This window comes from Siphateles boraxobius, unplaced genomic scaffold, assembly GCF_051911475.1.
Source record: "Siphateles boraxobius isolate OS27281-9 unplaced genomic scaffold, OSU_SipBor_1 35, whole genome shotgun sequence".
In the NCBI taxonomy this organism is placed as follows: domain Eukaryota; kingdom Metazoa; phylum Chordata; class Actinopteri; order Cypriniformes; family Leuciscidae; genus Siphateles; species Siphateles boraxobius.
This window is the reverse complement of record NW_027508975.1, coordinates 12229017-12373195: the sequence shown is the minus strand read 5'-3', so window position 1 is coordinate 12373195 and position 144179 is coordinate 12229017. Positions and strand designations below refer to the sequence as shown.

The 144179-nt window shown below is 39.4% G+C and overlaps 5 protein-coding genes and 1 long non-coding RNA gene across 9 annotated transcripts; 2 read left to right on the top strand and 4 right to left on the bottom strand.

Annotated features, from left to right (window-relative positions):
* Positions 1 to 43343: 43343 nt before the first annotated feature.
* Positions 43344 to 65572, bottom strand: tent4a (terminal nucleotidyltransferase 4A). Of its 4 annotated transcripts, none has more exons than XM_077196401.1 (13): positions 64558 to 65572; positions 60498 to 60621; positions 60284 to 60330; positions 59314 to 59434; positions 59060 to 59167; positions 56005 to 56133; positions 55563 to 55776; positions 54279 to 54405; positions 54090 to 54196; positions 52633 to 52814; positions 51287 to 51433; positions 51035 to 51190; positions 43344 to 45816 (listed from the first exon to the last, which is right to left on the bottom strand). In XM_077196401.1, exons 1-13 carry the CDS (start codon positions 65241 to 65243, stop codon positions 45667 to 45669), a joined length of 2298 nt encoding a protein of 765 aa, XP_077052516.1. In that variant the 5' UTR covers positions 65244 to 65572; the 3' UTR covers positions 43344 to 45666. The 4 variants fall into 4 exon arrangements, with proteins under 4 accessions (XP_077052516.1, XP_077052517.1, XP_077052521.1 ...); XM_077196402.1 differs by having other exon boundaries at positions 43344 to 45813; XM_077196406.1 differs by having other exon boundaries at positions 43344 to 45813; positions 51137 to 51190.
* Positions 65573 to 68244: 2672 nt separating this feature from the next.
* On the bottom strand, positions 68245 to 73738 carry srd5a1 (steroid-5-alpha-reductase, alpha polypeptide 1 (3-oxo-5 alpha-steroid delta 4-dehydrogenase alpha 1)). The gene is made up of 5 exons (XM_077196400.1): positions 73285 to 73738; positions 72999 to 73165; positions 71776 to 71877; positions 70580 to 70730; positions 68245 to 69696 (listed from the first exon to the last, which is right to left on the bottom strand). Exons 1-5 carry the CDS (start codon positions 73593 to 73595, stop codon positions 69630 to 69632), a joined length of 798 nt encoding a protein of 265 aa, XP_077052515.1. The 5' UTR covers positions 73596 to 73738; the 3' UTR covers positions 68245 to 69629.
* A 488-nt stretch (positions 73739 to 74226) lies between these two features.
* Positions 74227 to 92503, top strand: nsun2 (NOP2/Sun RNA methyltransferase 2). The gene is made up of 19 exons (XM_077196399.1): positions 74227 to 74475; positions 74696 to 74853; positions 76145 to 76249; positions 76352 to 76457; positions 77645 to 77716; positions 77839 to 77923; positions 78029 to 78221; positions 79943 to 80017; positions 80612 to 80742; positions 81114 to 81187; positions 82557 to 82687; positions 82926 to 83022; positions 83283 to 83491; positions 83975 to 84067; positions 84592 to 84727; positions 85567 to 85647; positions 86311 to 86449; positions 88199 to 88238; positions 91776 to 92503. Exons 1-19 carry the CDS (start codon positions 74392 to 74394, stop codon positions 92089 to 92091), a joined length of 2325 nt encoding a protein of 774 aa, XP_077052514.1. The 5' UTR covers positions 74227 to 74391; the 3' UTR covers positions 92092 to 92503.
* Positions 92504 to 108857: 16354 nt separating this feature from the next.
* ube2ql1 (ubiquitin conjugating enzyme E2 QL1) lies at positions 108858 to 118369 on the bottom strand. The gene is made up of 2 exons (XM_077196397.1): positions 117286 to 118369; positions 108858 to 112838 (listed from the first exon to the last, which is right to left on the bottom strand). Exons 1-2 carry the CDS (start codon positions 117991 to 117993, stop codon positions 112707 to 112709), a joined length of 840 nt encoding a protein of 279 aa, XP_077052512.1. The 5' UTR covers positions 117994 to 118369; the 3' UTR covers positions 108858 to 112706.
* A 790-nt stretch (positions 118370 to 119159) lies between these two features.
* med10 (mediator complex subunit 10) lies at positions 119160 to 124193 on the top strand. The gene is made up of 4 exons (XM_077196398.1): positions 119160 to 119467; positions 119662 to 119745; positions 119962 to 120064; positions 120416 to 124193. The coding sequence occupies exons 1-4, from the start codon at positions 119346 to 119348 to the stop codon at positions 120509 to 120511; spliced, it is 405 nt and encodes a 134-aa protein (XP_077052513.1). The 5' UTR covers positions 119160 to 119345; the 3' UTR covers positions 120512 to 124193.
* Positions 121484 to 125532, bottom strand: LOC143702483 (uncharacterized). Its single transcript, XR_013190447.1, has 2 exons — positions 125499 to 125532; positions 121484 to 125404 (listed from the first exon to the last, which is right to left on the bottom strand). It is a non-coding gene; the product is annotated as an uncharacterized LOC143702483 (long non-coding RNA).
* Positions 125533 to 144179: the final 18647 nt, after the last annotated feature.

The window sequence follows — 144179 nt, the reverse complement described above, 5'->3', positions numbered from 1 at the left end:
AAAGTTGAATGCGTTTATATGAATGATTGTTCCAATGCACCTATGAAACCATTGTATAGGTGTGTGTGGGGGGGGGGCTAACACAAAAACCTAAAATTCTCGGGACAGCGGCATGTGTCTAAATTTTAATCTGAACCATTCGATTTCATCAGAAACAATCTTAAAACAGGGCTTTACTTGTAAAACGCCGAACTTACCCTTTAACTATAATATCCCTGTAACAAGGTAAAAAGTCATTTTTATTAGGAAGCAAAAGCAGCAATTTCCTGAAATCTCCTTCGAGAAACTTAGGATTAGTTCACCTCAAAATGAAAATGTCCTGATAATTGACTAACCCCAATGCCATCCAAGATGTTCATGCCTTTCTTTCTTCAGTGGAAAAGAAATTAATTTTTTTGAGGAAAATATTTCAGGATTTTTCTCCACACAATGGACTTCAACGGTAACCAAATTGTTGAAGTTCAAATCATTGCATTTTCAAAGGGCTTTAAAGTGCTTCAAAGGGCTCTGCACGATCCCAGCTGAAGATTAGTGTCTTATCTAGCAAAACAATCGGTCATTTTCTAAAAAAAATTAAAATGTATATACTTTTTAACCACAATTGTTCCTCTTGTGCTGGTCTGCGACACTCCAGGCATTACATAATCACGTTGGAAAGTACCGCCCCATTTGTTTACAAGCAAGGAGAAGGAGGATCGTTCAAATTTTATTGTATGTTGAATGACATATTTATGTCTTTGTGTCAGTTTATGGTTTAAAATGGTCCTTTTGTGTGCGTATCCTGGATGTTTAAATCTTTTAAAAACCCAAATGTTTTCTTCCACCTACGTCCAGTGTGACCTTTCCAACGTGATTACATAATGCATGGCGCGTTGCAGACCAGCACAAGACGAACAATTGTGGTTAAAACAGGTCCTTCTCAAAAATAGTATATTGTGATAAAGTTCATTATTTTCGATAATGTAATGATAAAAATTAAACTTTAATATATTTTAGATTCATTGCACACCAACTGAAATATTTCAGGTCTTTTATTGTTTTAGTACTGATGATTTTGGCATACAGCTCATGAAAACCCAAAATTCCTATCTCAAAAAATTTGCATATTTCATCCGACCAATAAAATAAGTGTTTTTAATATAAAAAAAAGTCAACCTTCAAATAATTATGTTTAGTTATGCACTCGATACTTGGTCGGGAATCCTTTTGCAGAAATGACTGCTTCAATGCGGCGTGGCGTGGAGGCAATCAGCCTGTGGCATTGCTGAGGTGTTATGGAGGCCCAGGATGCTTCGATAGCGGCCTTAAGCTCATCCAGAGTGTTGGGTCTTGCGTCTCTCAACTTTCTCTTCACAATATCCCACAGATTCTCTATGGGGTTCAGGTCAGGAGAGTTGGCAGGCCAATTGAGCACAGTAATACCATGGTCAGTAAACCATTTACCAGTGGTTTTGGCACTGTGAGCAGGTGCCAGGTCGTGCTGAAAAATGAAATCTTCATCTCCATAAAGCTTTTCAGCAGATGGAAGCATGAAGTGCTCCAAAATCTCCTGATAGCTAGCTGCATTGACCCTGCCCTTGATAAAACACAGTGGACCAACACCAGCAGCTGACATGGCACCCCAGACCATCACTGACTGTGGGTACTTGACACTGGACTTCAGGCATTTTGGCATTTCCTTCTCCCCAGTCTTCCTCCAGACTCTGGCACCTTGATTTCCCGAATGACATGCAAAATTTGCTTTCATCCGAAAAAAGTACTTTGGACCACTGAGCAACAGTCCAGTGCTGCTTCTCTATAGCCCAGGTCAGGCACTTCTGCCGCTGTTTCTGGTTCAAAAGTGGCTTGACCTGGGGAATGCGGCACCTGTAGCCCATTTCCTGCACATGCCTGTGGACGGTGGCTCCGGATGTTTCTACTCCAGACTCAGTCAACTGCTTCCGCAGGTCCCCCAAGGTCTGGAATCGGTCCTTCTCCACAATCTTCCTCAGGGTCCGGTCACCTCTTCTCGTTGTGCAGCGTTTTTTGCCACACTTTTTCCTTCCCACAGACTTCCCACTGAGGTGCCTTGATACAGCACTCTGGGAACAGCCTATTTGTTCAGAAATTTCTTTCTGTGTCTTACCCTCTTGCTTGAGGGTGTCAATGATGGCCTTCTGGACAACAGTCAGGTCGGCAGTCTTACCCATGATTGCGGTTTTGAGTAATGAAACAGGCTGGGAGTTTTTAAAAGCCTCAGGAATCTTTTGCAGGTGTTTAGAGGTAATTAGTTGATTCAGGTGATTAGGTTAATAGCTCGTTTAGAGACTCTTTTCATGATATGGTAATTTTTTGAGATAGGAATTTTGGGTTTTCATGAGCTGTATGCCAAAATCATCAGTATTAAAACAATAAAAGACCTGAAATATTTCAGTTGGTGTACAATGAATCTAAAATATATGAAAGTTTAATTTTTATCATTACATTATGGAAAATAATGAACTTTATCACAATATGCTAATTTATTGAGAAGGACCTGTATATACATTTTTTTTTAAATTTAATACCTTTCAAGACCCCTTCCATACATTTTAAGACCCCATCGCCACTTCAAGTTTTAACCGTTACATCGGCGACACCCTACATTTATATACTGATTGTAAGATAGCACAACTAAACAGTCTTAGTTTGTGATAACTCCTTATCAGTACAAAATAATTCAAAAGGGTGAGAATGAAGCACAAGATAATTAATTGAATGACTGACCCAATGCAAGGTTTATTAGAAAGAGAAACCAGAATTAGACCAATAAACAAAACAATTGACAAAACTTATTGAAGAGGGAAAATAAACCTCTCTGAGCTAAAGGGACAATGAGTTCACAAAGTATATTCAAAAGACGTATTTGTATCAACAACTCTTATACCTCTCTGCAAACCATAGCTCTTTTGTGGTACACTTCTCATGACAAACACCTGACTGGTCAGACAGTTTAGCTGTGATAACCACTGAGTGCCTGAATTGATGCACCAGAGCAGAGTGTCAGTAAACGAATATTCGATCTGTAATTATTATTCGAAAAAATAAAATACTATTCGAATTTTACTACGTTGCTTTGCTGGCAGTAAATGCTGTGAATCCATGATAACTCCCAATCACTTACTTTTAGTTATAATTAAATACACTGTTTGGCGCCGTGGAGCGTGTTGATCGTATTTTATCATCTGTCGTCGTCAGCATCATGCAGTTTGGAATTAACTGTTACTTGGATGAAAATGATCTTACTAAATGATATTACAAAATGGAATTACTTTTAATCAAATTAATTAATGATACTGAGTTATAATATCACCACCACAATGAAAAATCACATGAAATCCAAACAGCAGTCGAATGAGGAAAGACAGCTGTCCATCACTGCATTGACGACTGCAGGTAGCTCAGCTGAATTCGAGTGATCGAGTGATTCGAGTCAGCGAGATGATTACTTAACTGATAGCAAAATGATTTTGACACATATGCTTCCTTTAAGTTTGTTTAAAAGAACCAGTCCTTAAGAGAAAACGCGAAGTGCTGTTAGAAACTTTGTTATCTGTCACTGTGTCCCTGCAACGTCTGTCAGCGGCAGCGTGTTCTCTACTCGAGCATGTGAATATATTGTTTTTCTCAACATGAAAGTGAAACAATATAAACAAGATAAATATTATGGTGACTCGAGTGTATACCTTCGTTCTGTACGATAAGTGGAACGGTCTGTTTTATTAGCGTGTTTCCCCTTTCTTGCTGATCTTAAATGCTTCTTTACATTTTTTGTTTACACATATTGTTTAATGTTTTCAACTGAAAGAAAACCTTAAGATGCTACTTAAGCTTGTTGCGTATATTTAATTTCCCTATTAGTCAACGATGTTGTTTAACAACTGTGCATAAGGGACATATGCGCTATCACGCAGCAGTAAGTCATGAAGCGCGGTAACAGATGACGTCATATCTAGCAGGATTCCATAATTCCAAAGGATCGTGCAAAGCCCTTTGAAACTGCATTGATTTGAACTTCAACAATTTGGTTACCGTTGAAGTTCATTGTGTGGAGAAAAATCCTGAAATGTTTTCCTCAAAAAACTTAATTTCTTCTCCACTGAAGAAAGAAAGACATGAACATCTTGAATGGCATTGGGGTGAGTAAATTATCAGGAAATTTTCATTTTGAGGTGAACTAATCCTTTAAGAATTAATTGGATTCTCTCAAGGCAATTTTCCTGACTCTTTTCACCTTATGTCAGTGATACTGAGTAACAACAGTGATGGTATATCTGGTTGGACGGTTGTTTTGTTGAATTCAAATAAATGTAATGGAGGTGTCATCAGTTAATTAGGAGCTGCTTTGTGTTCTATCCCTGCAGCCAAAAATATAACACAATTAAACGTCACAGCAATCATGTCTAGACTTGAAAAGACTTATCTTCGTGCACCTGCACTGATAGATAAGAGCTATCCAATAAATCTTTGAAGATTTGGCCTAGTTGTCACACAAGTCTCCTTCTCATCATCGTCCGGTTCATTAAGCAAAGTCCACTGTCAGAGGAGAATGAATTACAAGTGACAGGAGCACACTGAGTCCAACCAGAACTCATTAATAAACTCAAGGGAACTGCTCTCTTTTCTAAAGAAGCAAGTGCAGCCATAAACAATAATCAATGCGGTTACACTTTGTGTGACACCATTTAAAAAAATAGACCTGATGGCAGAAGGATGAGAAAGGACATTTTAATGAAGTTGTAGAAATTGTTTCCCAGCCGCAGGCTTCAGCGTACTCTGAAAAATGGAGCAGTCGAACAACCTGCCTGGCATGAGTGAGCCTTCATCTTTAGCTTCTGAAGTTTTGCATTGATGACTGACGACACCTCAGCACCTCAAATCCTTTGTGCACACTTTACATTCTTATCGTAAGCATCATGTTTTGGATGACACATCCTTTTAAGAAGTTGTGGTTTTGAGTTCTGTAGTGATGAGGAGAAGAGACAATGCCAATACTGGACATTCTCATAATATCTGAAGAAAAAAGGCTGTTACAGCTTATATGGTGAAATATGGAGGCAAATCTATTTTTAAACAAAGTTCTGTGCAGAAAGGAGGCCAAATCTATCTGCATATACAGCATTATTTCCAAATACATCTCTCAAAATAGCAACGCATAGTTTATGGCTCAGCAACCTCCGATTTGCAGGGGTTCATTACTGCTGGAGGAGTTTTGGAGAAGACTTTGATTCGTCTCTTCCCTATCAGCCCGAGTCCAATTCCTCAGTCCTGTGTTTGACTCCATTATCTCTCTAGAGCTTCTCCAAACACCATCTCTGTGAGGAAGCAGCGATTTCTATCAACTTCAGTTTTTTCTCTCTTAACCTCTCCCTTCCCATTTCCTTCTGTCCTAATCCCTAATGTATTTTTTCTCTCTCTCTGTTACACACTAAAAATGTTGGGATTACCCAAAAGTTATACATGGTAGTCTTAGTTTCTGATAAAATATAGATTATAATATTTTTCTACAAAAAAAAGTGATGTGATGGTAACACACCATGGTACTGTATGATTAGTATATGCCATAGCAGTTTCATACTTGTGCTTAAAGGGGTCATATAATGGTACATGGACTTTTACAAGTTGTTTGTACTGAAATGTGTGTTGGCAGTGCCTGTACACAACCATCATATAATGATAAAAATCCATCCAGTGTTTTTTTTAATCTCCTTATATGTTTTCCCCTGCCTCAAATTGAGCCGTTCGTTTTTGTGACGTCAATAAAACGGACGCCCCTCCCACGGTTGTTGATTGACAGCAGCATTTCAACACAGACCCGCCCTGAGCGAGCTGTCATCATAGTCCGCCATTGTTGATACACTGGAGCAGAATGGCGTCTAAGTGATTGTGGTGTTCTGTTCTTGGCTGTAATAATAAACACAGCAGTCATTTTAATATTCCTAAATTCGAACTGAATTCGCTGAAGATGCAGTGGCTGAGTTTTATTTTTGAAGGGAATATTCCCAACGATCTACGTAAATGCTTTTATGTTTGCGCTAATCATTTCTCACCAGACTGCTTTCAAAATGAGCTCAGTGTAAATCTGGTTTTGCTAAGAAGCTGGTCCTGAAAACAGAATCAGTACCGTAAATTATCAAATATTAATCTTTGCAAATCGCTTGCACGCTTCACGATGAATGCGGGTAATGTTTACACTCAGGGGGGGAGACTGGGGACGGTTGTAACACGGGGCTAGTTGTAACACTACCAATTCCACCAATCAGGGATAAGATAGGAGTCATGTGACAGTTTCAGTTTCCTCAGGCTTCCTTTACGATCGCACACGGGGGTTTTCAAGTCTGTGTTGCAATCTCTCATGAAGCTACAGTAGAAAATCAAATTCTGAGATAAGAAAGTAAAAAAACATAAGATAATATTTTGTTTAGTACTTCTACCGTTGTAGATAATGTTGTATGAGTTATATTAGGTCAAACTGTACTTTCTATAGTAAAGAATGGTGTATCAACCTCCTGCTAATTTAAAATCACCATGTTAATACAGCTATTTAAACAATGGTGACAGTGGCGGGGTAGGTTGTAACACGTGTTTTGAAAGTGTTACAACCATCCCCATACATAGAACTATGAAATTTTTTGTGATTTTAATAATTATACAGAATGCGTAGAACTCGGGTGAGAAAGACAGATCGTGGAGTCGATGCCAGTCTTTTAAAAAGAGCAGCAGAGGAAGTTTGTTCTTGTCACCGTTTGTGACTTAAAATGCATTTCATTTGTTTGTTCTTGTCACCATTGTGACTGATAAAGAATGCAATTCATTTGTTCGTTCTGTGGAATGGGGGTAAGTGTTTATGTAATTTGCTTTCACACACACACACACACACACACACACACACACACACACACACACACACACACACACACACACACACACACACACACACACACACACACACACACACACACACACACACACACACGAATGTGCACATACAGACATGCACAAACACACAAAATATGCACATACACTCCATATTCACACATATTTTATTGTTGCAGCCATTCATTTAAAATAAAAATGTTGTTGTGGCATATGACTTGGAGTACCCTTATTTATTGTGCATTTTGTCTACCTGTTACAACTTACCCCAGTATGTGTTACAACCTACCCCAGTAGTGGGGTAGGTTGTAACAAAGGACCACCTTGTATTCATGATCATCTCACAAAGTCTATGATATATTTGAAGAAATTTAAATTTTTGCCATTTGTAGTAGAGAAATATGTGTACTTTGCCTAAAAGTTTCAGACGTGTAGCTAAAAAAAAGAGGTAGTTTTAGGTGCTGAAGAAAAAAGTGTTACAAGCGTCCCCGGTATTACCGCATGTTTTTTTATGTAACGTTACGACGTTCTCAATATAATTAATAATCCCACGTTTATAATGAACAGTGCGTTATGGTGCATGTTTCAGCACTGACAGTTGTACCTAACACCAAGGTCCGAAATTAACACCCGCCAAGCGCCAAATGCGGATTTTCCGTTTGGCGAGTAAATCTCAAAAGGCTATCCGCCACACTGGCGGGTGAATGTTCCAGACATTCTAGAAAGTTCCGGTAGTCTCCCGCATATTGATAGCGGCTCCCTGATGCCCGCAAATTAGTTTAACCTCCTGGAATCTAGAGCGAGCGAGAAAGAGCGCGCACATACTGTGCTTCAAACCGTGTAGCGAGCGCGCCACAGTAGGCGAGAGACCTTGCGTGTGTGCGTGTGTGTGTCAAGAAGCGTGTGTGAACCTTCACACCTAAAATAGACCTACACTAAATATATTTTTTTAACTTAAATAATTAACAAATTAAGATGACAAAGAAAACACTGAATCAGTTTGAAGAAGCTTTGAAAAAACTTTTTTTTTTCGTCAAATAAAAATACCAGCCTACCTCAATCCACAGCTTGTCTAGTTTTTACTTTAAAAAGTAACATGTCTACATGATGTGGCCATATAGCCTACTGTTTTTTTTAACCATGCAGCAAATAAACAAAAAAGACATATATATATAAACATTTTTTTTAACTTTTAAACCGTTTAACTGATAGTATTAATCGGTACATTTTTTTACTTTCGGTAAAGTATGTGATACTCTTACTAAACCTTCAAATGTACTGTTATGAGCACTAGTTCCATGCTCATGTCCATGTCTTACCTGTTTTGACTTCTATGTACTCTTAATCATTCAACATAATACCTTATCTCAATTAAATGTACTGAAATGAATGTATATGTGACACAAAAAGGCTCTTTATTATTTTGACCGGTAAAAAATATGCTTGGCTGGTGGATTTTTTCATCTACCAGTCCCTGTGGCAGGTGAGCCAAAAAGTAAATTTCGGACCCTGCCTAACACTGAGATAACGTTACGCATCACTGACAAGCCTACATTTACCAAAAAGAAGTTTTCAACATCAATCTGTCAACGAACTAACCTATACATCAGTAAACACATAGCGTCTGTATCTCACTACTCTAAGTTACCCTGCCAGTACATAAGTTACAAAAATAGATCAAAGTGACATGACGTTAACCAACCATTCAGAAACGTCCTGTTCGAGCCTTAATTGCCGAATTTCTTTGGGGCCGTCATCTTGTTCCGGGTCCGACTCCGGTTCAAATTGGTATAGTAGATGTAGGTTTCCACTGAATGAAGCCTTAGCTTGACGCTTTATCCACTCCCTTCGTCCACATCCACTTCAATAAATCCACAGGACAACTCGTAAAAAATATATCCGTTTACTTGGTCATCAACAAAAACATCAGCACAGTAATATTACAAAAATAAAATAAAAAGATTCTTAACGTAAAAAAGTGGAGAGAAAGAGAAATAAAGGTAAAGGTAAAGGTCAAAAAACTATATGGCTCCACTCTCTGCTTGCCTGACTATTCACACAGAAAACTTCACTCACTCTCCTCACTAACTCTCGTCACTAACTCTCGTGAGAGTATTCCCAAAATACAACCAAAGTAATATAAATACACTAAATTATCCACACACATTTTAGATAATAACACAATTAACTCCTTGCATTACTGTAAATATTAACTGCATCGAACTGTAAATATTTTCTCCACATAAAATGAATCATGCAAATTACTGTTTAACCCATAAATTTAATTATTTATCAATTAACTGCATTTAGGCTCCTACATTACCGGACCCTAATTGTTATCAATGTCCTTGAAACAATTACACAAAACTTAAATTAAAGGAGCCTATATGCTAACTAATAAACTATCTAAAGAAATATTCTTGGTCTTCGCCCTATGCAAAATAGAGTCTTTCCTTTGGAACAGCTTAAACATTGTCCTCAGATCCTTGAAGACAAAGCTTTGTTATCGGGCGACAAAGCTCGTTGCTCTTAGTCTTGACTTTCACCTGACGAACGAAACCTTTCTTCTCAGGAAAAATCTCCACAATTCTTCCAAGCGGTCATGAATTTCTGGGCGATGTATCATCCACAATCAGCACTACATCACCAACACTGAAGTTTCTTCCAGGTGTGAACCATCGTTGACGTTCTTGGAGCTGCATAAGATATTCTTTACACCACGTTTCCAGAAGACATCCGTGAGGTACTGAACTTGCCTCCATCTGCGGTTAGCATACTGGTCATACTTGCTAAACACTCCTGGGGGTAACTCAGGCTTGACCTTGAGTAACAACAGGTGGTTGGGCGTTAAGTGTCAAGTGAAGATGCGACTTCTAGATGCACAGCTCGTATGGCAAGACATGTAAAGATGACACCATATCTCTTTACTTGCACTCTTCCTCTTTTCACCAGAAATGGACCAAAGTAGTCAACGCCGACTCTTGTGAATGGAGGACTGTCAGGCAGGACCCTTCATCTTGGTAGATCAGCCATGAGTTGCTTACCAGCAGTTCCGTGTAGTTTCTTACAGCTGATGCACCTGGACAATAACTTTCTAATAGCACCGTTTGCCCCGAGGACCCAGAATCTTTGACGCAGTTGTGCCAACATATGATTTCTCCCGGCATGAGCTGTAACATCGAGAATGTGCTTCAGCACAAGCATTGTGATGTGTGAATCTTTTGACAAGATGGCTTGCTGCTTGGAATCCTCTGGCATTGCTGCGCGGCTCATCCTTCCACCAACTCTGATGACTCCGTTTTGAAGTACAGGGTTCAGCTTGTAAAGCGAACTACCTTTCTTTACCCTTTGATGCTCCTTTAGCATAGTCAAGTCTTCTTTGAAACATTGCTTTTGACAGTATTTCACAATTTCTCTTTCTGCTTCAGTCAAACCTTCACAGGTTAGGTGTGTTCCTTTGAAAACTTTCTTGAATTGATTAATTCGGTTTTCTCCGTGTGAGTTAAGTTCCTTTCTTTTTGCTGTCAGTTCCTTAAGCAAATCTTTAAACTTCAGAAACCCCACCACCGCGCGTTTTAGTTTTGTCCAGGATGAGTAGTAGTTCATCAACTGTTCCGTAGCATTTTTGGGCTCTTGCATCTGAATAACATGCGCTTGAACTACCTTTTTAACCTCCAAGTCATCAATGTTCAGCATTCCAGGACCTGGATTTTTGGGCCACTGGTCTTGTGCACAGAGCAGTAAACTTGGTCCTGAAAGCCAGCTTTCTATGTTCAAGAACGCTTCAACAGTCTGTCCTCTCGAGACATGATCAGCAGGATTCAGATTGGTATTAATGTATCTCCACTGTGAAGTCTGAGAGTGCTCCAGGATTGTTGTAATCCTATTGGCAACAAAAGTCTTGAAACTTGTGCCTTCGCTGTTCAAGTATTTCAGCACAGCCGTGCTGTCTGTCCAAAAGATTGATTTGTTAAGTTCCAGTTCAAGCTCCTTAACTGTAGCTGCAGTCAATTCCATTCTTGGTATGGTTGGAGACTTTAAAGGTGCAACCCTTGCCTTTGCCATAATCAGAGTGGATTGAGCTTCACCGCTTGCAGTGCATAGCAGTAGGTAGCTGGTTGTTCCGTATGCGTTTTCACTAGCATCAGCAAAATGATTTAACTGTGCAAAGACTGGCGCACCAAACTGCTTCGACTTAACACATCTGTCAACTCCAAAGGTCTCAAGCTGTTGCAATCCAGACATCCACTTTTTCCAGCTCTTAATGACAAACTGATAGCGGTCAGATAAATATGATTTAAACCATGCTAATGCAATTCCACTAATGCCAACATAGTTTTCTAGTCTATTTACGAGAATGTTGTGGTCAATGGTGTCAAATGCAGCACTAAGATCAAGTAACACTAATAGAGAGATACAACCACGATCGGATGATAAGAGCACATCATTTGTGACTCTAATGAGAGCTGTCTCAGTGATATGGTGCGGTCTAAATCCTGACTGGAAATCTTCGCAGATACCATTTCTTTCAAGAAAGGAACACAGCTGTGAGGATACTGCCTTTTCTAGTATCTTTGACAGAAAAGGTAGATTTGAGATCGGCCTGTAATTGACTAATTCTGTAGGATCAAGTTGCGTTTTTTTAACAAGCGGTTTAATCATAGTCAGCTTAAAGGTTTTTGGTACGTATCCTAGGGACAAAGACGAATTAATAATGTTAAGAAGAGGATCTATGACTTCTGGAAGCATCTCTTTCAGTAGTTTAGTCGGTATAGGGTCTAACATACATGTTGTCGATTTAGATGAATTAACGAGTTTGCAAAATTCTTCCTCTCCTATGGCAACAAATGAATCAAATTTTACCTCAGGGAGACTATAATGCACTCCCTGATGAGGACTACTTTCCCAAGGGAAAGTAGGCCTCTCCTAGTGTGTGGTCGAACTTTGAGGTTGATTTTGAACTTGAACTGATCCGTTTCGGCACACCACTGGATTCCCAATGCTCCTACATTGGCAAGTTATCCTCATCCAAGTCCAAATCCTGAAAACCCTGGGCCTTTTCCTCTTCAGGAATGGAGTTGAGCAACCTTCGATTGTTACTCGACCATTTCGTTAGTCGAAATCCACCTTCTGCCAACATATTCCTCAAGTCAGTGCAAAGAGTGATTGCTGTGTCTTCATCTGTAACTGACTTAAGACAATCGTCTACATAAAAATTTTTCTTCAGTTTTGGCAGCTTCTTAACCAAATTTATGCTAAAAATCTGCTGCACGTTTTTGAAGAGCAAAAGTTGCAACACTTGGCGAAGACGTTGTACCGAAGATGTGGACCAACATCTTGTGTTCGACAAGTGCCTGCTCGTAGTTCCCATCAGGCCGCCAAAGAAAACTGAAGAGATCAGTGTCTTCATTGCTGACTCTGATCTGGTGGAACATTGCCTCCACGTCAGCCATGACCGCCACGGTCTCTTGTCTAAACCTTAAGAGGACCCCTACCAGCGAGCTTGTTAGGTCCGGTCCCTGCAGGAGCTGTCGGTTAAGCGATGTTCCTTGAAAACTCGCTCCACAATCAAAAACGACACGCAATTTTTGCTTAACTGAATGTCTAACTCCATGATGAGGCAGATACCATGTTCGTCCCTCATTTGGCTGACGTTCAACGCTATCCAGCTTCACTGCGTAGCCTTTCTTGAGAATGTCATCCATAAATGCAACGTATTCTGCGTGAAACTTGACATCTCTGGAGAATCTTTTCCGTGGGTTCAGCGCACGTTGCTCTGCGACTGATCTGTTGTTTGGCATATACAATGACTTGTTCTTCACCGGCAGGCAAACACTATAATGACCATCCACAAGTTTTGAGGACCGAGACACCATGTCAATAAACTGGTGATCATCTTTGGACATTTCAATGTCTTCATTTTGTCCAGCATCAGGAAAGTCCTGCTTGAACTGTAGTTGCCAGAGCTCTTCTAGCTTGGCTACTGAAATAAGATTGGTGGTGACACCTGTCAATGTGTTTGTCTCCCTCATATCGCTTTCACCTCTGAGTGGCCCATTTACTGTTCATCCTAATATTGTTCTCATGGCGTATGGGCCGTCATCCACGCTGTTAACCACCTGCAGTCGCTCCATCGCCTTGGGAACATTTGCTCCAATTAGTAATCCAACCTCTGCTTGGATAGTGGGGAGTTTCACCTCCTTTAAATGAGGCCAACTTCCTCTTGACGGGGAATATTGTCTTTGGTTACAGGTATGTTTTTCTTTGAAAATATCTCTGAAAGTTCAATAACGTGGTTGCCATCCAAGCTACTGATTTCCAGTCCATTCACAATGCAAGTGTTAACAATAGATTCATTCCCCATTGTTTGCAACAAGATGCTTGTATTGCGTCCATTCATACTCAGTTGGTTTATTAATGACTCCGTAGCAAAAGTAGCTGAGCTGCCTGGATCCAAAAATGCATACGTTGTCACTGCCTTGGTTCCCTTTTGTGCCTTGACACACACTGGAATGATCGAAAGAGCACAGTTTTCCTTACCAGCCCCGGTGACAGCAAAAGTTTCCTTCATGTACAAGAGCACTTGAAACGGATTGCTGTCCACAACACTCGCTTGTTTCTTCTCGCAAGCCTTTAGTGTTCATGTGCAGCAGTGTGGGATGCATTCGAGAGCATTCTTGACATTGAGCTTTCTCTTTACAGCTGCTGCTCATGTGACCATGTTTTAAGCATGCAAAACACAGACCTTTGCTTCGCAGGAAGTCAATCTTTTCTTTGTGCGGCTTGCACTTGAGTTTTCTGCAGACTGTGAGACTGTGTTGCTCTCCCTTGCAATAAACACAGGGCTTGCTGTTTGCGTCCACTGAGACATTTTGTGTTTTGCCGTTGGTTGTTTGTCATTTTTAGTCTTGAATTTGTTTTCAGTCTGGGAGGAGACAATGGCTGCTGTGAATACATTCTTTGGTCTGAATGTCTCTGCGTATTGTAGGTTTGGTTTCTGTTGTACTATTTGTTTTGGCCTGGTGGTGGTTTCTTGTATGTTTCCATAGAGTGGGTTTAGTATATCTGACTTGCTTGTTGACAAATTCGACAAAATCCTTGAACTTCACCCTTTTCCTTGTTTTTTCTTGTAGGTCGCATGCAGATTTTCTCCAAGCATCTTTGAGTTTGTATGGCAGCTTGTTAGCCAGTGCCTTTATGTTAGCTGTGTTGTACAAGTCTTCCATGTAGTTTATATCAGTCATTGTATTGCAGCAGCCTGTAAGAAACAGTGCGAAAGACTGCAGTGCAACGCCATCTTCTGGCCTAATTGTCTGCCAATCCAAAGCCTCCTTTCTGTAAGCTTCTGCTATCTTGTAATCATTACCAAAAAACTCCTTCAGCATTTCTTTCACTTTAGCATAACCTGCTGAGGGTTCCATGTGAATGCAGCTTTTAACAAACTCATGTGGTTGTCCACTTGTGTACTGCAACAACAACTGTAGGCGATCACGACTGTCACCAGTGCGGCCTTTAACTCCATGTTCAATAGATCTGATAAAGGATTTATACTCAAGCGGGTCACCCTTGAATGTTACAATGGTGAGCTCAGGGAGTAAGGTGGCTTTGTGATTCTTCACAAGGTACTCAGTGACGTCAACTTGCTTAGAGATAGCCTTGCATAAACTATCAAGCACTGGTCCATCGTTAAGATCCATGTTCGATGCAGGCGGGGCTATTTGTGGCGTTGCTAGCTGAACCTTGTTTTCAAGCTTGGGCATAGGCGAGGTGTGCGGTGTTGGTGGTTGGTAGGTGATGTTCACCTTTGTTTCAGCGATCTGTTCATTAGTTTCTATATTGCTCTTGGCTGCTTGTGTGCATTCAAATTTTTACAAAACTTCCATTTTTGCATCTGACTCCGCAAGAGCAGTCTGCATTGCATGTATCTCCTTTCTAGCCTTTATTGCAGCTTCTATTCTCTTTTGCTCAGCATCAAACTCCGCCTCTCGCCGCTTTTCTTCTGCTTGCAGCTGAGCTTCTCTGCATCTTCTTTCTGCATGCCAATCTGCTTCTTCCTTTTCTATGGCTAACTTCTCTCTTAAAGCTGCCGCCTTTGCCTTTAATGAAGCACGCTCCATTTCTGCCTTTATTCTGACTGAAGATGATGATGACACACTTCCACATTGTGAACTGGTTCAACTTGAGCGTTTCATGGTGGTTTTTGATGATGTAGATCTACTATCAGTGGGCATTACGCGTTTTTCACACTCTTCAGCCTGCTCAGAGCGTTTCATGACCTCTTTCATCCATTCCTCACATATCCAGAAGAAATCATGTATTGACTTATTTTTAAGATCAAACCGATTCATTTGATCATCCAAGAATTCTTCATCAGACATAAATCTTCTTAAAACTGAATTTAAGTCGGCAAATTCTTGTTGCAAACCACTGAAGTCCACACGCAATTTATTTTTAATGATGTCAGCATTTGCATCATCTTCCATTAATTGCTCAATTTGCTTTATCATGCTCGTTAGCTGGGATAGCTTATACCTGCGTGCATGAAGTTGTCTGGACTTGTGTTCTTCCACAGTTTTCTCAGTCATTTTTACCGTCCGTTTTTCACTGTCTTGTTCATCCATAACGAGCGAATGTTTACACACTTTATTAGTGCAAATATCAAAACCGTAGGGTGAGCTTAACACACACACACACTGCGTTCCACTTCGTCGTTCAGTCGAACGGCGACCTTTTATTAATTTATTTCACTCTCTCACGGCGGCGCGCGCTCCCGCGACCACCGTCCTCTTGGTTTCGATTGACGATCCACAGCAGAGCAAGGAAAGATACGACTTACAGTTTCACCTTGACAGTTTCATCCTTCCGTCTTTTATCTCGAGTCAGGCAGTTCCAAAGTCCAATAATCCGTGCAGAGCAAGTTTTTTGACTAAAATGTAGGTTTCCACTGAATGAAGCCTTAGCTTGACGCTTTATCCACTCCCTTCGTCCACATCCACTTCAATAAATCCACAGGACAACTCGTAAAAAATATATCCGTTTACTTGGTCATCAACAAAAACATCAGCACAGTAATATAACTAAAATAAAATAAAAAGATTCTTAACGTCAAAAAGTGGAGAGAAAGAGAAATAAAGGTAAAGGTCAAAAAACTATATGGCTCCACTCTCTGCTTGCCTGACTGTCCACAACATAGACTGTAAAAAAAGATGGACGACGCCCCTTCGTTCTCTTCCATTGACGAGAAGATGGCGGTGACATCTTGGGATGTGAGTCTGCGCAGTTGCGATTTCGGGACCAGACATGCACAGTTGTGAGCAGGAAGTAGGGCTGGGCGATATGACGAAATATATCGTCTGGACGATAGAAAATGTCTATCGTTTTATATAAGGCTCTATCGTTTACGCCACGATAAGGCGTTTTATGGCAGAATTTTACGTCAAGATGCACCTCACGGCATGCCCATGCACGCTGCAATACATAAGCAAACATGGAGGAAGACGGTAGTAGACGCGGTTCAGACCAGGGTAATTCTCAACAAGATGACCAGCCAACCCAAACCGAGGAGCTTGTTCCTAAAAGAGGGGCGACTTCTGTTGCATGGACGTGGTTTGGATATAAGAAGACTGACGTGGACCAGACAACAGTTGTTTGTAAAGTTTGCCGGCTCCCAGTGCCAACAACGGACTCCAACACTACTAATTTATTTTATCACCTGCGCAAGAACCACGAAAAAGAATACAGAGAGAGTCAACGAGCAAAAACTGCAAAAGCAGCGTCGAGTGGTGACGTAAGCGCTCAAAACAAACTCCAGACACAGACGCTGCAACAGGCTTTTACCCGTGGCACACCATATAGCCATAGCTCCCGCAGATGGAAGGAGATCACTTCTGCTGTTGCCAAGCATATCTGCAAAGATATGGTTCCAATCTACACGCTCGAGAAACGCGGGTTTTGTGAGTTGGTGCCAACACTCGATCCGAGATACGAAATGCCCAGCCGAAAACACATTACTAAAGTTGTGTTACCTGATTTATATGATGCATGTCGGGCCAAAGTGGAGGCAGAGATTCACAAGGGGATGTTCTACGCTACAACTACAGATATGTGGTCGAGCCGAACAACACATCCATATATGAGCCTGACGACAAACTTTATCAACCGAGATTGGAACCTCTGCAGCCGCTGTTTACAGACAAGTTATTTCCCGGAAGACCACACTGGAGAAATGCTAGCCAAAGGACTCAGAGAATCTCTTCAATTGTGGGGACTGCAAGAGGATTGCCTTGTCTGTGTCACCACAGACAATGCCATCAACAACATCCTTGCCCTTCAGCTGAATGAAATGACACGCCTACAGTGTTTTGGCCACCGTTTTCATCTAGCTATTGGTGAGTGCTTAATCTCTAAATCGATATAAAAATGATACAAATATATTCCAGTACACAGTCAGTAATACCTTAGAGTAATTTTTCTTAAAAGGTTCTTCCCTTAACTCTGACAATGTAGAGCAGTGATGATCAACTTCAATGATGTCAGGGCAAAATTATAGTTGCTCTTACTGCTAGAGGATTATTTTAAGCTAGAGGTTACTATCAGCAACATAACTTGTCTAGAAATGTAATAAATCATTCACAAATTAAGTATTCAATTAGGTTTATTACCCCAACATGTGTTTTGTTTTTTAAAATCAACAGAAATATAGTAAAAAAAAAAAGTTAAATTAGATTGACATATAAGGTAAAAAGTCATAATTATAAAAACTATAGGAAGATGAAATCAAAGTTATGGAATAAAAATGTCATAATCATAAGATACAATGTCTTTTTATGTGATAGAATTGCACGGTTTTAAAAAATTGTAACAGATGAAAATCCACATGCGATATATATAAATTAATTTATCAAATGTAATTAACTAATACATTTTACTAGTCCTGTACACTGTCATGTTAAAAAGTACACAATCATACATTTACCTCTCCTTTATATACACAGAGAGGAGTGTGAAACTAAGGGAGGTGGAACGAGCAGTTGGCGTCTGCAAGAAGATTGTGGCTGCCTTCTCCAATTCATGGAAAAGAAGACGGAGCTGGCCAAGGCTCAAGCAGATCAAAATCCACCCTTGCCGCCTCATCAGCTAATCACAGAAACCCCTACGAGGTGGGGCTCTATGCAAGCAATGATTGAAAGGGTGATTGAGCAGGAGAAAGCTCTCGCACAAGTTCTCCGTGCCGACAAAAAGACACGTCACCTGGTCCCAACTTGGCAGGATATGGACGTTCTGGAATCCATGAACAAGGCACTGAGTCCTCTCAAGGAGTTTACAGATGCCTTGTCTGGGGAGCTTTACCCAAGTGTTTCCTACTTGAAACCCGTCCTCCATCTGTTCAACAACCAGATACTCAAGCATCATGATGGCGACACTGAGCTCACCAAGACTATAAAGAGGGCATACTAAAAAACTTAAATGAAAAGTATGATGACCAGACAACCCAGGACCTGCTTGACATGGCTTCTCTTGTCGACCCTCGATTCAAAACCACATACATCAAACAAGAGAGGGTGGATTACATCAAAACAAGAGCTGCTGCAGAGCTACAGAAGCTGGTGGCTGAACAAACAGAGGCAGTCCCTCTATCAGCTCCATCAGTCACTGCCGTAGGTCAGGATGAGCAAGAGGAGGTTCCTGCTAAGAAGAAAAAGAAGAGTTTGAGCAGCTACTTTAAAACATCAGCAAAGCAAAGCCAAGTGGCTCCACATTCAACTTCAAGCAGAGAGTCAATTGAGAAGGAGCTAAGCCTCTATCTCCTAATGGAAGCAGGTCCAGACACAGAACCACTGGAATGGTGGAAGAGAAATGAGGTACATTTTCCCCTAGTGGCCAAGCTTGCGAGGAAATATTTATGTATCCCTGCCACAAGTTCCCCATCAGAGCGGGCTTTCAGTGCAAGTGGGAACATTGTGTCATGCCAGAGGTCAGCACTGAAACCAGCAAGAGTTGACCAGCTTGTATTCCTCGCACTCAATCTGTAGAAGGGCCAGTGACAAATAAGGTTTTCAACTGATTAAAAATTCAAATAGGTTAAAACTGCACATCAAAGTAGTTATTATCTTTATGGGGATGTTTTTTACTTATTACTAAAATCTCAATTTTAAACAATGTATTTTAAGTGGTTTAAGTGAGAAATATGTGACGACACCAGTCAAAATGTCATCCGGGATAACGTTAATGCATTTTCTAAATATTATAATATTAAAACTTTTCAAATAAAAATACTTAATGAATATGTAAAGTGATGCAGTAAAACAATATTTAAAGCTCAGAAAAAAAATCTGCACAACTATTTTTTTCTCATTATATTGTGATTTCTTTAAACGTGACCCTACTTGTTCAAGTTCTTTACACACATTTTAACACTGCAATGTGATTTAAAATGCAAAATGTCTGAAAAAGTTTTACAGGACTTGATATCATGTTATTATTGTTTCCTCAACTCCATGAAGTGAAATTATGCATTTCAATGGGAAAAAACAGCGTTATCCCGCCTGACTTAAATTGTTACCCGGTATGACACCATATGAGTTAACACATGAATTGTCATTTTTACAACACTTACACATAATAATGTTCATAAATAATTAATGTTATGCAATGTTTTTCCAAGGAAATTAATTAGGCTCCACTTTAAAGAAATAGAGATGTGGTTTTCAGTGTGTAAACTGTTACACACAAACTCAGTGTGGTTTCTTCCCAGATTTGGCAAGTAAATACATTTAAACCATTTTTTTTCATGTTTATGAATATCAAAACAGCACAACTTTTCAAACATTAGGTTTAATTTATTACTGAAAAGTACCTTGAACCATTTTACTGATCATAGTCAATCTACATCAATATTCATAAATAATGTAAAGGGTTAAAGTAGGCGACCTTCACTCATTTCACTGAACAAATTTACAAAAGCATCTAATTGAACAACATATTTATAAAGAAAAAGCTTATTAATGGGTTAAACACTGAATCACTAAATTACATTAAATGAACACAATGTTATTTTAGACAATGTCTATAGTAAATGTAATGTAACTGTAATTGAATATTATTATGAATTATATAATTTGCTAATATTCAACTAAACAATGTTAATGATATGTTAATATCACCATTTGAATGGAAATTATGCAAATTAAAGCTGAAAACTGTATAAGTATATATTGTCAAACACGTCATCCAAGATAACGGATGACATTATGGGCTAACAACTGTTATCCTATATGACAAAATTGTTATCCGGTATGACAAAATTGTTATCCGGTATGACAAAACTCAGATTAAATCTTAATCAGGCAGTATTTTTGGCTACCTATAGAAATCTGCAAACTTTACCTTCAACTTCCAAATATATAAATTCATGCTAAATAAACATATTGACATAAAATCCACATTATATATGTTATTTTAGCGTTATCCCATATGACACAGGATTTTACTACATAGTGTGCTAGTGAGGAAAAAGGGTAAGTTAAACACATTTTATGAAAGACATAAAAGACTTTCACCATTGTTTGGGGGTCCTTCAGGGTCTTCCTGATTGTGTAACATGCTGTCTCACATCGTGTCAAAATAAAATTTACAATAAAATTGCTCCAATTTGCTTGTTATCCCGTATGACATTGGCTGGCAGCCAGTTTTGGGACAGAATGCACCAAAGCATAACAATCTACTGGATGTCATATTCGTTGTAATATTTAAATATATTGTTGTCAAGACTCATACAATAATGCCTGTGGCAGAGATGTTAGGGTTTATTAATTTTTTTACAGTTTGTTTGGCTTTTTTGTATGTCACTCTAAGGTCCGGACAGTTATCCGGTATGACATTATAAGACTATAATGTCTAATAATTCTTACACTTTGTAATACCCTCACTATATGTTCATATCATTTGATAAACAGAGATTAATAGATTCAATAAATGTGCTTTTTATTAAACATTTCCTTATTTTAACTTCATAAAGGGGTTTGGACATCAAAATTGCACGTCACGTCATTGGGCCAGAAGCCTTAGATTTGGCAAATCTTTATGTTCTCATAATTCATATCCATCCTACTTGAAGTTCTTTGGTTTACCTCTTAAATATTCTAATCATTGTGCAGCTACACTTTAAACTTAAGGCGAGACACGGTAGGCAAAAACATCGTGTTTTTTTTTCACTGGTCAATTTTGAGATTTTAGGATATTTGTCTTCAATAACATGTCTTCTTTCAGACTTGTGGTGAAAAAAAGTCAGAAATACACATTTAGGTCTTTATTTTACTACACTTTGCCTGTTTGCGTCTGTAGATTTCTCATAAACTCATCAAAAGTTGTCGTTATAAATCATCCTTCTGCTCCGCGATCGCGATCTGCACTCTGTCATCACACACACCGTTAGAAAGCTTGCTCTCTGCTGTACAATACTGCCGGATCCAAATATGGTCATTTCCTTTTTATCAGCAACCAATCGCGAAAGTAAAAGGGGGGATTTTACTCTAAATGCGCGATCTCATTGGCTGATGCTAATTCTTTAAAGCCCGTTTTCTCAAAATGACTTTTCTCTCTCACTCCAAGTCCGAAATCTCCACGTCAGTAGCACCTATATACACCAAACTTTCCAGTCTTGTACCTAGTTATATTATGAAGACATTTACAGAGGGATTTGTAAATATATTATTCTTAGCCTGATTTACATAACATTTTATTCCAAAAAACATGTCGAAAATCATTTTTTTAAGGCTATTGGCAGTATATTCTGATTTACAGGATAACAAAAGTAGATATCCATAAATCCCTCTGTAATTTTTTCCCCATCTAATATGTGAACACAATGAAAAAATAATTTTGAACCTGGCTTTATCCAATACTCAGATTTCGTTTTTTAAAATATATGCAGATTTGCGCATATTTAATTAGATAATGTCTAATTTGCATATTTAAACATTAAATTACAGAAAACTTGTAATACATTTTTTTCTCATCTTAATGTAGGTAATCAACTGGCAAAGTTTCATGGTGATATCTGCTAGTTAAAAAAAATACCCTATTCACCTGTAGTGTCTCGCCTTAAAGGCTCCGTGTGTAGTATTTTGTAACCAACATTTTTAGGGGCTATGACAGTATTACTTTTGTTTGCTGCTACCATTCAAACTTGAAAGGTTTTTTTCACTTGTTGGATTTTGTAAAAAATATATTGAGGCTGACTTTGTGGCTGCACTTTAAACTTTGAAGCTTACGTTTGGTATTTTGCCCTGCACCATGCTCTTTAAACCTCAGAGGTTTTCAGTTTGTTACTTTTTTATATCCAATAGGAATAGACAGGCCATTATCAATATTTGTGGCTGCTTTCTATTGCCCCCTCTAGAGAACAAAGAATACTACTTGGAAACATCTTTACACCTACATGATGCTACAAGAGAAGTCTGGGTGGTGTTACTGTTAAAAGTTGGCTGCTGCTATATGTTGAAATATTTTAATGGCAGGTGTTAACATTACCAACATGTCATGCTTGAAAAAAAGGTTCTAAATAAAATAAATATTTAGTCCCTACCTTTATTTGTTTTGTATATCATTTCAAACTGCATTTCCACATTGCAATTTTATATAGACTATTCATGAACTGAATTAACAGAAAAATTGCTATATCGTTATGTATATCGTTATGGGGATATCAAATGAGCTATATCGGGATATGAAATTTTGGCCATATCGCCCAGCCCTAGCAGGAAGTAAAGCCGCGAAATCAACATCCCGCCCTCACTCTGGCTGAATCAATCGCAAGCACACGCCTCTGCTGCAGAACAACCCATTATGTCGGTGTAAAATAATTAATTATAGAAATTTAAATATTACATTTATAGCTCCAATCTCCTCAGTCCTCCAAAGATCCCGAAAAAAAGTCCGTTGGTGCTTCAGTGACTACTTCGCTCAGAGAACCTGTCAATCACAGCTGTCAATCATGTACGTCACAGCGCCATTTTTATAGCATCAAATAACTAACTAAAAACAAACTTATTTTAAAAACAAACACTTGAAATTATATCAGCGTGATGAAAACTACAGTAAATGACAGAAACTATCTTTGGAAAAAAGAAATGTGAAGTGTATTTTAATTGTTCAGTTGGTCTCACGTCCCATTGAATAACATGGGGAGGCGGGGTTTATGAGCTATACTAGGACCGGTCACCGGGGGGCAATCGAGACGCTTTGGCTTCACTTTTCAGGGCTTGTGCTGCACGCTTGGTTCACACAGAAAACTTCACTCACTCTCCTTACTAACTCTCCTCACTAACTCTCGTCACTAACTCTTGCGAGAGTAACCAAAATACAACCAAAGTAATATAAATACACTAAATTATCCACAAACATTTTAGATAATAACACAATTAACTCCTTGCATTACTGTAAATATTAACTGCATCGAACTGTAAATATTTTCTCCACATAAAATGAATCATGCAAATTACTGTTTAACGCATAAATTAAATTATTTATCAATTAACTGCATTTAGGCTCCTACAGTAGAACAGATGTTTCCTCTGAGAATCCCGCTGTCATTCTTGTTTGAAAATATACCCTCAACTGTTGTCAAGGCAACACTCCATTAGCCTGGTAATACCAGACTCTGCTACTTCACTTTGCTTCGTACACAGAGTCTGGGATAGCATAATAGAGAAGTGTTTTCTCTCCCGCTAGGGGGCGCGTACTGAAGTTTAAAATCATTGGTTACCCGTAAGCCAATCAGATAAGTTTATTGATGACGTATGTTATGCGACGACACAGCCGCATCGAACCACAGACATCATGCATCGAACTCAAATCTATGATCGAACTTCCACTGTAAACCAACTGTAAACACTTAAGGATGCGAGCGAAATACTGGAGGGAACATGGCTGTAAACGACTTTTGCAGATTATGCGAAGTTAATCTACGCATCCACGGTACAATCGCGGCCTCTAAACTTATTTTTGACAGAGTGAAACAAGAAAATATTTCTAGCCAACTCTCAAATTTAGGATTAGATCTTTTAAACACAGCTCTTTGTTCCTCACGAGTCTGTCGGAAATGCTGCAACTTAATTTCAAGATTACAGCATGACATGGACATATTTAAGGACTGGAAAAAAAAGGAGACACTGACCTGTCAAAAGGTAGCCAGTTCGAGCTCGACCACGACGGATAAAAGAGACCGAGATACACCATCTAAAACTCCAAGGACCATAAAAAAGCCGAGGAAGTACACGGAGTTGCGATCACGGAACAGTGTCACCGAGGTGGGTTAAACACTACAACTACCTGTTTACAAATCTACTAAATGTAAAATTAGCATTTGTCTTCTGTCACTTTTTTTTTTTCAAATAAGGCTGTAATATCCCGTCATTATAGCTTGATCATTGTGCACACCAAGCTGTGCAGCACACAGACCAAGTTTTTCTGCCTCCTTGACCTGATCCTCCATAAGTGCAACCAAGGGGGACACAATTACAACTATAGCTTTGCCGGCCTTTTGTCTCCCCAGTTTCTCGCTAACTAACGGTAACAATTGATAAATTAAACTTTTCCCAAAACCAGTCGGGAGTAGGGCCACAACATCACCTCCATTTAAAAGGTTTATCAAACACTCTTCTTGTTCTGGCTTCAGTTTGAAAACCCCTGGAATGTTCTCCATAACAGAGCGAATTGCATCTCGTGTCTCGTTTCCCATTTCCGCGGTCGTTTCGGTTTTCGATTTCTCTAACCTAACATGTAAACCTAGGCGCTTAGCGTATACGTCACGGCTCTCACGGCTCTCAGCCCACCCTCTGTTCGTTGATTGGCCAGGCTGTTTTCAGGCCGGTGGAAAACAGAAAGATAGGCTGCTATCTCAGACTGACTACAGGAGCGAAATGAAATTAGCGGAAGTAGGAAGTATGACGTAGTCAGGCTAACACTCCATGTGAGTTGTGTCAAAACGCCCCAAAGAACAGAGGGGCGAAGTGAGCAAAGCTCATTATCATTTAAAGGCATATGCACTGAAACGGCGTGCTGAAAACAGAGCTGTTTTTGACTATGTAAAATTAGTGTTTTCTTACAATACTAATGATAATTTTTAATAAAAGTATATTACAAAGTTTTCATTTAGACCCTAAAGATTCATATTAACTTGTACAAAAATGGCATTATATGACCCCTTTAAGAATGAACTGTAAGGAATATAAAAAAGGTATGTTCTTCTGAAGCTGTAGTTACCATGGTACATTTTTGTAAGGGTTGCACACTGAAAAAAGTTAGCGATAATCATTCCCTCATTAACCCCACAAAGCCTACTACTATATCATGTTTGATACATGAAGGCCTGTAACATATCAACATGATTATCAACGATGATTTGATCAAAACTTTTCTAAAATAAACCCTGTTTTACACAATGTACTAAATGCCTTATTATACTGTTATAAAGATAATTGATTTACATTGCAAGATAAATTTTGGGCCTCTGAATAAAAGTAGGCCTAGGTGTTTTTTCCTCCTCAAGTATGAGCTCAATACTCTCGCTATGATACTCTCACTACATCATACTATATGAGCCATAAAAGCCTCATGTATCATAGCCCATATGATACAAAACAAAAAAAGGTGTAAAAACAGCTCGTCACTGGGGCAGTACCCTTAAAAGGACATCTTTGTACCTTTTTTACCTCAAAAAAGGTCATTCATTTCTATGGTATCTGCAAACAGTGATTGACTGTCACACAACTCTGAACGAGATTTAACGTCGTCAAGGCTGTAATGGGACTGATTATCAAGCCACAGGTGATACATTTAGCCGTTACGCTGTCTTTAATTGTAGAGGCATGGACCCTCATATCTCCCAATAGAGTGCATTAGTGCCCACCCACTTTTTCAGCGCCGTTGGTTCCTAAAGTGTTTTTTTCCGTTCACTTCTCCCATAAGGATTCCAAAAAAGTCTAGGTTAAAGTGTTTTAAACCATGAAACCTACCAGCCTGCTAAGAAGATAATCACAACATTACAAAGTAGTATTTGAAAAACGGATACAAATATTAAGGTACTATTTGCTTGAACCGTGAGGCGTGAGAGTCTTCTCTCACTTAAGCCTACTCTACTCCTTCATCCTATGTCAAACGTCGGGTCAGAGGTCACTCTTCCGTCGGAACTAGACTTACCAGAAGCCAGTAGCCTAATTATACAGGTCCTTCTCAAAAAATTAGCATATTGTGATAAAGTTCATTATTTTCCATAATGTAATGATAAAAATTAAGCTTTCATATATTTTAGATTCATTGCACACCAACTGAAATATTTCAGGTCTTTTATTGTTTTAATACTGATGATTTTGGCATACAGCTCATGTAAACCCAAAACCTATCTAAAAAAATTAGCATATTTCATCCGACCAATAAAAGAAGTGTTTTTTTAATACAAAAAAAGTCAACCTTCAAATAATTATGTTCAGTTATGCACTCAATACTTGGTCGGGAATCCTTTTGCAGAAATGAATGCTTCAGTGCGGCGTGGCATGGAGGCAATCAGCCTGTGGCACTGCTGAGGTGTTATGGAGGCCCAGGATGCTTCGATAGCGGCCTTAAGCTCATCCAGAGTGTTGGGTCTTGCGTCTCTCAACTTTCTCTTCATAATATCCCACAGATTCTCTATGGGGTTCAGGTCAGGAGAGTTGGCAGGCCAATTGAGCACAGTAATACCATGGTCAGTAAATCATTTACCAGTGGTTTTGGCACTGTGAGCAGGTGCCAGGTCGTGCTGAAAAATGAAATCTTCATCTCCATAAAGCTTTTCAGCAGATGGAAGCATGAAGTGCTCCAAAATCTCCTGATAGCTAGCTGCATTGACCCTGCCCTTGATAAAACACAGTGGACCAACACCAGCAGCTGACATGGCACCCCAGACCATCACTGACTGTGGGTACTTGACACTGGACTTCAGGCATTTTGGCATTTCCTTCTCCCAAGTCTTCCTCCAGACTCTGGCACCTTGATTTACGAATGACATGCAAAATTTGCTTTCATCCGAAAAAAGTACTTTGGACCACTGAGCAACAGTCCAGTGCTGCTTCTCTGTAGCCCAGGTCAGGCGCTTCTGCTGCTGTTTCTGGTTCAAAAGTGGCTTGACCTGGGGAATGCGGCACCTGTAGCCCATTTCCTGCACACCCCTGTGCACGGTGGCTCTGGATGTTTCTACTCCAGACTCAGTCCACTGCTTCCACAGGTCCCCCAAGGTCTGGAATCGGTCCTTCTCCACAATCTTCCTCAGGGTCCGGTCACCTCTTCTCGTTGTGCAGCGTTTTTTGCCACACTTTTTCCTTCCCACAGACTTCCCACTGAGGTGCCTTGATACAGCACTCTGGGAACAGCCTATTTGTTCAGAAATATCTTTCTGTGTCTTACCCTCTTGCTTGAGGGTGTCAATGATGGCCTTCTGGACAGCAGTCAGGTCGGCAGTCTTACCCATGATTGCGGTTTTGAGTAATGAAACAGGCTGGGAGTTTTTAAAAGCCTCAGGAATCTTTTGCAGGTGTTTAGAGTTAATTAGTTGATTCAGGTGATTAGGTTAATAGCTCGTTTAGAGACCCTTTTCATGATATGCTAATTTTTTGAGATAGGAATTTTGGGTTTTCATGAGCTGTATGCCAAAATCATCAGTATTAAAACAATAAAAGACCTGAAATATTTCAGTTGGTGTGCAATGAATCTAAAATATATGAAAGTGTAATTTTTATCATTACATTATGGAAAATAATGAACTTTATCACAATATGCTAATTTTTTGAGAAGGACCTGTAGTTTATAAAAAGTTATAAATATGTATATTTTTCTTACAAAAACAGATCGCTTTGCTTCAGAAGGCCTTTATTAACCCTCTGGAGCCACGTATGGATTTACTTTTTTACTTTTATAACACATTTAAACACACAAATGACAACGCATTTAGACGTCCAGGGACGCACAGAAGAGACGTGGAATTCACGGCCAGCTGACGTCGAAGACGTCGGTTCAACTTTCATTTTGGAACTATTTTTCAACCATGACGGGACGTGTCGGACGGACGTCTTTTCAGCGGTCATAAACATAGTTGCCAAGTCCGCTTATAGTTCGCGACTTTTGGTTTTTTTTTTTGTAAGTCGCGTTTAAAAAAGCACAGGTTGCGGGTTGCGTTTTTTTGGGCTTATTAAAAAAATATGGTTGCTTGTTAGGAAAATCTGACAAGCAACTTTGTTTTCTTTACATCTTACATCTACCGTTTTCTCAATCTCCAATACATTGATTGACACTGTCTGCTCACAGCCATAGCCAATCAGTGCAATTGTATAAGTGCTGTGGCGTAATTCGTCAAAACAATGGGCCGAATCCGCCCCCTTATTGGAGAAAAATCCCGTTCAACGTGCAGGCAGCCGCGCGCGCGACGCTGTAATCCAATGATAGACGTTGGGGAGATGATGGACAGTGCAGGGGAGAAGAGGGATGACCTTCTTTTGTAAGGTAAATTTGTAATTTTTACAATGCTTTTGTAATATATTAATTATCACAGGCTTTAATAAAAAAAAACTAGTCTATACTAACATAAAATACATATGGGTCAAATTTATTTTATTAAGATAAATATATACATACATATATATACATATATACAGGTCCTTCTCAAAAAATTTGCATATTGTGATAAAGTTCATTATTTTCCATAATGTAATGATAAAAATTTAACTTTCATATATTTTAGATTCATTGCACACCAACTGAAATATTTCAGGTCTTTTATTGTTTTAATACTGATGATTTTGGCATACAGCTCATGAAAACCCAAAATTCCTGTCTCAAAAAATTAGCATATTTCATCCGACCAATAAAAGAAGTGTTTTTAATACAAAAAAAAAAAAGTCAACCTTCAAATAATTATGTTCAGTTATGCACACAATAGTCAATACTTGGTCGGGAATCCTTTCGCAGAAATGACTGCTTCAATGCGGCGTGGCATGGAGGCAATCAGCCTGTGGCACTGCTGAGGTGTTATGGAGGCCCAGGATGCTTCGATAGCGGCCTTAAGCTCATCCAGAGTGTTGGGTCTTGCGTCTCTCAACTTTCTCTTCACAATATCCCACAGATTCTCTATGGGGTTCAGGTCAGGAGAGTTGGCAGGCCAATTGAGCACAGTAATACCATGGTCAGTAAACCATTTACCAGTGGTTTTGGCACTGTGAGCAGGTGCCAGGTCGTGCTGAAAAATGAAATCTTCATCTCCATAAAGCTTTTCAGCAGATGGAAGCATGAAGTGCTCCAGAATCTCCTGATAGCTAGCTGCATTGGCCCTGCCCTTGATAAAACACAGTGCACTAACACCAGCGGCTGACATGGCACCCCAGACCATCACTGACTGTGGGTACTTGACACTGGACTTCAGGCATTTTGGCATTTCCTTCTCCCCAGTCTTCCTCCAGACTCTGGCACCTTGATTTTCGAATGACATGCAAAACTGAGCAACAGTCAAGTGCTGCTTCTCTGTAGCCCAGGTCAGGCGCTTCTGCCGCTGTTTCTGGTTCAAAAGTGGCTTGACCTGGGGAATGCGGCACCTGTAGCCCATTTCCTGCACACGCCTGTGCACGGTGGCTCTGGATGTTTCTACTCCAGACTCAGTCCACTGCTTCCGCAGGTCCCCCAAGGTCTGGAATCAGTCCTTCTCCACAATCTTCCTCAGGGTCCGGTCACCTCTTCTCGTTGTGCAGCGTTTTTTGCCACACTTTTTCCTTCCCACAGACTTCCCACTGAGGTGCCTTGATACAGCACTCTGGGAACAGCCTATTTGTTCATAAAATTCTTTCTGTCTTACCCTCTTGCTTGAGGGTGTCAATGATGGCCTTCTGGACAGCAGTCAGGTCGGCAGTCTTACCCATGATTGCGGTTTTGAGTAATGAAACAGGCTGGGAGTTTTTAAAAGCCTCAGGAATCTTTTGCAGGTGTTTAGAGGTAATTAGTTGATTCAGACGATTAGGTTAATAGCTTGTTTAGAGACCCTTTTCATGATATGCTAATTTTTTGAGACAGGAATTTTGGGTTTTCATGAGCTGTATGCCAAAATCATCAGTATTAAAACAATAAAAGACCTGAAATATTTCAGTTGGTGTGCAATGAATCTAAAATATATGAAAGTTTAATTTTTATCATTACATTATGGAAAATAATTAACTTTATCACAATATGCTAATTTTTTGAGAAGGACCTGTATATATACACACACACACACGCACACACACACACACACACAATCAAGAAAAGAAGGGGATATGTAACACACACACACACACACACACACACACACACACACGTGTGTGTGTGTGTGTGTTACATATCCCCGTCTTTTCCTGATCGTCTTTTTGTCCTTTTCCATCTCTCCAAACCTTTTTTAAATCCTTATTTTCCTAATCCGTTTATCCTTTTCTAATAAAGGAGTAGTTTCAGTTTAATGTGTTGCAGGCTCATTTATTGGTAATAAAAAATAAATGATAATGTTGAAACTGAATAATCTAATAATATTGGGCTTTTTTTGAAGCTACAGTTGCTTATTTGTCTCGCGAGAGTTGGCAACTGTGGTCATAAAACGTCCAAATGTTTGCTGGGGTCCTCAGTCTATTGATGATTTTAACGGTCAAGGACTTTTTTCCCAGCGGAATTAAGGCTTCTGGTGAATTTAAAAAATGCATGAAAAGAGATGACATGAAAGTTGCATTGATACATATTTTTGGCTACGTAACCTATAGGCAGCGGGCCAAGTCCGTCTATCTCGTTTAGTTTTCAATTTGATAGATCTCCTCCAGGGAACTGGTTAATTTTTTATAACTGGCTAAATAAATTGTTGTTGAGCACATTACTGCTTGTTTCCAACGTCAATTGTTGCACATTAAAAATATAACGTAATATAATTTCGCTAGCTAACCACAAAATGTTAGCCGGAGTAAGAACCAATCAAAGCTTGTGTTGTTACCTTGTCAACTTGAGTTGACCAATCACGTCATTACTTGAACCGGTGCCCGAAGCCCCGGATGTGAACTGACCGCCGCTCTGAACTCGCTCTCGCTTCCGCTCTGCTGCCAGACAGGAAATAATAAACTTTTTTTTCCCCGTCTCCGAAAGGACGTAACTTCTCCGTTGTTTTGCCTACAGTGTATGGCTGCACCACACATCGTGGAAACGGTAGGTAACTGATTAGCACTAGCATTATCCGAAACATTGTAAAAAGTCTGAATGCATGGGTCTTGGCACATGTTCGCCGTCAAAATAGCTAACTTAATTTACCGCTATCAGTATTTGTACAACTAATGTAAGCAAAGTCAATCAAACAAATCAAATCCTTTTATTGTCACACAACCATATACACAAGTGCAACAGTGGGTGAAATTCTTAGGTGCAGTTCCGAGCAACATAGCAGTATGACACGATGTGACGAAAACAATTACAGCAAACATCAGATTTACATAGATTACACATCTAATGTGCGCACAATTACTCACAGTACCATATACACTAACAGAACAATAAATAATATACAATGTACAATATACAACAGTTTACAATATACAACAATATACAATATACAACAATTTACAATATACAACAGTATACAAAAATACAAAAAGAGGTAATTATACATAGAATAGATACTCGTAAGGTGCAAATATATATATATATATATATATATATTATGTAAATGCAGTAGGTTATGTTGTGCTGTGTTGACAGTTAGAATGTTTATGGTTATTGATCATGAGGGATCAAGAGTTTAGAAATCTAATTGCTTGTGGGAAGAAGCTGTCATGGAGTCGGCTGGTGTGTGTCCTGATGCTGCGGTACCGCCGGCCTGAGGGTAGCAGTGAGAGCAGCCCATGGCTCGGGTGGCTAGAGTCTCTGATGATCCTCCGAGCTTTCTTCACACACCGCCTGGCATATATATCCTGGAGGGAGGGAAGCTCACCTCCGATGATACGGCTGGCAGTGCGCACCACCCTTCGCAAGGCTTTGCGGTTACGGCTGGTAGTATTGCCAAACCAGGCAGTGATGCAGCCAGTCAGGATGCTCTCGACGGTGCTGGTGTAGAACTGTGTGAGGATGTGGCGGTTCATTCCAAACTTCCTCAGCCGTCTCAGGAAGAAGAGGCGCTGATGAGCCTTCTTCACGACGGCCTCAGTGTGGACGGACCATGTGAGTTCCTCTGTGATGTGGACACCGAGGAACTTGAAGCTGCTGACTCTCTCCACCGGTGCTCCATTGATGGTGATGGGGCTGTGTTCTCTGTCGTTCTTCCTGAAGTCGACCACTAGCTCCTTGGTTTTGCTGATGTTGAGGGAGAGGTTGTTCCTCTGACACCAGTGCGTCAGAGTGAGCACCTCCTCTCTGTAGGCCGTTTCATCGTTGTCGGTGATCAGACCTACGACCGTAGTATCATCAGCAAACTTGATGATGGAATTAGAGCTGTGAGTTGCCACGCAGTCATATGTGTACAAGGAGTACAAGAGTGGGCTGAGAACACAGCCCTGTGGGGCTCCAGTGTTGAGGGTCAGTGATGAGGAGATGTTGCTGCCTATTCTAACCACCTGGCGTCTGTTTGACAGGAAGTCCAGGATCCAGCTGCACAGCAAGCTGTTTAAGCCCAGAGCCCGGAGTTTCACATCAAGCAAGGAGGGCACTATGGTATTGAATGCTGAGCTGTAGTCTACAAACAGCATTCTCACATATGTGTTCCTCTTTTCCAGGTGGGAGAGAGCAGTGTGTATTGTAGATGCAATAGCATCATCAGTGGAGCGGTTATTGCGGTATGCAAACTGCAGTGGGTCCAGTGAGGAAGGTAGAACAGAGCAGATGTAATCTCTGACTAGTCTCTCAAAGCATTTACTGATGATGGGGGTCAGAGCAACAGGGCGCCAGTCATTTAAGCAGGTGATGTTGGTTTGCTTCGGTACAGGTACGATGATGGACGTTTTGAAGCATGTGGGGACTACAGACAAGGAGAGGGACCAATTGAAAATGTCCGTAAAAACACCAGCTAGTTGGTTCGCGCACTTTCTGATGACGCGGCCCGGAATACCGTCTGGACCCGCGGCTTTACGGATGTTCACCCGACGGAAAGATCGGGTTACATCCGCTACAGAGACGGAGAGTGTACTAACCTCTGTAGCTTCAGCCGCGAGAACTCTCTCCGCGAGGGGGATGTTAGTTCCCTCAAATCGAGCATAAAAAGTGTTCAGCTCATCTGGGAGAGAGGCAGTGTTGTTCACTGTGGAGTTTATGTTTCCTTTATAGTCCGTAATGCTATTAATTCCCTTCCACATGCTTCTAGAGTCGGTGGTGTTGAACTGTCCTTCAATCTTGTCCCTGAATTGGCGTTTTGCTGCTCTGATAGTTTTTCGGAGGGCATAACTTGCTTGTTTTTGCTCCTCCGCACTCCCGGAGTTAAAAGCGGAGGTCCGCGCGTTGAGTGCTGCACGAACATCGCCATTAATCCATGGTTTCTGGTTCGGGTAAATCCGTATTGTTTTGATCGGAACAACGTCTTCTACGCACTTCCTGATGAAACATGTTACGCTGTCAGCATAAGCCTCGATGTCGTCATCAGAGGCCGACCGGAACATCTCCCAGTCCGCGTGATCAAAACAGTCCTGAAGCATAGAGTCTGATTGGTCCGACCAGCACTGGATCGTTTTGAGGGCGGGTGTTTCCTGTTTCAGTTTCTGCCTGTAAGCGGGCAGAAGGAGAACGGAAGAGTGATCCTGGATGCTACAAAGTACTGGATGCTACACGTGGGTAATGTTAAGCTATTTGTTGTTTTAAATGTAGCATTCGGCAAGTTGGCTAGCTTTAGCACCTGAAGTATGTTAACTTAGTATGGTAGGATTAGCTTTTTTTTCTGTGGATACCGCAAGCTAATTATTTATTTAACTTTGTGTTTGGCTTTATTGTTGTAAAGAGTTTAGCAAGGGCATATTAGCATTTGTCTTAAAATGTTGATTATGACGCTGAAGTTTTTTTTTTTTTGTCGTCCAGAAGAAGATATAATTAAGATTTAAAGTTTTTTTCCATTATTCATCCCCTTCCGTGTAGACTTGCTGTATGAAGTGAAGCTTATGTACTGTGACAGTGTTTCCCAAACATCTCCAGGAGTAAGTTACACCTTGTCCTGCCTTTTTTAGACATCTACCTGCTCCAACACACCTGGAACTGTTTGGAGCCCCTCCTCCTTCTCCTCACACTTTGAAAACCCCTGAGTTAATTATCAATGGCTAACTAGGGCTATTTAGTGAATTAACAAGACCAGACAAAAATGAACTTGAACCAGATTAACTTTATTAGTGTCATGTTATTTAAAGATGCACTTAGGCCATGGCTGCACGCTCACAACAATGTTGTGTGTTGCGTCTTTAGACAGCATTGGAGCAGTTCCTACATAGACACATGTCTGTGCATGGTAGCTGGTGCTTTCTACATGTGCAGTTTCCCCCCACACATTGTAATGCTTTGCACTGGCAATGCACAAACTCCAAGACACTTTTTGGTGCTGGTGGAAGTGTCATCCAATGAACTGCATAGAATTCCCCCTCGATCCTCCATCCATGCTGCATTGGGGGAGGTATGTCTGGCAGGCTTTGCAAACTTCTCCTGTAGAACAGAGGAATAGAAAGTATTTTGGTATTCCAGTATAAGGTCAGGCAGACATGTACTGTATTTTTGATACATGTATGTAAAATATGTATTTGAAATACAAAATAGTATTTTTGAAATTTGAATTTGACGGGCCTCATAAAAATGGCTATGTAATGTTTGTAATTTTTGGTGTATTTTTTGACATGGCTACAGTCATCTAGTTTGCTAAAATAATCCCCATTATGATACAGTGCTTCTCAAAGCAGATTTGTAACGTCTTTTTAAGCAGTAAAGAGCTGTCAATTATGATCAAATGTTGCTTTGGAAACACATTTTAGTATTTTTAAAATATAAAATACTGGTTATTTTGATACATGTCATGGTTGCTGTAATTTGTATTTTTATTTATATACCTTTACAGCTTGAGTATTTTGTATCTTATTTCAAAATACATTTTGATGTATTTTTGCCCATCCCTGAGTAACATTGGAATTCTTGGTATCGCTTGTTCTTACAGTACTAATTAGTTATTTTTTCTGTTCCTAGGTTCTGTACCTGTGTATAGCAGCCTGGTAGTTTGCTCGCTGAATGTGAAGGTGAAGGGAGTCCTTATTTGGAGGAAGACTTCTCTCCAAACATTTCCCTGATTTGAACATTTGCCACCTTGCCTTGTTGACATCCGTTATACCCTTCTGATCATAGAGCTTGCATGTGAATGCTTCTACTGCCTCGTAGAGCTCTGGTGGTACAGTGAAAGCTGTGCCCATTTTTCTGAATGTATCACAGTGTTCACGATTAGACAGGAGTGTCTTGACTGTCTTCACCTTTCCTATTCCATACAGGGAACTCACTGTATCACAGCCAGAGAAGCAATGCAGACCAATCAGCGCATCACACTAGGGCTGCACGATGTGTCGTTTTAGCATCGATATCGCGATGTGCGCATCCACGATAGTCACATCGCAGGATGTTGCGATGTAGGCCTAAGTCGTACAGTAGTTGATCCGTGATTCATGATCTGTACGGGCCAGCAGCTCCGGATTAATTGCAAAGTTTAACCATCATATAGTGAAAGTTTATCATTTGCATGTGTTTTTAAGTCCTGTCAGTTTAAACATCAAGCGTAAGAAGACTGGAACTTGCGCGTTGTTTTCTGTGAGCCGGGCAGATCAGTGGTCTTTCTCTTATTTCTGAGCTTGAACGAACACGAGAATTCAAAATAAAGTCAGAATGCCCTTCCTCCATTGAACAATTTTGGGCGACCGCCAAAGCGTATTTTTGTCCCGCCAAAGCCTTATTTGACCGGTGAGTGATAGATGACTGACTGCTGCGCAAAACTGAGAGAACGAGCAGAGAGAGAGAGCCCCGGTCGCGCGCGCACTCTCACCGTTTTCAAACTGTCTTGCTCTCTCACCCTCCCTCGCGCATATTAATGAATTGAGTTGACTGAATATCTTTGAGAATACACAATGGTAAAAGGTCGGAAGACCGAAGTTTCAGGTGAAGCATTCGGATATATTTTTTTCCTGAACTACCGCTGGTTGTGAATTGTGCTAAAAAAAATATTCTCTGAAAAGCGTTCCACACATTCAGTTAAACCACACTTTCAATAAACAAAACAAAAAAAATCTATCCAGTGATGAAATGTTTTCTGTGTTGAGACCAATCTTGTGCGATGTCCTAACTGCCGGGATAATCACACAACGTGTGCCGTGGTCCGTTAATGACACCTCCAATTCGCGAACTAATGATTCATTTGAACCGATTCACTTTAATGAATGGTTAAAACAACTTATCTGTCCAACACTGAACTCACGAGATATAACAAATCGGAAACACTTTACAATAAGGTTCCATTTATTAAACTCTAGTTAACTACATTAGTTAATAGAATCTATGCAGATTTACTCCTTTACAAAATCACCCCAGTCATTCAGATGATTCATTCTTTCCAAAGAAAGCTATTTAAGTCATTGGGTGAAATTGTTTTCATATCGCAATATATATCGCAGAAAAATAAAATATCGCAATGTAATTTTTTCCCAATATCGTGCAGCCCTACATCACACACTTCTTCTCCTAGTTGGTCATGGATCCTTTTAACTTCAACTGTGCGAGTGTTGACTCCTTTTCCAGTGTGAAAGTACAGATGAGCCCCAACCTCTTTGTAAAAAGCAAGGGCCAGAACAAACACATCAGTGTCAGGACTTCTGATGACTATATGTCTGCTGTAATTAGCAGCATGTGCACAGTGTAGCAGAAGTCGGGTGTCTGCCTCTTCCTGTACTGTGAACAGATCTGGCATTGGTAAGACTTGCAGATCAGCTGTATTTTGTCTTTTTCTTAGAGCATGGCACTCTCCTCCATGTCCAACGATTAAAGTGAGGTCATCCATAAGATAATTTCCGGATTTGCACCATCTCTCAAAGAAAAACTGTAGGAGATTTTCTTTGTTTTCACCACATGCCAAGAACTTTACCCATTGCTTTGGTGTCCTTTGTTCTTCAGAATATATTTTGGTGAGTTGAGAGCCCTTCACAGCACGTCGATCTCGTTCTGCATTCTTGATGCTCATGGTTTTGTAGGTGTCCGGTACAAAATGCACTACCTTGGACTTGCTTGCTTTAGCCACACTGACAATCAACCTCAGAGCACTGTCTGCAAACATCCCAAATGTTGCTTGAGGTTTCATGACTTGCACAAGTGCCATAGCATCCCACACCCAAGTTGAACCCTCTGGAATGTTGTCCACTGTCGCCGGTGGGTTGACCTCTGCTTCCAGAGAGTGCATCAGCTTTGCTTTGTCGGTTTTCATGAGGGAACCGTCATAATAAGCCAGTGATGCGGGTAAGGGCCCTAAACTATATACAAGCATCTCACTCATGTCAATCGTTCTAGAGGTTCCAATTACAATTAGTCTGGCGAACAGATCACAGTCTGCTTTTAGGGCTATCTCTCTGCCTCTTGCTTTTGTTACATTTGTAGTTGCAGTGTCTTTGAAGGTCTTGAGCTTCATTTTTTTCATTGGTTCATAGATTCCTGCCTCATCAGTTTGTAGCCTCTTTTCACAAAAATCTAAGAAGGCTTTCTCACCTCTCTCTTTTGCTTCATGCAGATCTGTGAAAACGCGCTCTGATGCTACATGACCTGATGTGATGTGGTAAAGGACCTCTCTGTCTATGGAAGGATCAAATGGATTAATCATGTTCTGAATGGTGGACATGATATTCTTTACATCCTTCTTGTCACATTCTCTTCGCGCATCATCTAGTTCCGCTCGTTGCCTTGTTGTGGTGTTGTGTCCAGCCATGTCTCTGCACCCCATAGTGATGGCTGCGCGCTCATGTTGTGTGAGTGTCCATCTATGAACTGCGCTTTTGTTGAGTGTAAACCCAGTTAGTCCACCTTTTGTTTTGGAGTCACGGTTTGCTGTCTGCTCAATCACTTGGTCACATGCAGTATAAGCGAAGCCATAGGTCTGCTGTCTCTGGGCAACAAAATCTCCTGATTGGAGCTGGTGGTTTATGCTAGGATGAGTGTCCCCTAAACTGATCATCTCCATCCAGTATGTTGATAGGTATCGGGCATAGTTGATCCTGTCATAAGAGAAGAACCATGGCAAAATGGAACGGACACTTGACAGATGGAGACTCCAATTTGCCTCTCGCGTTCCTCTGATGAAGAGGAGAAGGTCCTCAACCATCGATATGTATGTGCTCCAAAAGTGGAATGTCTTGTTGGTGGTGTTGTCTTTGATAAAATTTTCATACCCTCTCATAACTGTCAAGAAGTTCCCAGACATTACCAAAACATCAAAGTCTTCACCAGGGAAGGCTGTCTGCAGATCAGCAGCTATCTTCATAGCAGCTTCACGGTCATCTTCTGAAAGGATGTCAAGGTATGCCTGCCAGCGGAGTCTTTGAAGTGCCTCACACATTAACTTGTGGGTACGCATGCTTCTGTTGTACTGATGTCCAGTTATGACTCCTTCTATAGATCCTGCTGCAACAACTTCAGCTTCAATGATGACATCTTGAAATCCTGCGTCCCCAAAGCGCTTCCCAATACAGGACAGGTATGCCATGGCTGTATGAAATTCCCCCATTCTCAGGACTAGTCGTTCCATAAATGTGGTGTTCATCCAACGAATTTCTAGTGCTTTTGCATATATGGCCTGATCCATTACCAACACAATTTCATTCAGCTCCAGTTTGTCTGCTATTTCTATTGAACGAGTGAGGATGGTGTGTACTGTGTCTAGGTCTGTTGGACTGGCGTCAATGACGGGCAGGTAACCAATGTTAGACTGCTGTGGAACCGTACCTCTCTGTAGCTGTGTATTGTGACCAGTCCATCCAGGTAAAATAATGCCATGGACTTCTTGAGTCTTCATGAAAAAGTAGGCACCATCCAGTCTTCGTGCAGTGTCCTGTGTATACATGTATTTCTCCTGTCCCAGTTCAACTTCTGATCCAAAAGGTTTTGGACCGGTCTTTCCTCTAATGTAGGTGTCAATATGGGCGTGAGGTGGTTGAAGAGACCTTTTCCTTGTTCTCTGCAGAGATACTGTCTCATAAGTAGACACACCACAGGTAATTGGCCTCTGAATTACAATACCATTTGTGTTATGTGTTGTTCCATTTCCAGATAGTGTTTCTTCACCAAAGTCGTTGTTGTCCCATACAAGAGTTGCTTGAACTTGAACTGTAATGTTTGGTGGGATGTATGTATCACCTCTTTGCAATTGCAGCTCTGCTAGAGCGGTGTCATGTTCCAGTACTTGTGAGTTGGAGGAACAGTGCCCTAGACCATTCAGTATTCCTATCAGCTGAGCTGATCCTGTCGTATGTCGTACAGCCATGGCTAAGGAGGAATGCTTTGGCATGAGCCAGCGTCCTCTCATTGTAAGATTCATGATATCCTGACACAATGACACAATCTTCAGATTGTTCTCCACACTAACATTGGCACACAAACCATCAGTTCTAAATTCTGTAGTCATACCTGTTGTCCAAGACAGGACATTGTATAATTCATTTGGTACCAGATTTGAGGCAGTGTCCATCTGAAGGTCTTGCGCTGTGGGTGGCCATGGCAGTTTAGGAGTAGTTTTGCACTTGGTCTCTATAATCTCCCTGAGTGACATGGCTGCATGATACAGAAGTCTTGAGTCTTTTGTTCCTTGCCCTGCTCCAATATGACTTGGTTCTGTGTCCTCTTCTGTGTCATCTTCACTATGGTCTGATGATGATGGCTGTGTAGCTTCATCATGGATTACTTCATCAGCAGTTAAATCATCAACATACACTAAATAATTTCTTGAGGATTTCAGAAATCTCAAAAATGGATGAGACTTTTGAAGTCTGGCTTTTAAGGAAAAAGCTTTGTAAGATGAAATGTCAACACCTTCTTTTTCCTTAACTATTTTCTTAAAAAGGCCATTTAGCCAGGACAGCCTTAACACCTCACGGTTTCTCAGCAACCTCTCATCCACCACTGACTTGCAGAAATGGGTGTAACCTGCCTGATATGGATTGCTTTCTGGATTTCCCTCTCGAGGAATTTTGGGCAGATGTCTTGTATAACGTCTGTAGCAGCTCAAATGATACATAGCCTCTGAAGCTACAAGATCCCTCCCACGTATGTGCATTAGTAGACTTTCATCCCTCCGTTCCTCTGCAGCAAGAAGTAGCTTACCTGCAGTTAGTGTTTCACACTGAGCAAGTTTTTCTTTTGACCTTTTTCTGCTGTGACTGTCAGTTATGTATTGGTTCTTTCTGCATATGAGGCATCCAACAGGCAGGAGATGGGAAGCTCTTTTTGGGAGGCTTGGGCCATCTGATGCAGAACGCAAAACCCGAACCTTGGATGGAGTGTCATCATCGACTTCCTCTGGCAGCAGTTGGGCTTCATCTACATGGTTATGGGACACCAGGTAGAGGACATAACAAAGGGGAAAAATAATGTGTTTATCAAAGGTGGTTACTTTTAATCTAGTAATCTCACTGTTTAGAATACCATGTAATGACTTTGTTTCAAATAAAACATTCATTAAAAAAAATGACTTTTGTGTTCAGTTCTTTGTCAACCTTACACTATTCACTGTAATCTTATATTGAATCTATGCTTTTTGTCCTTGTTAAATGACCATCTTTTAAATAAAAATTTTAAGATACAAAGTGTTCAAAAATGTACATTAATTAAAAATCACATTTTTACACTAAGTACAATACACACATGCATAGCCTGCATGACGCACCAATACACAATTATTTTAATAGAGAATTGATGGATTTGATACATACCTTCAGTATCTTTGGCTGCCTTTTCTCTCCTCCTACATGCTCTTGCAATGTGATCTTTATTGGTGAAGAGCATGTAGCATTCCCTATGGAAGCCCACATTAACTGGCACATCTTGATCTCTCCATGTTTCTGTTAGGTTAAATGTTGCTATGGCTTTTTCAGCTACGAAACTCTCAGCAGTGTTGAGGTTAACCCATTTCTGGGCACACTGAACAAATGATGCCCAACTTGTTTCAGAAAACGAAGTTATTGGGCTTTTTGCCTTAGAAGCAACATGTATACAACACTTCATATTGTCCTATTTGTGGTGTTGTTTTGCGGTCTATGTAAATTAATTAAGTGACAGTCTTCTCTTCTCACGGTAAGTGCACAATGTATAATATCGCTCGTTGTAGACAAAAAGAATAAAAAAGCCTATTTAAATACCAGGATTTAGTTATAAAGAGCAATGTTACGGTATCAACAATGCTGGTTGTCAGGGAGACGTGACAGGTTGTCAAGGAGACGGGTGATTTGTTTACGTTTTCTGACGCTACTATTTAGTAGTTCTACAAATTTGCCCGTTTAAAAATTTAAGGGTTTAAATCGATATCTTCATCAAATGTGCACAAATCAACTTTGGAAACAATGCTTACACTACTTATAAGAATTTTTACATGCCATTTGTAAACAAATTACTTAGTTCCCTGGCAGGGATCAGTGAAATTCAGAATTTCGGGGTCCGGCCCACGGCCTACTATATGGAATGGCCGTTTTATAAAAGCAATTAGCTCCATGAAGCCGTGGTTTACAGTGAATTTATAACAGCTAAGGGTGTTTTAAGCACAACGATGCCCCCTCTTTGGGCGCGGTTATTCCAAAAAAAACTAAAAACCAAACGCACGATTTCGAGGCATTTAAAACAACAACAATGTTTACTCACATTTTCTGATTCAATCCAATTGTAAATGACCTCTTTAGATCCAATATTTCTGTCACCTTGTCCGTTTTTTGCCCAGTCGACGAAAATACTTCCAAACGACACCACGTACAGCAGGACCGTTGCACGTCTCAGCAACAGTTTGGCGTTTTAAACCAATTGAATCGATTTAGTGAACGATTCAGTGGTTGACTTTTTTCACTTATAACCATTTACTGTGCTATTCTAACGCCCGTTTCACACATACTCCGTTTGCCACTGCAAACCGTATGTGGTGCGTATTTTTTACGTACCCATGTTAACAGGTTGCTTTCACACGTCACGCGGGTGAGTTCCGGCGATCCGTTCCAGGTGCGGTGCGTATACAGCAGTGCAGAGATCGTTTCCCAGCGAGTCTATTTTTTCTGTGCTGCACCGCACTAAAGTGGCAGCGCATTGTTCACATTAAAATAGACATAGATTGACAAGAAACTGTATTAATTTCATCATATAGGCATAATTACAGTTAATGTGTTCTACGGTTACTATACAGGGTCAAGAAAAACAAAAAAGTATGATTATAGTACCAAAAGTTGCAAAATGCCGTGATTTTTCCCCCCTCAAAAAATACATTATATATTTGGGGTGGGGGGAACAATGTAAATTTTACATGTAAAACAAAAGAATCATAATGATCAAAATAAATGTTCATACTGTTTCAATGTCTTAAACAATGTCAAAGTTAATTTTTGGATTTAAAATCAAAATGACTTAGCCATTTTTGATTTTGTGGCACACAGAAACTGCGGATCAGTAGCGCACTGCAAACGCAGCATATGTGAAAGTAGCGCGTGCTGCTCCTGTACCGTATAGGCTACGCACCTCAACACGCACCGCATACGGAGCATGTGTGAAACGGGCGCAGAAAATAGTAACTGAACCATTTTCACCGTTCATCCAAAGACGTGGTTTATTTACTTTACGTTTTTTTATTTATTATTATTCAATAATTATTAATAAAAAAAACAAAAATGTTCATTTTAGGCTTACAATGCTAAATCATCAGACGGATTTTGAATTTATGGGTGAAATAAAAGTTAATATTTGACTCACATTTTATTTTATTTCAGTTAGTCGCTAAAGCAAAATTATTAATTTAATTGAACAAAATATAAATATATAATATAAACTTAAAAACAATTATTAAAACTTTACAATTAAAATGGAAAATATAAAAATGCAAAATACTACTAAAATAATTGTTCTACAACATACAGTCATACATAACACATTCATTTTTAACTATAACTTAAAGTCTTGACCTTTTTTACAATTCATGGACGTAAACTTACATCCTTTTGTTAGTCAGTCCTTATCAGCAATTTGTTAACATTCTCTTTGGGGTTTCATGAGCAGATCTCTGAAGCACAAGCTCACCATCTAGTGGTAAAGCACGGGTAACAGTTTATCAAATCTAACATTTCTAAGTACTGAGCTGTAAAGAATGATTTAACATTTTAGAATGTATTCAATCAATTAGAGCAAAAATAAACCGCAAGCAACTGCATGCATGGTTTTAAGATGTTTATTTAAAAAATAAAATAGAAAAAAAATTACATAAAAATATTGAAGGAAAACAAAAACAATTCCTCCTTCTGACCTCTTAGATGCTTTGCGGCCACATTGAGGGCTTTCAGTATAAGGATTGACAAGTTCAGGAGTGCTTTTGGCCACTGTGACATAACAGACGTCAGCAAAAAAAAAAGAAAAAAAGTTACATTTAAAATCCATCATTGATATTCAATGAGGAGTGTCACACTGTATCAAGCAGTACATCACCTCAAAAGGTCAAACCATTACAGAGTGAAATACTTCCACCTTTCAAACACATCTACAGATTCACTCAGGAAAAACAGAGCCATTTTCATTTTGACAAATCACCGATAAAGTAGGTCCTTATTTGAAAGGATGGGGAGAGTTGCCTCAATGTCTGACTCAATTTGCAAAAGATGCTGGTTCTATCTAAAAGCAGAAACTGCTATTAGAGTTACATTTGCCCTATTGCATTGATAGGCGGGTGAGTCAAGAGTTACAAGGACAATCCACAGTTTCTGTGTCGGATATGACTTTGTAAAACACATCACACAAGTCAAAGTCAATCAATACAGACTGCAGGACATGGTTGTAGCGTTGTAACAGCAGTAAATGTAGTCCGGTTGATCTCCATGAGGAAATATTTGCATTGCAAAAACTCCAGACAAGACGTCCAGGTGTTTTTCCACCATTAAAACAGTCTGAACTTGCATACAGGAACTGTTCACATGTGCGTCGATCTCGGGCCTTAGTCCGTTGACGGTCACTCAGATTTAGTTTCTTGACAAGATTTACAAGCAAATGGCCATCATGAGGGACTCAGGAAGAGAGATTTTCAAAACTCCACTTGCATAGTAACAATAACCTGTATGCCTGTGACGTTCTGAGCAACAGCAATACAGTTTTAGTGTGCCATATACAAACAGAACACAAAAAAAAAAAAAAATTCAATTCAATACAGTACAGGAATAGGTTATTACCAAAAAGGCATATTAGCGAAAGTACCTGGCAATAAATGCAAGTCAAGATTCCAGAAAGGAATCAAAATAATATTCCCTTTCTCCGCTAGTCTGATTCGGGTGCCCATTCAGAAGTCGAACTAGGTCCGATTAGGGCACCTTGCATAAAGCTGCACTGATCTGGAGTCTGCTCGCACGTTCATTAGAGCTTCCCTAAAATAATTCACGTCTCACACTTACCTATAGCGACTTAAAAAGGACAGACACACATATAAATGAAAGCGCATTAGGACCAAGAGCTCAAGCTTTTTTTTCGATTTCTCAATCTGATAAACCCAAGTCCTACAGCCTCAACACCACACAACTACAACCTTTAAGACAAAACGAACGAGACGAATAAAAGCAACAGCTGAGATTCTGAAGCTCATTGTGGGAACACAGAAAGTGAGATATGGCGACTCCTGTTAGTAAAGAGTGGAAAGTCGTTCTGTGAGATCTAGACTGGTTGCTTTAACTTGCTCTTGTCCAGGTGCAATTTATGCTGAGAAAAAGGGGAAGAGGGAATATAAACTCTCAAAAAACTCTTTTAAAACAGACTTATTTTCCCTTAAGGAGCCTGTCTGACAGGATCTGTAAACGATGAACAAAATTAAAAACATTACAAAAATAAAAACATTTTTACAAAACAAACAAACAAAAGGCTGGACACAAAAATAACCAAAAAAGAAATTAAATATGTTTCCAGAGTGAAGGAAAATACAGAAATTAAGAAGTTATTGCACAAAAAAGTAAAGGTTGCGTTATGAATACAGTCAATACGGTGGGGGTCTCTGGAAGCATCTTGAGTGCAGAATTTGAAGCCAGCGTTAAACTTAAACACACACACACAACCTTTGAAACACACATCCTCACCCAATACAACAAACACTTGAAATCCACTGAATCTAGTTCGTCCCACAAGTGAAGGGTGTCACGTTTAGACCAAAAATGTGAAGCATGAAACACATACAAAAAAAGGAACGTTTCACCTGTCAACCTGGAAGTTGTGGAGTAGACGACCGAAAAAACAGTTCCTGTTCTCGAAGCTTCCTCAGGAAGATTGCACAGGTCAAAAAACAAAAGTCTCAACATATACATGCACAGATTCAGTGGCAGACTGAACAACTTAGCACCACCATCACCACAACTACTGAACGAGGAGCTGGGTTTCAAACGCTGGTCTTTCTGTGCTCACACCATCAGTAGGAGGGCTAAATGAGTTCTCATCGTTTTAAGATGGGACCAGAGGGGTGAAAGAGGAAGCAAGTGGAGAGGGAGCGCCCATAGGGGAGCATAGTCGTCTTTATCTGCTGACGCTAGCCGGCAGACTGTCCCTCTTCCTGCGGCGCCAGGTGTTGCGGTTGTACTGAATGTGGCTTCGGTTGGAAAGGACGGGACTGTGCATCACGGCGGGATTGTGGAAGCCCTTCAGAGGGAACTTGGGACCTGTCTGCTGGAGATAAGACAACATAAATATACATAATTTAAAATACAAATGCACTACCATAATTAAACGCTGAACTTTAGAATGGTAAAGACAGCAAAATATTGATAACATTACAAAATATGTCCATTTCAAAATGCTTTTCTTTTGAACTTTATATTTATCAAAGACAAACAAAATGTATCTAAATATTAAGAAGCACAACGGTTTTCAACATTTATAGAAATGTTTATTGAGCACTGAAGACTGGAGTAATGGCTGCTGTAAATTCAGCATTGCTATCACAAGACTAAATGACATTTATAAAAAAATTTTTTTTTAAAAAAAATAAAAATGTGTATATATATATACACATATACACACACACACACGCACACACACACGTCATATAATTAGAATGTCATCAAAAAGTTAATTTTAGTAATTCCATTCAAAAGGTGAAATTTGGATATTATATCCATTCAATACACACAGACTGATATATTTCAAGTGTTCATTCCTTTTAATTTTGATGATTATAACTGACAACTAATGAAAACCCCAAAACCAGTATCTCAGAAAATTTGAATATTGTGAAAAGGTTCAATATTGTAGACACCTGGTGCCACACTCTAATCAGCTAATTAACTCAAAACACCTGCAAAGGCCTTTAAATGGTCTCTCAGTCTAGTTCTGTAGGCTACACAATCATGGGGAAGACTGCTGACTTGACAGCTGTCCAAAAGACTACTATTGGCATCTTGCACAAGGAGGGCAAGACACAAAATGTCATTGCTAAAGAGGCTGGCTGTTCACAGAGCTCTGTGTCCAAGCACATTAATAGAGAGGCGAAGGGAAGGAAAAGATGTGTTAGAAAAAAAGTCTACAAGCAATAGGGATGACCGCACCCTGGAGAGGATTGTGAAACAAAACCCATTCAAAAATGTGGGGGAGATTCACAAAGAGTGGACTGCAGCTGGAGTCAGTGCTTCATAGTGTTAATTCTGTCACCTATTTTTAATTTAGTCTTAGTCTTGTGCCAAATGTCCTTGTTAGTTTTAGTCATATTTAGTCATTCACAAATCTTTTGTTGTTAGTCAAGTTTTAGTCGACTAAAAGTCTCGTCATTTTAGTCGACTAAAAGTCTCGTCATTTTAGTCGACTAAAAGTCTCGTCATTTTAGTCGACTAAAAGTCTCGTCATTTTAGTCGACTAAAAGTCTCGTCATTTTAGTCGACTAAAAGTCTCGTCATTTTAGTCGACTAAAAGTCTCGTCATTTTAGTCGACTAAAAGTCTCGTCATTTTAGTCGACTAAAAGTCTCGTCATTTTAGTCTAGTTTTAGTCAAAGAAAACTCAATATATCTTAGTCAAGTTTTAGTCAAAACATTTTAATCTTTTTTTTAAATAAATTATCTCTGATAACCATTTCAATCAAATAGTCTCACACTTCTCAAATATTGGTTAAATGTCACAATTACCTGACAAAATATACTTGTTGAATGATTTTTGTTGAATGCAACTGTTAAACATGTCTGGTTTTCTGAAGTTGTCCAAGAAATTGTTTTTCATTTTGAACACAATTCAAAAGCTGGGGCCCTACAGACTCCGACTGACAAGTTACAAAGGTTTTTAAAACTGTTTTTGGTTGCCTTGTGTCTCATTTTTCTGTTCAGGGCAGAAATAAAATAAGTATACCCAGAAAAACTGAAGAGAATAGGCCTACTGTACTGTAGGCCTCAAATAAAACCTATTTACATTCTAGGTTGGTCTTGAGAAATAACAAACAAATGAGATTTAACAAGGCTAAACAATTAATATTTCTGCTAGGTAACTGGTTGATTTACAGCGTACCTGTAGATGTTTTCCCCCGATATTTTTTTGTCTGCAGTGCTTCCCATCAGTTATAATGTCATGATTTTGACCACTTAAGTTTTGTTTTGTAGAAAGCCTTTCTTTAAAGTGAATTTCGTTTTGTATAAATTTTATCTTCATTTTAATCAATGTTTCATCAACAAATTGTCTGGATTAATAAAAGAAGCAAATATAGTACACAATATAATCAGGATACAAAGGCGCCGGCGCGTGAACTGGAGCGCGTCTCATAAATGAACTGAAACTCAGCGTATAAGATACTTGCCTCAAAGACCTGAGAAGAATATCTATTAAAAAAGCTTGAAATGTCTACTTTATACAAAATAATTAAACACAAACAAAAATGGGCTTCTCTCTGCTTAGTAGGTTAATTCGTATGAAGTGTGCATTTCTCTCTATAGGCGCGTTCACTGCGAAGATGGCAAGTCAGCATCGTTAACTTTATCTTTGCAGCCAACACTGACATAAAACACTAGTTTATTAATAAACAAATCAAAAGTCTCATCCATAATAATTACTTTTGCCGTTTTTTTGTGGCAAGCTTTATGCGTGCGTTGAGATGCGGAATAGAAAATATATTACGAAAACGCTAATTATGGTTTATCATTCTCTCCCATATATATATTAAAGTAATTAAATCAATACAAGTATGTGATTAGACTATTAATGACTTAAATGAACTACTACTAGTTGACTAGAAAAAAACCTTTCGTGAACGGGCAGCCCTACTTATTTCACATATTATCTAACCAGCCGCGCGTCACTGCGGGCGTTCTGAGCGAGTGGCGCGTAATATTCAGAAATGCGCTCTCCGCTCTGGAGGAAATATTACCACTCCGCTCACATGCTCTGGTGTGAGACAATGTGTGTCTTCATCTGTTGTCTGAGAGTTGATTGACAGCTTTTAGATGCATTATTGGCATCGCCACCCTCTGGTCGTGAACGTGTCAACGCATCAGAACCGAAAACATGGGGATTTTTTATAGACAATTGCACAACCTATTCGATATTCTATAATAAAATCAACTAAGAATATTGAGAATCATGACTCATCTCTAGTAACCGCTGAATATTCCATCTCATGATGAAAAAGTAAAGACGATTGTAGACGAAAATGAAGAGAGATTTTATCTTAGTTTTTATTATATGCTAAATATTTTAGTCTCGTCTTTTTTCGTCAACAACAATGCATGTTAATTTAGTCTTAGTCAGCGTTTTTGGACATTGGTGCAGTCCCGTCATCGTCTCAGTCATGAAAAAAAAAGGTAGTTGACGAACATATTTAGTCTCGTCTCGTCTGACGAAATTAACACTAGTGCTTCAAGAACCACCACGCACAGACGTATGGAAGACATGGGTTTCAGCTGTCGCATTCCTTGTGTCAAGCCACTCTTGAACAAGACACAGCGTCAGAAGCGTCTCGCCTGGGCTAGAGACAAAAAGCACTGGACTGCTGCTGAGTAGTCCAAAGTTATGTTCTATGATGAAAGTAAATTTTGCATTTCCTTTGGAAATCAAGGTCCCAGAGTCTGGAGGAGGAGAGGACATGCACAGAATCCGTTGCTTGAAGTCCAGTAAAGTTTCCACAGTCACTGATGGTTTGGGGTGCCATGTCATCTGCTGGTGTTGGTCCACTGTGTTTTCTGAGGTCCATGGTCAACACAGCCGTCTACCAGGAAGTTTTAGAGCACTTCTTGCTTCCTGCTGCTGACCAACATTATGGAGATGCAGATTTCATTTTCCAACAGGACTTGGCACCTGCTCACAGTGCCAAAGCTACCAGTACCTGGATTAAGGGCCATGGTATCCCTGTTCTTAATTGGCCTGCAAACTAGCCTGACCTTAACCCTATAGAAAATCTATGGGGTATTGTGAAGAGGAAGGTGCGATACCCCAGATCCAAAAATGCAGAAGAGCTGAAGGCCACTACCAGAGCAACCTGGGCTCTCATAACACCTGAGCAGTGCCACAGACTGATCGACTCCATGTCACGCCGCATTGCTGCAGTAATTCAGGCAAAAGGAGCCCCAACTAAGTATTGAGTGCTGTACATGCTCATACTTTTCATATTCATACTTATCAGTTGGCCAACATTTCTAAAAATCCTTTTTTTGTATTGGTCTTAAGTAATATTCTAATTTTCGGAGATACTGAATTTGGGATTTTCATTAGTTGTCCGTTTTAATCATCACAATTAAATTAAATAAACATTTGAAATATATCAGTCTGTGTGTAATGAATGAATTTCACTTTTTGAATGGAATTACTGAAATAAATCAACTTTTAGATGATATTCTAATTATATGACCAGCACCTGTATGTATATGTATATATATATATCAAATAGAAAAGTTATTTTAAATTATTTCACAATATTAATGTTTTGACAGTATTTCTGATAAATCAAATGCAGCCTTGGTGAACATGAAATGTTTTTCATTAAAAACCACCCTACTAAACATATGAAAGGGATTGGCGTATCTAAAATAATTAAATATAAAATTTTAAAAATGTACAAAATGTGAATGATTTATGGAATTCTCAGGTATATGATCAGCTAAAGACAAAAACAAATACCTGCCCCCACCCCCCCACACACAAACATAATTATAAAAATTACTATTTTACTAAAAGAAAAAAAAAGATTTTATATTAATAATAATGATATTAATCATTTATTTATGGTTGCCTTAATTTCTTTGCTTTTAAACTATATACCAATGAGCTTTTATTTTTCGACCGGAAAACCACAGGCTTTACTCTTAAGCACGCAGCGCGTCAGACTATATATTTATATAATTACATCACAACCCTTGCGATTTGATGATTGCACTAAGCCATATCACATTCTTACAACAACACATTGTCAATTCTTTAAAAAAAAAATTATAAATTGGGACAGGGCAAGGCTAACGTGATAAGGGTGTCCTGCAGACAGCGTTGTCACAAGCAATCTGTGAATGAAATTAAAGTATTATAAATAAACTGCAAAATGTTATGTTTTCTAAGTAATTGTTGGCCATTTCAATCATCATACTTATTGTATGGCATTGTTTTAGGTAGAGCAGTTTATTTAAATGATATTTATTATTAAAGGTGTATTTGATTTCAATTTAATGTTTCTCTATTACTAATTACAAAAATGATATACATACAGAGCAAGTTATTAAATTGATGAAAGATAAGATCTCAAAACACAGTCTTATTGAATGCTCCTGATCGGACATTACATTAACACCAAGGTGGTCATTACATTTCATAATTTTACCCTATCCTGTCATCTAACTAGTCTGTGAAGTCTAGATGAAGGAGGGAAAGTTGGGCTCACTGTCAAGATACAGCATGTACAGGAGAGCGCATGTGGGACAGCCTACCTTTGGATGATGGTGGGGACTGGGTAGAGGGCTGGGGGGAGCTGGGGGGACTGCAGGGGGGGGCATGTGGAGGTATGGGGGTGGTCCATCTGCCATACACACCTGTCTGCCAGGTAGAGCGTGGAGAGAAAGATTGCCTGGGATTGAAACTCTCGCCTAGAGAAACGGAGTGAGAGGGGAAGTTGGTTTCAAGAACATGCCAGTGTTGTCATCATCATCACAATTAGCTACCAAACCAAAATCACCCCTCACCTGGGTGGCCTGAGGCATGGTGAGTGCTGCCGTGATGCTGGCTTTGCCCGTGCCCATCTGAAGCGCTGATGACAGGGGTCCCTGCGGCAGAATCTGGAGAGGGAAGGGGGCTACAGGTGGAGTGACATACGGTGTGGAGTCAGAGTCCTGGAGGAGCAGAAGTCAGTTATGTGAGAGGGAATGACAATCTAAGGCATATTAGCCCTGTAAAGTCTGACATATAAAATAATAATCTTTTTTTTTGTTTGGTTGAATCTTTAGACAAAAACAATCTTTTTGTTGAGTATCATATGATAGATTAGGCTTTTATGGTTCATATAATATAGTAAGAATATGAAGCTCAGTTTATTCAGAGGCCCAAATGAAGCAAAAGTATACAATTTTGTGCAGTCACTGATATTTATATCGCCAAAGCATAAGAAAAAATCCATTAGCTTGTAATGTAAATCAATAAGAGCTTACATAAGTCCTTATAACAGTATAGCAGACTACTTGCATAAAATGCATATAAATATAATTTACTATATCTTCCAATAATAGGTCGTAATAAATCTAAGCATTTAAATATCATCTTACTATCAAAACTCTGTTGTTTCTATTGTGGGTGGGGGGTGGACGGGTTTAGGGGGCAAAACATCCAATCCATTTCAATACAATTGAGAGATTGTTCCTCAACAGCCTTATGTAACATTTGAATAGAGCTGCATGGTTAATCGTTAAAAGATCACTTTTTCTATTCCAACACCCACGCAATCTAATTCCTAAATGACAATGAATCAGCTAGGTTTATTAAACCTGACAAGTACGTTTAGAGCGGAACACTCAAATCTGCGTTTGCACTGCCGCTGAGCCAGAGAGAGCAGTTTTCATGTAGGCTAGGTATGAAACATCTTCACAAACAGTCTGTTCAACCACACATCAATTTAACAAGAATTGTGCAGCCCTATATTTAACACTCACATTTCAGTATTATTATATAAAAAATAAAAACAAAAGTGAATTAAGTAAAACTAAGTTGTTCCAGTCCGGTAAGTGTTCATCTTGTAAGATTACTATAGTTTAAATGTTATTCTTATATTTATTGTAAAAATATCCACCTTAGTTCGTTGTACACGTCTTTTTTTCTGTGAAAGAATTATTGATTTTTTTAATGATACTAAAGCCCTTTTAGTTGCCAAAAGGTTTAAACTATCAATCAGATGACAGAAGGGATGTAGTCGATTTTTGAGATTATGTATAACAGGTTTAAGTTATAATCATTTAAAGGACCATTTGGCATAAATACGACACACATGAATAGTGTTTATAGGGTTAAAGTACGGACACAGAAGAAGGATGATGCTTACGATATCGCTGCCTGACAGCGAGGATGCAGAAGAGGCAGAGGAGTGCTGTTGAGGGCTGGACAGGGACATGGGTGAGTCTACGCTGTGAGGGGACACAGAGTCCCTCTGCTGCTGGTCCTCCACACCTACGCCCAGCAGTGTGACCGTCTCCACCTGATCCACTGAGTCTTTATGAGATGGACCTGTATGCAAAAGCCATCAAAACATCAGCCAAATCAAAGCAGGTTTCATTTGAAACATGGCTGAATTGAAATAAGCAGATTCGCTGCAGGGCAACTATCCGCCTGTCAAACCACTGAGGACTTCGACGGACAAATTTTAAAAGTTCACATACTCCATTACCAAATTGATATATCAAGCTTTAGTTTAATATAACATGAATGAGATGTGTGAAAGGGATAAAATGCTGTTGAGGAGGACACTTTCTCACTTCTAGGGCACCTACAAAGCTACACTTCGTCAGAAAATGTATATTAATGCATTGCAAGCACAGAGGACAAAATGAAAGCAATAAGAAGTGATGCAATGCAGTCTAACAAAGGCTTTTATTGGGCCTTTATATACTTTTGATAGATTCATAATTCATTTCTTACTTCGACCAACATCTAGGACAGCGGCTTCCACAAGGGGGCCTTAAAACAACTTGATTTAAAATACAGCAAAACAAGCATAAAAAAAAATCCAAAATAGATATTTCATATTCATATTTTATTTCACACCCCCTATTTTTGGCTCTGAAGAACCAGGCTTCCCACAATCTATAAAAACCTGGTTAACTTAAAAAAAATTGATTTCTAGACCTGGAAATGTCATGTAAATGATTAAAACGCCTTAGCCACTTTCATTAGGGATTAAATGTTTTTCTAATCATGCGAAGCTACATAATATTTTAAGTAATTGAAAGTAAAAACGATTTTCGAAAAACCTTATCCAGTACATCAAAACCGTCTGAAGAAATCATCTAAATTTATTGATTAAAAAGAGTGGGATCCCTGAAGAACATTCAGCTCTTAAAACGTGTGGATTCTAAAAGTTTAAACTGTAATTATAATAACTTTAGTTACTTATTTTATTCTATTGTCATTGCTAGTTTCTACAAATAAAATAATAAATAAAAAATGTTTTAAATGCAGCAGGACAAGTGTAAGACCTTTTTATATTCACATTCTGGGACTGCCTTTACTTAACTCTTTTCTTTTCTTCATATCAATGCTATGCTGCCCTGCATCGAATTTGGGGCCTTGCAATATCCTAAAATGCATCATTACAATGCTGTAAAAATTTTTGAAACACACTCCACCCCAGGACATTAGTGACTATCTATAATGCCTTATCAATGAGAACTTATTGCACCGGGAAACATTATAACGTACAATCAAAAACAAACATAGATGAAATTGACCTAGTATCTGCAGTCATTAGATATATTCTGAGAAATTCTTCACATTGAGACGTACCTGGATTCCTCTCCAAGCGGGAGTTGTGTCTGCCACCCCACTTCTTTATGATCCACTCCCTGTAGTCAATGACTTCCTGCGTGACTTTAATAATACGGCCCAAAGTGCTGAGGGGACAAGATAAATGACATGTTAAATAAAACTGAAAATTTTAAAGAATTAGGGTGAACATGTCCATGAGAGCTGTACCTGTCACTGTCTTTGTTGGGGTAAGAACGTGCAAGAGGTGAGACGGCGTGACTCAGTATTATATACGCATAGTCAAAAGCCTCCTTCACCTGCATGGCACCATAAGAGCTTCTGCCCACATCATTACCTGAGCAGTCACACAAAGAAAAGGAAAAGAAGTACATATATTAGTTCTTTATACTTGCAGTAAATTACTTTTTCACGTATTTAAAAGAAATTCAGTAATGCCTAAATGCAAATAATGAGACAGAACATCTCATTTTCAAACAATTCCTTAAGTGTCACATCAATGACAACATTGCATCTGAAGCATGCTAATGATTCCTTAAAGTCTGTCCTAAAATGTAGGCAGCTGCCTTTAAAGAGATGCTGTGTTCTGGCCAAATTTAGATTCCAGGAAAAGGCAATACAACAAATGTATTGTGGAAAGCATGATGACTACTTTAAATCCAAAACAAAAAAAGTTGAGAGAACAAAATATACACAAATATAAGGTGATAGAATTTGATTAGTTTGAAATATCTTTGTGTGCTAATATTTGTATAATGGGAGTGTAAATATTTGGGTAGATAGTGAATTGATTCGATTAACAATTTATAGATTTTTGATTCAATTAAATTTCGATTAACGATTGATTCTGTATTGAAGTGCATTCATAGGAATAAGTTAATGCTTCTAATTTCTTGATTTTTAAGAACCGATACTGACTCTTAAATATTTTAGGCTATGCACTTTTCATATGAATTATTATAGGAATATGAATTGATACGAATATACATTACTATAATAATGTAGAACCAACTATTTCCCTGTAGAGCTAAGAGCGTTAGTTGCGAAATTTTTCCGTGAGAAAATTTGCCATGTATTATACTTGATATATATACAAATTAATCAATATCGAATTGCAAGCTTGTGAATAACCCATCCCCTACCAAATAGTACAATATTATCAGACACAGTTTGTTTCTTCATAGTCTCATACGCAAATAAATAAATGAAAAAAAAAAAATTCTGCTATATCCATAGACCTCTTAAGCATAAATATTATGGGCAAGCAGAAATCATTTAAGGTGCTACATTAGCAACATGCTAAGACCAAACTCTATTGAAATAAATTGCGGGATCAGTCTCGGTGCGGTTCATTTGAGGAATTAGCTAAACTGGTCACTTATAAGGTTTCAATTCAGAAAGGAAGCTGCCTCAGAAGTTAGTAGACAGTAAGAAGCTCACTAGGTTTTGCATTAATGGAGGAATTTTTGAATAAATAGCTTGTTGTAATTGTACCTGGAAGAAGAGGGTCCTCAATACACAGCATGGAGGGCCTGTAGCCATTACTCATGGCCTTCATGATGTCCTCTTTAGCCATGTAAGCACCACCGTTCTTTATCCTGATCCCTGTCTTCAGGTAGTTAAAGTGTCTTCCATACAGCTCAAAAAACTCAATGAGCAGAATGCCAAGGTTCATGTTGGGATTCCTGGCATCAATTCTTGGGTGTAACTGCAAGTTAAACCAAAAATCAGCAGGCGGGTCAAGACATTCTCTTTATTTGTTTGGCACAGTCATTTATGAAATGAGTGTGGCTGATGCATTTAAAAATATATGCTAGACAATAACAGACCTCCAAATAAAAGTTATTTTTGATATGAAACACTATGGTTCTTCTCTTCGCCTAAATGTCGAAACGGTTTACATGCTTAAGAACTAGACTGGCTGCTAATGTTGCACCTGTAAGAAGCTGATGACCATCAGTATGAGACTGTAGGAGCTGATTCCTCCTGTGAAGACTTCATTGAGGTCTCGCTGTAGCAGGAACTGTTTCAGCACGAAGATTAAATAAGGCAGCACGGTATACTTCTGTGTGGGAGGGGAAAAAATATATACATTTAAGACTTTAAAACATAAAAAAATATCGTTTACACCAGGCACTAAGAAGCAACTCAAAGGCAACTCCGTGACCACTTGAGATGAGATTTCATTATTCTGGTCTTTTTACGAAAATAGTGTCATTACAAGTTGACATCAGGAATACCGGAGCATTTATGTGCTTTCAAAAGCCTAAAACATGGCAATTGCATATGCAGCTGTCTTTCACCGTAGATAACATCCAGCTGTTCTGAAGCAGCAGAAATATTTACATGAGATAATGTGTTATGATAGCTGGAGACAAGCAATAAATCTCACATTCCTCCATGTAAGATCAACATCGTCTTAAAGACTTTGGGTCTCATTCCCTAATGGTGTGTATAATTGAGAGTATTCTTATTATTCCTCACTACTGGGAGTGTATGGCACCCTTATGGATAGGAAAATTATAAAATTTGGCATATTTATTGGGGTGGTTTTGAATAAAACCCTCACCAAATTTGGGGTCTCTAGGACCAAATTTATATATACCACCCCCAGTTCAAATATTCACTTTTCTTTTGTCCTATAAACTAAATTCTTATTACACCCAATTACTCTCCTCATCCTGATCACATTCAACATCTTACATTAAGACCCATTACAGTAGTCGGCATTTTAAAAAGTATTGTATTCTGTTTTTTCACTGCTCCTTTGGCTCAGATGATCACTGGACAGAGCCGCACAGAAATGACTGTATAAAATTGATATTCCTTTTTGTTAAAAAGTTATGATGAAAAGTTAACCCAAAATTAGACTAAATGCTATATCCTGTCAATACTTGGATAAATCAAAGAGAAATTTGGTACACTTCGTCAGCACCACAATCTGTAGGTGGAGGTGTTCCAAAATTTGTCATGTACATTCAGGTCATAAGATCCCCCCCAAAAATCGCTATTTTTGTTAACATTTGAAGTTTTTTTAGAAAATCATGATGTCTATGGATTGCTTGGGTCATGCTGAATCCACCGATATTATTTAGCCAAGATCGAATGAACCACCTGTCTGCCATTTTGAAATTAGTTTTATGATTTGTGCCTAGTTTGGCTTTTTACAAAAAAAAAAACTCTCAATGTCTTCCTTGATTTACGACAATTTCAAAAACATCTTATTTCTCATTTTCCAACACTTTGCTCATCCGCAATGTGGAAGTATATGAAAAACAGTTTTTTACCACTCCTACAAATTATAACAGGCCTACGCTGAATACGGATACAAAACACATGCTTCTGAAAGCTCCTTGTGTTGCACATAGCAGTCCTTCTGAAAGCTCCTTGTGTTGTGTGATGTGTTTGCTGTATTTGTTGTACCTGCAGTGCTTTTGGTGTTTGGCCCAGAATTGCTGCTTGTAGCTATATTCGCCTTATGTTTTTGGTTAATTTATGAAGGTGCTGTAAATTTAATCGTCATATTTTTTATTGCAACTGTACAATACTATCATATATTCTGTGGTAAGAAAAAAAAATCTCCTTTTGTGGTTCCACAGATGAGAGCTATGAAGGTCATCTCCTTATTCAAAATTCTGCGTTGAAAGCTTCCTGACAGATGTTAAATTATGCTTCACCCTCCTCCTTCCTTTAGCCAAACAATGACACTATAAGACTGACACGAGATCAGCAAACGAGGAGTAAATCTAGAACACCCAGAACATGTAAATACAAGCAGGATCCAAAAAAAAAGGTTACTTCTTATTAATTTAACTAAAAACCTTTATCAGGCCATAAAGTATTTTACACATCACATAGATCTGCCCCCCACCCCCCACCATAACACCATAACCAGCATCAGTCACACACACTCAGTAGTCAGTTGCAAAACACCACTTTCCACAAAATCAATACCATCGTGATTTTTTTTCATGCTTTTCTATTAGCAGCTAAACACAATTCACAAAAATAAAAACAAATTAATTTTTACTAACCAAACTTTTACAACTTTTGTGGTAGTACAAAAATTGCCAGAGACATAACGCATTATAGTCCTTCACGTCTCTATTGCAATCTCAAAATTCTGGCCAGTTGATAATGCCTGGAATATCAAAATCAACTGCAGGCAGTAGATCCTTTTCCTATTTAACACCCAAACTCTGGAATAGTATTCCTAGCCTTGCTTGGGAAGCAGACACACGCTGTCAGCTTAAATCTAGACTAAAAACACATCTCTTTAACCTGGCATTCACATAACACATTATCAATTTCTATTATTCAAATTAGTTAAATGATTTGTTAGGCTGCATAAATGAGGTCAACCGGAACCAGGAACACTTCCTATACCACCCAATGTACTTGTTACATTGGAAGAATAGCATCTACGCTAATGTTAGTCTGTCTGTCTCATCCTTATCCCGAGGTTACCGTAGTCAGCCGGATCCGGTCCAGATCAGATGGTGGATCTGCACCTAGACACGACCAAAACGCAGCCCTGATTGTCAGCAGAGACGTGTCTACTAGACAATCCCCTGTGAAGGCCTCGTTGAAACGACAGCCATCGGCACAGATCCTCATCAAAGAACCAGACAGGTCCTCCACACAGACCCTATGGCCAGCTTCGGCTCCATACCGGCATGATGAATCTGATCTTCAAGCAAAAGGAACTGGATGAATATTTGAATGCTACCGATCTAAATTCTGACATGTGATGCAGCCTGAATCATAATGACACTGTGTTCGTTCGTTGGCCAGAGGAAAACGCGCCCCCCGACTGAGCCTGGTTTCTCCAAAGTTTTTTTTTCTCCATTCTGTCACCTGATGGAGTTTTGGTTCCTTGCCACTGTTGCCTCTGGCTTGCTTAGTTGGGGAATACTTAATATTGTACAATATTACTGATCTGACTCACTCCTGGGATTATACATAGATTTACAAAATGAGCTAAACATTACCTTCACATATTCTTTGATGAAGCTAGCAGCTTTGATGCCCGTCTCCACATTAAAACTGATGTCCACTTTCACCTCAGTCTCCTGATCTGTCAGTTTGATGATTGGTACCTTCAAAATTCAAAGATATAAACATAAAATAATGAATTGCTAAGAAACACACAAATGTGTTACAAAAAAGCAACAACCTCAGCATAAGAAACCGTCAAACTGAGTTTAGCAAATGTTAAATCGACAGTAGAGGGAAAAATACATACAGTAGCTTTGTCGAGAACTTTGATAGAATAGGGTTCTGCCACACTGTGTTTTCTGAGGGCCTGCTCCAACTGCTGCAGGGGAGGTTTCTCCCATTTCCCAAACACCACCAGGTCAATGTCACTACAGTGACAAGAACCAGACAGAATCTTTCAAATAGTTCTACATACAAATACCTTGCAATTTTCTGTTTAGGCAACTTGTTAAAATCAAAATTTTTAATAAGTCTAAGGAAGGCCTAGATCTCCACATGAAAACAAAACCACCTTACAGCAAAGTGTTTTTGCGGTCAAATAAACTCACATTCATTGTTTTCTCAATAGTGTTCAATCAAAAAAAAAGTCCTAATGACTTAACACAAGGAAAATGTTTCAGGTTTCAGAGACATACAAACCAAAACCAATTTTGGGACTGAAGAAGTTTAGAAAGCTACACACACACACACACTTAGACATTTACCCCTGGCTTCACAGACAAGGCTTGAGCCTAATCCCAGACTAGACTACAATGCATGTTTGAGCTGTTTTAACTGAAAGCAACTTGCACTGACAAATCTTAAAGACACAAGTAATGTGTATATATACGGAACGTAATAATAAAAATAAAAATAAATAAATAAAAGCTACTTAAATGTCCTAATTGAACTAAGGCATAATCCTGGCTTAAACTAAACCCTGTCTGTGAAACTGGGCCATAGAGTTAGCAAATTGCAATTGATCATAAAATGTTTGCTCAGTTCCTGAAAGTAAGCTCAGAGCCAAAAAAGGCTAGCACGCTATGATTGTGATGTATTTGGTCACATCCCATCCTTCAGTGAGAGTCATCTTACTGAGAATAGTGTTATGACCGTACAGCAACAACAGATCACAAGAGCAACATTATACGTGTTGAAAACTGCTTACAGTTCTGTTCAAAATATCACTGTTGTGTTAATGTGCAAGATCAAACACACTGTTGAACATGTTCATTTACCTGGTTGGGAGAAAAAGTCCAGTGCTAAAGCTGCCAAAAACCTGGACCTAAGTACATAAAAGTAAAAACAATTACATTTGTATATTTGGAGTAATAATTTATAATGCCAATAGCCCAATTTATATATATATATATATATATATATATATATATATATATATATATATATATATATATATACACACACACACACATCAGCTCTAAACTTGCTTACATCAGCGGTAGGCCACAACTCCTTGATGACCGACTCTATCCTGTCCACCACCTCCTGTCTCATGGTGGCCTCCTCAGGACGAGGAGACATAAAATTGTAAAAGTCCATGATTTCTTCATGCAACCTTGAAAAATTGAAGGAAGGAAATTATGGAAATGAAGTTGGTACAATTTAAGAAGCCATTATACAGATCCATCACATAGCCTAACCAACTCATGAAGCAAGAGTATTGAGATTTGTTTTTATAGATTCTTTTTTTTTAAATCAATAAACAACCTGTACAATAAGTTTACTTGGGCCACAGGACTAAGAACTTGACTGGTTACATGTGTACCAATAGGGGTTTAGGCATTTTTAGCAAACTCATATTCAGATCTGGCTCCATTTTGGTATGGAAACAGCCATTTTTCATAATCCAATCAATTCCCGATGGATAAAATTAAATGCCAATTAAAAACTTAACCAAACAGAAATAATTAGCAATAAGAACGTTGAAGTGCAAAATTTAGTGGAATGGTTAATTAAAATGGGTTATATAATTACTTAATTCATGAACCTTTACATTTACATTATCATAAATCAACAAACACTAAAATCCTGAATCCAGCCAACAGCAATAGACGGATGACAACAAACGTAACAAAAATCAAGTTAATAGTAGAGCTGCATGATTCTGAATAAATTGAGAATCACGATTCTGAAAAGACAACTACCGTAAACAAAATAGCATAACTTAGAGGTTCTGACAAAATATTACTGGTGCAGTCTATTTAAAATGCTTAATTTGAGCTAATTACTTAATTTGTTTGAATGACTCATAAAGAATTCACTTGTTTCATTACTGGATGAATCAGCGTTTTTGAACAAATCTCCTGAATTAATGACATTTTCACTTGTCGCCTAGTGGCGTAACCATGCAATCAATACAATTGTTATTTAAAGTGCCAAGTTACTTTCAAAATGTGATTTGCCCCTATTTTGATCACTACTGTTGACATCAGTATATATCTAACTATAAACTTTGGTAGCACTATTTTACAGTCCTCTCCGCATATACTATGTACTTAAGGCAATTATAATAACTGGGTTATAACTTGGTACTAACCTTAAACCTATCTGTAAAACTAACGGTAACTCAGTTACAATATATTACCAGTACTTTCTTCGGTAACTGCACTGCAAGTACACGTACTGTAAAATAAAGTGTAACCTAAACTTTTATCCAGGTAGCCTACTTCTGTGATAATGTGAATTAGGGCAGGACAATATGGAAAAATAAATAAATACATATCTTCATAATAGTAAATATCGATAATTATCACGATAAATGACAATTCTTTATGTCTTTCAAATTTAAAGGCAGATTTTTGCTCCTGAGTGAAAGTTGTAAAAACCAGACAGTTAATTCATAGTGTTCACGTGATGCGTCAACCTTATAGGAACGCCCACCTGGAGGGCAAAACTCCGCTTCCTCAGCTTCCTGCCAGTCATTTTTACCAAGTTTGTTGTAAGTACCAATGTAATAAGACAGGGACATTAAAAGACCAACACTGTATTGATGATGTAGCCTATATTTGTACAAAATATGCAAATGAACACAGAATTAAATGCAACACGAAGTTTCTTGTTTAGCGTTTTTTTTCCCCATCGAAAACCATTAAAAAGGAAATGCGTTGCGCTCATATTCTGGGCTCATTTGCTCACCTGTATATAGAATGCATCATCAAAAAGGTGTAAACTGAATTTGATCTTTTAAGATCACTGTATTAGTACAGTACAGCACTTTCAAGGATTAGTTCACTTCAGAATTAAAATTCTGATAATCTTTCTTTCTTCAGTTGAAAAGAAATTACGTAATGCGTGGCGCATAGTAGAGATAGTGCAAGACGAACATTTGTGGTTAAAAAATAATAAAGATCTTTGTTTAATTTATTTTTTTTAAATGGCCGATCGTTTCGCTAGATACGACCCTTATTCCTCGGCTGGGATCGTGTCGAGCCCTTTGAAGCTGCAATTTGGACCTTCAAACCGTTGGTTCCCGTTGAAGTCCACATATGGAGAAAAATCCTGGAATGTTTTCCTCAAAAACCTTAATTTCTTTTTGACTGAAGAAAGAATGACATGAACATCTTGGATGACGTGGGGGTGAGTAAATTATCAGGAAGTTTTTAATTCTGAAGTGAACTAATCCTTGGTGCAACCCAGCCTAAGAATTTTTCACGTTTAGCATTTTAGAACGTTCAGCTGGTTTTAGTGATTGAAGTACTGCAGCAGTTGCTGTAAATGGATCACAAGTGCCCAAAACTTGCATCTTGTCCACATATTTGTGTTTTTAAGATAGAAAATTGACAGGCTTGTGCACTTTTGCGCTCTAGGGCTCCACGACAGTCACGTGACTGAAAACTATGGATTGTGGTTTTATCATCAGAACATGACAAAAAGTAAACACTTGCCAAACATGTGAGCATTTCACAATTTAATATTACATGTTTTGTCTCTTAGAACAGCACGTTTGACAGCAGCTGGAGATGGGGATGCAGCTGTAAATGTGTTCATTGAAAAAAACAATCTCATCTGCAAAAATTGTAACACACACACACACATATATATATATACATATATAGGTGTGTAACAATATATCATGCCACAATACATCACAACACAAAAATGCATCAATTTGTATCGTGGATATTCACCCAAAAAGAAAATTTCTGTGTGAGAAAAATTGAAGTTAACAGAGTTTTAGTGTCAGTTCTACATTAAAGTTAACTACTAATATATATATATATATATATATATATATATATATATATATATATATATATATATATATATATATATATATAATAAAATGTTAAATATATTGTATAATAATGGGGGAATATTTTTGTGTCCTGCTGAGAATGCAAAATATCTGTAACCAGTAAAAAGTGGTCTACATTATATTAAATGCATCTAGCCAGTGACAGTGCGCAAGCATATTCTTCTAAAATATTTCAGCTTAAGAATCATCAATATTTTTATTCTGGTGTCACCATTGTCCTGTGCATTGGGTTACCTGCCAGGACTTAGTCCAAGTCTATTAATTTCCACCCCAAATGTAAAATCAAATTTAGCATTTGAATCAACGGTAAATAGTTAACCTTTTACCATAAGTCTTGGAGTAGATCAATAATATCGTGGGTGAGTTCAGTATCATGATATGTATCGAATCGTGCCATAAGGGTATCGTGTCTCTCTCTCTCTCTCTATATATATATATATACACACACATTATATATATATATATATATATATATATATATATATATATATATATATATATATATATACATATACACACACACACACAAACACCTTTTTCTCTGTAATTTCTCACATGAAAATAATCGCGATTTAATTTGAACAAAATAATCGTGATTATCAGTATAACTAGTAGTTAAAGTGGGATTACATTCGTAGCTCACAGTAGATCGATCTTTAGGTTTATATAAGATACTGTAAAAAATTAAATCCTCTCACGGAGAAAATTAACAGGATTTTTTTTTTTTTTTTGCCTGTTGCACTTTGATAGCGTTTCAAAACGTCTACTATTAGTTTTAAGCCTTATTAATAAGGATGTTTATTGTAATTTGATGTGTCCCAGGTTAGGTTTTTTCTGCTATGATTCAGTGCATTAAAAGATATTCGCTTAAATAAAATCTACATCTATGGTTCTTAATTCAGCGAATCAATGGCTGTTCACTCAACGTAACACAGAATGATTCAATTCAATTCGTGAATGAATCGTACAGACCGGAAGAGATCCGACTCAAAATAACGATTCGTTGACGAATAGGACATCGCTAGCGTTACTGCTAACACACGCACAGTCACACACATTCCACAAGTGACCCAACCCACTAAACATAGGACAACCGGCTATCGTGCTAAAGCTAAAGTCCCGGTCCAACACGTCAAAATAAGGCCCAGTGACACTATCACACACAAAAGGCCACAGAAAAAAATAGCGTAACATTATAACGAGCGCTGCTGCTGTTATAAATCAAGCTCATCTCACCCGTCAACCCCTGGGTTATATTTCCTCGTCTTCCACGGCGTGCCGGAGTTCTCATAATTGCCGTTAGTCCAGTTGGAGAGCAAGTAGTTTATCCCATAGGTGCTGGCCTTATTATCGCTTTTCCTCCGGCCCGGATGATGGTGGTGGTGATGGTGGTTGTGAATCGCTGCCGGATGGGACGGGTGGCGCTTCATGCAACTCTGCTGCTGCTGCTCTAACGTTAGATTGAAATGCCGTAGATGAGGATGATGATGATGATGGTTGACATTATTCAACACGTTCTCGCTGCAAGTAAAAAATGGATGGCCCTTGTTCATATTCCCAGCGATCACATTAGGGCTTGTAGTCCTTATTTTAGAGCAACTGGACGCCAAATCCACCACCGAGCCGGTCTTTTGGGTCATATTGCCGTCTCCCGTGTTTCCATTTAACGGGTGAGCCACAGAGCCGCTACCTGGGATCGCAGTGCTGTTGTTTTTAATGATAGTGCTGTTATTCGCATTGGACGCTACAGCCTTATAAACGTCAAACGCAGGATAATTGACACTGAGGCTGTTGTGGTGATGGTGGTTCTGGTGCTGACCTGTGTTAGTCCGGTTTACCTGAGACGTTTCCCACACACGCATCCATAAAGCGTTCGCAGGACCTTTCTGTTCCGGCTGAATCCAAGCGACCCTCGGATCCATTCAACTTGTCTTTCTAACAGCCCTGTCAAACAAACAAACACCTTTTCCCCCCGTTCAGCGGATAAGTTTGAGTCCGGACTGCGAGAATGTGCCTGTAAACTGGGTAACGCGAGACGACAGGGAAAATAATGACGTGCCAAACGCCACAACCGACCAACGGGAGTTAATTAGTGGCTCTTTTCCCCCCGCTAGCTAAACTGTTAGCTAAACTATCCAGTGTTTCCAATATGGCGTATATTCCCTTGAACCCCGAAATCCAGTACGCATGTGTAGGATTTAAACCATCGGGGCTGCACACACCCCCACACAACTCCACACCGAGCAGGCGCAATCGGAAGCTATTCAGCAACCCCACCCTTCTAACCGGCATCCAAGCGAGGACACATTTGAATTTACAACCCTGGCTAAAATCAATCTACACCACGACTCCGCGACGCGATAAAACGCAGCGCGCGCTCAGTGAGCAGTGACGACGGCAGCTTCATGATTATAAATGGCCGCGTTCTTGTTGATGTGCGCAATACAAATGAAGAGATGCTTCTAGAATCTTTGTTTAATATCATAAAGTTGCATTATGTGCATTGATGTTTTATATTATACAAGGCTGCATTGTCAGATATCGTGGAAAAGGCAAAATAAGTGGACATCTACTATCTAAAAGTATTTACATTGACTATTTTGAGATTAAAGAATAAAATCTGTTTTGGTGGCTAATCTTACTTCAAGGTCATTAATCAAATTTAAAGTCAGTAATCGAAGGCCTCTCTAGCAAGGCGGATTTTTTTTTCAACTGTAGGCCTTTTTTTTGCTTAAATTCTTTAAAAAAAAACAGAAGATAATTTTTATCAACAGAAACTATGGTTAATCATGATTAATTGTTTTAATGTATTAACAATAAATACATAAACAAAAAAAGTAATGTATAATTATGATTAATCATTTTTTTAATACATTCTTCTTTTTAAAACAATACATACAAAAATAGCTGTTTTCTTAATGCTGCAGAAGTTCTCCAGATGCAGAATGTGTTACTGACAAAAATATCCGGTTCCTGATGTGAAGTTCAAGCTGAAAACAATATTTTAATGGTAAATAATAATATGGTGATTAAATCCTTAAAGGGATAGTTCACCAAAAATTGAAAATTCTTTCATCTTTTACACACGCTTATGTTGTTCTAAACCCGTATGAGTTTCTTTCTTCTGTTGAACTAAAAAGAAGATATTTTGAATAATGTTGGTAATCAAACAGTTGATGGTAGCCACTGACTTCCATAGTAAGAAAAAAAATACTATGAAAGTCAATGAAGAATCTCATACAGGTTCGGAACAACATAAGGGTGAGTAAATGATGACAGAATTTTCATTTTTGGGTGAACTGTCCCTTAAATGAAATGTTTTAAAGATGTACACAGAAATATGCAAAGGGAAGCAATGCCAGTCTGATAAAATTATGAAAAAATGCATTAATTTCCAGGAAGTAAAACAATTTCACGCTCCAATTTGAAATCAATTTCCCTTTTATTGCAAATTACATTAAAAAAAAAACCTAAGAAGCAAGACAAAATAAAAGGCAAGCCTAAATGTTAAATTGCCATCATGCTTTCGAGGAAAGAACAGGGTTTCTCTGTTGGTAATAATAAATCATAATCTGACATGCTGAAGAGAGCGGATAAGCTCCTCCCACGGTGATTACGCAAGGAGTGCTTTGCCTTCAGCTCACGTGCAGCATGTGTGTACGGTGTGGGAAGCCCCTCACGGTCAAGAACAGACATCTTGTGTGCTCCTTGTCACATGCAGAAACGCAGAGATGGTTAATCCATACAGCGGATTGTGCATCCTGCTGCTCTTAAGTGGTATAACAAGCTCTAGCATTCTCCAACATTACTCAAAGCCTTAAGCCCAAGTGAGGGGGATGCTCGGTGCTGCAAAAGGTCATGTAGCCTACGTGTGCAATGTGGTTTGCAGGAGGATTTCATCATTGCTTTGCCTGGGGCTATTTATCTAAACAACGGTCTGACAGATTGCTCACTGCCCCACCTGACTCTTCCAACAGATTGACCATGAACATCTAAGGAGAATAAACTAGGATATTTTGAACTTCAATGTCACTAAATTAAACCTGAAGTATGTTTGAGGCATATGCTGAAGTAAAAGAAAACAGATGAGCTGAACTATTAAAAAGATGGATAACGTAGCCTATATTATACAATTATACGAAATACTTATTTCACACAGTATTACAGAATAGACAATGGGATATTTAGAAGCAATTTATATGACCTTTCACATTCCATAGTAAATGAACACTTTCTCTGCTGACAGTGCTGACTTACAACACACAACTCTTGCCATATTTCAAACATTGTGCCTGAAGGTATTATGGGAGCCCCCATGCAGCATGTCAAAGCATGTCAGCGATGGTAAATGATGACGTTACAAGCATAACTTCTCTACAAAAACAGTTGTAGCTATAATGGGAATGAAGAAACCATGAGTTTTGTGACAATATTGTTGTTCATCCGATGTAGTAAAGATAGTATTATGGTAAATTTACCATGACCTGCATGATCGCTGTAAACATACAATAATTATCTTACAATGACATAAAAAAATGACATCATCCCATATATTCAGGGCAGGCATTTCGAAAAATAAATAATCATAGCCTTCCTTTTATGGCAAGGTATGCAGTTCTTTTTCTTTGAGAGCAGCATTCGGACTTGGGATACTTCTGGTTATTGATCTTAATACTTCATTTTGACAGCTTCATGTACTGAGCCTACAGTATATAAACCCTGCCATCTGTTGCCTGAATGTTCTTGATAAACGTCAGGGAAAAACTTGTTTGACAGAAGATGCATTTAATTGTGTTAAGATCTAAGACAGTCAAATCCATTCATTGCGATGACAATAATGTACAAAATGTGCCTCTGTTGGAATTCATTAAATGTAATTTCTTAAACCTTCTAAGTAATCAGTAAACATAACACCATTACACATTTGAAATCTCTTAAACAGATTTTATTTTAACACTCTTTTTACAGTAACCTGGAACATTTTGACACGAATGCAAATTCGCCATGAAGGTCTAAACATTTTGGATATGGGCTGAACCTGAAATCAGATACTTCCCTACTATATAGTAAGCAAAAATCAGTATATTAAAAAGAGTAGTGCGTCTAAATCCACAGTATTCATAAAACAGTAGGCAAAAAGTACACATATGACTTACTACTACTGGCAAGATTCTGAAGTGTGCATCCAATGGACACTTTACTATCCAATGAGGCCACAGAAGAGGAGTTGTCAATAGCAGTGAAACGATGCAAATGGTAGGTCACATGACAAAGACAACATGATAATGTACGGATTACATTAATCCTATATAGAATTTACTTTTTTACTGCCATAAAATAATTACTCATTCAAAAAAGAAGTACCTACTCAGAGAATAAGCGATTTCGGATGCAGCCGTCATCTGTGTAAAATGACATGGTCACACCTGCAGTACTCACTCTTCTAACAGATAAATCATGTGCACCTTCACCTTTTCTGGGGTCTTACTCAGATAACCTTGAATCCAGCATGACCATTAGCACAGTTCAAAAAGTCCATGTTTTGCTGACACAGGGTTACCGTTTTAAAAAAACGACTGAGTGACTTTATCGATCCAGGACGTCATTCACTAGCCTCCCCCTCATTCATCTTTTAAAGTTAGACATCAACCTTCTTAGTATTCCTCAATCTAATCATTATAAACAATATAACAAGAAAAAAAATCTGTTTTCTAATTATTTTTTGTAAAAAGTGTATAGGTATGTAATAGTGTTTTTTCTGCAATAGTTAAATCTCGTATGACTCATTAAGTGCAATTCACCTTTTTTCCTTAACGTGGCACTGTCTGATACACAATGATGATAATAATGTTGTCAAATTGAACCCTTCCAAGTTACAAAAGGTAACAAAATATGCTTTATTCTTTTGTAATTGTCATTAAAATATCAAGAGAGTTTTAAACTAATGAGGCAGTTAGAGATCCATTCGAGTTAGATGTAGATCCGGGTCGCTAAAGACCCGAATTTGTAATAATTGGCGATAGTAGAAACGTTCATGCATTTAGGAGTTAATTGGCAAGTTCTGCATTATGGTAGCATCTATCTGCCATGTGTATCTCATCTGATCTCTCCATTGAGACACTGTGAGATCTCTCACAGTAATGCTGTTTTGCACTTCAAAAATGTACATGCTATAAAACTGAAATAAAAATGTGTCTTGTAAAATTGAGTTTTTGTAATGCTCAATACATTTTCCCCAGTCTCTGTATGTTACGACACCACTTTCTTTGGAACACTGTGGGAGAGTGGCCGCTGGGCTTACCACGGGATCAGAGTACAAACGGTATTAAAGCTTTCCTTGATTTTGGATAGTCTTCAAATTTTGCTAGATACCACCTGTAAAATGAAATAGCACATTTCAAACAACAATCTGTCATACTGATATCAAAATATTTATTATTATAGAACATGTCTAGGTCATATTTGACCCTAAAAAAAATATTGAAAAAAAAATATGATTTAATATATTATTGCACTTAAAGCACTTCAATAAATTAAAGTGTAAAAACATTATAGAAGTTTGAGTTTAATGTAAAATCAAAAAATATATTTTATACATATATATATTTATTTATTCAAAATAATTTGGACTAAAATTGATTGCTAGAAAATCAAAGTTATGCGTCTAACCAAATTTGATAATCCCAAAAATTGAGCCCGCTTACAGGTTTTAAAATACTGTTTCCATGACAAGGCAATATGCAATTTCAAAACGTTTTCACGGTAAGAATTTTGAGCGTTTAAGCTTTCGATTATACCAAATTTATGATGATTACTAAAATATGTGAAGGGAAAAATGACAACGAAAAAGTGCACCAAGTGCTACCAGGATACTGACAGTTAACAAGTTAAATGTTTAAATAGTTATGTCATTGTAGTAGCTGTTGAAATTCATTTATGCTTACTGAAATCAGTTATTTATTATATAATATTACAGGAATGAGAATCTACTGAGAATAATCACTGGGAAAATAAAACATTTACTCAAAAAAATCATCCTACAATTTATGTGGGGAAAAATGTGCTTAACTATGATGAAAATCGTGACTGTCCTAAAATAGGCTTAATCTTTTTTAATATTTATATATATCTTATTAAAATATATATTTCTTATGATTCTGGAATTAAATCAGACATATGAGAAATGAAAGCATTTTTTTTTTTTATAATTGCAGTCACATTGAGAAAGAATCCATTGTTTCAGAATGCAATGCCTTACTTGTGGTGGGCCATTCCTCTGCAGGACAGCACAATAAGAGTGAAGAGAGCGAAAGCTGCACTGTGGATCGAGTGACCGGCCAGAGCAAATCCAGTCCATTCCAAAATCTCACCTAAGAAGTTCGCTCCAGATACATACTCAAACATGCCCCCTATGAACAGAAAATAGTTATGAAGAGACACTCAAATGGAAGACATCACACAAACAGTCTGTTTGCAAATCAATAAGAAACAAATTTCAAGTCAGTTTTAAAGCAGTGAAACTGCATCACATGTGTCTAATGAAGTGTGAAACCATCTGACCAGCTGCCTGGTTTAATTTGTCAGAAATAAAGCATGTCTGATTCATCATGTCAGTCATCACTTCTGCATCAAATAAAACAAGAACAAGTTTTTGGATCTTAAACAACTTTGACATACCACAATAATTTAAATTCCTAAATCCTAAATTCATATACTGTATCAGTCAATTCACTTTCTTTTTTTTAAAGCTGACGGACTTGCTGAAAAACAAGCATAATATTTTTTGATAATATCATCTGAAGTTGTGATGTCAGACAGCTTTAAAATACTTTTAATAAAAAGTTAGTGAAATAAGAGATGATTTACATGATTTATATTTTGCATTGACTGAGTGTTTAGGAAAAGAGATAGAAGTGCATGTCACAAATTATTATGATCTCTGGAGCTGGTTGGTCCTGACAAGTTGCTGAGGAAATGAGTCATGACCAGCAAGGGCATCTATTTTTATTTTCATTCCAAGTCAAAGCCAAATTCACAAGAGGTGTTAGCATTACGTCAACATTCAAACCAGCACTGAAGAGGACGCCCTAGCGTTGACCACCCATTTGAGCTGAATGCATGTGGTATGGTTCAAATGATTTCTGCTGTTCTGTTCTGAATACTCTTGAATTAGTATGTACAATGACACTGTGCGTTTATGAAAATTTTATGAATTGTGGGTATTTAAAAGTGTGGTTGAGTCAAATCAGTCTATTCCTAAAATCTAAAGCTCCATGCCACGTTCCTAAGTGGTCACTCAAAATGTTGTGATTGTTTTATAATTATGTGGAACATGGTAAAGATGCATGGTAAACATTTTAGTTCATTTCAGTTGAACAATTTAGGCCACATTTCTCTCTCCAACACATTTCCAATTCATAAATGGTGCTGTCAGTCTAATAATTATTGTCTTACCTCTAGGTATCTTATAACCCGTCTCTCCAGGCTTGCGAAGGTTCCTGAGGATATGGTCAGAGTGAATGTTAATGATCCATCCCAGGAACCACATACAAGACCCTGAAAAAAAATACAGCATTATAGATTCAGAATATGAAACACAATCTGCACAACCGTTTTCAACATTGATAGAAATCTGATTGCTCAGAAATGTTTCTTGAGCAGTAAATCAGCATATTAGAATGACTTCAGAAGGATCACGATTCACGTGACACTGAAGACTAGAGTAATGATGCAGAAATAGTCAGCTTTGCCATCACAGGAATAAATGAAAATTTACAATATATCCACAACTAAGTGTGTGTGCGCGCGCATGTAATATATATATATATATATATATATATATATATATATATATATATATAATTAGATAAATCTAAATACTAATAGAGTTTTGTCCAGGTTATATATTTGAATACTTTAATAAAATAATAGCTACAAAAGCATGTAGGGAATACAGATGAATACAGAGAATGACAGCTAATGTTCGGTCAACCATATCAGCTAGAGTTCAGAAAGAAAAAACAATATAACTCTGCAGTGGTCAATGTTAAAGTAACCAGGTCAGGTGACCTAAGGTTCAGGGAAAAGAACTAGAATGTGAGATTAACAATAATCCTGACAAGTGATTTTTTTAAATGTTTCTTTCTTGAAGAATAGAGTCATTGAATGTGCCGTGTTCTCTCATCATATCCATGCTGATGGTGCCCTGGTGGTGATGGATGTATTCCAGTGTCAGCTCTTAAAGCAATTCTTGTTTTTTTATGGAATATTTTAGTATTTATTACGAATGATTAATCCGTGCACATCATACATTAAAAAAAAAAAAGCATATGCTCTACTAAACTTAAATCAAAATAACTTCCCCTCCCTTCTACAAAATGTCTCTTTTCTTCTCTCATGACGTGTTTACTGGTGCGAGGGCGGAACATGTCACTCACATGACATCACAGAAATAGCGAACAAGTCCCGCCCTGCATTTTTTCTTGTTCAATAAGCGGTTTCACTTATATTTAAGTCACAATAAGGAAGAAAAGACTATCACAACGTCCGTGTCATGCCGACTTTTAAAGGTTGAAAGAAATCAACACCTGATTCTATTATGTATGAAAGAGAATACGATACTAGCTGATTGAAAATGACACCTTATACACTATAAATAATTACTCACTAGCACCCACCTGTGATGAAACAGGGATGTGTAACCCAATCAGCTGGGTAATCTGCATAGTGACTCAGGTATCTTGCCTGCAGGTACCCATTATAGATGCAGAAGACAAAGGCCAGAGCAAAAGAGATGAATGGTGTTGATTTTCCTCCTCGAATTAAAAATGGGTAGATGAGGGACCTGGAGAAATACATGTTTAATATAAAGTTGCCACTTGCAAGACAATATAAGATAATTTACTGACACATGTATGGACTTTTCCCCACCCCCGTTGCGTAAGCTACAAGAACAAATCATACCTTTGAGCATAATGGCAAAAGAACATGAGAAGAAGCAGTTGATTGGGCAGGTGTATTATCTTTGCACATGGACTCCATAGTACTAAACACAAAGGCACCAGAAAAGACGGCAATTCTTGAACGAACCAGGCGAACTTGACATTTACAGGGAATCCATACCCGCTGGATGCATATCTGCCATAGGGCACGTGCTCAAAGAGTAAAGTCACAAAAGTTATTAATGCCATCACCATCATCAAGTACGATAAACAATCCAAAACGTACCGTTCTTCCTCTTCCGAAGAAAATAATATCTTCAGAACAGCGTCCATAGTTGCTAATGGAAAAACTACATATAAGCAGAAGAAATGGTTTGGTAATGTTTGTGAGTAAAGCCTGCTTTAACTCGTTCTCGTGCACGAACTGACTCCATGGAAATCTGGGAGACCCGCCCATCTACTACTTGTTTTTAGCCAATCAGGAGAGGCAATGGGCGGGGTATGTGTCTTTTACACGCCTGAATACCACTAAAGTATTATAGTATAATTAATAAGTAAATAAATACCAATAAATAAACGTTGGTGCAGCAACAAGCAATATATATATATTTAACTAAAATGTTGAACCAATTTGGTAGTGTTTCTGAGAAAACACAGAAAAACAAATCTAACTTTCTAAAGATGTCACGGGTGAGACTTTTGTGATATGCTGAAACCTCACATTTTAATTACGCAGATATTTTATTTACCGGTATATATTTTTTTTAATATATAATGTTGTGTTATTTTTATCTGGCAATAAGTTTATTTGGATTGAATGTCAAAGGTTTAGAATACTATTAGAATACAACAAGAGAATGTCTAATATGGGCTTAGACGGCTTTGATACTAACGTTACTGCATTTTAAGTTCGCCAAAGAAGCTATGCAAAGAAGGAGTCTTTCAGTCGGGCAATATTGCGGACACCAAAGAAGGGGTCTTTCAGTTGAATGTGCGCTTGTTTGGACTGCGTCACATACACGTGAGTTGAGTTCAGCAGGAGCTGAAAAGTACAGTTACTTAGACATTATTAAGGCACTCAATCAACACGCAACGCAGGTTTATATCCAGAGTTGTATGCGTCTGCAACATGGGCAGAAGAAATAGAAACAGACAAAAACCTCAGCAGTTCAGAGATGGAAGACCAGAGGCGAAAAGGAGCAGAGATGATGCTGTGAGTTTGCTAACTGCTCTAACGTTAGCTTCTTACTTTTCTGCTCAGTGCCAATGCTGCACAATCATTTATACATTTAACATATGCTACATTGTAAATACACACATCAAAATTATTGTGTATATATATAGCAATGTAATCTCGTGGTTAATGTGTTGTGGGTAGTAATAATATACTTAAAGTAATTGGTGCACTGCACTCGCATGGGTTCTTTTTGCAGGGTTGGGGAGCTGGATACTCTGAGATCATCAAGGAAAACCAACTCTTTGAGCATTACTACAAAGAGCTAAAGATTGTCCCAGATGGAGAGTTTGAAGAGTTCATGGAGGCCATGAGGGAGCCACTGCCAGCTACAATACGAATCACAGGATACAAGAGGTGATTGACATTTTCTGCAGGTCCAAACGTTTTATATTACATGACAAACATGTGTTTTGCCTGCCACACAATTTGAAATATGATGTTAACCTTTTAACTGTCAGTCTCCAAGTAGCAAGACACTTAGCACACTTTTTTATTGCCTCTTTTCCCTATAAAATATTTTAGAAATCATCAAAAATTAGGTGTCATTCGAAAGTTTAAAGTCACTCACCATTAAATCAAAATTGTCAATTATTATTTTTTGTGGAATATTGCAGTTTTTATTATAAAAGATTTATCCGTGCACATCATTGGTTTTTTTTCCAATTCATATGCACTCATAATCTTTAATCAATACAAGCAACATCATCTCTTCTCTGTCCTGATGGTGCCAGGCCAGTACAACCTGTCACTCACTTGAGATCAGAGCAATAGCAAACCACAATGATCAAATCTATTCCTGATGGACAAAATCAAGTCTTGGCTTAATTTTTTATTTTTTTGTTCAAGATGCCATTTCACTCAGATATATGGCACAATGTGAAGATAAGACTATCACAGCTTCTGTTTCATGCCAACTCTAAAGACTCAAATTTCATCATGTAAAAACCTTTTTGAAATTGGACATGGAAACTTACCTTAATTTTTCTTTTTGGGCGGCATTATGTTTCATATTTTACAAAATGTTCTACTCTATTTTAAAATTTAATATTGACAAAACACATTGTTGGATAAGTCAGAGACTCAAGGTTCCATATTGGCCACTGTTTCTTTATAGAAGAGATATTGTGACAGAAAGGTATTAATTTGTGACAGGAGGTTAAAAACATTCAATGGGATGCGGGTGCTACCCGCTGGCTATTTTTGTTATAGTGCCTAAACAAATTCGTGCAGGAACCTCAATTTTTTGTGATATCAGCTTCAAATTTGGAACAAAGCTTTGTTAAACATGATATGACTTTTTAGAGTCCCATTTAATTTTGTAAAAAGTATATTTTGTATAAAATATAAAATGTTAAATAGTATATTCATTAAAAAGGGACCAACCTTAGGTCTGTATTTGAAAACATTCATGAATTCCAAACATTTAAGTTCAGATCTATGCTCTAAAACAGGGGTGATGGTTAAAAAATGGTTTAACTTTTATGTACTTCTCTCAGAATCTTTTCATTTACTATTGGCCATCAGCCATCCTGCTTTGTTATCAGCATTGACAAGGCCATACTGGTTAACAACTTTCCTGGATAGTTCAGAGGACAATGCAATTATACAATAATGTTTTCCCTTTCTCATCTCCTTTAATATTCAGTCATGCAAAAGAAATCCTTCATACTCTTAAAGAGAAATACTTCAAAGAGGTACAAGATCTTGAAGTGGATGGGCAGAAGATTGAGGCTCCTCAGCCCCTAAGTTGGTAAGATGGAGAACAATTTGTTTGTGTTTTACTTGTGTGAGTTGGAAATCTGTAGAACATAGTACTTCAGATCTGCTTTTTACTCTCATCATGCTGTTATAGGTATCCTGATGAACTGGCGTGGCACACTAATCTAAGCAGAAAGATCTTGCGCAAGTCTCCACTCCTGGAGAAATTCCACCAGTTCTTGGTCAGCGAAACCGAATCGGTAAATAAACATTTTGTGCACTTCTCCAAGGCGTGTGTCTGCAGATATTCAATAGTGTATACTAAGGGAGAGAATTTGAGAATTTAAGAATCGATTCTGAGCTTCGTTTTTTACCGCAGATGTGCGATGACACTGATACATTTCTCCATTCTTTGGTTTATTTTTCAAAACTCTTCACCCAGTGAGCACAACAGCAGTCTATGTGGGTTAAACTGCGGATCATTTACCATTGCTTTGGCACAAAATGCATTCAAATTGCATGAATACATTTCTCACTTAGACACAAACGCCACCAAAACTATATACCTACAAATCAATGTGTTCAAGTTTACATACTTTTTTGAAAACTGTTAAACTTAAGTTAAAAACCTAAAATAATACAAAATTGATTAAAACTGCAGTTTGCTATATTTCTACTGTAATGCCATATTTAATTGTATACTGACTTTAAAACATGAAATGGAAGTACCATGGGAGTTTTAATGACCACAGAGTGTCAGGACCCCGGTATAATGTCTCATCCGAAGGAAGGTGCCTTTTACATTATAGTGTCCTTGTCACTATACTGGGACGTTAGGACCCACACAGACCACAGGGTGAGCTTCCCCTGCGCTAACACCTCTTCCAAAAGCAACCTGGTTTTCCCTGGAGGTCTCCGATCCAGGTACTGACCTGGCTCAACCCTGCTTAGCTTCAGTGGGCAACCAGTCTTGGGCCACAGGGTGATGTGGCTGTGGGGGAAACTTTTGTACTGTAATGTAAATGTGGACCATGTAACACATACTGCAGTGAATTCTAAACTGGAGAGAGTGTCATTCTTGTTTTGTAAAGAAATTTCACAAAAGAAAACATTGTATAAAGCTACTGGATGTTAGTGTTTTTAGGTCATTGTTTTATGAGTGACAGTGTCCTTTGCTAGTGTTATGGAAGAATTTGTTGATTTGAGACATGTATTAATTGTTATGGTAGTATGTGTATTTTGAATGTGAGGTTAACTGCTGTGCTGAGCTGAAAGTTGGTTGGGAGAACTGTATGAAGAGTTTTGAAAAAGTGACCAAAGTATTAAGAAATGTGTTCTAGCGGATATATATATATATTTTTTTTATTAATGGAAATATAATTTAATTTTTTGATCAACCACAGATGCTAGTTTTTTTATTTTTTCTTAATGTTATTTACTCCATCAGGGTAATATCAGCAGACAGGAAGCAGTCAGTATGATTCCTCCTCTTCTACTGAAAATCGATTCTAAACATAAGGTACATCTTCAAGAACATCATCATGAGTTTCCTTGAATACCAACTGAATGTTTTCTCTATAGTGTGTTTTCTTCACTGGGAAATTTTGTATAAGTTGTCTCATCTCTGTCGTCTTTAACCAGATTCTGGACATGTGTGCTGCTCCAGGATCCAAAACTGCTCAACTAATAGAGATGCTTCACTCTGATATGGATGTGCCTTTCCCTGGTAAACTGTTGCTCATTAGTATAGGTTCATATATAGTGAATTCAATACAGATGTAAGATGATCATCATATCTTATAGTTGTCCTCCTCCTCTTCTGTGTCTCCAGAGGGTTTTGTAATTGCCAATGATGTGGATAATAAGCGCTGTTACCTGCTGGTCCACCAGGCCAAGAGATTAAACAGTCCATGTATTATGGTGGTAAACCATGATGCATCTAGCATTCCACGTCTGCACTTTGATCAGGACGGGAAGAAGGAGGTGCTGTTTTATGACCGGATTCTGTGTGACGTACCCTGCAGGTGAGGAATTTTATGGTGAGGGTCTCGTCTTAGACCCAGAGATGCTACTTGTTGTTTTTATTGACTCTCAGGAAAATTATCTAGTTTTTCAATAAAAATATTGAATGGAAAACTTAAGTGAAAATTAGAAATGATGCCTTGGCCAGTTACTGAAATTAAATGTTTATTTTAAATAAGTTAAACTTTAAGTACTAAAATAGAAATAAAAATGAATTCAAGCTAAATAAAACAAGCTAATAAAAATTACGAGCACATTTCAAATACTTAAGCTAAAATTTAAATATAATAATAAAAGCTAATACTACAAAAATAACACTGAACAAACCCATCCAACCCACCTTAAAAATAATATTTTGGCAAGCTATAAATGCCAGACAGAAAAATAGAAGTCTGGTTACTCCTAAGTGTCTAGAAAAAAACAACAGGAAATGAATTGTGTATATGAAATGGGCTTTTTTTGGCTTCTGATAAGTTTTAATATCTGTAATGTCTTTCTACCTGCCAGATTTTTCAGGAAAAACATAAAATGCTTGGTTTATCTTTCTGCAAAATTTGTGGAAGCTTCAACCTGATAGGCTGGTTTCTATGTAATTTAGAGTTGCTTAAAGGTGCTGTAAGCAATGTTGGGTGACTTCACTTCTTGTTGACGTTTAAAGTATTGTCAAACATAACGGAGGGTATCTAGACCCTCCCTCCTCCTCATCCGCGCACTAACCCCCCAAACCCCACCCCCAAATCCTTCTTGTCGGTTATTGGCTGGAACAGTTTATGTTTCGTGATGCGGGGTAACCCGTTTTTTGGAGCCTGGGGTGTCTGCAGAGACCGCTTTTTTTACAGTGTGTTCAGGGGACAGGCAGCTAGCGGATAGTGAGATGTTTGCTGTATATGACAACAATTTTTTGGCCTAAAAAACGCGCGACCTCGCTTAGAGCACCTTTAAATAGTGTAGTCAGATGGTCAAACAGCAACATTACACACTAAAGAAAGTTGAAAATGTAAAAAAGGATAATAGGACCCCTTTAAAACCACAAAAACTGTAGATTTTCTTGCGATTTTCTAGAGCCATTGTGTGTTGTCATACCAAAAAAGAATGCTGTTTTCTTGTACAGCGATATGAAGTTGTGATTATGTAAATATAGTGATCACAATAATTGAGGCACATATAAATGCCAGAGATCTGTGTTTTCGGACTCTCCTATATGATGTTTCATGCTGGGAAGAGAAAGTTTATAATTGGTGCAGTCCATACTTGGCCTGCAGCAGAATCAGGTTCCAAGCACAATAAAGTCTGCTCAGTACCAGCAGGCCAAACATCTTACACATATACAGCGTGGTCAGCCTGGTGGTTTTGCTGTCTAAACTTTTTCTCTCCGTCGATGAAATGATTTGAAGTTGACTTTAAAGGTGTAATTATGGCTTGTGTTTTTGCCCATATAGGACTGTAGTTTCCTTGATTCAAAATATGCTGTCTTGTTAACCAAACTCTGATGTAATTGATTTTTAAAATACCATATGATCTAATTTGACCACAGGAAGTAGTTATCAATTCCAGTTTTAAATTACTTAAAGGAAATAAATGTGGTGATGACAATTTTTCATCTTTGCTTTGTGAAGAACCACTAATTATAAGTCTGCTTTATGCCTGACAGACATATGAAGTGATCTGATATGGAGTTACAGTTAAACTGCAAACAATAAAATCAGCACCTTTATCTATACAGTGGAGATGGAACAATGAGGAAAAACATTGACGTGTGGAAAAAATGGACAACCAGCAACAGCCTGCAGCTCCATGGGTAAGCCAGTATAATTCACTTTGTGAAATTTTATTTCACTTTTGTGATATATATCATGATATAGTTTATTTCTTCCTCTTTTTCACCTGTGTCTGGTGGTTATGTTTGTGCGTATGTATCTATGTGTGTTAATTGTTTTATTATTTTTACAACTTCTTTTCAAGACCAATAAAGACATTTTTAGATTCTTGGGTATTTGTTGTATACACAACTGAAGTGAAGACCTGTGACAACAATGCATCATACTTCTGTACTACAGTACAGAGTATACTGTTCTTTTAGCAGTACACTAGTACTCATTCTGAACACATCCTAGAGCCTTCATGCTCTGAGATAAACCCAAGTTTTGATGCATGATGATCATTGTGTCTGGAGCTTTAGCTATTTGGCAGCGGCAGTGAATTAGCAGTGATGTGTTTTCTGTATCTGATTACTGAAACAGGATGTTGCATCTAATTTCTTTGTTGCACTGTCAGCGTGTGCGTTTTTGTGTGTGTGTCTCCATTCTGAGATTGCAGTGGTTGCAGAAAAGAGCAGTTTGTTATGCTCTGTGTGTGTGTGTGTGCATTTTCAATGTGTCGTCTTGTCTGTCAGGCTGCAGATAAGGATCGCGGTGCGAGGTGTGGAGCAGCTGGCTGTAGGAGGCAGGATGGTGTACTCCACCTGCTCTCTGAACCCCATCGAGGATGAAGCAGTCATCGCTGCTTTGCTGGAGAAGAGTGAAGGTACGTGAAGGAAACATTTCTGCCCCATGATTTTTGTATATTTTCTTTTTTTTATGTTAATGTTAAAGTTGTACTTATTTTGTTGTTTTTGTCTTTTTCAGTTTTTAAATGTCTACGTAGTTTATTGATTTGTATTTTTAATTTTATTTTAGTACTTAAGTGTATTTAGTTATATATTCACCCTCACACGTTTTATGTGTATCTTCATTGATATAAAATACAACACATGTGGGAAATGTAATTTTGGGTCAAGCATTAAATACATGATGGGATGTATTTGCCTTGCCATGTCACCTCAACTTTGTTCTGCTTTTTCTCCCCTCTCCCTTTCTCCCTCCTGTGGTTTCTTCACTCTTCTGTTTATTTCTCAGGTGCTTTAGAGTTAGCAGATGCCTCTGCAGATCTCCCAGGACTCAAATATATGCCTGGAGTAACATCTTGGAAAGTAATGAACTGTTATCCTCCAGTCTCTGACATTAATTTCTGTTCCTGCTGTTCCTGCTTATGAATGTTGAGTCAGCGCAGTCAAATTAGCGCAGTCATTTCTCTTTATTCATTGCAGCGGGGCATAAGACTGTTGGTAACTGGGGCTCTCATTGGAGCGAGGGCCACAGTAAAGCCTGTTTTATGCTTCTGCGTCGAATCGATGGCGCACCCCTGCAGACCCCTCTGCGTCGCCGCGAACCCCTCCGCCGTAGCTCGACATGCACCTCCAAAAAATTGTAACTACGCGTCGAGGCGACGCAGACCCCAAGGGCTGTGATTGGTCAGATGCACCGCGATGCAAGCAACCTGACGCAGAACCATAAAACAGCCACGACGCCGTAGGAGTGACGGCGTAGCTACGCCGTGGAGTTGATGCAGAAGCATAATGAGGCCGTAAGGCTTTTTTGGTAGTCCAAGATATCTTGGTAACATTTATATTAAAATAACATCTCTACACCTGTGATAGTCCCCCTAACCAAATTGAATATATATACTGTCTAAAACCAGAGAAAATATGACCTGATTGGCAACGTAGTACTTTTCTTAAATGTAGCTACAAAATGAAGCTGGTCAAAAATCAACTTTCTGTCACACATACTGGCCATAAATATTAATGAAACTGCATTATTGTTTGTTTATCATTTATTTTGACCTTTGTGAAACTGCAAACTCTAAGACCAATCGTGTCTTTTGATCGTTCCTTATTTTCATTTTTATGGCTTATATGAGAATATTCCACGTGTGATGTTGCATCTTAAAAAATTTCCCTGAGGTAGAAGTTCAGGTTAAATATCCATTGAAGTTGAAATTTATACATTATAAAACTTCACACCATTGTTAGTTTATACAAAAAGAAGTTTAGATTTTTTTGTGTTTAAAAGAAGGCTCACCAAGGCTACAGTAAAAACAGTAAAATATATTACAATTTTAAAATAACCATTTTATAAATGCAATTTATAAAATGCTATTTATTTCTGTGATGGCAAAGCTGTATTTTCAGCATTATTACTCCAGTCTTCAGTGTCATGTGATCCTTCAGAAATCATTCTAATAAGCTGATTTGGTGCTCAAGAAACATTTCTTATTATATTATCAATGTTGAAAACAGTTTTGCTGCCAAACATTTTTGTGGAAACCATGGTAAAAAAAAAATCCGGATACTTCGATGATAGATTGTTCAGAAGAACTGCATTTATTTGCATAAATGCCTTTACTTTCACTTTTAATCAGTTTAATGCATCTTTGCTTAATGAAAACATAATTTTATTTCCAAATAACTGACCCCAAACTTTTGAACGATAGTGTAATCTTGCTCTGCTCTTATATAGGTAATGACGAAAGAGGGTCAGTGGTTTTCTGACTGGTCAGAGGTGCCAAAAAGTCGACACACCCAGATCAGACCTACCATGTTTCCACCAACAGACCCAGAGAAGCTGGCTAATATGAGACTGGAGAGATGGCAAGTTTCTTTTGATCTTATACTGTATATATACACACATGTCCCTATGATATAAAATGCTTTTCACAAGCCTCTAGGGCTGTAGTGTGTTTTACCAAATCCCTCCACCAGATGGTAGTATACCACCACAGTACTAGTGGAGCAATACGAATGTTGAGTAAACTCACTGGGGTGTGTGAACCCAATTTACACTGATTTTAAGTTGTAACGGTTATGGTGCTTTGATTTGTGTTTTCAGTATGAGAATACTGCCCCATCACCAGAACACCGGCGGGTTTTTTGTGGCTGTGTTAGTTAAGAAGGAGCCCATGCCGTGGAACCGCCGTTACCCAAAGGTATTAGAAAATGCAGACTTAATACATCATATTATATAAAATCCAGACTTTATACATCATATTATATAAAATCCAAACAGAGCATTAAAGTTGTATGGGAGTACATTTATGGTATCTTTTTTAATTTTGACTGCTGTTTTACTAACAAGCCCATTTTCTTGGATGAATCCACCTTATTTGTCATTGCATTTGAAATGGGAAGCTAGCGTATCCTCATCGATACCTTTGTCTCTGTCCTTTCTTTGTTTGTGTCTCTGTAGCTTCGTATTAAGGATGTGAACGCCTCCAGTGATGTGGCTCCCGCAGAAGAGCTACAGATGGGGGCGTCTCCAGCTGAGGTCCCTCCATCAGACGGCTTGTCTTCTGACACCCCTGTTGAAGCAGTGGAGGGAGAGACTCCTGCAGAGGGAAACCCGTCTGTCCCAGATATCCCTGACCCTTCAGAGGTCAAGAAAGACAATGTCTGTGGGTGAGTGTCCTTAGCCAGGTGTATATGTGGGCGTACGCCGGCACCTTGTTCAATCACCCTATTGTTCTCTCTGCTGCTCATTAATTTTGTTATTTCTGTGCTGTGCATTTAATAATGCAGCAGGGAAGATGTTTCACTTGGATATACGTCACGATAGAGAAGAAAAAACAAACACAATTTCCGTTTCATCTGACTTTTAAATGGCTCCTTAATGAAAAATAAAAGCAGTATTTAAAAAAACTTGCAACTGGCACAATTTCATGTGAATAATACTTGTGATTATGTGACCACATGTAGATGTCTACATCTTTGCATAATCTGTTTCATTTACTAGGTAGGCATATAATAGTAGACTTGCAGGCAGCAACCATTCCAAACAGGCCTTACTTGTAGTGTCGATGTCAGTGCCCCCTGGTGGATGGTGTTACATTCTTCTGCACTTACTGTGCTTTCTATTCAAATGAAGTGCTCTGTCTGTTCCAGCCCCCCTCCTCCAAAGAAGATGAAACTCTTTGGCTTCAAAGAGGATCCTTTTGTGTTTCTGACAGAGGATGACCCCATCTTTCCTCCCATCCAGTGAGTGCCTCTCCTCTCCATGGACAAAACCTCACTGGTCAACACACATTCTGCTTTTACAAACAATCTCATATCTTGCTTGTGTTTTTTTAAATGTTTTATTTGTCTGATGCCACTGTGTTCCCGATGCCTGAATATATATATATATATATATATATATATATATATATATATATATGCTCGGAGTTGGCTGGGGCTTTGTTTATGTGTGTAAAAATATGAGTGGTTACTGGTTATCTATATTGCACTATTCATCCTATTAGACCAATCACTTGAATGGATGATGTGATCATTATCATTCAGTCATTGTGACTACATCTTTTGTTTGTGATGAATTTTATTTATTTTCTCACACAGATGCACAGTGCCACAGCGCTGGCAACCCGCCATTTTGACTTGTGGGAGACAACGCCTCTGCTCCATATGTCGCAGCATGTTCAGCGCTGTGTGCATATGTGCATTTTTTCCCCCCTCTGTTTAGCCATCATTTATTTTATCCTGTGATATTTCTTTGTCTGTTCCAGAGCTTTCTACGACCTATCTCCAGATTTCCCCAAGCTTAACATGTTGACTCGAACCCACGAAGGGAAGAAGAGGCACCTGTACATGGTGTCTAAAGAGCTCCGCAATGTTCTGCTCAACAACAGTGAGAGAATGAAGGCAAGAACACACACAAACACACACACACACTCTCTCTCTCTCTCTGAAGGTCCTTCATCAGTGCTAGTTGTGATTGAGGATGGCGTATAGGCAGATGGGGACAGCAGCCTCGCTATGATCTCATCTCTATCTGTGCTCTAGTGCCTTCACATTCATCAAGTATGAAACAACCATCTGCTGCTAATGTAAACAGACATCACTGGAGATACGGTAGAACAAAGAACCACACTGTAAATACTTATACACCTCATCCTTTGGTGCATTATTTGTGCTCAGAGGAATTAACATTTTAATATGGTATTTGGGTAGTTATCTATCCCTCTTGTCTATCTATCTATCTATATATCTATATATCTATCTATCTATCTATCTGCTTATTTGATCATAATTATAGTTGTTTTTATTAAATATATGAAGGGTGAAGAAGCACCAAAATTTTAATACGGTAGTACCAGCTTGTCTGTAAAACATATTCTTTAATGTTATGAGACAACGCTTTTTATCAGGACAAACTTTTAAGGACTTGATTATGGATCCAGATTTTATTATTATTTTTGTTATCCAAGTTTGTTTTCATTGTTGCACTTATATTAAACTGTTAAATGTTTGAAATGTATCTGCCATGTAATAGTCGGTGATGCGAATATGACAATACTCAAATACTACTTTTATTAATATATACAGTTTTTTATAACAAATATATATAAATATAAATGTTTATTATTTTATGCATAAAATAGCGTTGTTACTATTACTTGTAATGATGTACTCTTTTAATGTATATAATAAAGTAATGTGCTGTTGTAAATGCTGTTTTCACATTTTCTGTCTTTCTGCAGGTTATAAATACAGGAGTTAAGGTCTTGTCCAGAAATACTGACGGAGAAGAGTTTGGTTGTGCTTTCAGACTGGCGCAGGAGGTGGGTGTGTTTAAAATAGTTTGATTTAAATAATGCTTTATGTAGTAGTTGTGTTTGAATAACGTACGTGCATTGCATACAACCAAAATATTGAATAAAGATCATTTAAAATCAATTATTTTTTTAAAGTCGAGAAGAAGCATTCTAATCCCAAAGATATATCTGCAAGGTATAATGGTTGAATTTCACATGCAATTTTAACCAAAAAGGCTTTAAGTTGTACAGCAATAATCTGTCTATAATCAAAGCAATGCTCCGATGTCTCAGATGTTGTTGTTTTTTGCTCAAAAACTAGGTTCAGTGGTCTACAGGGAAACGAGTTAATCTCAACATGCCGTTAATAACCTCAGCTTGCCTTTCTGTCTGCTCTAGAGGGAACGTCCATTTCCATTTTCCACAACAATGTATTGATTTTTAACTAGAGGAAGATCTGTTATGTGAATTTGTGTATGTGTACTCATTCCATCTTCCCATAGATTAAGAAATAGATTAAAATGTGTCTGCTACTTTCCAGGTCTGAATTGATGGGAGAGAAATGGAAATGTATTTTGAACTAGACTTAATCATCAGGTTACATGCTTTTCTCAGAGCTGGAAAGGCTATGTGTGTGTGTAAAAGAAAAGAAACTTCAATCCTTGAATCTATACTGATGTCTTTCTCCAGGGTATTTACACACTGTGCCCCTACATCAGAGCCCGAATCATTAACATCAGTGTGGAGGACGTGAAGGTTCTTCTCACGCAGGAGAACCCCTTCCTCAGAAAGCTTGGAGATGATGCTCACAGTCACGCCAAGAAACTTGGTCGGTGCTATTTATGAATTCTTAGCCATGTTAAAATGTACAGGTTTGGAGTTTTGAATGCTGAACTCTAAAGATGTCATTATGCTATCATAACAGACACACACTAATTGCAGGGTTCCCACGGGTCCTTGAAATCCTTGAAAGTTTGTGAATCTGAAAAAAATTCAAGGCCCTGGAACGTTTTTGAAAACAAACAAACATACATAGATTCAGGTCCTTGAAAGTGCTTGAATTTATTTTGTGCAAGAAGTTTAATGGAAAAAATTCCATATTATTCTCTCCGGTCTACTAATGTGTTATTTTGCCAACACTTCGTGGTCTATGCATACTAGCTTTCATGATTTGCGTTAGTTACGCGCATTTACGCGTTAAGTTAAATGTTTCCCGCGTGAGGTACATTGTGTAGTACATTGCCTTGACGTTCATGCGCACGAAACTACTACGATGGTACCTCAACGTTTCACAGACACACCGTGAAACATTGCAAAAATAGGCTGGTTACATGAGCCTAAGCTCTTTTCAATAAATACCATGCAAAAGTTAATATCATTTTAGAATACAGTATAGGATGTACCGAATATTCTTCAGTTTTATGCAAAACAGAAATACGACAAAAAGAATATCAGATCTGTCATATGGCTGAAAATAAATGCAAAAAAAAGCATTTTTGCATAGTTGTTTGACATGATAACTGTAACAATGTATTTTACATGGTAACACGATGTAACCTTGCTCTCACTTGAAATGTCCCCCCACATTGAGTCCTTGAAAGGTCCTTTAACCAAGGTGTGGGAACCCTGAAATTAGAAATGTAAGATGTTAATTCTTGATGCATTGCTACATTTAATGTATGCATTTAAAAAATGACATGCACATTATAGGTTGGTCGATGGATGTCTAGAAAGAAGCTCTAAAAAGAATTTCTGTAATAAACAATAAGAGTGTTGTATTATATACAGTATTTCACAAAAGTGAGTACAGCCCTCACATTTCAGCAAACATTTTAGTATATCTTCTCAAGGGACAATACTATAGAAATTAAACCTGGATATATTGGTAACGCTTCATTTTACAGTCCTGTTTCCCATGTACATACTATGTACTTATTACCCTACCCCTAAACCTACCCTAAACCCATTACCCTACCCCTAAACCTACCCTAAACCCATGTACTTACAGTGTACTTACCTAGAAAGTACTGGGTAATATAAGGTAAGTACTGTACTGTAAAATGAAGCGTAGTTAATGTGCTGCTTCTATAGCAGTATATATTTATTGTCAAAATAGCTGGCAACAAAAATGAGTACACCCTAAGTGATAATAGCTGTATGTCGTTTAACCATGCAAAGCCACATGTCCTATTCATCATATTCATGTTTTTGTCTGCTTGACAGGACCATACAAATTTGTGCAGCTTGTATTAGAGCAGTTAAAATTGTTGCTTTGAGTATAATTCTCTTTTACTTACCACTGGATGTTCAACATGGCACCTCATGGCAAAGATCTCTATCTATTTATCTATAATATATTTATTATTTTGGTGCTAAATTAATATGCAAATACATGTCATGTATTAATTGTCATAGTAGTTGGTATTGCCAATGTGTCCAAAGTACCATTGGCTTTAAATCCCTTCCATAAAGTTCAGCATCATCTTACAGACAACAACGTTGTGATGTTTGTCATGTTGCTAACGTCACTAATGTTAAAATATATTTCTGAAATTCATGTTGTTCTCTCTTTCTCCAGAAATGGGCAGCATTGTTTTACGATACTTACCAGATCCAAAGTAAGTGCTCGTGTTTATAATCCATAATTCTATACTGTTTTTGGGGGGGGGGGTAAAAAACCTTTTAGACTTGAGTTCTGATCTAGTCTGCAGTCTATGCCTCATTCTTCATGAACAATAAAGAACATTGTGAGTTACATAAAACAATATTGTCAATATATTTTTTGTTTTCCCTGTATTTCAAAATGAAACCGTAGCAGAATCTCAATGCAACAGACAGCTTATATATATATATATATATATATATATCTTCTTCTTTTTTCTTTTTTTTTTTGCTGAAATCTGCGTTTTGAACGAATAATTTTAACGATTCAATGAACAATTTTTCCTGAATGGGAAACCTGGAAAACAAATCTGTTGAATGAATGACTCCCTAAGACTGTGACTTGCCACCACCTACCTACTGGCGGTTTTACTTTCACATTTAAAGTACCCTTTAATTAAAATGTTACAATTAGAAATCAGTTCATATTTAAATATTGAATTAAAAAAAATATCTCATAGCTTTATGCAATTGTAAATGGAGTGTAAATGTATTAATGCCAGTTCTGATGCCGCTTCTGTGTCACCTCTGCACTGCAAAGATGGATTTTGATTTAATCATTTAATTTAACTAGTAACAGTGGTATATAATTCTAATATAATATATATTCTAATATAATTTAATTTGAATGTTAGAATTTGACGTAAAAGGTGATGCATACCTCTAAGTAAAAAAAAAAAAAGTCCATATATAGGTGAAAATGCCCCTGGAAATCAATTTAAGGTTGCAAATATTGCCCGTTAATAAAATATAATAATTTCTGTCACTGCTGTGAACTGACCACTGCATAGAATATGAAAAATATGAATATCTTGAGTCAGCTGTAAACAACAGGCCTAAACCAGCCATGGTACCAGTACACAAACACAATCAGTGAAATATCATCTAATTGTTATCAACAAAACTTTGAAAATAGAGACACATTTTTGTCAATATTGCGCACCCCTAATGTAAGGTATTAATTTTGATTTCTTTTGGTCTTAAAAAGGTCTTAAAAAGCCTAAAATTTGACTTTAAAAAGTGTGCAGATACCCTTTGATGTTAGCGTGTTAAGATAACATCACAAAAAAATGAATAGCATGGCATACAGATATCGAAAAAATAAGAATTTCCTAAATGTTTTGTGATGAGCTCAGTGGAAAAAGAATCTGAATGGAAAGGGATTACTGGGCTCTTGACTACAACCAAAATTGGTAAGTGTGCGACTAAAATGATGAGGGCCGGGTCTTTGCCTCTGATTGGCTGTGGTCCAGATATTCCTGTAGGCCTACACTGCTCCGTGCTGTGTGATTGAAACTGCAACCTGAGCACCAGAGAATCAGTGACGGCAATCAGCATCAGCAAAATAAAGATTTTTTTTCTTTAAGAAAAGTAGGCGAAACTTTAATCGCTTAATGCTTATTTTGCTTAATGTTTTAGTTTGGCAGTTCAGTGAAGCACTTTAAACATTTTTTATCTTTTTAAAAAAGTTTTTTATTTTTATATACAGTATAATTGTGCTTCAAATTAAAAAAAAGTATTTACCTACACCTTATTCTTGTTTAAAATCATTTACATTTACAATGTAGCGTGATAAAAAGGTGACCTTGGACCTGGCGTTAAAGGCGACGCAATAAAGTTAGGTGCACCAGTGCAAACAAGGCAAAAAGTTAGTCTGGAGCCAAGAGTGGGCGCAGCCATTTGTAAATTGAATGTGTCTGGGTTCCAGTGTCATCTCCAGTTACTTTTAGCTGTGCAAAACAGTGCACTTTTATATTTCTAGTTAATTGTCTATAGCGGATAATGAAGTCTTGCACTGACAGAAAATAGCTTACTTCCTCATTGCAAAAAAAGGTGAATTGCTGCCTTAGATTTTGACAAATTAGCTTTGTTTCCTATTTTTTCTTTATTTCTGGAGCGGCCTCTTCATCAGTTGAAGTCTTAAAATGCGTTCTAGGTAGACTGCTCGCTAGGTGGGCAGGAACTTTCACAGTGCTGTACGTACACAGAGGGCTCTGCGATGGCATTCCTGCCAGTCAGGAGACAAATGAATGGAGATTGAGCGCTTTGTAGCCATTACGCCCCTTGTCTGATAATTAAAGGGCCCGAACTGATGCACCGGCTTCCTCTTCACAGATAAATAGCTCTTGATTGTCTCTCACAGCAGTAAGCTCATTGTTTGGCCCACCAGACAGTCATGTTTCAAGTTGATGGCCCTTACTGTGTGGAAAACTAGTCAATCCAGCTGAAACGTGTTACCTTCTATCTCTCTCTCCCCCTCTATTTCTGTTACACACACAAACACAGCCAACATTTTAATCTGTAAATCTAATCTGCAACGAACCCTAAATCATTGCTAACTCGCAGCACATGAGACATGCTCGGTACTCACGGCAGCTACTACTAATTTCTTGTTTAAAATGTACCTGACCGATTGTGGTTTCAAATCTAGGAAATTATTCTAAAATGTATACATGCCGCAAAAACCTCATTCATTAATTTAGATATGTTTATACATTTGTTTAACTATTAATTTGATATTTAAAATGTATTATTTGTAAAAAAAAAAATTGATATTTATAAAAATAAAACAAATACTTAATTTTAATATTTACTTAAAATTATTTGATATTTATGTATCTAATGTATTCTAGACACTGTATACAATTGATTTATTAAATTGAAGAAATGTACAACATGCTGTTGTATGTTGGACCGAAGTGTCGTTTATGAATGTTAATTACATAAAAATTATTTAAAGGGGGCAAATATTTAAAAAAGAAATCACTGGCAGTGGCATGTTGTCTCCATGCAAAAGTTATTATAGATTACAATAAGCCAAGCCATAATGAAACTACAGAATGAACTTGTACTGATGCTCTTAGTCCGTGATTAGTTTTAAACACCACAATGTTAACAAAGTGGCAGAAAACGACTGTATGGTTCATAAATGTTTGCTGCAGAGCATCATTGCTTGAATTCCTTTTGCATAATACAACATGTCTAAATTAGCCCCATGCCATCAAAGCAATCTGAATATGCCAGTTTATTTTTGCATTAATACAAGCCCCCATAAAGCAGTTATTTTCTCATTGACGTGTGCACACTTATTCTTCAGTTTCATCACAGTGAGTGACTTAAGTGCGGAGAGCAGCTCTGATGTCACTGTGATTAAGCGTTGCATGGCGCTCTGGTGTCATCCTCCTTTGTTGGCAGCGTGCTGCTGGCTCCCCATATGAAAACATGACTGCCTGTTCCAGCACAGCGCGCCTGATCATCTTTCACTCTCTTTTTCCATCCATCTGATCAGACGATCTTAAAAGTGCCCCAACCGCCGCCGTCACACTCCACACCGTTTCCTGGCGCTGTCTGCGCTGCAGCTGATCAATAATTTGCTTGTTTTCCTTCCCCCCTTTTCTGTCTTGCCTTCTCTCATCCTCCTGTTTGTCACTCATTCTTTGGCTCTTTTCCCACATGTATCAACTTAAACTTTTAATTTCTTTTCATCTCTCCAGGGATCATGACGCTCCTCAGTGTCCTATAGATTTGTGCGGCTGGAGGGGGAAAACTTCTATCAGGGCTTTCGTCACACGTAATGAGCGCCTTCATTACCTCCGCATGGTGGGGGTGGAAGTCTTCCGTGACAAACAAGGGAAGAGGACCGACGGTTCACCAGAAACCCAGGAAGGAAACAAAGAAGATGCTGAGGGCCTGAGCCAAGAGTCTGATCTTGTAAAACAGGAAGGTACAGAAACAGAGCAAAACGGTTCAGAGTCCAACACTAATATCACAGAACCTGTTGGCAGCACTTGTGATGGGCCTATGAGTTAGATATTTAAGTGGTTAATATGTCTGGAGAAAAATGGGCTGGGCCTTCACCGTTTTTCCTGACTACACATGTGTACAGGAGTACCTTGTTGGCTAAACTCTGAAGAACTGATTTGGAAACAATTATTTTATCAGAGCTTCTTTTAATATTGATTAAAGAATTTGCTTTAAAGAATTGATTAAAGAATTTGCTTTTGCATATTATTATTATTATTATTTTTGTTTAAGGGACAAATTTGTCCCTTTTCAGTCAATTTTGTTAAACTGTCGTTTTGCATTTATAGTGTTTAAAGGTTGCACACCAGCTCAGTCCTACAGTGCATTTTGATTTCTCAGACACTTGTCCATGATTTACACTGTACATTTTGGAAATTTATTCATTGTTATAATACTTGAAATAAACGGCATTTGTCAATTTCTTAGTATAGTTTGGCACTTTTTTTTAATGTGTGTGTGTACATGCCACTTTTCAGTGTGCAGGCTAGATGTGCTAGCAGTGTATCAAACTCAGCACTTGCCCTGCATCTGAATATTCATACCTACATACTATAGAAGATGAAAACCAGTACATGAAAATAGTATGGCTTAACTTGTATTATTCATAACAGTAGATGAGTACCTGAATTCCCAAGATTCTGAAGTGCACATCCAATGGACACTTTGACAAGAGGAGATGAGCAACACATTCTGGCAGATCATGACAATGGCATCATGATAAATGCAGTAGTACACTCTGGATTACATTAATATAAAATGTACTTTTTAACAGTTGCAAAGTTCGTTCCTCATCAAATGTAGTACCTACTGATTTTGGATGTAGCTTTGGAGGGCCACAGTCCTACAGAGTTCAGCTCCAACCCTAACTAATCTCCTTGAAGCAGCTAATGGAGCCCTTCAGAATTACCTGCCCTTGAAAGCTGTTGAAACTGTCCACACTAAAGTTATGGGTTCCTTAGTTTGAGACCAGCAAGTTTTTGGGGCTTGTTTGGAACCAGGATTTGTGCACTGGTAGTTTACACAACCCTGCAGAGTGTAGCTTCGACCCTGAACCAGCTAGTCCTTCAGGCTTATTTGAAAACTAGGGGTATTTGTGTTTGCGCAAGAAATGGAACCAAACTCTGCAGGGCTGTAGCATGTTGCAAGTTGTCTGGTTGCTTGCATTAATCTCATGTCTTTCTTTAAGCTACAGGATTTGAGGTGTCTTTCATGTTCAGAGTACAGTTCAAGATGAGTTTAACGCTTACGGTAATAGTAGGGTCCAAACCTGCTTCTGGAAGGCCAATGTCCTGCAGAGTTTAGCTTCAAACTGCTCCAACATTCTTGTCTGGAAGTTTCTAGTTATCCTGAAGACCTTGATTAGCTGGTTCAGGTGTGTTAATTAGAATTGGATTTAAACTGCTGGATAGTGGCCCTCCAGGAGCAGGAGTGGACACACCAGGGTTATGGATTAGAACAAACCCACAACCCTACATGAAAGCAGAAGTACCATCGACCTATTTTTAAGCACATTTTGGGATATCGAATAAAAAACACTGGGTGGAAACGCCAAGATGTGCATAAATTCTAGAAAAGTGCATTAATAAAACGTATGCGCTCAATTCAGTCGGATAGTTTTCTTATCGGATAAAAAAAATTGATGAAGATGCATTTAACGAGTAACTTCCTCTATGCACATCCTGAAAGTCATGTGACTGCGCAATGGGACGGCATAACTGGACTAGCCAGAGGACAGATATTGTCGCACAGCATCTGAAATGCTGATTTCTGTGGTTCGGTATAGTTACCTCCCTGAACTGCGTACATGACTGCATTCCCAGAAAGCAAGACCATGTTTATTACGTTTCGTCTTCGCACACTGAGGCGCAATCTTCATTTATTATATACAAAAATTATTATATAAAGTGGCTTCTCCTACTTTTCTTAGTGATATTTAGTGGCAGTTTATCAGGAAGGTACTATTGTTCTCTTCGACTCACTGGATGGAAATGGTGCTTTATTTGCAAATGTTTTATGTGGTATACCAATATTGCACAGGTTTTGCGCAAGTTAAATTCGCAACTTTGGGTGGAAACATAGTGATGCTTTCCTTAAAGGGTTAGTTCACCGAAAAATGAAATTTCGATCATTAATTACCCTCATGTCATTCTAAAGAATGTTCCGTAAGAAGACAAATGAAGGTATTTTTGATGAAATACGACAGCTTTAAGACCCTCCATAGACAGCAATGTTATTCCCACTCTTAAGCCCTGAAATGTAGTAAAGACATCGTCATACAACTCATGACTTCTTTAAAAGAGACTGCAAGACCTGAAGTCAGAAAAGGGAGATTTACAAAATGGGCAGTGCGGGAGGTCTTTGAAAACCCCTGTCCTAGTGAGCATGCCATGCAGCAGTATAGGGGCGGGCAAGTATGTGAGATTTTATCTGTCTCTTAAGTATCCATCTTCTGGTTTTCACACAGATTCATCAGGATCAGGTTATTGTCTGTCTTGGTTCAATCCCGTTCAGTATTATTTCACTGTCCTTCCCTGACTCAGGGAATGCATGATCACAATCTTGCCCTTTTTTATCTTTAATTCTCTGTCTGTCTTGTGTTGAATGCTAGTTGTTTAGTTTATCTCCCTTCGTTACCTCATGGTGATTGTTTCCCTGCAGCCATCCATCTCACTTCCTGTTTATCAGTTAGTGTTCTTTCTCTCGGACTGACAAGAGCTGTCTGGTCTCCTGCTTTGACTGACAGACTCGACCCTCTCTCTTTTCTCTGGCATGTTGGTTTGTTCTAGAGACAAGGCAGTGATTCTACAGACCGTGGAGATTGTTACTATGGTCACTGCAGAGAGCTCGAACATAATTAACCACACCGACACAACCACCACATGCAGGGAATGTCACAGCACACCACAGCACAGCACATGAAAGAGATCTAATATAACCCTCACTAAAACCTAACAATTTGTTCCTAACCATGTTCTGATGTTGTTGATTTCAGAGTATTCTAAATGAGCAACCACTTGACCGAGGTTAGTAATTTGCGTAACACATGCCCATACCAGCACCATTTAAGGGCTTTCTGCAATGCAGAACTTGGTTTTATATAAAGTTTGATGCAAAAGGACATTTCAGTTCAACAAAGGATGTATTTGACTACAATAATAGGACATTCAAGCTTGAGTGGCATTATAGAAAGGACTGAGGGTGAAAGTGACCTAATACATGAGCACTTACAACATTGTTATTTTAATCCAAAATAAATCTTTAAGAAATGCATTTAAGTACTGCACATCACAGCTGAGAACTTCCACCAGCCCTTGCAGAAAATCTACACACAGCAGATGGGAATGAAGAAGCTGAGGTCCAGCCATCTACTTCCCAAGCATACACCTTCCAATGTGCCCCTTAACAGTCACACCGGTGCACAAGTCCTGACCGACAAGGTTCTCGTTTGTCAAGATACCCTCATTATTGCCATAAAAAGGGTTAGTTCACCCAAAAATGTATTTTGTTCATTTTTGAAACACAAATTGTTTTAAATGAAATCTGACGGATTTCTGTCCCTCCATTGACAGTCCACACAACTACCACTTTGACCCATGCTTCAAAAAGTTCATATTATACAGTATATCCCGTACCATTTATGCACAAGGTCCTATTTAAAGTCCCCCTGTAGTCAATAATGTTATCCCTTAAAACTCATCTTTGCTCACTAAAATGACATATTTTAATGTTTTTTCCTTGAAAAAAATGTCTTCATGCTTTAAAATAGCTTGAGTGTAACTGTACGTACACACCGCCGCCGACTTGAGCTTCCAAAGCTACCTGAAGTCATTCATTCTCAATGGAAGCTGGCTTCTCTCAGCTGCAAGGAGCGTCAAATCCATCGTCGTCGCGTTTTGAGCGTCAATCAGAAAGTTGAAAGTAGCTCAACTTTATGGTAATGAGTGACGCAGTTCAGCGGCAAGCAGCGGCAAAAAGCCAGCAACCCATCGGAATATAGTTTGTTGCATGTTCTGGTCAAAAGAGATATAATAATGATTAATACTGATCATTTTACAACATTAGAGTGGGATGTCTAGGAATATTTACAATTGGAGTCATGTGATGTTTGAACATCTGTGACTGGGTGTACAGGGCGGAATGGAGTGAATGTGAGAAATATGTGTCTAATCCCCACAAAAAAATACAAGTTCATCCGCCGGTTTTCTCCTTCTGTGGCTGGCAGCCATTGCATAACCCTTACATTACATAATCCCAAATGTACATTCATGACAGAGGCTTATCCTTAGCAGTTTTTAGCATGAGGCATCCTGGAGTGTCCTATATGAGAGGAGGGGAAGGAGAGAGAAAAAACGGGCCCACCAACACCCCCGAACGTCCTGTTTTAGCAGCAGAAGCATCATCATGATAAGGGGGACGCTCGAGTGATGCTTCACCCTCTTCCCACATACGAGGTTTACTTTAAATTTAAAATAAGAGTATGACAAAACCAAGCATGAACGTGGGGGCGTTCGGTTCAGGAAATAGAGACATTTAAAGCTGGAGAATATATTATCTTCCAAAAATCCTTTTGTCTGGGGCTGGTTTTTAAAGATTTTAAACTAGGGAAAACAATAGAGAAAACATGGTTTCTTGTGAGTCATAACTGCCCAATGAACTGAACCAAACTGCTCTAGATGGTGGATTAGCTAGACAACCAGCCAATGACATCAAGGTCAACATTGCAAAACCCCTTTAAGCTGTAGTTTTTTTCTCAGAAGAATAATTTATTCAGAAGAAAAAATGTCAGATGTTTGCCTCAAACTGCGTATGCTATCTGTGATGGTTAGGTTTAGGGGTTGGGTGATGAAGCTTTATGCCTACTTTTTTCTAAAAACTCAAAATTGTACAAATTCAGCAAAACATAAAATAGTTGCCTTTTCTCATGAGATCGGGTTGGGGTGTTGCAATGATTTGATGTAATATTCAAGTCTTTTGCACCTGGGAATCTGCCTGTTTAAAGGAAAGCTATTTAAGACTTTTAATTAAAGACTTTTAATGCAAATTTCAAAAAGAATTTAAGACTAACAAAACAACACCAATAAAAATACAAAACCTGATAAATAGTGATGTGTCAACAGGGAAACATAATTGTACACATCACATCAGTCAATGCTATTCTTGTATGATGGAGATGATGATTTAGCCTTTTGATGATATTGAATACATTTTTTTCCCCCTGAATTTCATATTTTGTGATATTTCTCACTGAAGAAAGAAATTCATACATGTTTGGAATGACATGAGGGTAAGAAAATTGACAGAATTAAAAATTTTTGGGTGAACTACCTCTTTAAATCCAAACAGACAAACCATGTGCAAATTCCTAAGTCAACATGTTTAGTATTTTCTCTTTAAAGGGTAACTAACCCCTAAAACAACTTTTTTTAATTAATGATCTGTATGACTGGGGCTTTATTAATGCTGTTCATTGATTCAAGAAATTTTTTTGACATTTGGGTATATGTGTTTTAATTCTACAGTATATGGTGTAAAAACGTCTGAGTGCTGCCCTCTTCAGGTTGAACGGTGGCTACTGCAGTTGAATTTTCCTATTGGATGTGTTGGTACTGCCTGACATAAGCAGGTACTTTTCCAGCATTTTTCAAATATTGCAAGTGGGTTGAGTTAGGCTCTGACCAGGGGTTGAGTTACCCTTAAACCGCAGTGAACCAAAGATAGTCTCAAAAGCGTGGTTTGAAATCACTGGTGAAAATTTACATATTCATAGAACGCATACGAAATGAGGCAAGTTACTGTACGTTCACACCGCCGCCCACTTGAGCGACAAAGAAGCACTGGCCACCCTGTCAAGGACGCTTGTCAAAAAGTACGTGGAAGCTTGTTGACGCTTTGGCCGCTCTGACGTAGCAGGGAAAAGAGATGTGTCACAACATTAAATGTCACATGAGATTGGTGTTTTTGCATTCCACCTCACTGCTTTTCTATTTAACTATGTAAACACGCGCTAAACTGTGTGCTCGAGCTTCGTGTCTTTTGCTGCGTCTTGTGCATGTCACAGCGTTTTAAAAAACGCGTGATTCAAGTTAAAATAAGTTCAACTTTAAGAACAAAAATGTAAACTATCCCAGCTATTTTATCCCATGCCTCGTTCTTTTTTAACTGGTCCCTATAAGCAAACAACGTCATATCATAAATGATAGGAAACTCAGCAACGGCGATTATTAGCTTCTCCTCCATTTTCTCTGAACTAATGTTTTGGTAGGAACGAAAGTTTACATTGTGTGTTTCTCCGGAATCAGCCAAAAAAAATTTAATCTGACCAACCAAGTAACAAATCTGCCACTTTTGTTCTTTTTTTTTAAAATCACTACTAACTATTAGATCTAACGATTACTCTGTCAGATCAGATCACATGTAGCAAATTAGCTATCTTTTGAGCTACTACAAAAATTGGGTGGGGAAAAAAATCTCTGCGTTAGTCTTCAGTCCGCTAAGATCTCAAAGTTGGCACCACCTCTCAAAAGCCATGCTGATATTTACTCTCTTTTTAGCATGGTTCTGTTGCTTTCCCTTGATGACTGCAGGCTCTCCGCAGTTCAAGGTTTCTTGGTTTTGACGACAGGTGATTCTCCAGATGATGATTACTTAGACCTTTCTAGATTATTCTAGACAATTTTAGCCCTGTGGGGTCAACAAACGTGCAGGCGTATTCACTTGGATTTTTTTTTTTTTTTTATGATATCAGTCAAAATGCTTTTGTAAAATAAAGAAAACAAGCAGGATGCGCAATCTGCCGTCTCGGTATATCTGTGAACTACTTTCTGGAACGTGTCAAAAATGATCCAAAACCTACTGCTTTTAAAATGAACCAATTCAAATCGAAAACAAATATTCTCTTATGATGTAATCCATTTTAAACTAACGAGAGGTAAATGTATCCTCAACACACTCATAGTAGCTTGGTCTTTTTTATTTCTTTTTACGGACGTAACGTAACCATGCAAAGATGAATGACGTCAAATTGACATTTACAGTGAAATCGGAACCGACAGATCAAATTATAAATAATTTTTTATAAGCTTAGCATTGCAAATTGGGGTAAGGTAGACAACTTTGTACACTGATGTCTTATGTGCTTGCCATATATGCAGGATAAAAATTAAATATACAGTACATATCTGATCTTGCATGCTATTGAACTAGAACGTGCTTTTGGTTTTGGAGGGATATGGTTAGGATTACATCTGTCATTTTAAGAAAGAGACTGTGAGGTGGACGTTGAAAGTTGTAAGAAAGCAGGGCTGTGCTTTTGTCTCCTAGAAGCCTTTACATCGCTGCCAGGCAGTTCGCCTGGTGCTAATCTTTATTTAGCACATGCCAGCAGGTGTTGCCTAGTAACAGAAGAGTAACAGGTTGGGGGTGGAGGCCCGAGGGGACGTACATCTAGCTTCACAACCCCACAAACCTTCAGTCTCCCCCAGACTGATCACCCTTTTGACAATCTCCAATGGTGACACAAAAGCCACATAAGAGAAATGAGGAGTGTGTTCATTTTCAGTTATTGGTGATATTTTCATTGGGCCTTAGAGAAGGGATCTTCTACAAAAAGAGAAAAGTGGAGCGGGAGCTACAAAGAAATCTTTTGTTGTACACAGAGATGATGAACGACAAAGGGTTGCCATGGTTTTTCTTCTGCAGTTCTGTCTGGAGTTCAGTTTGCACGCTGTCATGTCCTGATGATGTATCGCTGCATTCATTCATATCTCACCTGAACTAACATAGGAAAATCTGAAACCAACTTTCTCTTTGCATGATAGTTTATTTTGACTGCAGGTTGAGATGGTTTTGCATGTCAATCTTGATTCTCTGAAGAAGCTGTATCTTCATATTCTAATTTAATTTCCCAGTTTTATATATATATATATATATATATATATATATATATATATATATATATATATATATATATATATACACTCACCTAAAGGATTATTAGGAACACCTGTTCAATTTCTCATTAATGCAATTATCTAATCAACCAATCACATGGCAGTTGCTTCAATGCATTTAGGGGTGTGGTCCTGGTCAAGACAATCTCCTGAACTCCAAACTGAATGTCAGAATGGGAAAGAAAGATGATGTAAGCAATTTTGAGCGTGGCATGGTTGTTGGTGCCAGACGGGCCGGTCTGAGTATTTCACAATCTGCTCAGTTACTGGGATTTTCACGCACAACCATTTCTAGGGTTTACAAAGAATGGTGTGAAAAGGGAAAAACATACAGTATGCGGCAGTCCTGTGGGCAAAAAAGCCTTGTTGATGCTAGAGGTCAGAGGAGAATGGGCCGACTGATTCAAGCTGATAGAAGAGCAACTTTGACTGAAATAACCACTCGTTAGAACCGAGGTATGCAGCAAAGCATTTGTGAAGCCACAACATGCACAACCTTGAGGTGGATGGGCTACAACAGCAGAAGACCCCACCGGGTACCACTCATCTCCACTACAAATAGGATTGAGACATTCAGATGATAGAGTCAGAATTTGGCAGCAGCCATATCACCCTGTAGCCCAAGACTGGTTGCCCACTGAAGCTAAGCAGGGCTGAGCCTGGTTAGTACCTGGATGGAAGACCTCCTGAGGAAACCAGGTTGCTGCTGGAAGAGGTGTAAGTGAGGCCAGGAGGGGGTGCTCAGGGGGTCTGTGTGGGTCCTAACACCCCAGTATAGTGATGGGGACACTATACTGTCAAAAAGCACCGTCCTTCGGATGAGACGTTAAACCGAGGTCACAAAGCTCGAATCATTTCAAATTGGTTTCTTGAACATGACAATGAGTTCACTGTACTAAAATGGCCCCCACAGTCACCAGATCTCAACCCAATCGATCATCTTTGGGATGTGGTGGAACGGGAGCTTCGTGCCCTGGATTTGCATCCCACAAATCTCCCTCAACTGCAAGATGCTATCCTATCAATATGGGCCAACATTTCTAAAGAATGCTTTCAGCACCTTGTTAAATCAATGCCACGTAGAATTAAGGCAGCTCTGAAGGCGAAAGGGGGTCAAACACAGTATTAGTATGGTGTTCCTAATAATCCTTTAGGTGAGTGTATATATACGTATATATATATATATATATATATATATATATATATATATATAGCTACTCTACTGTTCAAAAGTTGATGCATTCAAAAATGATGCATTCAATTTATCAATAGTGGCAGTAAAGAATCTTGAAAAAAATCCATCACTGTTCCCACAAACATATAGTTCACTTCAAAATGAAAATGCTGTCATCATTTACTCACCCTCAAATTGTTTCAAACCTGCTACTGCTGAACACAAGGGAAGATATTTTAAAGAATGTCGGTTGATGGACCCCACTGACTTCCATAGTATAGGACAATTTTTTTAATAGAAGTCAGTGGGGTCCAATATCTTCTTTTGTGTAACTTTGTGCATCCTCAGTAAGAAGAAAAAAAACTTCCCAACTCCAAATTTAGATTTTTTTTTAATATTTATTATTATTACTATTTTTTAAATGCTTTTATATACACGTTTTATTGCTTTACCTTTGTCCTAGACTACAGTGGCCAAGAGAGCTCAACACGTTGCAAACATGCGAATAGAAAAAACACCAGCAAATTAAGAAAACATCTTCATCAGTTTGACAACACATGTGCTGCAAATCACAATGCACCCACAGAAACACTGCAAATAGCACAGACCACAATGGAAATGTTTCAATGGGATACAACAAATGACGTACTGACATGCTTATTGTTCAATATCTACTCGTCAGTGGTGTTGTTGATGACCTGAAAGCTACGTTTTTAGCTTATTTTAACTTTCTTATTATTTGTGCGTTGTGAATATTTGCAGCGTGTTGAACTGTGTTTGGTTGCATTGTGAGTATTTGCAGCATGTGTTGTCAAACTGATGGAGATGTTTTCTCAATTTGCTGGTGTTTTTTCTTTTTGCGTGTGTTTTCTTCAGTCGCAGCGCGTTGAGCTCTCTCGGCCACCGTAATAGACCCATATAAAATACATGATAAAAAATATTATCACATGTTTAATAGATCATAATGTAAACAAAGTAATTAACTGAAATAAAATGTACTTTTTGTAAAGCATTTTATTAAGCATTCAAGCAGAAGCCTTTATATCAAATTATTTCTAAGGTCAACAGTCAAGTGTGCCCACTATTGTTTGAGTGTTCATTTGTGTTTTCTAAAGCATATGAATATTAATGACTGATGGTCGCCTGAACCTCTGCATAAACCTGTACGGCTGTTACATATGGAAATGAGCTCTTGAGTTTATCCTTGGTGATAACTGCACTGACCTCATACTTTCCAACTGTATTTTGGGTTTGATGCAACTTAATGAAGGACTTGATTTTTAAAAGTTCAAGATCTTTGTTAACTGTATTACTTGGTGCAAGAGATGTTTCTTCAGATTTTTATTAATAATAACAAATATAATTATTTATCTGATTTATTGCATGCTGCAACAACTCTTGACATCCCCTTTTTGTTTATTGCTTTAGTAATGTCTAAAATATAAAGATGTACAACGGCCACATAAGCCTGTAACATTTCTCAGAGCTCCATTTGACTCAACTCATTGAAGATTACAGAGCAGAATCATTTGGGTTAACTCAGCACATTGATGCAGTGAGATTATTTGCCCAATATAACCAGCCCAGATTATCCTGACCTGCATTACACTGGATTATTTCCTTCACATGCAGAGATTATTCAACTAAACGACAGAAGCATTAGCAACCTTGATATCAACAGGTGCAGTGTGGATGATCTCCTTCGCCTATGTTAAAACACAGTCCATTTCTCATAAACGGTGCAAAGATTACTGAGATTGTCAGCTCAATATGTGTTTTACACATATTGAACAGAGCACGAGTGGATTGTTTGGATGGGTGAATCCTTACGTAATAATGTTGATACGTAATAATGTTTTTTTAATATGATTTTTAAAATTATTATTATTATTTATTAACCCTGAAAATTAAAGCATATCAAAAAAGTCTCCTCCTTTCATTCCTTTGGACTGGATTAAGATTACTGAATGGAAAACAATCAAAACGTCTGATAATTTGCAGTTTAGATTTATTGGGGTAGTTCACCCCAAAATGAAATTTTTGTCATCATTTATTCCCCGCCATGCCATTTTGAACCTGTTTTGCCAAATTTATACTGAAAAGATGGCACAGAAGCGCTTCTGAAGTGTCTTAGGTGTCTTGACATAGACTGTTTAATGCTGCTTAGAGGTGAAAAAAATGTATAAATTATAATTGTACACTTTGATACTAGGGGCTGAAGTGGGTCAGATCAGTCTGGCATTGGCACATCTTGATTATGCAGAGATGCATACATGGGTCAACATATTTTGTTGATTCGGAACTATTCCTGTCTGAAAATGTAATCCTAACCATGTCCCTCCAAAACCTAACCACAAGTTATTTATCCCTGAAATCAGAGGGAAATGATAGGTGAATTACACTGATGAAGACACTGTAAGCTTAAACTTGACATAAACTGTAAACCTGTCCCTTATATCTGATTGGTTGATTGGTTTTTTGTTCCAACTTGTTGTTGATCCAACTTGTTACACTTGGTTAAATAAGGTTCTGCTTGGCATTGCATCTTTATGTTGAATTTTGAGCAGGCACAGAGCAGCCTTAACTCTGTTGTGTGATGAAGCATTATGACTTTATTCTGTGAAACACAAAAGGTGATATAATTTAGCAGAATGTTCGAGCTTCTCTTTTTGGACCAAGAGCAGCTTTGGTCCCTGTTGACTTTCATTATATAGAAAAGAGCAGCTTACACATTGTGCTAAATATCTTCTTTTGTGTTCCACAAAAGAAAGGTCATGGAGCTTTGAAGCAACATGATGGTGAGTAAATAATGACAGATTTGTTTGTTTGTTTTATTTAATATTATATATACTCTTATATTCTCTCAGAAAACAGGCATTTCTGTTCTCGGTACTGATAACAAAATTGGTCTTGAAAGTACTTGGTATCAGATCAAAAAGAAAATAAATGTTATCACTCATCGCTAGATCATAGTGTTCTAGCTCTGCCTATGTGATGTCATTATTATCCCCCTCCTTCCTGTCCTCTGTGTCCTTTTCCTACCCAAACTGGAGCATTTCATAAATCACGGAAATCCTTCTGGAGAGCAGAAGGCTGAAGAATCGTGGAATCACCTTGAGCGAGACTTCCTGCATGATGCAGCGGGACACCGACTCATTTATTACTGTCAGTGTCCTCATCCTGGCTGAAAAAAAGAAAGATGTACAGAGTTACAGTACGTTCATGATTTCAACAAGGCTCTAAAAATACATTTTCCCACATGCACTGTGTCATAAAACATTTACAGTCCACCACAATCTGCTACACTGGCGTTGACGCAACAGTCTTGAAATATTCACAAGGTTGCTAGCTTGTTGGCTCAGAGAGAACACTGGGGAAAAAAAAGTAGAGGAGAGAGAGAGAGAGATGCGCTTACATAATACGCCAGCCGCAGTCTGAGCTGAGGGCGCAGGTTTAGACATGCGTATCAACAGCCAGTCTATCCTCATGCTGCAGTGCACGGTGACATTAGCACTCTTCATCTCTGCCCTGCTGTCGATCTGTCTTCCTCTCTGCAGTCTTATACAACCAGGACATTCTCACACGTTCACATCAATATATTATGGTGTAGGAGATAGAGGTCTTGTTCAGACAATGACTAAATGCCCATTCATTTCTCACATGTGGCTGCTGTTTGGTGATAGCAGAGGAAAATATATTGCTTTATATTGCTAACAAGACTGCATATCAAGCTATTTTAGACATACATACATTGGCATACAAGGCATACATTCATATTTACTTATGCGTACTCCTGGTCTTATTATGAATGATTAACCCGGAAAATGATTCCAAAAACAAGAAAATTGTATGTAAATTGTATACACCGTTCGAAAGTATTGGGGACGACTTTTTTGAAAGTCTCTCATGCTCACCAGGACTACATTTATTTCATCAAAAATAGTAAAAACTGTAATGTAAATAGCATTAAAATTTTAAAATAACTTTTTTCTATTTTAATATATTTGAAAATATAATTTATTCATACGGTCAAAGTCTTCAGAACATTTCTTCTTAGTTTATATAGTATACTATAGTTACAAACTTTATATTAGACAAAATGTGAAAAAATCATTTGATAACCTTGTCTGTGCAAAGTCATTTCCAATTTCAATTCTTGAACGTCAATAGACACTAACCTTGCAAGGATACAAAAGATTGACTTTTTACATCCACGCACAGAAATTACGTTCCAGAAACCAGACATTTATTTGACTAGAACAGCAGTTTCATTGCTAAAAGGAAAAATTAGACAACTCCAAAGCTAAAATAAACACATTTTAATTAATGTAATAAATTCAAGTGCTTTAAAAAATGAGCTGCACCCTTTTGCTTTTAAACCCTCTGAATTGGCTTTGCTTGAATTTATATTATGTGCATTAATGAAAACAAATTTTCTGTTGTCTTAACTAAGTGCCTAAATAATTTTCTATGCTAATTAATCACACGCCGTACTGTCAATAGAGTTTAATTTGTGTTGAACCAGGGCCATTCCTTTAAGAAAAAGATTTACGGACACTATTATTGCAGAGACTGCTGCAGTGCGAAAACTGTTGCGTTCCACAGCAAAAATGTTACTATATATATTTATTTGAATTTAGAACATTTCAATTAAGTTAGCTTACTTGAAGTCCAAAGCTTGAATAAAAGAACAAAATTAAAAATATTTCCCATAGGCTCACGTCACTTCCCACTCTGGATGCTTTTGCTCGCCTCTCAGATGTAAATCTATGGACGCCTTTTTCATTAATAATGTAACTTATGTCTTCACTATGAGCAGTGATTACTCGGGTGGGGGTTGCACAGATCTTCTGGTCTGCTTCTAGAATTTTTTGAAGGCCTAATATGAATATTAAAGAGCAGTGTGATTTGAAACACGCTCATTGCTCATAACGCCTCGCCGACCGTGACAGTCATCATGGCCCAAAGGTCAGAAGGAAATCAGAATTGTGACTGTCTTCCGGGATGTGCAGCAACACTGCAAACCATATTAGCACCACCCAGCAGCATTCAAATGGGAATACACCCACTCCTTTATCTCAGCCAACTGGGCTTGTCTGCTCTTTGAAGAAGAAACCTTCAGAGGGCTGGAAAATAAGGCTGGAGCTGTATTGTCTGCTGCCTATCTGCTGTTTGCAGTCCAGCAGTGTTTGTTTACTGCGTTTTAAAGTGAATTTCGCTATCTAGTGTGGTCTGCATTGTGATCTGGGAGTACACCAGGGGGGCTTTAATGCTGTATATGAAATGTTCTCTGTCATATCGATTATCTGTTTTCATTCAAATAAACCGTTTTAGTCTTTGAGGGAGAGCAGTATGCGGAATGGCTTTTTATCTAGACATGGTCTTAAAGGAATTGTTAGTGTTGGGCAAGCTATTTAAAGAATGTAGTTAGATAAGCTACAAACTTCTTTAGAGAACAATTGTTTAATCTGAATAGCACCCTTCAGATAAAGTAAGCAGTTGAACTACATGCTACATGTAAAAAGCAGCTGAATACAGGCATGAAATATAAGCTGTGATAGTCTTTTCTTCTCTATTGTGACATTTATCTGAGTGAAACTGCAACTCGAACTAGAAAAAATGTAAAGTGGGACTTGATTTTGTCCATTGGTCCTTGAAGAGATGTCGCTGCAAGTGAGAGGATAAGATATTTTGATTAAAGATTATAAGGGCATGATGTGCACAGATAAATCATTTATAATATATACTGTAATATAACATAAAAAATCATTTTGATTTCATGGTGACTTTAAAGTATTTGATCATTTTCATGTGTGATATTAAAAGTTGTAAGCTTTAATTTCTTCAGATGTCCAAAAAATATCCCCTTTATTCGTGTTTGTTAACAATGTGTCAGCTTGTGCCTCATTACCACATGTTTCTCCTCTAAAAGGCATTTTGGTGTCCAGTTCATCAAATTAGTTTTCACCTGGATATTTGATTGCAGTCAGACAATGCTAAGATTCATCCATTTTGAAGATTTGCAGCATAAATGTACATGCGTGAAGAATCCTGTGTCATTTCAGTTAAGTAAATCATTTATGCTTGAATTTGTCCGATTGATTCAGATAAAATAATTCCGATTCCTCATTCCGACTGAGAACAGTACAAAGTAATATAGTCTATATTGCTGAAAAAATTTAACTTTGCAGTGTTTCACAACACTGTTATGAAATAGCTTTGCTGAATCGCTAATGAAAATGTTTTGTAGTTAAACTAAGCTTCATTTGCAATATTCTGTCAAACGGAAAAATAAATAAAGCATTGTCCTGCATATTTATTAAATTCAAGCATGCAAATATATTTATTGTGCATAAGACAGCGACTAGCTTGCAACCAAACTCTCTCTCTCTCTGTATGGTGAGAACTGAGAAAACCGCTTTGTAGCCTACTCTGGGATCAATTAGAGGTGCTTTCAGCACAGACAGACTGTGACTGAGACTTGCTCATGTGTTATGTTTGGGTAAGAAATGTGTTCGGACCTCATGACCTGCCCACACGTACTTATCAGTGTCCTTGTGCGCCCCAGGGCAGAGCAGAAAGGGGACGAGACCATTCCTGGATCTTGCAACCCAACTGCTGTATTCCATTTAACCTGGGACTTGAGCTAATTCCATTTTCTAACTACATTTACATTTTTCTGAAGGAAATGTGGTGCTACCCATGCTACATCTAAACATGCAACCATGTTTCTGGGGCCCCCCAGCCCTCCTCCACCAAGTCTCTGTTTTTATTATTTTAATATTGAACCATGCAAATAAGTCAATCTTAACCTAAAAATGAAATAATTGCAGATTAAATCCATGAGCCTCTTTCTAAGCCTTTCATAAACATGCCAGGGTCATACACTGTCAAAAAAAAATCTATTCAAATGTGATTTATACATTTTTTTCGTTAGTCAAATCATCTTAGATAGTTTATATGGTTCAGATAGCATAATATTTTGAGTTTCTTTTAAATAAACCAATCTTCTTTCAATCTTTATTTCAATGAACTCAAAATTTAAAAGGCAGCAAGGTTACTGGCTTTAGGCTATTTATGGAAGCTTGTATCCGCCACAGACTAAAAAAGGTAATTGTAACGGTTTATCTCACAATTTGACTTTTTTCCACAAGTAATTCCAAGTGATCAAAAATATATGGAACACAACTGGGCTAGTTTTGGCCCTGATTGGCCGAGTTTTTGATAGCAATTTGGTTGTGTGACACAAACTTGGCAATCCTGACAGCAGCTGTGCTAAAACCCAGAATATAGTAACAGTTGCTCACTTGGTAGACATATCACTGTGCAGAACCCATTGCAGATCATTATTTTTGTTGCATAGCAATGAGCTGTTACGTCAGGGGTTTTACACATAAATAAATTAACCGCTGTTATATCTTAACATAATTACTCTGACAACAAGTGAAAGATATTCTAGAAAAGTACATATGGTCTTAATGAGGTAAAATGTGGACTAGTGCACTGCATTGAAGGGTTTCTGGTGAGAAGCTGGTGTTATCATTCACCGTCATGGGTGATTTGATATCCTCGAACCCACTGCGCAGAACAAAACCGCATGTTCCAAACCTCAGTGACTGCAGAGAGCAAGGAAGACACACACAAAATTGTTCCAGGGTGGAATCAGCCTACAGCCTTTATTGCACATTCCTGTTTGGTTTTGCTCTGACCACATCCTGGCATGATGTTTATGCAGTGCAGAAAACACATTGTCATGTAGTTTTACCTTTCACCCTGTGAAAGCCTGAGATCACTACATATACCAGACTCCTTTCAATTCAGGTACACATATATTATATTTTTTCATTTATTTTTCTTTCTCTTTTTATCATCAGTGACAATGCCTGCAACATGCTTCAAAATCTTCATTTTGGCAAACTACAAATAAATTAAAACACATTCATAGAACACAATATGACAATTAAGGACATTAATAAAGAAAATTAGGACAAACTGAACCAACGGAGGGAAAAGAAATACAAAGAAGCGGCTTCTGCTCTTTTTCATTACTTTCTTGCTTTTTTTTGAAAAAAGAAAAAGAAAACAAGTTAGCTAGCTAACAATCACAGACCACATGCAGATATAATACAACAGAATCATCTCACTCGTTTGGACGATTAACTCTGTTAGTCAGTTTCTGCAAACTACTGATCTAAACTATATCACAAAATTATGCTTTAAACCGGAAAACATCCAATTTCGCGATATTTTTGACTGGTTATAATAAGTCGTTGGTATAGTATCTCCTCTCGCTAAATAGGAAAAAACACGACCACTTCTCAATAATGTCCAAACAGAGTCTGGAGAAGACCAAATGCACTTCAGTAGTGATAAGAGATACCATCTGCGACTAGACAGAAATCTGCAATAAGCCACCCACGAGGGTTTACGCATGTTTTTACAATCACTGCAGTGATACGAACATGAATTACAGGTTGTCCAGTGACCAGCATGTTTTTTAATTTCGATGACCATGATAAAATGATCATTGTATACAGCAAAATGTAGTGCTTTCCACCGGATTGAAGCACTGGACATTAGAGAACCTTAATAGCAATAACACAAAAAGCTACTAGACAGAAATAAATATATCAGTAACGGATCAACAGTGTTGTTTCGCCTCCTTCCTCCTTCAGGGCATCAGCATTTGCTGTTTTATCATTTATACATCAGTGTCTTCGTCCTTGTTTTAAATTAATTAGCAGCTTCTCATCTAACATTTGAAATCGTCAGTAATAGCAGAGAGTCTTACTACTGAGAGCGCAGCAGTTACACATGGGAAAACACACAAGGAAATGGTGACAAAGTACATTAAGCATTTGGCACATACTGTTTCATGTCTGGAAAAGACTACCTTCAAAATATCATATGAAACAGCATCTCACAACAATTTCTTGAAGGGTGGTCTTCTATGATTTTTCAAACCTTGAAGCATTATTTTAAGGGAATATTTTTCACCCAAAAATGACAGTTCCATCACCATTTACACACCATAATGTCATTCCAAACCAGTATGACTGACAATGTTCTGTAGTATAAAAGAAGACATTTTTGAAGAATGTAATGGTCATTCTATTCTATGGTGGTTCTCCATGTAAAGATGGATGTGGATTGGGGCTGTCAAGCTCCAAAAAAGACAAAAAAATCACCATAAAGTATAATAATATTGGTCAACAGTTGTGAACGCTGTATTCTAGTCTTCTGAAGACAAGATAACTTTGGGTGACCAACAAAATCCCAATATAAGTAGGATCTTCCCATATGCCGTAGTTCTTATACAGTATCTCATTGGCATTTCCACATATTCAAATGTCAAAATCAGGATTTATCATGTCAATGACAACATTGACATCAAATTTGACTCGTGGAGTTTAAATGTGCCATATTTGAATGGACACGGACAGTGAAGCGCAAGACTTCCTTAGTTCTTTACCTGGGCCTTTACTCTCATAAAAGTATTGTATAACTTCGAAAGACTATTTTCGAGATCGACAATTTAATGGAAAAGAGCAGCCAGTACACACTTCAGCATTTTTCCTTTAGTGTTTCACTGAAGAAAGAACATCATCAAGGCGAGAATATGACGGAATCTTCATGTCAACAACACCCATGATTTTGCCTTCTCGACTATTGTGTCTTTTGTATTTCACACACTGTATGAAGAGCACCATGGTGGGGTCTAAAATAAACATTATCTCATTGCTCACAAGATGCAGTCTGAGCCGTTCTTGATTCATGCTGACATTTAAAGGAGAAGTCAATAAACATCAAGGCGTCGAGCTGCAGCTCTCTCGGAGCATCAATCAGGCAACTAAACGAGGCACCCTCATTCCTCAAGGTTTCTGAACAAAGAAGTCGCCCCCTCAGCGTCTCTCTCTCTCTCTCTCTCTCGCTCTCTCCACCTCTTTCCTTCTTCATCTGGCTCTTGTCAACAGTACCGGCACCAGCTACCAGTCCAGGTTTTAAGTCATAACTGAGTTTGTAACTGAGTTCAAGAGCGATGTTTATAGTCATGAGACCATATATCCTGGGCTGTCGGCCATTTTGTCTTGTTTACTGTTGTTCTAGTCTAGTATTGATCAAGCACACAGCACAGTGATGCCGAGTCAGTGAAAGGTGGATGAATCGGGGCCCACAACCACAAGCGTATCGATGAGCCATAATAGTAAGAGTGAATCAGCACAATTAATGTTTGATCGAGCTTGGGGCATCTGCTGTGGCAACAGCATGTGAAGGTGCCAAGTTACAGTAATTCCCTATGTTGTCTCACAAAGGGGTGGGTCCGCTCAATCAGCATTGTCCTGTCGCTCAGAGCTCCATGAGGACAGATGCCATGATGAACACTCAACATCTCATGTGCAAACATCACCATGTCTGTCACATGCCTCTCTCTAAGATCCCATTGGGACGTCGACATTCGTTTATGCCATCTGGTATCTAAATCATCAGAATTAAGAGCTTTTGGTCTTCTCCAAAAACAAATAATAGAATGACCAATAGAGGTGGTTCACATTTTTTTTCTTTGACCTCTGCATAAGCAACGAAGACTCTGTTCACACTGCGTATCTATCCAATTTTTCAAATCCGATCTTTAGGACTGGCAGTCCATTGTTTTAAATGTGATGAAATCTGGTGTTTGTTCAAATTATGTTGGTTGCCGTTGTATTGATGTAAGCATTAGCATAATGCCAGACTTTCTCATTGTATTTGAACACATATGGGTTTGTAAACTGGGTTTTGTGTCTTTTTTCTGTTCAGACTTCAAAGAACAATTGAATTTGAAAAATCAGATATTTGCTGCCTGTCTGAACAAAGACCTATCTGTATTTTTTCTCCATTGGACATCAACGACCAGCTACGCAACACAGTGATGTCTGATGTCTAAAATTGCCACACGTACAGAGGAAAAGAAAGAGCACAGCTCTACATAAATTACAATCATCTTGTTGTATCCAACTGTGAAAAACAGCACAGCCGATGAGGAGGAAACCAGAAAAACCGAACCTCAAATGTAGTGTAATGATCTGCTTATCTATTAAGTGTTAACAAAGTCATTTGCATGTAAATGAGGGCAAGTCTGATGCTGTTCAGTGCAATGCATTGTCAGCTATAAAAGGAAAGAGGGATTGGATGGTGAAGAAAATAAGCAAAACAGATGGATAGACAAGGATTGGTGCACATTTAACTTTGCTTGGAGCCTCAATAATATCCAGAGTCCTTAGCTGTATGAAGCTGCAGTGACGCCCACTCATGAGTAATTGTGATGTCGCAGCGAGTGTTCGGTCCATGGCACCTCGATGAAGAAGAGTGTAGGACGGGGTGATGGTGATTGTGCCACGTTGATGTGTAAGATATGATGCGCTAGCTTTTGTTTTTTTTCGTAGTTAAGTTTGATGATGAAAAAGAAGAAAACCCAACTGAAAAAAGCCATGTCGGGATCGCTGTCGAAGATGCTACCATCAGCCGTCGGACACGGGAGGGGACACCCAGCCATATTTCTCGTGGGTCTTGACAAGGCTCTTGAAGGTCGCCTCAGCTTCCTTGCGACTAAAGGCCTTCTTAGACTTGCCTGCTTTCCTGCAGATACGACCCTAAAGAGAAAACAACATTTGGAGAAATCAAGATTTTCATCTGTCAAAGTGAAACATACTGAATTTATTGATCTTCAAAAGGAACACTGGAAATGGAATTTTTGCATGAGGTGTTCCAAACTATATTCTAATCATAAAATAAAAAGAATATTTTATTACTTCAAATAAGCATACAAATTGCTAAATATATTATAAATATATTATAAATGATGTAACAACAACATAAGCTATATAATTATAAATATCAACTTTATGTAATCTTAAACATATCCATTATATTTCAAGAGATGGGAAGCAGAAAACCATCATTCTTCAACATCATCTTAACTTAAACATAGGGTAATACATGGAATGTGTGTCCAAGAGAAAAATTACAAATGACCTTAATGGATTGTGACATTTCCTGTTGGACACAAAATTTAACTTCCAAATATAATTTATGTCTAACAATTTAAAGGGAAAGTGTAATTTAATCTTGTTACATTGGTTTCTATGCCAGTTTAATATACATACAACTATACGTAAGACATTCATAAATCCTGAAGAGTGTAAACACTGTGGTCCTTTCCGAATGTTGAGCTGCATGAGCGACATGCTGATCTGCATGTCAACTTGTAATTTGACCAATGCTAAGTATTGAGCTGAATTAGTTATTTGCTACTTATAGGTTAATCCTTCAGTCTCAAAAAAGCCGTCTGAGGTTTGCTATAAAGAATCAAAGATGCTTAAATCAGACCAGTCTCGTCTGCCAAAATCAACCTCTAAGTATGAAATCAAAGTTGAGGGTAAGTATGTAGGTGTGTGTAGTCTGATACCAGATTTCTTTACCTTTGTCATATATTGTGTAACTGACATGCAGTTGTGTGAATGACAGATTATGGTGTGATTAAATGGTTCTGGTGCTCCATTTTCAGAGGTTTTCCAATTTTCAATTTCAAAGCCGACTGCTCTGAGCTTTGAAGACAGTAAATCAAGAGAATGTGCGTGATAAAACCTCAGGCTGAATTATTTAAACAAGCTTCAAGACCATTTTAACACCAGGTTCAGCCATTTTGATCACTAGTAAAGGATAATTGGGAATAGAAATGATGCAATGGTGCATCCATGATTGCGGCATCCCACAGTAAAACATCCAGCTCTCATAGTATGACATTCCTCCCTGAAGTGATAATTTTAAAGTTAAAAAAAGAGATTTTTAATGCTGCAAGGCAAAGAAATGGGATCCCCCTTACTTATGTCATATGTAAATGTCTTAGACAGACAGACAGACAGATAGACAGACAGATAGATAGATAGATAGATAGATAGATAGATAGATAGATAGATAGATAGATAGATAGATAGATAGATAGATGGATAGATGGATAGATGGATAGATGGATGGATAGATGGATGGAGGGGTTGGGTTTATCTTTTTCAATTAAGGGAGTTTGCCATCATTACATGTTTATTAAAGGTTAGCCAGGGTAACTTTTTTAGTTTTTTTGGAATAATGTACATGAATCATGCCCAATAAGATCAGGTACTTGTATAGCAAATGGAAAAGTTCTGCCCTCTGCCAATGTTTTTGGTCTCTTTAATGGATTTCAGCCAAAAAATAATTTACTCACAATGTTCAAACAATGTGAAACACAAAATAAGACGTAGGCAGAATGTCCTTTCCAACAAAGTTGGACATCTAAGCTGCTCTAAATTTTTTTTTGTTTTTTTCACAGAAATCAATGACCAAATTTATACATTTTGGGGTACATTTCTCCTTTAAGACCTGTCGAAGGATTAGGCTTGGCATGCAAACCACAACCATCCAAAAATGCCACAACAGGCTACATATGAGAACTCACAGCCCCAGCATCCACTAAATGAGCAAAAAGGATGTGCTTTCAGATGCCCCAGGACTGAGGTCAGTCTAGTGCCACTGCTGATGTAAGAAAGCAGGGACAGTGAGACAGAAATAGCCAGCTCTTCCCTCAGGCTCTATCAGTCAGGATGAGATCTAATGGCCCAGAAGTAACCGCCTGTGCTCAATCGAGAAAAGCTTGTCCTATCCTCTCAGAAAAGCCTGTGATTTTTGGATTAAAAGGAGCCAATGGAGCCTTAATTAAGCTTTATTGTGTTTACGGTCTCTCTTGGAAATCGCTTCTCTCACGCTTGAGAGGCAACGGTGGAGAGCGCTAGGGACTGAAGCGAGAATGCGTGGGGAGTCGTGCCGATGTTAATCCAGGTTATTTGCATCAGCGTTTTCCCTTCAGCATGCTAAGGGCATCACTGACGTCTCCCTACGCTATTTTGGTTTGGTGTATAGAGTGCAACGCAGTACCCGTGTGAAGTGCCGGATGGGTAATCCTGTGAATGGAGATCAGTCAATGGTCTCACTCGGCCTCTGTTCATTCTGGGACAACACAGACGGTAGGGATTATGTAACCGACATGTGCCAGATAAGGGTAAACTGTGTTGCTCTTTGCATAGCATCACATGAAGCGTACACCTGTTGGATGCTGCTTACAGTCTCATGTCAAAAGGGAAGTTGTCTGTAAATTTAGCAAGACAAAGAAGGAATATAGTTGTTGATCTCTTAAAGTAAGGCAGAATATACTCTTGATTAGAGACACATGACAGGTCTTTTCATTTCCAATCAGCCTATTTGTCAATGCGTGTTATGGTCTTAAGCATTAAATAGTACAGTTCACGTATATGTACACAATAAGTGCACTGTATCAAATTATTAGTCTAAATGTTAGAACACCTAATATAAAGTGGGACCCAATAGTTATGGCTTATGTACATGATATCTATTATTTGAAAAGAAATTGATGTTGTTTTGTGCTGTAAATTATTCTGATTTAGAAAGCCTTAAAAAACAGCAAATGTCTGAGCTTTGGTATGCAGAAATATCTCCCAAAACCAAAGAACTACAAAAACAACTTAAAATGTAAACGGTTGTCAAAGCACATTAAGTTAAAAGTGAATGAAGCGAATGAATGAACGATTCAGTAAAACTGTGGAAAATTATTCCCTTTAATTCCAAATGCGCTAAACCACAAATGCTCTGCAGCAAAATGTGGCCTGTCCTTTCCTTTTATAATACAATAGCTGCATGTTAATTGGGGGTCTATTGTGTCAGTGGCAACTAAAACTGTAATTATCCTTGAGTGCTTTGGGTCATTTGGGGAAAATTGTCATCTAGTCACCGCTTCCTCAGACTCTGGCAGTTTTTTAAAATTTGGCATTTTAAAAGTCTTGACAGGTTTGAGGTAAGTTACAGCTGAGGGTTAATGGCCAGTCTCTGGCTTCATTATGGATTCTCATCCATTTCCATCACCCACGCTGGTCTTTGCAATCATCCTTATAAGGCGACCATCTAATGACCGATGTGATCTATCTATGGAACCCATCTAATCACATTACTAGTTAAGATCCAGGCAGCAGTACACTCTTGAGAAAAATGGTCAGAAATAGCACCAGATTATAATTCTGTTGGCTTGCAACCACAGCAAAACCATTTTTTGTGCAAAATGGAGACTTGCAGACCTCAAAAAGGCACTCTCTTTAGGATAATACTGACTGAAGATTTTATTTTTAAATGCAGGAGTAGGTGAGGTGTAACATTTGAAATGTAGTAGGAAATACCCTATAAAACAGAAGAGCAACCGATGTAATGTGTGAACAAAACCCACACTTCACCCTACACTCTTAAAAATAAAGGTGCCTAAATGGGTTTTTTAGTCTGATGACATAAGAGACTCTTTTTTAGGTTCCAAGAAGTCTTCGCTTTGTTCTGTTAATGGATGAACCAATACTGATCAGAAGTACCTCTAATGGAACATCAGAAACTTCAATATCTCCACAGAACCATACAGACAAATTAACCACAATATATAGAGGTCCAAAACGGTTCTTGATAACATTGGTTCTTTGCTGAAGATAGAATTCATTCAAAAATGACTATTCTGCCTCATGTTGTTCCAAACTCGTGTGACGTGGAAGATAAAAACAGCCTCAGCCACCGTTTACTTCAATTCAGTCTTAAAAATAAAGGTTCCAAATGGGGGTTTTCACAGCGAGAACATTTTATTCATTTAAAGAACCTTTTGTACAATTGAAAGGTTGCATATATGTTCTTCATAAAAGCATTCTTCATAGAACAATTGATGCCGATAAAGAACCATTATTTATAAGACTGATGTATGGAAAAAGATGCAATGAAAGTGAGGAGACCGAGGTATCTTTTGTGTAAAAATAAAACCATACCGGTCTGGAACGACGTGAAGGCATGTTTTATTCTGTTTTACTTTGTAGTTACATATGTAACAGAGTAACAACGCATTGAATGGACGTTGCATGATTTTTCACGCTTTTCACCTGTGCGCCGATGCCAAAATGGAGGATGGCGTCAAGAAACATGAGATGAGAAGAAATCAACGCTGCTATGGCAATAACCCATCCTCACCTGTCCTTTCACCAGACTGGCAGCGAACTGCCTCATCACGGCCTCGACGGTGTACGCGCTCGACCAGCCGCGGGGCGTTAATAACTCCATGCAGATCGCGCCGCCGTCCAGCACGTATCCGTTCTCTAGCCGCGGCGTGAGGACGCGCATGAACGGCGGAGAGAAGGGGAAATTGTCGGGGAAGGTGACATTCAGCAATATGTACTCGGTGTTGGTCTCCTTCATGTCCTGCCACAGCGCCGAGTCCTTGTCCACCTGGTGCAGCTTGACATTCCAGTCAAACAGGTTATCGTCCGCCAGCTCCACCGTGATGAAGTTGTCGCCGAGCCGCCGGATCTCCTGCAGCTCCTTCATCAGCCTCCGCGTCCGCACCTGGGTGCAGTGCTGTCGGTTCGCCGCCGGCGGGGGCATCACGGAGCCGCTCGTCGACTTACTGCCAGCCGTTAGCTGCTTCTCTTTCGTGTCCTTGCTCGGTTTGTCCTGTTTGACGGCTGGCTTGTCCTTGCCGGACACGTCGAAGCGCCTGGCTTTGATTTCGGGCGTGCTGAGGATGTTGTTGGTCTCGTTGCTGGTGTTGCAGTGCTTCGTGTTGTTGTTTTTCTGGTTGCCTTTGGTCCCTTTCAATGAGCCCTGGTGGTGATGCTTCGGGTCCTCCGTGTCTCGGTCGTGCAGTCGAATGAGCCCGATTTTTCTCAAAAGAGTAGCCATTGTAATGGTTCGCCGTTCGAGGTGAGTGTAATGGAGCTCGAAAAAAGACGCCCGCAAAGCAGCTCTTCCTCAATGCATCATTTCTCCCCGCGAGTGTACTGAAACACAAGAGCTCTCATTTAATACGCATTCCTGCTCCTATAATTCCCTGTGAGGCTGCACACCCGCGGCTGCTGCAGGAGGGGCGATAACGTTGCTAGAAAATGAACCGATAATCTGGCGCAGGCATACAAGAATTAGAATAGCGGGAGCGGAGCACCTAAGGTCGGTTGGCTTCCGCTGTACCTGGACGGAATGAATAATCAAGGGTCCTGCACGAGTTATTTTTTTTCTACACACCAGTATTCCGACAAGTCCCGCCCTTGACATGATCACTGTTTGCTGGAGTTGCAATAGCTATGTGATAGACTTCTAAACTGTCCAATCACAGACCGGCAGTCTCATTCTAACCAATCCTGCGGTTGGACGAAGGACTTGTCTGGATGCTGGTGGATGAAATAAATAACGCGTTGCTCGACATCTATATTATTAACGCTTGAATTGTTAGTACATTTTTCTGTTATAAGCCAATTCATATTTGGCGTATTGTGAATTTGTTTATTATTACTCCTGGTGTTTTTTGTTTTGTTTTCTACATGTACTTTCCTATATAAAATTAAACTCTTAATGTATTGTGAATTATTCCTGCTTTATGTGTATCGTTGGACAGAAGAAATCTCATAAACAATATTTAGTATCATTGTACAGCCTCGTTTATTTGTTTGTTTTCTCTCTGGCGTTTTCTACAATCACTGTAATATTATATAAGTAAATAAGGCGTCTTTGTCCTAATGTTTGGGTTGGGAAGAGGTCGAGTTTATGATTCATCAGCTTCCAATGAATCAATACACACTCTTCACTTAAACTTCGCATTGAAACGGTAAGTGCACCAGTAGTTACATTAGGCTAATCTTTTGTGTTTAAACGAACCATGATGCTGGCCATCAACCAATACTTTATATGTCATCCATATGTTATGTTGAAGTATATTTAGCGTAACACAGTCAAACTGGTCAATGGAATTGTATGTAATTGTAATTGTCAATGGAGTAAATCCAAAATATTTCACAATTATATTTTATAGAACGTTTTTTCAACAATGACTTTGCAGCAATTCGAAACGCTTTACAGCACAACGAAGGATTCTGTTACCAGGGTGACAGTCCATTCTCACTCGCTATTGGATGAAACGCAGCCGGAAAGCAGTATGCTGTCATGGAAGCTGCGTTGTGTGAACTGATGTCCGTCTTTTGTCAATAATTTTATAGTTTTATCTTGATAAAATTAACCTTTATTTAAAAATACAGCACGTCATGGCCGAAAAGTTCGATAATCTCGAGGAACACCTCGAGAAATTCGTCGAAAACATACGACAGCTTGGAATTATTGTCAGCGATTTTCAGCCCAGCAGTCAAACAGGACTCAATCAGAAACTGTGAGTTGTAATCTGTTTATGTGAGCACGAATCCAAAACATTATGTTGGTTTAAACAAATAGTATATAGAAAGTAATAGCGATGTTTTTAGCTGTAGACTTTCTTGGCTCAATATAATATTGCCTCATTCAGTCACGACTCACGAGTAAAGCCTGTAACGTAACGTTAAATGATTAGGTTATTTATTTCCTCAGGAACTTTATGATAACAGGACTGCAGGACATTGAGAAATGCCGACAGCAGCTACATGATATCAACGTACCGTTGGAAGTGTTTGAGTGAGTATTACATTTCATAATGGAAGATACATTGAGAATATTTGAATCCTCTTGTAAATACATTTTTGATGTTTTTTTTAAATTACTCTTCTTTTACACTAATTCTTTCTATATACCAATTTAATGAACATGCCTGTTAAAAATATGAGATATCACATCTGCATAAAAACATGAATTGCTATGATTGATTATTGATGTTTTGCCCGGTGCCCACAGGTATATTGATCAGGGTCGTAACCCTCAACTCTACACCAAGGAGTGCTTAGAGAGAGCTTTGGCTAAAAATGAGCAGGTCAAAGGAAAGATTGACACCTTGACTGTGAGTATTGGTCCAGTACTAACACAATGAATGACTCATTTGGGAGTGCCAGGAGGTTATTTGTTATAAAAGGACATAAGTTTTTTATAATTATGCTACCACTCCTGCTTATAGTTATTGTAATTATAGTCATTCTTGATCTAAACATTTTGTTAATAATATATGTAAATATAAATATAATATATGTCCTTGGAAAATATATATATATATATATTGCTTGAGTAGACAGTTATTTGCTGTATACGTTTCTGCTGTACATAGACAATTTCCCGATATGTTTTGAATAATACAAACAAAGCCACATCATCTCACCATCTTACAATATTTTGCGGTTTCTTTTTTTCTCGCCAGAAATTTAAAAGCCTCCTCATTTCTGAGCTGGGAAAGGTTTTTCCTGAAGAGATGGCTAAATATAAGGCCATTCATGGAGATGACCCTCCTTCATGATTTACCAGTGCCACAACACTTCAAACGCAAGATGTACATATGTTGATATTGATATAACATGTTTTTAAGGTTCAATTCATCAGTCAAATATGCAAATTTTTACAGCTTTTTCATCTTTGTATTTGCCTTTGTAATTCACAAGAATACAATTTGAAAAACAGGGATATTTTGAGAAACCCTTGAAACAGTGAAAAGCTTTTTTTTTTCATGCATTGTAATTTTCGCAGCATAATTTTTTATTTTTCAGTTGAATAAATGATTATTTTGTGTAATCACAACAACCAGTGTTTTTGGTTATATCGACCACGTTGTTTTTGATCTGAATATATAAACGTTTCAGCAAGCTGATATATAACCTATATCGGGTGTTTATTCGGTTGCATTGGCTCCAGTGGTCTCAAGTTACTTTCTGGCATGCTCTTTTTCGCCATGCGTGTAATCTCACACTACTAGTCTGGTGCCGTGGTGATGGAATTGATTTGTACGTGTCCTCCTTTAACCACATGAAATTATTCACGAGCCATGACTGAGCTGAACGGGGAGCTTACATTGGGACTTTACCCTAGATGACAATTTAAGGACTGTCTTTCATGTGACGACAAATCCGAGGGGTTCTTTATGAAAGTCTCATTTTGAACATTGAAAGATAGGTCATTAGAATGGTAAAGCTTTTTACTTGGGCTAAAAAAACTGTAGATTTAAACATGTGTCTGAAATACCGTTGGTTCAATCGGTGGTGGTTTTGTTACTCCTTTGTAAGGCTTTAAGTCATTCAAGACTGTTCAAACTCAGAACATCTGCTGTACGATTAGTCACTCCCCTTCACAAAAGGACTCTTTTAACCAGTGTTTGGATTGGAATATAGTTGATTGCATGCTGCATAGTATGCTCTGCCTATTTAAAAAACGGACATGTGGGACTGGGAAATGTATAATGCAATGACAAACACACTACACAGTATACAATGCAACAAGAATGTAGCAGACAGTTGCATGATGTTGTGTATACGTTTTCAAAATTTTATTTTAAACAGCTCAAACTGTCAATTTTTTTTTCATACTACCCTGCCAATAATACTTCCAGTAGATTTACAAACAGTATATGTAGTTATTTCAGAGATGGATAAACATTATTGATCAACAAGGGGGAGAATAGATGTGTTTGGAACAAGGTTATCACAGAAGAGAATCATCTCTGAGTTCTCCATTGCTTTTTCATTTTTTGAGCTGCCCTCTTTCTTAAAGTTCATCTTTTGTAAGCACTCAAACACAAAACCTGTTGTGGGTGGACAGAAGCAGTAGTGTTACACAAAAAAACACTTCCAAGTATGTCTTTGAGAGGTGGTGTGCATGGGCAACCTGCAGGCTTTGTTCAGAGGCTTAACGTTTTTTTGGGTGAATAGTGAAATCATCTTGTGACTTATGTGTTTTTCTGTAGTATGACCTTCATTTCAACAAACGCCTCTTCAACGTCTTCTAACTGAAGAGTAGTGACACAACATCCGTAAGAAATTAACAATATATTGCTAATTAAGCAGTTTTGATCATTTTAAAATATCTAAATCATTCTAGCTGTCTCGTTCTATTGGCCTATATAGCGCTCTATACAAAATGTAATTCTATGACTTACTGATATGATATCATTAATATTTGATTTGATTTTTCTTTATCCACTAGAGAAACCTTTCTGAGAATTAGACATTCATATACACAAAACAATTTCTAATTAAACAACTTCTAATAAAGTAACAGCTAATAAAATGAAAATTAAGTTTGATGACTTGTCCTCTAGTCATTGAATAATGGATTTAAAATGTTTCAGTGACAACAAATGATGTAACTCCAAATTCATGTCTTAACTGCAGTAAATTGTACTATTTGGTTCAATAAGAAACTATACATAATTTATATATAATGCTTATCCTGTATGTTATCATTAATCTATATATAGTACAGTTTTTCTGAATTGCTCAAACACATTTCTTCAAACCATCACTCACTTCTCAAAACATTAAACACAAAACCAAAGTTTCAAACCACATTCAGGCCACATCCACACGAAGCCAGAGCTTTCCCTATCCGATCTTTTTTTTTTCCTTGTTCTAAATTTTTTTTCGTAAACATGGCGTCGTCTCAAGAAATCTACGCGTACACACGAAACCACTGAAACCGACTTAAAACGATGTCGTATACATGCCAGACCAGTATGTGGTGCTGTAATTCTGCTACAGAGATACACTAAACAAGGAGAAGAAGATTTGGAGCATGCGCATAACCTTGCGCGCTCAATACGAACCCAACACGACAGCGGTGTGTGACTAATTCTGACACGTTTAGAATTAGTCAGTGGTGTGATGATGACATCATCGTTTCACAAACTGTACGGATTGGCCGTACACATGAAAATGCAAGGGTGTCGGTTTCATTTAACCACTCTTGGACCTGGTTTCAAAAAATTGCGGTTTCAGTGTCCCAAAACGCCAGATCCGTCAGGACGAAACGCCAGTGTGATACAAAATTTGTACGTATACAGCTAAATGCATGTCCGTGTTGACAGGGCATCAGAGAACCTCTGACTTTTCTGGCAAAATCAAACAATTGCCTCAAAACCATTTTATCTGTGCTCAAAATCAAACAATGCTTTCAGATCATACACACAGCGAGTCAAAATTATAAACACTACAGATCATTCGTTAGACATAAAAAATGGAGAACACAGAATCCAAAGCATGCAGTTACAGAAAAAAGTATATTGTAACAAAGTATAAACAAATGTTGCCATTACGTAACAAAGTATAGTAATGACAACTTACAGTAGTAAGGTGAATAAATTATACACTGTATGCACTTCAAGTATAGTATTTTATTATATTGTATTGTAGGCCTGCATTATGTATTGTATAATGTATTGTAATAATATTGTATAGTAGGCCTATTAAATGTCTGTATATTCACCACTTGTACACTATGAAAATACAGTGACCCAACTGCAAAAGCCAAAAAGGTTACAGTAAAAAACTCTAAATGAAAAGCATGTTACAGTAAAGCACACTCAGAAGAGTTGTGCAACTGCAAAATCAAGGTCTTGATTCTGCTTCAGTATAATGTCTTCATGTTGGTCCGGCCGGAGGAGTTTCTCCACATCGCAGACAATTTCAACTCTGCAGGCAAAGGGAAAAACCTTAAAGCAAGATCCAGCCTTGACAACATTCTCCACACCTTGGTCTTCCTCGTCCTCATCCTCTTCCTGCTTGTTCACCTCCTCTTATACTACTCTTATATTGTTTCCATCCATTGTTGATATCAAAATTTAGCGCAACATATTGAGTTACACTCTGAACTGACTTGTATTATGTACAGTTGGTTTGGTCACAGCTTTAGAACATCTTTTTCACATCTTTTGCCTGCCTTTGTTAAGCGTTTTGAAACATAAGTGCATCACAGTGCGAAATGTGTTTTAGTGAGTAAAAATGTGTTTAGAGTTTTGCAAAAAGTGCATGAGATTTGCAAACAGTGTTTTAACTACCTGAACTTGTTTAATGTTTTACAGAAAGAGTGATTTATTCAACAAATTGGTTTAGGCTATTGAGAATTTGGTTCAGTGAATAGAGTTTAGTGTTTTAGCAATTGTGTTTGTTAGTATGTTTTTAATATCAATTATACTTGCCTTACCAAGCCCCACATTTGATGCTCTGTTGGCTCTTTCTAAGTGTACACATCAGCAAGTAAAATTACTTTTCAGATACTGATGAACAAGAAATGTTCTCAACAAATACCTGTGTGTGGCTCTATTAAGTGGCATGTGAAGACCAAGTATGGTAATCCATACTCAGAATTAGTCCTCTGCCCCAGGCACCTGGGGAGCAATTGGGGGGTTTGGTGACTTTGGCTCAATGGCACCACAGTCATTTCCTGCCAGTATTGAGAATCGAACCCTTGACCTTCAGGTTTCCAGTCTGACTCTCTAACCACTAGACCACGACTATTAGAGGCTTAACCCGCAGCAACATAACATAACGCAATTATACATAACGCCAGTATCACATGCATTGGACTCTCTTGTTTTGCGGCAACCCAATGCTACCTTTGATAATATTATCGTAATGGCTTTGCAATGCTAATGAAAGGTGCTACAGACCGACTGTGATTGCAGTTGTGCGTGCAATCCTGAAGAGCTCCGGACAGTTTGATCATCTTTTCCTCTTGATTAAACACTTTCCACATGAAGGAAAGCATTTTCTCTATTCAAGGACAATCACCCCCTTCTGTGAAGGTCATGAGGAAGTCAAACCCCTCAGCCTTCTGTTGCAGTTGTCACCATAGCAACTTGCCCCGCCTGCCACTGACGAAGACAAAAGCCACCGTATAAGTGGACGTGAAAGAGGGGCATGTGTCGGAAAAGGAGCTGATGCATATTCAGCAGACACACACATATGTTCTGAGCAAACTGCAAATCCCATGTGTGTTTGAGTTTATCATTTATTTTTTGCCCTTTAGGGTCAAAGGTTGCAATAGCTCTGAATTAGCTGAAATGGATCAGGTTTTAGCGTGCAAGAGCGGGCGTGCATGTTAATATCAAAGCAGCAAACATCTCAAACCTTAAATTTAACATCACTTGACTCACTTCATACGTAAATTGTAATACAGGAAGGAAGTTTCCTTGGTGGATGTTCAGCTTTTATGGTCAGTACGTACGACTTTCCCGTGCCAGGAACGTGGACTCATTTGGAGGTAGAAAGTGTAGCCTTGAGGGTTGCTCAGAGAAAGGGCAAGGCTGTTGATCTCTCTGGTCTCCATGGAGATGGAAGTCTTGCTCTCTCAATCCTTTCCTCATTAAATCTCGGCAAGGCACAAAGCAACGGCAGATCATGCGATCCCTTATCTCGCCCTTTCACTGGAGAAAAACCAACCTTTATATTGTTAAACATTTACATACCCATGCAATGGAATAGTTCAACCTATAATGTAAGTGCTGTCATTATACTCACCCTCGTGTTGATTTTAACCCAGATTGCTGTTCCTCTGTAGAATACAAAAGGAGAATTTTTTAAGAATCTTCCTGCACCTCCTTCCCACGTACAAAAAACCCAAAACCAAAACAACGACAACTGTATATGGTCTCCAATTATGGGTTAATGAACTAAATATTTTCAATATTAACTAATCTGTGATTAAGTGACAAGGGAGAAAAGAATAGAAGTAACACGCAAACACAATTACCATGATGAACGTTTTTAAAAATAGAAATTGTTAAAAAGCAATGACAAAAGATGTTTGTCAGAATTTTAATGGTTGGAGCAGCGATGCTTGAGAGGCGGTGAACCAAATACTTTACTTTTTGAGTAAAATGGGAGAAAACGGAGAAAAAAAGAGTAGGCGGTGCTTGATTTTAGCGGACCCCCCGTTCTGCCAAGTTATCAAAATGACGTAATCAGAGAATGAACAGCATTCTACATTTTCAGATTTTGACTACATAGTTTTGGTGTGCTATTAGCATGCTAGCTACACCAGTGCTGCTAAGAGTATTAGAACATTTTTGTAGCTATCGAGTCAGTTGCTTAGTTGGTTGAACTTGTCTTGCCTAATCTGGAATGCCATGAGGGTTAGTAAACAATACCAATTTTAATTTTTAGGTGAACTGTCCCTTTAAGACATTGAAGTGAGGCTTGTTTTTAGAAACCTCATTCCAAGAAAGAGAGGCTTTCGTTTGCTCATCCTGCAGCATTCATTTTAATATCACAGGACCGTTGGGATTCAAACCTAATTTCTTCCCTTCCTCACTGTCTATCTTCCCTCAGCCCCAGGGCTTCTTATTTAATATACAATCAGCATGATTTCCTGACAAGCATCTAGCGCATTGCAAGAGCACAGAGGCTTACGCAGCTCTTTGAGTTCCCACAGGCTTAATTAGTGCTGTTTGTTGACAGCTTTCAGGTTTCAACCACTATCCTCCTGTAGGAGTAATGATGGTGTTATGTTGGTTGTTGTACCAATGTAAAATCTATCAGTGCCCATCTCTGTTTCACACAGGTACTTACAGATGAGTGATGTTAGCAGCTGGATAATTAATATGGGGTCTACTGGTTGTGTGCTTGTTGTCCTCCGTGCAGCTGTGCCCGGGATGCGTAGTATTCTCACTCTTCCTAGTGTGATCCAAGTGTGATATCATATACAAGGAGAGGGGCATTCTCAGGATGTTGTCCTGACTTGTTCTCTTCTCAAGGGATAATTCAATTTCCAATTAATATTGAAATATTTAAATGGAGTACAAGCTCACATGGTACAGTATGTGCAAATAAGCGAGTACTCGGAAGAAAATGTCATGCAAAAATTAATATTCTGCCATCATTCCAAATCTATGAAAATTCAGCCATTATATATGTCATTCCACATCTATATCGCTTTCTTTTTTTCTTTTCTTTTCAATACAATTAGTGAAGTGAACGGGTATTGAAAATGTCAGGCCCCATATACAAAATCATGTCATATACAGATATACCTTGAAAACATTCCCACTTCTTTTGCACTTTTGCACAAACTTGATGCAATGCAAACAGTTAGGCCCATGGTGTGAAGCGTCCAACCCGATCTCACGGAAAACATTACTATTTTACAAGGTGGTGATTTGGTATGAATTCGTATAATGTGAATCGTATGACAACGTACGATTTTTACAATAAAGGTCATGAAGATCCACTCCTAACACCATTGCAGATAGAGTGTCTCACTTTTATCTGTTATTTGCTCAAACATGATTATGTTCAGCAGTAGAAGCTACACACTATTACTACGTTTTGTCCATTTTTTGACTGGTGGCAAGCAGCGTTAAGGTGCAATAATGCCAACTGCTATGTTGGAGTGTCAACCAGTTAGTTACTGTGGTGCTGGATAATTTACAATATTATCATTGGGTGGTATTAAAAATATCATGTCATTTTTTAAATATCATGATTATCGTCATACTACTATATTGTGACACCTCTACTTATAATAAAAATATACAAATGTGAATGAAATTAGTTCCATTATATGGTAAATTAATAAATTAAATTATTTCATTCTGCTAAATTTCTTCATTTTTTCCCTTCATTAAAACAATTACATTTGTACTCTGAAAAATATATGTAGGCCTCTGATTTTAATTTAGAAGTCTCCAGTAAACAGAAGGGGTCGTGATTAGCATGCTATAAATGCCAACTGGATGCTAATTTATTTTATGTATAACTCCACAGTGTCGTAAGACAGACGCTTATGTGAGCAGAATTTCCCCTTTGGATCTGGAAGGACGATGTCAGATATACATGCGTTTATATACACACCTCAATTGGGACATATACTGTACCTCATCTACCACTTAAACCTAGAGAGACTTTAAAGACCTGGAGGACAGTGGAGGAGGGGGACACCTAAATATTAAACGTCTATGTGTCATGTATCTCATTGATCATTTGTACTGAAGACATGAATGAACCTCAAAATCATGTGGCTTATTGCAAAAGTCATTCTACTATTTTCCAAGCCATCCAACATAAGATTTTACTTGTGTCAATATAATCTAGCTGCAAGTTTTATAGAAGTGACTTTTGCATTTGCAAGCACCCTAACATTTCCTTCTTAAAATGAAAAATAAAAAATCTAATTCAAATGATTTGTTTGCAGTTGTTTGGGGGTTGAGGTTTTCAGGGGGTCACCCATCATGATTCAGGGACCCCTGCATGAATAGAGTTGGGGGGAGGATATGGACGCCTGCATGTCTAATAGTCTGAAACAGGCACATTGTATCCAGCTCGTGCCTCGGGATCTTTAGGTGCAGCAGATGTGACTTATGCATGGTCATTTGAAGATAATTAATCTCTGTCTCCTCTGCTCTCTGCCCCCCAGATCATCAGTACAGCCCGTCTCTGTGTCTTTACGCACTTGCACACGTGTCCCACAGGGAGGATGTGCAGGGGGGCAACCTCAGTTTAATTCCTTGCAGATCTGAATGTCACCAAGTCTTTATGGCTTCAGCTGGAAGGGAGCATGAATCTCCTTGTCATTTCTTTTTGCTCCTGTGAAAGCAGGGACGTAACTATTGTAGATATTGAGGTGGAAACGTGCCATCTAATATTCAGATTAGTGGGTGATCAATATGGTAGTTTTGAATTTAGTTTTGAATTTAAATTTGGTTATTTTCCAGCTTTTCCCTTTGAGCACAATAAAATATAAAAATAGTGACTGATACTATAATAATAATAAAAATATTACCTGATATACTCAACCAAGTTTGGAATCAGTAAGAAAAAGAAATCAATACATTTACTCATCAAGGATGCATTAAATTGATCAAAGGTGACAGTACAGAGATTTATAATGTTACAAAAGATTTCTATTTCAAATAAATGCAATTCTTTTGAACTGCTATTTATCAAAAACTACATCACATTTCCACAAAAATATTAAGCAGTTTTTTTTTAACACATTCAATAATCAACACATTACAATGGTTTCAGAAGGAGCATGTGACTCTGAAGACTGGAGTAATGATGCTGAAAATTCAGCTTTGGCATAACAGGAATAAATTACATTTGAATATATATTCTAATAGAAAACAGTCATTTTAAATTGTAGTAATATCTTACAATATTACTGTTTTTACTGTACATTTGATCAAATAAATGCAGCATAAGAGACTTCTTTCAAAAGCATAAAAAATTCTTACCAACCCCAAACTTTTGAGCAGTAGTGCATTGTACATCCCTGGATTGATGTCTAATGTCTGGATCCTGAAGCAAAACCAGTTTAGAACAATTAGGTTAATATATTTTATTTTTATGGTAATGCTTACAGTATATGGATACAGCATTTCATTGAATGACGCAGAGGATTTTAGACTTTTTTTAAAATGTAACAGGGATTGCTGTTACCATGCCCACATGCACGATTCAAACCCACATCTCTTAAACTCAAGGACTAGTGATCACAGTTGCCTACACTGTTGTAGGTGTACAGTAAGATGTCCTAAATGAATTCCTACTCAACAAAAGATATTATGACTACATTATACACTCATACACTGTGTAGTGATTTTTCCAAACAATTTTGAACCAATGCCGCTTACAGTGGACTGATTAAAATAAGTGCAATGTTGCTCTTATTTTTTCAACTATTATTGTCTTTTTCTATTCATCCTATTGTGAAAGTCTTATTGGTTGCACTTTATTTTATTGTAAGTGCACTTACGTTTACACACAGTGTATTACTTACCTAAGATATTACTGGGTAATATGAGGTAACTACACGAGTTAAGGTTAGGTTTATGGGTAGGTTAGGGGTTAGTACCTAGTTATTACCCAGTTATGGCAATTACTATAATAAGGACATAGCATGTTCATGGAAAGCAGGACTGTAAAATAAAGTGCTACTGGCTTATTGTATTGAAGGGATGGACATTCTTTGAATCCGTGGTACCATCCGGAGGTTTAATTCTTTCTATCTGCTTATGATTATGCGATTTAATGCTCAATGCCAAATTTCCAAGAAATGTTCCCATCCAAGTTGCTAATTGCTTTGTAACATGAGAATAGCCATGGCTCTGCTGATAAGTATTGATTCAGTTCTCAGACACGATTTCACCATCAATCTTTACTTATTCTGGGCAGGATGTTCTCCAGTGGGCTGATATACCCACATCTCCAGCGGTGCACTCTTGGTCGTGTTTCCGTTGTTTGCCAAATGTATCATGACACGCGGGATTCCTCCCCCAGACGGCACAGTCTTGTTCGTGTGGAGAATATATAATGAATGCACTTCACTATAGGATAAAAAGAAAAGTTAAACGTACCAAATTTTGAATGCTGATATGAAATGTTCATATGAAAGGTCAGATGGAAAGCTCTTTAAACTAAGATACTAGTGAATAAAGGTTGCTTACAAATGTGCAATGCATCATAGTATGTGAGATTAAGATCAGTACATCTCAAATCCTATACTTAAAAAAAAATATTATGCCAAAGTGTTCAGATAGTGTACCATTTCCAGTAGAAGTGTGCATGATTTTTGGTCTAATATTGCCCTCAACCCTTTGTGCTTTTGAACATGAGGAGTTTGTGACAGTTGTCTTTCAACACCGAGCACTGCTGTTATGATGTATTTCTGCATATTTAGCATCACACTAGTTGCCTCAACAAAAACCCAATAGGATTTTTCCATTGGTTTTTGAATTATCGCAGAAAATAAGTTCTGTGACCAGCAAAAGTTTGATTCTTACACATCCACAAATGAACACAACTTTTATACAAGCCTAAATACAATCGCCACAATTTAAAAGCTAAACGTAGGCTAGGAACTAACTATACCACAATCACATGACTTCAAATGTCACCATAAGCTTCAGACAACTCTTTCAGTCTTTAAAAAGATTTTCCCTGAAAGCCTGAGTTAGAATAGATTGCATGAGCATGATTATAATCACAGTGAGGGTGTGAAGTGGTCTAGTGAGTAGATGATTTTACCTGTTAGGCATGCTGATGTTAAATCACCCAGACAACCTCTGTAGTCTCATTATTTAGCCACTGGTTAGCAACCGTCTTTTTCAAGACAAGTAAAAGCTTTTAAAAAATCATGAGAGGGTGTCACTGAAGTAGTTTGTTGTTTAATTAAATGTGATCTACATAATATTTTACTAAATGTCTGTAAATTCTAAACTAAATGTAAAAGTTGTAAACAAAGCTACACAAGCTAATTGCTAATGCTAACCAACAATCAAACTCCTGATGGATAAAATCAAGCTCTGAAACAGGTATGTTTTTCACGACAGTTTGCAAATGCCGTTGACTTAAGGCAATGACACTGACTTAAGATAATAATTAATTTTATCTAAATTAATTTAGCTAAATTTTAAATGCTTACATGCAAGGTCAAACAGTTTAGAAAGAGGTCAAGGTATCAAAACATAATTTCATGATATTGTATGTCCCAATATACTTTCTACATAGGCTTCTCAAAAATATACTAATTTACATTTAGTGTTTTATAATAATATAATGCTACAGGTAGCTGTGGCTGTTTTGCTTTATTCGTCATTCTGCAGTCAGTGATTGCTGAAAGTTTTAAGCCTCTAAGAATAAAACCAATTAACTCCAGCAATGAGGAAGATGCTCTTACTTGCATCCTCCAGCAGCAAGAAGTCAATGAAATGGTACACACTGTTATATAATGTTATATAACCTTTAGCTTCTAACTGCACTAGTGACTGAAATGGGATTTCCTCATGAAGACCTCATAATTTTGAGCTTTCTGATTTAACTGCAGTAATCCAATTAATCCCCATTAAGCTTCTTCCATGTGTGCACATCCCACTCTATTTGCGTTATAGTCATTTATGCGCATGAAAAAGACTAAAAATTATGCATACGCCAGATTCAATTAATGTGCTTTTAAAAAAAGAAAGAAAAAAAAAGAAGAATTTGACAGTGAGCTGGCAATCAAAAAAAGATAAGACTTTAGCCCTATTCGCACGGGATAAGTATTACCTGGTGACCTCTAGTCATTTATAATAATTGCGGTTTGCGGAGTTTGTCTGAGATCTTTATCCCGTGCGAATCGGCCATGTCTGTAATTTGTAAAGTAAAAATTCCCCTGCAAATTACCTACTATATTTTGCCGAACACCGACCTCCTTTGATAATATTAGTCCCGCGCGAATGGGCATCTCTGTGATTTTGCCGGATCGTATATCATTTTTTCAAGGTTTTTGTTTCCTGTGAGCCTTTTTATCCATCTATCGCGAAGAATGGAGGCTGTGTTGGAGTGTTTTGATAGTATTTTCGGTGCTGCCTGGGTCATATCGCTATACACAACTACACAATTTTCAGAAAGTGAAAGCTGAAAATCATCAGAAGAGCAAAAACAAAAAGAATTATTAGATGGAGATGAATGACATGTATAGCTGCATGCGGTAAGGAACTTTGTTCTGTTTATGTCATAATATATCATACAGCTAGACCTATAACAAAAAGACATTTCCAAGCAATAGCCTATGACGTCATATCCAGGAGATAATTCAGGGGGGTATGGGTAATTTCTAAATCACATGAGGTCCCCAGATAGTACTAATCCCGTGCGAATAGGGCTTTAGACAAACAGCATTACTGGAAGCAACAAAACAGATTATTAAATGTAGGTGTGGACCTTCATTCATTCTGATGTGCTTTTAAATGCAGTCGATAGATGCCAGACATAAATAACTTACAGCGCCGCACTGCAGAGGGCAGGTAAAACCATGAAGAAAAGCAAAACATAATTTTTTACTCTCCTAGAAAAGTGAGACTGAATAACTGTATGTTATTGAGTGAGACAGACTGAAATAAGACCTGCTGGATGAAGTGAAGCATTCTTTGCAGTCTGGAGTGATATGCCTAATAAAAAAGTTCATGTCTGTACCTTGAAGCAGTTCTGTCCGACTGTCCTCATCGTCACTCATTAAGCAGGGCTGTTGTGTTGTGCGCGGCATGGCTCCGCATGAAAGATCGCGTGCTCTCTCACAAAAATGTATCACAGACAAATGGTCCAATATTATTATGAAAAGAAGTGGCTGGCGAGATTAAATTCGCAAGATAATAATTTCTTAATAGCAATAATAAATAGCAGTTATAGCATGTGTACTTTCTTAATTTCTCCAGTAGGCCTACGACAGTAGAACCTATAACGTCCGAGCTTATCGATCCAGCGGTCTTTCATAATCAGCACCAGGGCCCGTTTAAAGGTCCCCTGACATGCAATTTTCACTTTCTGAGTTTTTTTAACAATTAATATTAGTTCCCCTAGCCTGTATTTGGTCCCCTAGTCTCTAGAAATTTCAGTCGGTGTAAACCGAGTTTTGCCTATCTTTCTCTGCCTGTGAGAAAATGAGATCTCAGACGGGCTGATCTTGAATCTCCCCTATATGACGTCATATAGGGGAAAGGTTACCTCCCCCTTCTCGGCTTTGCCCGCCCAGAGAATTTGACCCGCCCATGAGAAAACGAGCTAGGAAGTACGAACGCGCGCGCGATTTTAGTTTATCCTCGAGAGATATCATGGCGTGTGACCGATCAAAGCACAAAAGTAGAATAGAGAGATATAATGGCTTGCAAACGAGCGAAGCATGGCAGTTGATCAGTGTTCGGATGTACAAATGAACACAAAAGTATTTTTTAGTTCCTTCATCCGAGCCTCTGAAGAAACAATGGGTTAATTTTATTAACCCATACAACTCCCCAAAGTTTTGGATGGTCCAAACATTTCACCGACGACTGTTTTCTCAACTTGGGCCAATACAGAGCTGGCCTCGATGAACGTCTGAAAATAAATCGATCGAGCTACCAAGCAACAATTCAAGTTCAAGTTCAGAAAGATAATCTTTCTCTCAAAATCGTTCAATACTGTTAATGCATCAGTAAGTCAAGCCAGTGACTAAAATATCACCTTCACATCGTTTCTTTTAGTAGGATAAAAATAATCTTATTTAAATTGTGAACAAATTATTTACAGAAATCGATCAAAGAACAATTTTTCACACAGCGCGAGTTTATCTGGACAACTCGTTATGAAATCAATGACGCACGTGACTGCACAACGAAGCTCTTACTGTATGTACATCATCGTGTTTGCATTGGTGAAAGCATTAGAGAGAGTGCAGAAACTGCGTTGCAATGATAAGATCTTCAGTCTCGCGATCTACAGACTGTCATCTTTTTGCTCAATGCTCATCACAGCAACATTTTATGTGATGGGAATAGATCTAAATACTTTAAAAACTTCTCACGATTCGTTAATCTCGATAGCTGTATTAGTAAAAACGTATAATAGCAGTAGTAAAGGTATTCGAGAGACTTTCACATGTAATACGTAGCTATTTCATATGCACGCATGTCAGCCAATCACAGCAGTGGCCGCGTTTACACTGAATCCCAAAGCAGACACGCCCCTTCAAACAGAGTGTTCAAATCAGTGTCACATGTCTGTCCTGTCTTGTTATGCACATGGGTGTTTTGTTATTTTGAGCCATGTGCTCTTGTCATTGTTTAATCCCTCCCCCTTGTTATCTGATTATTGGTTTAATTGCTCCACCTGTCTGTCTCGTTACCCTCCTTTGTTTGCCTCCCTATTTAGTCTTCCTGTGTTTGCTGTCCTGTGCTCGTTCGTTGTATTTGTTACGCGTTTTGTATGCTGTGCCTATTCCTGCCCTGCCCTGCCCTGCCCTGCCTTATCTGTTTTTGGGATTGCGTTGTCTGTTTTTGGATTTAGTTTTGGTTTGTTTATTTTATGTTCCCTTTCGAGAGGTCTCTCCTATTGCGTAAGTAGCTTACGCTATGGGAAAACTCCTTTTCTCGAGAATATTGAAGTCTTTATGTAAAACGCATTGCAGCTGCACAGCTGACAGCAATGAACGAAGGCAGCTCGGTCATTGGCTGTGCTGCGGCAACTTGCTCGAACCAATGACGGGGCGACTCTGAATGCGCGACCAATGAGCGCGCTTCGCGCCCGCGCGCGTCAGAGCCCGCCAAGATGGGCGTGGCCAAGAGCTATATATTGGGCGCCCCGTCATGAGAGTTCTTTAGATTTAATCTCCTTCAGCGAACACCTTCTTCGCTGGATCCTCCGGATTATTGAAGCTTCGCCGTCGAAAAGCATACCAGCGGGATTTGCTACGAGGACGTCGGCACCTTCAGCCGCCTTCTAACGCGATCCTACTGAGCCATCCGGCGTACTGCTCACGCAAGTATTTACATCTGTTCGCTCTGCGACACTTGTAAAAGAGCAAATTTTCCAAGGCGTTGTTTCAAATGCCTTCCTGCGCGTCGTGCAGAGACCTTCTCCCGGACGGGGATCGTCACATCATCTGCGCTCGCTGCCTGGGCCGGGACCACGCAGAAGCTGCTTTGACCAAGGGCGGATGCCCCGAATGTGACGACCTGGGTCTCTCCGCACTGCGGGCTCGCCTCGCCGCTTTCGCCGTGAGCGAGCCCATCGCCGCCATCCCTCTGTTCGAGCCGCGCACTAAGAAAAAGCGCCGCTCACAGAGGCTTCCTGAACCTGAGCTCAGTGACGTCACGCCGAGCCAGTCTCCGCGTGCTTCACCGCCGCTCTTGCCTTCCCCACCGCCGGTTCAGTTCACCCAGCCGGACCCACACCCCTCTAGCAGAGCGGTGGGCCTTGTGACTTTCGGCGCGTCCGAGGACGACGGGGGAATGGATGACAGCTTGTCAATCGACGCTGCATCGGACGACTGGCCGGGCTCCACTCTCGACCCCGCCCCGTCGACGCTAGCTAGCGCGAGCGGGGGCTCCACCATGGATAGCGAGATTATCCGCGTTCTCTCTAAGGCCGTGGAAGACCTCGGGCTCGATTGGTCTTCTCCCGAAGAATCAACCCGGAGCCGACTGGATGAGTGGTTTCTGCAGGGGCGCCAGCAGGCCCCTCGGCAAAGGCCTTCTCCCTTCTTCCCGGAAGTTCACGACGAACTCACCAAGTCGTGGAAAGCCCCCCACTCTGCGCGCCTAAAGCCTTCTTTTTCTTCCTCGCTCTCCTCTGTGGACGGCGCGAAGGAAAGAGGCTACGAGGGAACACCGCCCCTCGAGGAGGCCGTGGCCAATCATCTCTGCCCGCCCTCCACCACCGGATGGAAAGCCAAAGCTTCCCACACCTCGAAGCCCTGCCGCACTACTTCAGCTCTCGCCGGTCGCGCCTACGCCGCCGCCGGCCAAGCTGCATCAGCGCTTCACTCTATGGCGGTACTTCAAGTGTTCCAAGCCAAGCTTCTCCGCTCTATGGACGAGTCTGGCCCCGAACCCGAAGCCTTTAAGGACCTACGCAGCGCGACTGACATAGCCCTGCGAGCCACGAAGGCCACCGCCCAGTCTATCGGCCGTGCCATGGCTAATTTGACTGTTCTCGAGCGCCATCTGTGGTTGACTCTGACTGAGATGAAGGACGCGGATAAGACGCCATTTCTCGACGCGCCTATCTCCACCAGCGGGCTGTTTGGACCGGCGGTTAAGGGTTTCGCCGAACGCTTCACTGAGGCCCAGAATGCTTCACAAGCTATGCGGCATTTCCTGCCCAAGCGCTCCAGCTCATCGCAGAGCAGACAGAGGCCGCCGCAGCCGCAGCGGGCTAGAACAGCCCCCACCGCCTCTCAGCCCGCGCCTCAGGCTGACGCTCGACGCCGCTCGCGCTCTCACAACCGCAAGCCGCCTTCTGAGCGACGGGGTCCTCGGCCCAAGATTGTGCTGAACCCCTAGCCTCGAAAGCCGTCCTAGCCACAAGAATGAAAAGAGAGAGTGCGTGTCTCGCAAAAGCCGGACCACTCTCTCTGCAAAAGCTCAAGCATTACCCAGTCCCCTTACAGGCGGCTGGATATGTTCATACAGCAGTCAATGGGCCAGTCACAGAGCTCGCTCACCTGCAAACAAACGCCGTTTTTACGGCGACGCACAGAAAACACAAAAAGAGTATTTTTCTGCCTGTGTCACTAAGGGTTCACATGTCCACAAAGTGTGCATTCCCAGATACTGTCAAAACAGTGCCAAATTCATTCCCAGCTCAAGCTGCGCACCCCATGAATGTAGATCACGTGCCTACGGTCATGTACGCACCACTACACACAAGCACTGTTCACACAGTTATAAATTCATCCCCAGTAAAAGCGGGAAACATTATAAAAGTGACGCGTGTGCCTACCACTGTTTATGCACCCCCACTTATAAACACTGTCCTTACAGTGTCAAACACAACCCCAGCCCAGGCTGCGAGTTTTACAGACACAGCGCGCGCTGCTGTAATCACACACGTGCCCATTCACTCAGCTGCTCAGCGCGCGCCCGCGCCTCTGAGAGCTATGAGCTCAGGCGATTCGCTGGCCGGGTCCCTGCGTCACAGCGGCCCGCCCCTAGCCTGTATTCAGCCCATATCTGTACACGCAGCGGCATGGGAAAATATTCCAGATATGCCGAAATGGGTATTGGATACTCGCTCCAGTTCGCTCGCAGACCACCACGTTTTACGACTGTGGTCGAGACGAAAGTGAGAAAAGAGTGCTCACATGTTCTACGCACCGAGGTGCGCAAACTAATAGAAAAGGGCGCTGTGGAAACTGTTCCCCCCTCTCTGAGCGAGGCAGGTTTTTACAGCCGCTATTTTCTCGTCCCGAAAAAGGATGGCGGTCTCCGCCCCATCCTAGATCTCAGACACCTGAACAAAGCACTAATGATTCGCTCGTTCAGAATGTTAACAACCAAGCATATCCTCGCGCAAGTACGCCCAGGAGATTGGTTTCTCTCAGTGGATCTGAAAGATGCTTTGCAACATCATTCAGGGCGGGCGCGCTCGCCCCCGTCAAGCGGTTTCAGAGGATGCTCGGTCTCATGGCCTCAGCATCGGCCGTACTCCAGCTAGGATTGTTGCATATGCGCCCTCTCCAACGCTGGCTCAAGAGCCGCGTCCCTACTCACGCGTGGCGTTCGGGCCACCTTTTAATCAGAGCGAACCACGGCTGTATAAAAGCCCTGACGCACTGGAAAGCCGCCGACTGGTACCAGTCAGGCGTGAGTCTGGGTGTGAACACAAGGAGAAAGATGATAACGACAGATGCCTCCAAAATAGGTTGGGGGGCCCTTTACGAGGGCAGGCCTGTCTCCGGCTTTTGGTCAAACCCGGAGAAGCGCCTACACATAAACTGTCTGGAAATGAAAGCGGTTGCTTTGGCTCTCAGAGCCCTGCTCCCACAGCTGAGAAACGAACACGTCTTGGTCCGAACGGACAACATGACGGTAGTATCGTACATAAATCGCCAGGGTGGACTCAGGTCGAGCTCCATGCATTCAATGGCCAGGAGACTCATTTTATGGTCCCAGCACAACTTGCGCTCGCTGAGAGCAGCGCATGTGCCAGGTGCCCTGAACCAGGGGGCGGACATGCTATCCAGAGACAAAATTCTCCCAGGAGAATGGGCTCTCAACCCGCTGACGATTCACTGGTTATGGAAAACCTTTGGCAAAGCGGAGATCGACCTCTTCGCCTCCAAGGAGAACGCGCACTGCCCTCTTTTCTTCACGAAAAGCATGGATGCGCTCGCCCAGAGCTGGCCGAGCCGTCCCTTATATGCCTTTCCCCCGATCGCGATGCTACCGCAGGTCATCAGTCGGGTCAGAGAGGAGAAAAACGCAGTGCTGCTGATAGCCCCACTCTGGAAGAACCAAACATGGTTTCCAGATCTGATGCAAATGCAATCTGCACCACGGCCGATTCCACTGAGGCCAGACCTCCTCAGTCAGGCCAACGGGATGATATTTCATCCCCGCCCCGATCTGTGGGCCCTTCATGCATGGCCCCTCAACGGGTTCCCAGGAACCTCACGAGCGGAGCACTAAAAACCATCGCTGAGGCGCGGGCGCCCTCCACGAGACGCTTATATGCCCAGAAATGGAAAGTGTTCAGTGTCTGGTGTAATGCCAAGGGCCTGAACCCTGAAACATGCGAGATTACGAACGTACTCGCTTTTCTACAAGGGCTTCTGGAGGCGGGCCGCGCCCCCTCCATGCTCAAAGTATATGTGGCGGCCATCACAGCATCACACGACCCTGTAATGGAACGTCCATTGGGAAGAAACGACCTAATTATTCGTTTCCTAAGGGGCGCTAGGAGGATGAACCCTTCACGCCCCCCCTCAGTGCCGATCTGGGACCTAGCTACTGTCCTAGACGCTCTTAAAGGGCCTCCGTTCGAACCACTCCGAACCGTGCACCTTAAACAGCTCTCGCTCAAGACTGCGCTCTTGCTAGCACTCGCCTCGGTCAAGAGAGTGGGCGACCTGCACGCGCTTTCGACAAGCGCTGCCTGCCTAGAATTCGGACCTAACGACTGCAGGGTCGTCCTTAGACCGAAACATGGGTATATTCCTAAAGTGCTCACCACTCCCTTCAGAGCACAGGTTATCTCCCTAACTGCGCTATCGTCCCCAGCAGACGAACACGACGCTAATCTACTCTGCCCCGTTAGGGCTCTCAGAGTGTATTTGGAGCGTTCTGCCCTATTCAGACAGACAGAACAACTGTTTGTATGCTTTGGCGGCCGTACGAAAGGTTCCGCCGTTTCAAAGCAGAGAATCTCTCACTGGATAGTTGAAGCTATAGCGCTGGCTTATGAAGCTAAGGGACTTCAATGCCCCTGGGGAGTCAAAGCACACTCCACCAGGAGTGTGGCTTCTTCCTGGGCATGGTCGAGCGGGATACCGATCGAGGATATTTGTGCGGCGGCAGGCTGGGCCTCACCGTCCACATTTATCAGGTTCTACAACCTACAGGTCCCGACACTGCATTCCAATGTACTATCAGCATGATGCTAGTTGAACTACGAGTTCGTATCTAGATTATGTATGTGCTTGTGTCACACTGAGCGCCTTCTAGCCGCTCTGTATTCTTTCCCACATATAAAGCTCGCCTCTGCCGGCTAGTTGGATGATAACTTTGCTTTTTTAGCTCAGGCACCTGCCTCTGGCTATCATAAGGCGAAGTTCAGCACGCACGGCGTTTTGCATGGTGTTCCCATAGCTTAAGCTACTTACGCAATAGGAGAGACCTCTCGAAAGGGAACGACTCGGTTACTAACGTAACCTCGGTTCCCTGAGAGGAGGGAACGAGTATTGCGTAAGCTGCCGTGCTTGTGCTTGGTTAGTTCGCTTCAGTCGTTTTAACCTAAAGAACTCTCATGACGGGGCGCCCAATATATAGCTCTTGGCCACGCCCATCTTGGCGGGCTCTGACGTGCGCGGGCGCGAAGCGCGCTCATTGGTCGCGCATTCAGAGTCGCCCCGTCATTGGTTCGAGCAAGTTGCCGCAGCACAGCCAATGACCGAGCTGCCTTCGTTCATTGCTGTCAGCTGTGCAGCTGCAATGCGTTTTACATAAAGACTTCAATATTCTCGAGAAAAGGAGTTTTCCCATAGCGTAAGCTACTTACGCAATACTCGTTCCCTCCTCTCAGGGAACCGAGGTTACGTTAGTAACCGAGTCGTTTTGTCCTATTAAAACACTTCTTCTCTGCACTTGAATCCACAGAATTATTCCCGGTCCCAACGTGACAGAACGAACGAGCCAATGTGGATTCAGCGGAGCGAATTCTCTCCTGAGGAGAGAGAGAATGAGATTTCTTTGTTTAAGTACCTCTCCATGTGCGCTCAAAGGAATGAGGAGAGGAGGGCAGCAGAGTCTTCCTCATGGGTCTCATCAGGAATGAAGTCATCATCTCTGGATCCGTCAAGTGGGGGGACTTCATCGATGGTTTTAGCCAGCCTCGAGTCTGCACACATCCATCAGAAAAGACGGAGGAGGAGAAAGAGACCTGCGTCTGCCCAGTCAGAGACTGTTCACGTTCCGGCTGCCCAGCCGGAGATTGTTCACGTCACGTCTGCCCAGCGAGAGACTGTTCACATCACGTCTGCCCAGCGAGAGACTGTTCACGTCACGTCTGCCCAGCGAGAGACTGTTCACGTCCAGTCTGCCCAGTCTGAGACTGAGCACGTCCAGTCTGCCCAGTCTGAGACTGAGCACGTCCAGTCTGCCCAGTCTGAGACTGAGCACGTCCAGTCTGCCCAGTCTGAGACTGAGCACGTCCAGTCTGCCCAGTCTGAGACTGAGCACGTCCAGTCTGAGACTGAGCACGTCCAGTCTGCCCAGTCTGTCCAGTCTGCCCAGTCTGAGACTGAGCACGTCCAGTCTGCCCAGTCTGAGACTGAGCACGTCCAGTCTGCCCAGTACGACACTGAGCACGTCCAGTCTGCCCATTCCGAGACTGAGCACATCCAGTCTGCCCCGTCCGAGACTGAGCACGTCCAGTCTGCCCCGTCCGAGACTGAGCACGTCCAGTCTGCCCCGTCCGAGACTGAGCACGTCCAGTCTGCCCCGTCCGAGACTGAGCACGTCCAGTCTGCCCCGTCCGAGACTGAGCACGTCCAGTCTGCCCAGTCCGAGACTGAGCACGTCCAGTCTGCCCAGTCCGAGACTGAGCACGTCCAGTCTGCCCAGTCTGAGACTGAGCACGTCCAGCACGTCCAGTCTGAGACTGAGCACGTCCAGTCTGCCCAGTCTGAGACTGAGCACGTCCAGTCTGCCCAGTCTGAGACTGAGCACGTCCAGTCTGCCCAGTCTGAGACTGAGCACGTCCAGTCTGAGACTGAGCACGTCCAGTCTGCCCAGTCTGCCCAGTCTGCCCAGTCTGAGACTGAGCACGTCCAGTCTGCCCAGTCTGAGACTGAGCACGTCCAGTCTGCCCAGTCTGAGACTGAGCACGTCCAGTCTGCCCAGTCTGAGACTGAGCACGTCCAGTCTGCCCATTCCGAGACTGAGCACGTCCAGTCTGCCCCGTCCGAGACTGAGCACGTCCAGTCTGCCCCGTCCGAGAACTGAGCACGTCCAGTCTGCCCCGTCCGAGACTGAGCACGTCCAGTCTGCCCAGTCCGAGACTGAGCACTTCCAGTCTGCCCAGTCCGAGACTGAGCACGTCCAGTCTGCCCAGTCCGAGACTGAGCACGTCCAGTCTGCCCAGTCCGAGACTGAGCACGTCCAGTCTGCCCAGTCCGAGACTGAGCACGTCCAGTCTGCCCAGTCCGAGACTGAGCACGTCCAGTCTGCCCAGTCCGAGACTGAGCACGTCCAGTCTGCCCAGTCCGAGACTGAGCACGTCCAGTCTGCCCAGTCCGAGACTGAGCACGTCCAGTCTGCCCAGTCCGAGACTGAGCACGTCCAGTCTGCCCAGTCCGAGACAGATCCGGAAATGCCCATTTGTGTGGCCGCCAAGGCAGTTACGGACTATCTGGAGCGTCTGGCTCGGATCCTGGACATGTCCGTGTCTGCTGTTCCAGAGCCGGAGGCAGAGCCAGTGCCGTGCCTGAGCCGGAGGCAGAGCCAGTGCCCGTGCCTGAGCCGGAGGCAGAGCCAGTGCCCGTTCCTGAGCCGGAGGCAGAGCCAGTGCCCGTTTCTGAGCCGGAGGCAGAGCCAGTGCCCGTTCCTGAGCCGGAGGCAGAGCCAGTGCCCGTTCCTGAGCCGGAGGCAGAGCCAGTGCCCGTTCCTGAGCCGGAGGCAGAGCCAGTGCCCGTTCCTGAGCCGGAGGCAGAGCCAGTGCCAGTTCCTGAGCCGGAGGCAGAGCCAGTGCCAGTTCCTGAGCCGGAGGCAGAGCCAGTGCCCGTTCCAGAGCCAGTGCCTGTTCCAGCGCCAGAGCCAGTGTTTGTTTCTGTGTTTGTGTCTGTTCTTGTGGCTGTTACAGTTTTGGTGTCTGTTCCTGAGCCGGTGTCTGTTCCTGAGCTGGTGTCTGTTCCTGAGCCGGTGCCTGTTCCAGCGCCAGAGCTAGTGTTTGTGTCTGTTCTTGTGGCTGTTACAGTTTTGGTGTCTGTTCCTGAGCCGGTGTCTGTTCCTGAGCCGGTGTCTGGCCCTGGCCGCCCGATGGACTGTCTGCTTCGCCCTGGCCGCCCGATGGACTGTCTGCTTCGCCCTGGCCGCCCGATGGTCTGTCTGCTTCGCCCTGGCCGCCGGCTAAACCTTCACCCCCTGTTTCTGTTCCCTTTCATGGACCTGGCCCCCCATCCCTCCCCCTGATCCTCCACCATTCCACCTCCCTCCTGAACTCTTGTGTTGTGTGTTTCGGCCTGGTCTGTCTCTCCTGTTCCCCCCCTGGCCTGTCCCTCCTGTCCCGCCCGGGTCGGATGGAGCATCTGGTAGCCGCTCCGTAGGGAGGGGGTTATGTCACACGTCTGTCCTGTCTTGTTATGCACATGGGTGTTTGTTATTTTGAGCCATGTGCTCTTGTCATTGTTTAATCCCTCCCCCTTGTTATCTGATTATTGGTTTAATTGCTCCTCCTGTCTGTCTCGTTACCCTCCTTTGTTTGCCTCCCTATTTAGTCTTCCTGTGTTTGCTGTCCTGTGCTCGTTCGTTGTATTTGTTACGCGTTTTGTATGCTGTGCCTGTTCCTGCCCTGCCTTGTCTGTTTTTGGGATTGCCTTGTCTGTTTTTGGATTTAGTTTTGGTTTGTTTATTTTATGTTTTGTCCTATTAAAACACTTCTTCTCTGCACTTGAATCCACAGAATTATTCCCGGTCCCACAGTGACAAATAGAGGCTAAAATCAGGCTAGGAAAAATGCCTTTTATTTCTAAATTATGACTATTTTTGATCTAAAAAACATACTAACATTATAAGGGCAACCCAGGAAACATTATAAAATAATACAATAACCCCATGTCAGGGGACCTTTAATACCGGGTTTCAGTACCCATCCCAACTGGGGTGGCAGCAGGGGTGGCAAGGCTTTCTTTTAGGGTGGCATTTGCCACCCTATGCCACCACGGTAGATCCGCCCCTGGCATTAAGCTTTGTATCAGTAGAAAACCAGTAGTATTTTCAAATGACCATGCTCAGAGGATTTTTGGGCCAGAGGCTTAAAACTACAGCCAGTACTATTAGCTAGTTCCGCATGTTTTCACCACGCCCATATGGGACGGGATCTCACTCACAGAAAGTAAAGATAGTGTCAGCCATCTTTCTGTAGAAGCTAAGCTAACAGGCTCTTGCTCTGTGTAGAAAGTTTGTATAGTAGGCTAATCACGATGGCGGAAGGTAGTTTTGAAGTTGAAATGGCAGAAGGGGATTTCGAATA

Excerpts from the sequence above, each read along its gene's own strand:
- nsun2 (XM_077196399.1), top strand. The coding sequence starts at position 74,392 with ATGGGCAGAAGAAATAGAAACAGACAAAAACCTCAGCAGTTCAGAGAT. Across the intron at positions 76,250-76,351 it reads GCTCCTCAGCCCCTAAGTTG|GTATCCTGATGAACTGGCGT; the intron begins GTAAGATGGAGA and ends ATGCTGTTATAG. Across the intron at positions 84,728-85,566 it reads ACAACAGTGAGAGAATGAAG|GTTATAAATACAGGAGTTAA; the intron begins GCAAGAACACAC and ends GTCTTTCTGCAG.
- srd5a1 (XM_077196400.1), bottom strand. The coding sequence starts at position 73,595 with ATGGACGCTGTTCTGAAGATATTATTTTCTTCGGAAGAGGAAGAACGG. Across the intron at positions 73,166-73,284 it reads TTTTGCCATTATGCTCAAAG|GTCCCTCATCTACCCATTTT; the intron begins GTATGATTTGTT and ends GTATTTCTCCAG. Across the intron at positions 70,731-71,775 it reads GGGTTATAAGATACCTAGAG|GGGGCATGTTTGAGTATGTA; the intron begins GTAAGACAATAA and ends TTCTGTTCATAG.
- ube2ql1 (XM_077196397.1), bottom strand. The coding sequence starts at position 117,993 with ATGGCTACTCTTTTGAGAAAAATCGGGCTCATTCGACTGCACGACCGA. Across the intron at positions 112,839-117,285 it reads CCAGTCTGGTGAAAGGACAG|GGTCGTATCTGCAGGAAAGC; the intron begins GTGAGGATGGGT and ends TTTTCTCTTTAG.
- med10 (XM_077196398.1), top strand. The coding sequence starts at position 119,346 with ATGGCCGAAAAGTTCGATAATCTCGAGGAACACCTCGAGAAATTCGTC. Across the intron at positions 119,468-119,661 it reads ACAGGACTCAATCAGAAACT|GAACTTTATGATAACAGGAC; the intron begins GTGAGTTGTAAT and ends TTATTTCCTCAG. Across the intron at positions 120,065-120,415 it reads GAAAGATTGACACCTTGACT|AAATTTAAAAGCCTCCTCAT; the intron begins GTGAGTATTGGT and ends TTTTCTCGCCAG.
- tent4a (XM_077196401.1), bottom strand. The coding sequence starts at position 65,243 with ATGGATCCGAGGGTCGCTTGGATTCAGCCGGAACAGAAAGGTCCTGCG. Across the intron at positions 51,434-52,632 it reads CGCTGTCAGGCAGCGATATC|GACTCTGACTCCACACCGTA; the intron begins GTAAGCATCATC and ends CTGCTCCTCCAG. Across the intron at positions 45,817-51,034 it reads GTCCCCACCATCATCCAAAG|CAGACAGGTCCCAAGTTCCC; the intron begins GTAGGCTGTCCC and ends TCTTATCTCCAG.